Source organism: Eptatretus burgeri, chromosome 12 (genome assembly GCF_056783735.1).
Source record: "Eptatretus burgeri isolate ZD-2024b chromosome 12, Ebu_testis_v1, whole genome shotgun sequence".
Classification (NCBI taxonomy): domain Eukaryota; kingdom Metazoa; phylum Chordata; class Myxini; order Myxiniformes; family Myxinidae; genus Eptatretus; species Eptatretus burgeri.
The window spans coordinates 22,429,506-22,573,684 of record NC_140972.1 but is presented as its reverse complement, the minus strand read 5'-3'; the positions used below and the strand labels follow the sequence as shown (position 1 = coordinate 22,573,684).

General features: G+C 43.9%; 1 protein-coding gene and 2 long non-coding RNA genes across 5 annotated transcripts in view; 2 read left to right on the top strand and 1 right to left on the bottom strand.

Annotated features, from left to right (window-relative positions):
- LOC147015244 (ras and EF-hand domain-containing protein-like) overlaps nt 1-47,709 on the top strand; it is a 130,289-nt gene extending 82,580 nt beyond the window's left edge. For 2 of the 3 annotated variants that reach the window (XM_085849814.1, XM_085849812.1), the window contains exons 10-17: nt 13,963-14,110; nt 17,853-17,990; nt 18,177-18,315; nt 20,174-20,255; nt 27,321-27,435; nt 27,950-28,084; nt 35,409-35,485; nt 46,913-47,709. In XM_085849814.1, the coding sequence (XP_085705940.1) occupies nt 13,963-14,110; nt 17,853-17,990; nt 18,177-18,315; nt 20,174-20,255; nt 27,321-27,435; nt 27,950-28,084; nt 35,409-35,485; nt 46,913-47,009 (931 nt within the window). In that variant the 3' untranslated portion in view covers nt 47,010-47,709. The remainder of the gene's footprint in view (nt 1-13,962; nt 14,111-17,852; nt 17,991-18,176; nt 18,316-20,173; nt 20,256-27,320; nt 27,436-27,949; nt 28,085-35,408; nt 35,486-46,912) is intronic. The other variant, XM_085849813.1, reaches the window with a different exon arrangement.
- A 6,246-nt stretch (nt 47,710-53,955) lies between these two features.
- LOC147015242 (uncharacterized) lies at nt 53,956-132,184 on the bottom strand. The gene is made up of 3 exons (XR_015050252.1): nt 131,990-132,184; nt 55,278-55,491; nt 53,956-54,210 (listed from the first exon to the last, which is right to left on the bottom strand). It is a non-coding gene; the product is annotated as an uncharacterized LOC147015242 (long non-coding RNA).
- LOC147015243 (uncharacterized) lies at nt 91,433-107,805 on the top strand. Its single transcript, XR_015050101.1, has 4 exons — nt 91,433-91,538; nt 91,997-92,121; nt 95,400-95,458; nt 107,295-107,805. It is a non-coding gene; the product is annotated as an uncharacterized LOC147015243 (long non-coding RNA).
- Nucleotides 132,185-144,179: the final 11,995 nt, after the last annotated feature.

The window sequence follows — 144,179 nt, the reverse complement described above, 5'->3', positions numbered from 1 at the left end:
TGCGTCTCATCATCAGACGGGTAGGCCCGACGCGGTCTCGGCCCCAGGCCCGCCTACCCCCCTCATCCTTGAGGGTGGTCCTTTTCTTTTGCTTTGGGTATATGTGTTGTCGGCGCCGTCTGTGAAGTAAAATTGTATAAGTGTTGCCGTGTGCTCGGTAGTCGGATAGCTCTGCATTGTCTTCTTCTTTTATATTTGCTTTTTGTGTAATATTGTGTTTCTTCTTCTATTACATTTGCTTTTGGTGTAATTGTATATGTGTGCTTTCCGTTCATCGTGAAATAAATGTGAGTTATGTTGAACTGTTTTCCCGCTTCGCTTCGTCTTTTCTTTCATTGAATCTCCATCTTGCTTCACGTAAAGGGTTGGTCGTGGGCTAAAACGCCCGATAATTAATCGAACCGTCGAGGCCGACGAATAACACCGCTCGGTTATCCCGATAGTACGGAACGGGTCGCTTAAAGTGGCCCGTGTCCGAAGTCGACCTGCGGCGAGGTGCGATCGCCCGGTCTACCCTCCGTGTGGGTACTTAGGTAGGTCGAATTTGGCGAGCAACCCTATCCCACGCGGGGGCCGATTGGCACGATCGTGGTGAGACCGAAAGGTCCACCCGTGACTGGTTCCCGGCGATAGTCCGAGAAGGTCACGACTGGATTGTCCGTCCGGTGGGCGACGTGCCGCGATTCGAGTTACGTGGCCGTTCGCACGCCGGCGGGCGCGAATCCGCAACAATATATATATATATATATATATATATATATATATATATATATATATATATATATATATATATATATATATATGTATATATATATATGTATGTACAGTATATGTATATATGTATGTACAGTATATGTATATATGTATGTACAGTATATGTATATATGTATGTACAGTATATGTATATATGTATGTACAGTATATATATATATATATATATATATATATATATATATATATATATATATATATATATATATATATATATATATATTGTTGCGGATTCGCGCCCGCCGGCGTGTGAACGGCCACGTAACTCGAATCGCGGCACGTCGCCCACCGGACGGACAATCCAGTCGTGACCCTCTTGGACTAACGCCGGGAACCAGTCACGGGTGGACCTTTCGGTCTCACCACGATCGTGCCAATCGGCCCCCGCGTGGGATAGGGTTGCTCGCCAAATTCGACCTACCTAAGTACCCACACGGAGGGTAGACCGGGCGATCGCACCTCGCCGCAGGTCGACTTCGGACACGGGCCACTTTCAGCGAACCGTTCCGTACTATCGGGATAACCGAGCGGTGTTATTCGTCGGCCTCGACGGTTCGATTAATTATCGGGCGTTTTAGCCCACGACCAACCCTTTACGTGAAGCAAGATGGAGATTCAATGAAAGAAAAGACGAAGCGAAGCGGGAAAACAGTTCAACATAACTCACATTTATTTCACGATGAACGGAAAGCACACATATACAATTCCACCAAAAGCACATGTAAAAGAAGAAGACAATGCAATATTACACAAAAAGCAAATGCAACAATGCAGATCTATCCGACTACCGAGCACACGGCAACACTTATACAATTTTACTTCACAGAGGGCGCCGACAACACATGTACCCAAAACAAAAGAAAAAGAACCACCCTCAAGGATGAGGCGGGCCTGGGGCCGAGACCGTGTCGGGCCTACCCGTCTGATGATGAGACGCGAAGTGGCGGTGGTGCCTCAACTCCGCGGGCCTCGCGGACAGTGTCTGGTAAGGGGTGGGAAAGGGGCCCCCTTTGTCGCACTATCTCAGCGCGGGGGGGGGGGGAAACAGGAGGGGGTTGCTGATGCTCGGGGGAAGGAGGATATCACCCTGTCTCAGGTCCCGCGGCGAGCGTCTCCTCCTCGACCTCGGTCGCGTTGCTGGCCTCTCCCTCTGCAGCTCCCGGCACCGACGCGAGCACCTCCTCGTCCGCCTTCGCCGCCGCCACCTCTCCACAGCTCCGTCTACTCGCCCTCTCCGTCTCCTCTCTTGGCTCGTCCCAACTCTTCACTCTTGACTTTTCCCACTTCTTTCCAGCACCACCGACGACTCTCTTGAACTCCGCACCACTCAACTTTACTGACGAACGCAGCCGTTTATATAAGCCCCGTGGCTTCGCTCTTTCACCCTTGATCCTTTGCCTCCGACCCTTCACCTCTAACTGGCTCCCCATTGGACCGAGGAAAAGTGGGCGTGAATGCTTTTTGATCCATGAATTTGCATATCGCGACCTCACTCCAACGCCCTGGAGGCGGGGCCAAATCGCCCACGCTCTCCGATTGGATGGAACAAAAGTGGGCGTGAGTCGTTTTTGATCCATTTTCTGCGGAAAGTCCGTGATGTTTTTGAATACGCTGCTCGGTGCGCGCCCTGCACGAGTCCAGTATCGGTGCCCACGAGTGGCGCGAGATGGTGTGGATGCGATGGTGGCGAGTTGTGACAGTAAAGGTCGTGGCGGTTGTGGTGAAGTGGCGTTGTGGTTGGTGGTTGTTGTTGTGAAGCGGCGTTGTGGTTGGTGGTTGTTGTTGTGAAGCGGCGTTGTGGTTGGTGGTTGTTGTTGTGAAGCGGCATTGTGGTTGGTGATTGTTGTGTGATGGCTGTTGAGACGTGGTTGGTGGTGGTAATAATGGCGGCTGGTCCAAAATAAAGATAGTAAAAGAAAAACGGCTATCCTGAAGAGTCGCAGCCCGAGTGAATGACATTTATTCCCTCCAGACAACGGGTTTGGGCCTAACTACACATATACTTACCGAGATATCTCACCTAAGGGACCTGAATGGTGGTTTGTGAATTCCGTCAACCACAACAATGTATATGTACATATGTATACATGTATATATATATATATATATATATATATATATATATATATATATATATATATATATATATATATATATATATATATATATATATATATATATATATATATATATATATATATATATATATATATATATATATATATATATATATATATATACATATACATATCGATGTATAATTCCAGCAGTGTGTGTGTGTGTGTGTGTGTGTGTGTGTGTGTGTGTGTGTGTGTGTGTGTGTGTGTGTGTGTGTGTGTGTGTGTGTGTATGTGTGTATGTGTGTGTGTGTGTGTGTGTGACCGCTGTTTCTCGACAACCTCTGGTCCGATCTAATTGAAACTTGCCAGGTATATTGCTGGGGACCTGAGGATGTGCCTTTTCAAGGTTTGATATTAATCGGACAAGTGCTTCCCAAGTTATGGCCATTTATTTACCAAACCAATGGGAAGACACGTTGTTGCGTGGGTGTGGCCGATGGGGAAGGGAAGCACAGCCACGTTCCCCATTACGGGTTACAACGTACGGGCTTCCGGAGAGTGATGACTTCGTGTATTCTAATAATTTCTCGTTTTCTTATGCGCATTTATAAATAAACACAATGGCCCAAGTTATGATCGTTTTCATATTAAACGGTGTATAAATTTCGGGAACATCAGAGTGCTGGTATGCTCAAAACCAGGAAATAAATTTTTTTCTCTCTCTTCTCTTCTCTTTTTGTTTTTCCTTGCCACGACATTGCGAAAATGTAAAATACGTTGGCGCTAATTGAATAATTGGGTATTAAAAATAAATTGCGAATAATCGTAACTGCGAATAATATCGAACTTCCGGGTCACGCACGTATGGGCACGTGAGAGCGAAGAAACGGCCTGTGTCGTTTATTTATTTATTATTATTATTATTAGTATTTTTTTTTATGGGCACGTACTCGTATATATATATATATATATATATATATATATATATATATATATATATATATATATATATATATATATATATATATATATATATATATATATATATTTTACATGTTTGGTTCAATCGTGATGTGTTTATTTCTGGTCCCGCCCACCTTCCTCAAATTTTCTTGAAGTCCAGGAAGCGAACCCCCCTTTTCCCATTGGCCATTGGTTTCCACAATCACAGTTTTAAGGATCGCGACAATTTCCAGGAACCTTGCCCCCGCATTATTTCAGGGTTTACTGTATCTGTGTATGGTCAATGCCATCGAAAAACGTAAAACATCTCTTTGGCGGTAATTCGAAAATGTTAACCAAGTTTGTTATGCATAACATTCCATTGTGTCAAACATTTGATAGATAAAATTTTCAAAATTACCAAGTTTCTATTTCCATGGCAACTATTGTTTATTTGGATATTGCAGGTATCGTGCTAAACACATATCACTCTGTACGTATTGTTGTGGTTACCAAATTCGCAAACCACCATTCAGGTCCCTTAGGTGAGGTATCTCGGTAAGTACATGTGTAGTTAGGCCCAAACCCGTTGTCTAGTGGGAATACATGTCATTTATGCGTGCTGTGACTCTTCAGGATAGCCGTTTTTCTTTTGCTATCTTTATTTTGGACCAACCGCCATGATTACCACCACAACCACAACATCAACCACCAACCACAACGCCCCTTCACCACAACCGCCACGACCTTCCCGTCACACCTCGCAACCGTCGCATCGCCACCGTTCTTGCCCCGCTGTGGGTACCGGTGTTGGACTCGTGCAGGGCGCGCGCCGAACAGCGTGTACAAAATCACGGATTTTGTGCTTCAAAAATGGATCAAAAACGACACACGCCCACTTTTGCCGTCCAATCGGTGAGCGAGGGCGACTGGCCCCGCCCCCAGGGCGATCGATATATGCAAATTTATGGATCAAAAAGCCTTCACGCCCACTTTTTCTCGGGCCAATGGGGAGCGAGGTGAAAGGTCGAAGGGAGGGGGTCAAAGATGAGAGGGCGAAGCTACGGGGCTGATAAAAGGACCGTGTTCGTCAGTCCAGAGTAGTAGAGTAGGAGAGTCCAGAGGCGGAGAGTAGGAGAGTAGGAGAGTCGGAAACAGAGAGTCAAGACTTCGCGGGCGGTGGAGTTGGCAAGAAGGAGCTGGTCGTCGTGTGCGTTGGAGTCGGAACGGAGGGGACGGAGCTGTGGAAAGGCAGCGACACCAGACGAGGGGGTGCTCGCGTCGGGAGCTGCACCCCAGGGAGGCCGACAGCGCGACCTGGCCGAGGTGGAGACGCTCGTCGCAGGATAATAAAAATCCTCTATACCCCGAGCATCAGCAACCCCCTCCTGTTTCCCCCCGCGCTGAGATAGTGCGACCAAGGGGGCCCCTTTCCCACCCCCTACCAGACACTGCCCGCGAGGCCCGCGGAGTTGAGGCACCATCGCCGCTCCGCGTCTCATCACCAGACGGGTAAGCCCGAACCGGTCTCGGCCTCAGGCCCGCCTCATCCTTGAGGGTATTCTTTTCCTTGGTTTTGGGTATGTGTTATCGGCGCCGTCTGTGAAGTAGAATTGTATAAGTGTTGCCGTGTGCTCGGTAGTCGGTATTAGCTCTGCATTGTGTTTTCGCTTTTACATTTGCTTTTTGTGTAAATTACATTGTGTCTTTTCTGTGTGCATTTGGTGGAATTGTATATGTGTGCTCCCGTGTGCCGCGAATAAATGTGCTTTGTGTTGAACTGTTTCCCGCTTCGCTTCGTCTTTTCCTCTATTGAATCCCCATCTTGCTTCACGTAAAGGGTTGGAAGTGGGCTGAATACGCCCGATAATTAATCGAACCGTCGAGGTCGACGATAACACCGCTCGGTTATTCTGATAGTACGGAACGGGTCGCTTAAGTGGCCCGTGTCCGAAGGCGACCTGCGGCGAGGTGCGATCGCCCGGTCTACCCTCCGCGTGGGTACTTAGGTAGGTCGAATTTGGCGAGCAACCCTATCCCACGCGGGGGCTGATTGGCTCGATCGCGGTGAGACCGAAAGGTCCACCCGTGACTGGTTCCCGGCGTTAGTCCGAGAGGGTCACGACTGGATTGTCCGTCCGGTGGGCGACGTGCCGCGATTCGAGTTACGTGGCCGTCAGCACGCCGGCGGGCGCGAATACCGCAACACTGGTGTCAGGTCGTGCGATACAAATTCATCGCCCTCCTCGCGGCACTAGTATCGGAGAACAGGAAAACGGGCTCTCCTGTCTCCAATTAAATTCACGGGAATCGGTCCAGGGGTGAGAGAAGCGACCCCCGATTCCCTCCAAATTACGAGCGAGCGAAATTAACCCTTCACGAGAAGCAAGATGGCGTCTCAAGGCGAGCGGGAGCCGGGGGTATTAGAAATGGATGTAGAATGTGTAGGATCCATGGTCCAAGATGGAATCCCCGTGCAGGAAATGTTGATTGTGCAGGAACACGGACTCGCCCAACTGAACCCAGAGCCCGAAATAGGAGCGGCAGCGGCCGCGGTGTATGACACCTCCCCCCCCTCTCCACCAAAACCCGCCGACCCTTGCCGAAACGGCTCACCCAAGCGCACCCGACATGGCCCAGCTATTCGCCATGCTGGCGGCAATGACAGCGAAAATGGATGCAAACGCAAATGAATTTATAAACGAAATGAAAAGCATGGGCAAGCAAATGAAAAAAGAAATGAAAGAACTACGGGGTGAGACGCAGAACATGGGCCGATGCCTGCAGGCGGGCATGAAGGCCGTGAGCAGGGAACTTAAAATGGCGACTCCACGTGTCGGAACGAACGAGCTGGAAGGGGGTGCAACGGCTGACAGGCCCGCGGTGGAGGCGGGTAAGGAAAAAGTAATTCGGGAGACAAGAGACGAGGTGAAAGTAATTGCGAGGGAGAGAAAGAACAATTAATACGGAAAGCAAGGATGAGGTACGCGGAGATCGTGAAAGAGCAAGGAGTGAAAAACAGGGAAGGACGGGAGCGACTTAAAGAGAAAGCAAGGTTGACCTACATAAAGATAAGGGAAAGACGCCAGAAAGAAGCAGAGACCAATAAACACGATGAAGACGGGGTAAGTGACGCGCACACACACACGGAGGTAGTGGAGGACAATGGGGGTGAGCTCGCGGAGCGTGTGGGGACCCAGTGCGAGCACCTGGATGGCCTCCTCCAGGAACGAGGGGAGGGAGTATGCCCCCTTGAGGCGAGTCACGACCAGGTGAGTTCGGTCGTGCTTTGCGAGGTCGAGGGGAGGAGTGCTGTGGACGGGTGCACGGAGAGCTTGGGGGGTATAGAGGCCCCGGAGACCCTTGTGGGGACACAAATCCCCAGTGTGGTTGTCCCTGTGTGTGTGGTGCAAGGTGTGAGTGCGTCCCCGTGTGTGGAAGCGACCCCGTGTGTGAGTGGTGTGGTGGCGATGGTGCCAGAGTACGTGCTTCCCAGCACGCCGTGTGTAAAAGGGGCACCGTGTGTGAGTGAGGCCGTGTGTGTGGATGAAACGGCCAGTGTGAGTGAGGAACCGCGGGTTAGTGCCCCCGCGTGTGTGGGTGAGGCACGGAGTGTGGATGAGGCACCGCGGTTGAGTGCCCCCGCGTGTATGAGTGAGGCACGGTGTGTGGATGAGGCACCGCGGGTGAGTGCCCCCGCGTGTGTAAGTAGTATGGTTTGTGTGAGTGGTGAGGCACGCGTGAATGAACGGCCGTGTGCAAGGTCGCTGTGTGCAAGGGAGACCGTGTGTGTGAGAGAGCGGTATGTGAGGGAGATGTCGGTTGGCATGCGGGAGCACGCAGCCGCGTCTCCCGGTGTGAGTTTAATGGAGTGGACTGTGTGCGTCGTAACACGCAGGTATGCGTGTGTGGAATGGAGACGGAGACGGCGACATGTCAGGAGAGAAAGCCGAGTAGCGGCTGTAGTTGTTTCGGGGACCGTGCCGGGTTCACCCAGCAGTGAGCACGCGGTTCGTGCTGTGCAACGCACGAGACCGCCACGTGCTCGCTTGCGAGAGTGAAGTCCCGGTCCGGAAACGCCAGCGGTGGATTTGCCGATCCCGCGGACGGACAAAGTTTAGGCAGGTAAATGGATTTGGACCGGACGGGTTCTCCACGCGATCGTGTGTGTTAAGCTCCAACGGGCAAAGCACATGTGTTCGCGTGGGGAACCCCTCGAGACGTGGGGCTTGTTTTTTTTTATGCGCACGGTGACGTCATGGCTGCACGTGTGGTTGGAATCCGGCAGGAGGGGTATCCCGGCCGGATGGTACCGTCCAAGGAGGGACGAGGTACACGTGCAGCTGCATGACGTCACGGCCAGGTGCAAAGTGCGCGAGTTGCCGCGCAGGTGCTGCGCATGAAAAAAAAAAAAAAAGAGCAAGCCTCACTTTCGGGTGCAAAGGATTCCTGGGCAAGGGGTGAAAGACCCCCTTACCTGGGCACAGGATGGAAACTAGTTAGGGGGAAGGGTTAGCTTAGTTAGACCGACTTCATGGGGCAGGGGTAAGTCCTCATGGAGTCCGTGGAATGGATTAGGTGGAGGGATTTAGATGAGCTTTAGGTTGGGAAATTGATTTTTGGGACATTCGAGGACAGTGACAGACTGTGAATGTGTAGCGGGGACGTAGCTTAGCTACGTAGTGTTAAAAGGAACGTGCTATAGTTTAAGGGATGACGTGGGAGCACGAGTTAGTTAGGGGATGTAGATAGAAGGATGGCAGAGTTCAGCGGTGTGTGTGTTGAAGAGTTGGAGAGTTGTGAGGTGAGTACATGGTGAGTGAGTGAGGCCAGCGGGTCTGTGTGAGTGGAGCAAGTCTGGAATGCATGGTGCGATGAGTGATTGGGGGGAGGAGTGACTCCCGCCCAAGGGACCCCGGGGTCAGTGTAGATTGAGTTAGCTGGGTTAGTCAAATTGAAAAATGGAGGTCGTTTTGTTGTTAGTGGGAAAGTAGGCTCGAGACCCATTTGGAGGGGTGCATGAGCCCTGTTGACGGGCTTGGGAGCGTGGCTGCGAAAGGTGAGTATCGCTGAGTGGGTACCCCGGGCACCAGGCTAGTCGGCCGCGGTAGGCCATGGGCCCATGGGGGGCCGGGATAGAGTAGTGGGCACGGGTGCGCCTGCTTGGTGCGGGGGCCCGGGGCGCCATTAGCCGCGTGGGCAGTGTTGTGGGCACGGGTGACCCTCGGAAAGGGGCCCGGGAGGCCGGCCTGCCACGTGTGCGTTTCAGGGGAGGTGCCATGGGGGGCACTCCCCGGTGTTAGGGAGCTGGTAGGCTCGGAGGCAGTGTAGTGCCCGGGGGTGCCATAGCGGGAGATTCGGCAGAGGGTCGTGCCTGCCAAAGGGAGCCACGTGTCCTAGCCAGGAGACTGTGTGAGGGCACGGAGAGAAAATTGGGGGGTGAGGCCCGAAATTGTGAGGACACCAACACAGGCGACGGGAATCTGGGTTGTTAGAACCCATAGTTTAAGCGAGAGGCGCTTGTTGAAAGCCCCGGGGTAGTTTAACTGTTAAATGGATAGGGTAGATTAGGAGATGTACCCCTCCGCACCATCCATCCCCTCGCTCTCGTTGTGGGCCGCTGGACCCACTTTGGGTTAGATCGCCGAACTCTGGGGAGGCCATTCTGAGGCTTCGTTGGGCCTCGACACAGGACGTTAGCTCTCCCTTATTCCCCTCCGGGAAGGGAACGTAGGGGTTGGGAGTAGGCGAGGTGACAGGATAGGTTAGCCGAACAAGGACGATAAAGGGTGTGGGGACGATTTATAGTGGGGAAGTAAAAATAAAAACAACAAAAAAATAAGTTGGGGCTAAATTGGGGTTTGACAAATTAAGGGAATGGGTATGTACAGTGACAGGCAAAGGCGATAGGTGGGAGGGAGACAGGTAGGTAGGTCCGAGCCCGCCTTCCAAGTGGCCAGCACCACCGCACTCCCTCCACCAACCTCCACTGAACGGCAAGAGCTGGCCAACTTCATCGGCTGGCCGTGTTTTGCTTCAAGGCGGAGGCCGGCCAACTTCGTCTGCAGCTGCTGTGCTGCAAGGCCTGTGCCGGCTGGATCGTCTGCAGCTGCTGTGCTGCAAGGCCTGTGCCGGCCAGTTCATCTGCTGGCTGTTTTTCTTCAAGGCCTGTGCCGGCCAGTTCATCTGCCGGCTGTGTTTGCCTGCAACGGCCTGGTTCTGCGGGCTGAGTTTGCCTGCAGCGGCCTTCTTCTGCGGGCTGTGTTTGCCTGCTGCCTTTGCCAGGCCATGCCCACTGCCCATGTTCACCAGCCCCGTTCAATTTTGCTTTGCCCCCCCCCCCCTGTTCATTGCCATGTGCGCCAGGATCGTAAAAGCAACAGTTTGCAAGCTGCGAGAACTGCCCCGTTGGCAGCTACAACACGGGCCTGCAGTGGCGTCCCGTGCACCGTGTTTGTGTTCATGCATCCATTCGTTGTGCTCATTGCGTGTGCCACTTGAGCTGGCACGGAGACTGCATTTGTGCAGCCCATGCACCGTTGTGGTTCACTGCGTTCAGTTCAAAAAGGGAAGGCCTTGGACTGCGTGTGAGCAGCCAGCCACGTTCCCTGTCACCTGCATTGTTTGAGCCAGAGACTGCATGCGGGCAGCCTGGCTCCCTGCTAACTGCTTTTCTTTTGCAGAGTTCAATGATCCTGGGCCATGGTTTAGTGTAAAATTTGTAAGTTAAGGTTAAGATGTACTGTAAATATGAGTGCGCCCCCGGCATGTATGTCCTAGCGCCGGCAATTTTATTTAAGTCGTCCGTGTGAGTGAGTTTGTTTAGGTAGTTACGCAGCCCTCAGGTTATTTATTTTGGGGAAACGAATAACATGAATGTCGCACTCAGGGATCCGTAGGTAAAATGTACTAGGGGAAAACTACACATGATGGCACACGAAAATTTGACGACTCGGGACGAGTCTGTAAAAAGGGGAGGGGGTAGTGTTGTGGTTACCAAATTCGCAAACCACCATTCAGGTCCCTTAGGTGAGGTATCTCGGTAAGTACATGTGTAGTTAGGCCCAAACCCGTTGTCTAGTGGGAATACATGTCATTTATGCGTGCTGCGACTCTTCAGGATAGCCGTTTTTCTTTTGCTATCTTTATTTTGGACCAACCGCCATGATTACCACCACAACCACAACATCAACCACCAACCACAACGCCGCTTCACCACAACCGCCACGACCTTCCCGTCACACCTCGCAACCGTCGCATCGCCACCGTTCTTGCCCCGCTGTGGGTACCGGTGTTGGACTCGTGCAGGGCGCGCGCCGAACAGCGTGTACAAAATCACGGATTTTGTGCTTCAAAAACGGATCAAAAACGACACACGCCCACTTTTTGCCGTCCAATCGGTGAGCGAGGGGCGACTGGCCCCCCCCCCAGGGCGATCGATATATGCAAATTTATGGATCAAAAAGCCTTCACGCCCACTTTTTCTCGGGCCAATGGGGAGCGAGGTGAAAGGTCGAAGGGAGGGGGTCAAAGATGAGAGGGCGAAGCTACGGGGCTGATAAAAGGACCGTGTTCGTCAGTCCAGAGTAGTAGAGTAGGAGAGTCCAGAGGCGGAGAGTAGGAGAGTAGGAGAGTAGGAGAGTCGGAAACAGAGAGTCAAGACTTCGCGGGCGGTGGAGTTGGCAAGAAGGAGCTGGTCGTCGTGTGCATTGGAGTCGGAACGGAGGGGACGGAGCTGTGGAAAGGCAGCGACACCAGACGAGGGGGTGCTCGCGTCGGGAGCTGCACCCCAGGGAGGCCGACAGCGCGACCTGGCCGAGGTGGAGACGCTCGTCGCGGGATAATAAAAATCCTCTATACCCCGAGCATCAGCAACCCCCTCCTGTTTCCCCCCGCGCTGAGATAGTGCGACCAAGGGGGCTCCTTTCCCACCCCCTACCAGACACTGCCCGCGAGGCCCGCGGAGTTGAGGCACCATCGCCGCTCCGCGTCTCATCACCAGACGGGTAGGCCCGACCCGGTCTCGGCCTCAGGCCCGCCTCATCCTTGAGGGTATTCTTTTCCTTGGTTTTGGGTATGTGTTGTCGGCGCCGTCTGTGAAGTAGAATTGTATAAATGTTGCCGTGTGCTCGGTAGTCGGTATTAGCTCTGCATTGTGTTTTCGCTTTTACATTTGCTTTTTGTGTAAATTACATTGTGTCTTTTCTGTGTGCATTTGGTGGAATTGTATATGTGTGCTCCCGTGTGCCGCGAAAAAATGTGCTTTGTGTTGAACTGTTTCCCGCTTCGCTTCGTCTTTTCCTCTATTGAATCCCCATCTTGCTTCACGTAAGGGTTGGAAGTGGGCTGAATACGCCCGATAATTAATCGAACCGTCGAGGTCGACGATAACACCGCTCGGTTATTCTGATAGTACGGAACGGGTCGCTTAAGTGGCCCGTGTCCGAAGTCGACCTGCGGCGAGGTGCGATCGCCCGGTCTACCCTCCGCGTGGGTACTTAGGTAGGTCGAATTTGGCGAGCAACCCTATCCCACGCGGGGGCTGATTGGCTCGATCGCGGTGAGACCGAAAGGTCCACCCGTGACTGGTTCCCGGCATTAGTCCGAGAGGGTCACGACTGGATTGTCCGTCCGGTGGGCGACGTGCCGCGATTCGAGTTACGTGGCCGTCAGCACGCCGCGGGCGCGAATACCGCAACAGTATAATACACACGTATGCTATGCACGTATCCTATACTATATAAGTTTCTTGCTCTGTTATACATGACAACTTTCTTTTTTGTTTGTTTATCTGTTTGTCTGTTTGTCCACTCAGAACATGAGTTGGTATATTAATTACATTGGACCCCATGAGACCCTAAAGACTCTTTCGAACCTTAAGACCTTTTCAGACCCTTAAGACCTCTTAAACCCTTTGCACCCCCCCCAAGACCATTTAAGACCCCTAATAGCCTTTAGACCCCAGAGACTCTACAGACCCTTTCGACCCCTCAGTTCTCTGTAGACCACTAAGACCCTTTAAGACCCCTAAGCCCCCCAATAAAACGAAGTACTTTTAAGACTCTTAAAAACCATAAGTTGCTATAAGATGCCTTAGAGTCTTTATAAGATCCCCAAGACTTTTCAAGACACCAAAGACCCTTAAAACCCTGAGACACAAGTCCCCTAAAACCCGATAGACCCCGTTAGATCCTGAAGATCCTGTAGACCCCGAAGAACCCTAAGGCTCTTCAGAACCTTTAGACCTTTTTGACCCTGTTATACCCTTTATAACCATTAGACCCATAACACCCTTTATATCCTGTTAGACCTTTTCAAACCAAAAGACCATACATACCTCATTTGCACCTTTTCACCACTAAGACCCTTAGGACCCCTTAAACCCCTTTCTACTCTTTTGGCATTTTTGGCATTTAGACCTTCACACCTTTCAGATCTTTAAATACCCTTTAGACCCAATTGACCTTGAGATGTTTTAAGACCCTTTAGAATTCTTTCGACATTTCTGACCCTTTAGACCTTAAATTGTACCCTTTAGACCACTTTGACCTTTTAAGACACTTTAGACACATCGGACCCATTTCGACCTTTTCAGACCCATTTCGACTTTTTCAGACCCATTTCGACCTTTTCAGACTCATTTCGACCTTTTCAGACCCATTTCGACCTTTTCAGACCCATTTCGACCTTTTCAGACCCATTTCGACCTTTTCAGACCCATTTCGACCTTTACATCTTTCGGACTTCAGACCATTTAACCTTTACAACTTTACAACTGGACCATTTATACAGCTTATTTACAATCAATGACCCTTCATTAGTACATCCTTCCATTAGTACAACACAAAACACAAAACACACCACACACAAACTACACAGAACAAGTCCTGGTGAGGGTCTGCGATCTCTGATTGATCTTTCTAGTTAATACTGCAAGTCTGTTGTAAATATAAATATTCATTTATACTTTAATAGTGGATAAAATAAACATACAGAGTATCTTGCTAATATTAATTAGCTTGCAGAGTACATTTATGTATTTTTTTTGTGTACATAAAACTCTTGCAGAGTATCTTGTTCTAATATTAATTCTGATTCAGACATATACATATAGTTATATAACATGTTTTAGGTCGAGACAAGCAAAGCAGACAAACAATTAACATTAGAATGTTTTTCTTGTTGGCAGTGTTTCTCTTGAGAATTATTCCAATGGAAATTCAGAAGAGAATGTTTACCAGTATTTGGACAGTATGTCGCCCGTGCTTCGAGATGTACCAGATGGATTGGAAGGTGATCAGCAGGCCAGGATCTGTGGACTAGACAGCTCAGATGATGTAAGTTCAACAGTTATGAACTTTATATGTGCAATCATTTACAAATCAACGAATATCTGTGTTTTCCTGTGTGTTGTTGGTTGTTATCTTCATATTTGGGTTTCAGAAGGTAGAAAAAAGTCCTCCCAGGGCTCTAAGTATCCACGTCCATTTCATTGAAGGATCTCGATTCATGGACTATTTTATGGTGTTCACAGAGTTTTGTTCTGAGGGCTCTTTTTAGGAACATCACTGAGCCTCAGAGAGCCTCCAACTGTAGTTTGTTTGTGGTAATGTTTCCAGGGATGGTTTGTCGAATCTTTGCGATGTTCTTCTTTATCATTCCCATTGCTCCAATTATCACCGGGATAATTTTGGCACTCTTCAGCTTCCAGGATCTTTTCACTTCATTCTTTAGATCTTAATACTTGGTCAATTTCTTGATTTTCCATGTTATTTAGATAAAAATTGCTGGGTACTGAAACCCTAATTAACAATGCCTTATTTTGTTTTTGTGACTTAGCACCATGTCCAGTCGCAATGCTTTGTTTTGTTTGTTCACACTCGATGGGATTATCAGGTTAGAGGTGAGCATCATGTCCTCGTTTTCAACGATTGCTTTTGGTTTGTGTTTCCGTGTGTTTTGTGGAACTGGGATTTTGAAATATCTGCAGATGTGCCAGTGGATTACTCCACATGCCTTGTTGTGTCTTTGTGTGTACAGTTGTTCTGACATGAGTTTATTTTACATTTGATAGGAGGTATGCCTGGTGTTTGCTTAATGGTAAGGGTGGTGGGTTTGGGATCCTAGGATCCTGAGTTCAAATCCCCCTTGGCTGTTGAATTAATACCAGGTGGGGTTGACTCTGCCTTTCATCCATCCGAGGTCAGCAAAATGAGTGCCAGCTTGCTGGTATCCTGTGTCGGAGTGGCAACCTGTCCAAGATTGTGTCCAATAGCCAAGGAGACTGCTTCGGCAGCACCAACGCTCTGCACAGAGTATGGTCCCAATGGATGGATGGATCGGAGGTGACTCGCGCTTTCTGTCTTCAATTGCAAAAACTACACCTGTCTGTTTGGCTAAATCCCGCCATCTTATTAAAGCCATTGGTATCATATCCTTGTTCTTCAGCATTTATCATGATCCATTTCCATCCCAATTGAGCTGATCTCTTCTTAGCCATTTCCGTGCACCTTCTTTGTCTATGGCTAATCTGTCGAACTCTTTTTTTTTTTTTTTCAATATATATTTCTGCTGTTTTCTCTTTCTCCCAATTGTCGCTTTCTTCCAAAACTGGTGGTTGATTCTGCACAGGAAGGTTTAAAGCGATAAAAGCCTGGAAGTTGGAATGGCCACGCCAAACATGTTCTAATAATAATTGATGGCAGTAAAGAGAACACAGCAAAGCAGAGATAGAGATGCTGAGCCGAATGAAAATCGTGAAGATAACCTTTCCAAAAAAAAGTTTCAATCCCAGAAGTTGGAACTGCCACACAAAACTTTTAACATTACGAGAAGTGTCTGTTTGTTTGTGTGTGTTTTTATTGTTCTTTTTTTTACAGGATCTAAGGCTTGTCGTGGAACTGCCACACATACAGACGAATACATGAGACACAACACACAACACAGGACTGTGAGACAAGACAAACACAGTACACTGCCCCGCCTTTCTCAGCAGGGTTTGTGTATTTGTTTGACTTGTATGCACTCCTGAACTACTTTTTGTATACAAAGTCGAGGCTTATGGAACAGTGAGTACTAGTACATTGAATGAATGAGGACACAACAGGAAGGAAGGAAACACCAACAGCAGAGATAAAGGTCAAGAGAAGCAGACTTGGACAAACAATGGGTGTGGGGAGGAATGAGGGTATCCACCCCAAACAATGGGTATCCACCCCATACAGAGGCTGCATGGGGTGGATACAGAAGGAAACTCTCAGGAGGGAAAACTGGAAATTTGTAAGGAGGAAGGATTGGGGTGGGATGAGGATGGGAGGGTTCACCAGAAAGGGGTTGATGGTCATGTATGTGTGCCTTGACAATACCTGTGGGTGACAAAGCATGGAAAGAGCAGAGGGGTGCAAGACAGAAAAGAGGTGGAAGAAGACAGAGAGACGACCGACATGTTTGTAATAGCGAAGTGATAGACCCATAAACTCAGCTCCATGGCGGGAGATTCAAATAGTCTTGAAGGCCTTGATTTCCATGGTGTCAAGCTGAGCAAGATTGTCACCTTAGAATCAAAAGGTTCCAACAAAAGTTAAATTGTCATGCAGAACCTTTTGATTCTAAGGTGACGAGATGTGAGGCAGGCGAGCCAGGCCACAAAGGAGAACAGTACTCCATCAATCCGCAGATGAAGGCCTTGTAGGTGGATAGGAGTTCAGGTGTGCAAAGGAAGGACTATGCACGATGAAGGATTCCCAGTTGGCGACTGGCTTTGGAGGCCGGGTTGGAAATGTGGCTTTTCCAGGAAAGATCATGGCAGATAGTGAGACACAGAAGCTTGAATGAAATGATTTCTTCCAGAGGATTGTTGAGAAAGTAGATTGCGGGGGGGGGGGGGGGGTTCCAAATGGTCCTTTCGGAGAGACATAGTGAGAGTGAGATGTGTCAGGATTGAAAGACATGTTCCACGTGTTGAACCAGTTTGTGATTTTATCCAGATATGCAGTGAACGAAGAAGTTGCTGCTTGCCAGTCTGAGGGATGACAGGTGGTGCGGTTGAGGGTGGAGTCATCAGCAAAGAGATGAAGAGGATTTTCCAGAGAGTCGGAGAGATAATGATTGATGAAAACCAGAAAAAGAACAGGGCCCAGAACGCTGCCTTGAGAAATTCCAGCTTGGACAGGAAGAGGGGATGAGAGAACTCCATTCAGAGCCACACATTGGCTGCAACAGGGGACGATGTCTGTGAGCCATGAGTGGAGATGGTCTTGGATACCATAGGAAGAGTGTTTGGTGAGCAGGGCAGGGTGCCAGACCGTGTCAAAAGCACACGATATTGTCTCGGGATATGGCTCTGATTTCATAGTGTTAAATAAAGTGGTGTTAAGGGGCATGCCGAAACGGCGGTAAACAACTTCTGATTAAATGGGGTTTTTTCCCTTTTTCTGCAGTCTTGAAAACTTTTATTTTATTTTTATTGAATAATACATTTGAACACCGTAGAACACAAATCGCATTGTTTGCACTTCCAAAAACTTTCAGTTTAGCAGTACTTGGGCAAAACCTTACGCCATCTCAACCAATGAAATTTGTTGCGCACTCAGAGCGTGGAGTGACAGAGAGATTTAGGCAAAAAGGTGGTGCTTCGTGATGCAACGACAGAGCTAACTTTGTCCAAAATATCTGTTTGTTTAATGTCTCTTTTTCTCATAGATTGTTCCAAAATAATCAGGTTCTCTGAGAAGAGTTGGCAGAAGGTTCAGCTCTGGACTGTTCCATTTAACCCATCAATTTAGTATGGTCGCCATCATGCCTGTTATTCAAAGTTCACGAGCAAATACAATGTAGATCGTGCTCGGAAAAGCAAAGCAATGGTTGAAAAGACCCTCCCATATCCTTTTTCTCAAGACTACATTGGGTAAGGTGTTCTATGAACTTTCTAGTTTTCTATAGGAGAGGAAAGTGAGGTTTAAAGATAAGGTTGAAATGTAGTGTAGCATGAGGATAGATACAATAATGAAGAAATAATTGGATATAGGGAAATAGCACTTATTGCTGGTGTCAGTTCAACAATGCAACCTTTACTATCAGGTTCGACCAGTCGAAGATGAGGAGGTAGACCGTAGATTGAGAGACATTCATGATGGGTGGAAGCCAGCTCAGCCCTCCCATCACTGTGGCCCTACCACATCCTCACGTCTTCCTATCCATGTTTTCTTGCCTACACAGGTAAGGTCATGATTTTATGGTGACTCACAACCTTTGCTCTATGTTGCCATTATTTCCTGCACTTTGAGGTTTCTCCTGTAATATGCCAACAGGTCTCCTCTGGCATGTATCTTCACCTTTCAAATAACCAACAGGTCATCAAATCATCATCTTGCAATTTTCAATCTTTTTTTGTTTTGTTTGCAGCATGCACTGCACTCGGAGAGCTCTGCAGCCAAGAAGGTGTTTAAAATTGTCCTGACAGGTGATGCATCCGTGGGGAAGTCAAGCTTCCTCACTCGGCTGTGCAAGAATGAGTTTGATGAAAACTGCTGTACCACTCTCGGTAGGATCCCTGAGCTGTATGTGTGAACTTGAAGACTGATTTAATGAAGGACGAGGACATTGCAACCCATCTCAACAATCAAATTAACAGCTTCTCCATTACCTTTGTTCAAAGGATGTTTATGAAACTATCAGAAGGAACATGTGGAGTTTTGATTTGGTGGTATACATATACTCTGACACTCATCAAATTCAAAATTTCTCCTATCTAACTTCCAGGAAGTTTGAGCTCTGGCACCCTCTCACCAGTTACTGCCTGATGGTCCATGGTGGAGACTGAAACATGGCTGCGATCAGTAACAAACTTGATTCGTTAAATATGATTTTTTTTTATTGATAGCCTTTTAATTAAGAATCTGTTTCTATTAATTAAGTATACTTTATTTTTTATTAATATCCTTTTTATTTCATCGATGACCTGAGTTTTCTATTTGGTATTATTATCTGAGAACATGGCTCATCGTGCAAGAGGGCCTCATGTTGGTTTAACGGTTAAGGTAGCTGGCTTAAGATCTGAGGATCTTTAATTCCAGCCTCTGTAAGGTGGTTGAATTAACACCAGGTGGAGTTGACTCAACCTGTCATCCTTTGTGAGGTGGCCAAAATGAGTACCAGCATGCTGGTAACAGGGGCATGCATCAGCGGCACAGCTGTGCACCCAGAAGATGATGCAGCTAAGCAGCCACAGGCTGCATATGAATCGGTCAATATCTGGTGCTGGTCAAATTTGTAAGGTCTCTGCCTTTAGAAAGGTGTGTTTTAATTGTTGTGTCCCTTATTCTTCTTTTCATGTCCAGGTAGAACATCAAATGTAGTTCCTCCTGTGCCAGGCAATGTCATTTTCCTCAGCCAAATTGTTGGAGGTGGTTGGTGTGGAAAGTAAAGGAAAGATTCGCAGATGGACCATGGTCTGCCTTTCTCCACAGTCACAGTGTCAGGGCCTTGTGCACATCCCCATTTAACGATGCTGGCCTTACATCCGCCAACTTTGGTATGCAAGGGATATGGTGACTGCCAGGTCATCCAGAAACATTGGGCTCCATCCGAGAGTTCCTCTGCTGGGGGGATGTTGAGGTTTGAGGTGTTTTCCAGCTCATTCAGTTGCTGTTGCCACAGCCTTGTGCGAGTGATGCTTGGGGTTGTTTTGAGTGGCTCTGTGGAGGAGTAGAACCTTCTTCTGGAGCACAGTCAACGAGATATCAGGTTGTGACCATAAAGGGAGTGTCTGTTGTCATCAGTGTCCTGGTCCGTTCAGCTTGGCTGGCAACCACTCTCCTAATGTCAGGTGGTGCATTACTAGCCAGGACTTGCATGTGTTGGATCTTAGCTGGCTTCAGGAAACTGGTGATGATACGGCAGTTTTCATGTCAGGCAGTATCCGTAGCGTGTGTACAGCACTCCCAGATTGGGCAGGTATACTCGGTGGTAGAGAAGCATGGTGCCAGCACTGTTGCACCCCACTTTGAGTGTGTCATTCATTGGGGGATGTTTTATGGAGTGTTGACTTTCCTCGTGGTCTTCTCAACCTGGGTCTTGAACAACTGTGTGTGGTCGAGAGTTACCCCAAGGTACATTAGTTTGCCACATCGGTGATTTGCATCCTGTTCCAGTTGATATTGAGCTCCTATGGTGCACTGCGGTTGTGGAGGTGTATGCCACTGTAACTGAAAAATAGCAGTCGGAAAGATAGGAGATTTTGGGACTGTTTGGATTTGAAAGAGAACCACATTGCTGCAATGACTGGACTTGCTTTTGCAGTAAAAACCTGTAATGTCATCGCCGTGTCTTTGAACTCTTCAACAACAACATTGATGCATAAAACTTCAGTGCAGAACAATGAACCATTATTGCATTTGCAGGTGTAGATTTCAGACTTAAAACACTGATGGTGTCTGGTGAGGAGATGGTACTACAGCTTTGGGACACGGCAGGTCAAGAAAGGTAAGTGAAGAACATATCATCTGAACACCAGGCATGGTTACAATGGTTACACCAGTGGTGGTTCTCCATAAACAATGGCTTTTATTTATGTTTCTGTCACGTACCAATTCTTGAATCCTTGAATCTTGAGAACGGAAAAAACAAGCAAGACACGAGACATGAGCAGGGAGAAGGGAATATATGCAACTTGTGTACAGGGGAAAAAAATAAAGCCTAACCCCATAAATAGTGCCTCACGACACTGACTGACAATGTGGCAGGTGAGGGCTTATATTGGCACAGGCTGGTTGAGGTCCCACAGTGATGAGCAGCTTGGCCTGCGAAGGCGAGAAGCGGTGAAGGCGAGGAGCGATGCAAGCGAGGAGCGATGTAAGCAATTTGGCACAGATTCAAAACTATGACCCCCAGAGGTCAGGGCTGGAGCGTCTGCTCTCCTTTGCACTGCTGATTGTACTCTTCATGGCTCTGTCTCGGTCCGATCCTCTTAGCATTTGGGACTGTCTCCCCAAGTGGTGGGTACTGTCATTGGCTAACCACTGCTTGTGAGAGGTGCCAAGTTCCAGCCCTTCCCATCCCATGGGGCAGTCTCGAAAAAAAGTTTATCCCCTCTTCTGGGTGCTGCAGTGCATCTCGCCATCATGGCTTGCACACATGCGCCGATAGTTCATATTGGTCCTTTTAAAGCAGTAAGCGTTTTCCTGGTGGCGTTTTTCACAAACCCTCCACCTGGCCTCACCTTTCAAACAGGAGGCTTTAATTAGTCCAGTAAAATAATACAATACCTCGAACAAATTGCTTCAGAAGGTTTTTTTGCTTTGACTGGTTCATTGGACCCCACTGAACATCATATCGAAAGTTATCTCAAAGTTACCCCCCCCCCCTCAGGGCCCTAATTTGCATAAATTAAAGATTGCTGCCATGTCAGAATTCAATGTGCAGCAAACTTTTCTCTGGGTGGTTTTAGGGCCCATAAATGTATTACCAACAGATTGGAATGTGATATCAATCTATCGAATAAGGCTACTTCCGTTATGATATGACGTCACTATGACGTATTATTACATCATGTCATGACGTAGTCCCTGATTTTACTGAAAATAGACATTTTGTACCTTGCTATTGTAATTCCCTGTAGAATTTGGTTTTGATTGCTGTTTCTTTAGCCCTAGAAGACTCTTTGGGACCAAATACTACCGACTTACATGTAGTCCAATAAACCAGCTGCACTACTTCGCTCAGCCCCCCCCCCCCCCCGTGAGTTACAAGTCCATGTCGTCCTCAGTCACATCAATCGCTGTGCTATTGGAACAGTCATCACCATGACATTCACGACAGGCATTTGTACATTTCAGGCCTTGCTTTCTGCAGCTGCATCTGTTTGTGGAGCAGTCCCCTTCACACTGGCACCTTATCAACTTTAGAATATTGTGAGGGGCAGGCTGACAGTCCATTGTTTTTGGTACAAGTTTGCCCTGCAGATCCTGCCATCCCCAATCTACTGCCCTCAATGCACATTCCTCATCCTTTGACATCCAACATTTAGCTTGGTACAAGGCTCGATATATGTGGTGCTTTCCAGCATCCAGTGAGGGTGGAAGATTTTGTATCTCTACGCTGGAAGCACACCTCACTACTTCGTCCTTGAACTTCCTTATCCTCAGTGAATCTAAGGACTCTGTGTTCTTGCCTCCGTATAATTCTACTCGGACCTTCTCCCCCGAGGTTTTCATCTCCTCACGAGTCGAACAATCCAACACTTGCTCCAGCTGCTTTGCAAATGAAGAGTTTGACATCGCCTTTTTGAGAGGTCGTCCCTTGCCAACCCCGTACAATCTCGAAGTTGTCACAACCTCCAATGGCATGGATGATGGGTAACAGGTAGCAAAGCTTTTCACCCAGAGAAGTCTGCAAAGCATTGATCTGCCACTCTCTAATTTTAGTGTCTTTATCTGGTTTCACTGCTTTGTCCGATCGAAATATCAACTCATTCATGTCCTCTTCAGCATGGTGACAAAGTAACACCAGAAGGTCGATGTCTTCTCCGATAACATGCGTTGCACCAATTTTTGCGCACTTCACCCCAGTCAATGCAATCAAAAGATCAGCGTCACCTTTGGAGTGCAATGTTTTGATACCTTGGGTTTGGAGGTTTTCAGACAGGAAATTGATGAATTTCTGCTTAATTTCGACGTTTGCCAAAAAGTGTTCCTTTTTCGACTTTAGCGCCATGCTGCCAGTGAAGAACACCTTTGGACCAACTGCACCCTTTGATCGCCTGAGATGAGTCATATATTTTGTGTCGCTGTCCGTTTCATATCCATCGAAAACGACAAGTGGATTTGCAAACGTGTTAACATACTTGACGTACGTAGAAGCTATGGAGTCAAACGTTTCACCCCTTTTTCCAGGGAAATCTCTGTAAAAGAGAACCTCCATCGAGGACATTGTACACTGGTTTGCTGTCACGCATCTGCTGGCCTTCATTTGATGAAGTGGACGGTAGCGCATCAGCCAGTTGTGGCTTGTTTGCCTGGCGGAGAAGACCGTGTTTATCAAACAATGCTGTCGGTTGCGCAGAAAGTTCATATTTCAATAGATCATCCAAGCTATAGTCACTGTTGTTAGCTAGAATTAGCAGCCTCTGAAAGAGAAGCTGAGGGTCAACTTTCAGTTTTTCGCCATCCACAACCAGCTGTTTCATTCCCATTCTTTCTATTTGTTCCTTCCTCCTAAAGACAAAGTCAAATGCGATTTGTCCCTCCATTTTGTCCAAGATAGCTTCTCCGACTTTCCTTGCTTTATGTGGGTTACACGAGGCACTTGCAGTCACCCCAGTGGCTACGCTGTGTAATCCTCCTCCTTCTGACACAAATGGGTTGTAGTCATTGAGGTACTGGAAGATCTCGTAAGTGTCTTTATGATCGCGTTCCTTCCGTGCAACACAAAGGTCCTTATGCTGATCACTAGTACTGTATGTTACACCTGTAAATTCCTGCATCGATTCATTGATGTCAGCACAGGTGGGCATTGCAAGAAGCCAGCGTGTCCGCTGCTTCTCTTCCATACCCCGGCCTCTTGTCAAACCCCCTGTGGTTTTGATTGTCGGCATAAGAACCTGTTCGATGACTCGGTCACAAGGCAACCCAGCCCAGAAGCAGTCACTGCGCCGGATGACAAAAAGACCAGAACTGAACCTGTTGTAGACATCAGGGCTTGTTTCTTTCAATTCCAGCATATCCTGAAGATGGATCTGCACTGATTTCATGTAGTGGTTGCGTCCAGATGCGGCAAGATAGGGATGTATGTCCTGGAGACACCTCAGGTACAACTGAAAGTCACCCGTTCTTTGAGATCTCAGAAACATCTTCAGCAAATCCACCATTCCCATGTACTGGATCCAAAGGCTTCCTGTTGGGAACTCAGACAAACATTCTTTCTCTGCTCCCATTTTCCCCTTTATCCGGTCAAACACATCCTGCTGGCAAACCACTTCGTCAGTCATCTCCTCTGCCAGGAAAGCATCACAGCATTTCAGGGCCTCCCGAAGGTCATCTGAGGTATCTGGGACGTCTTCCTCTTCTGAAAAAACTGGTACATCATAGCATTGTGTTAAGAGGATCGCATTTAAAGCAGCGTCTACCAGGAAGTGTCCTCTAACAGCCCTTGCATATGCCTTTCCACCTAACGTGTGCGCCACAGCATTGCCAGCATAAATGAGCTCCAGCATTTCCTTCAGGCCCGATCCTTCCATTATGTGACCGATACTGCCAAGGTAACTCATTGCGGTGTGAAAACCCCCAAGTATCAGTATGATTGGTTTGAGAATGCTTGCTGCGTCTTCATTCAGAATGATTGTTCTAGATTTCCACCAGAGAGGCTGGTCGAATGTTACCGCTGGAACTGTGCCTTGGCGCTTGCTTTCAGTCGCAACGAAGTGGAGTGTAGAATAAATGCAGGTCATACCAGTTGGGTCAAGATCCAACATAGGAAGAAAGTGAACACGAGCCTTTCCTGGATGGTCACCCTTGTGCAATGCCTGCATCATTCCACTCCAGCCTGGAGAACGTGCTCGAAGGGACCATGATACTTTCCACAAAATGTCCAGTTTTCCATGCTGTTCATCGGCGATTTCAAGCAGGGGCAATTTCCTGAATACCAATGGAAGGCTCTTCCCTTTAAGGTATCTATAGTGGCGAATTGCAATTTTGGTATCCTCCAGTCCACCTGCAGTTGAGAGGTGGGTTAGTCGCGGAATAGCACCTTGTCTTTTTGGCATACCAGGGGTCATTGTCATTATGATGCCCATTGCATGGACTGTACCGTGTCCATCTAAAGTCCTCAGATTATGGTCAACATTGTCTGCTATGTACTGACCAAAGTGTCCAGCTAATGGAATATCTGTGCCCTTAAAACAAGCCGCACTTGATTCAAAGTTCAGTACCTCTGAATAGGACACGCATAGCCCATGATTATTCAAACTATCAATTAAGAACCGCGATCCGTACTGGTGGTGCATTTGAACAGCAAGACCGAAGGGAATCGGAGCCAGAACAATCGTTGGTCTGGTCATCTGAACAATGCATTGTTCAAGGGTAGCAACTTTGAGATCCTTAGTCTTTCCTGTTAGAACACGGTCCAGAAATGTGCGCAACAAACCTGGGACATAATCCAGGTTATCTTCAAGTGAGCTTAATTTGTTACTATCGGGATAAGTCTTCTTTGAAGTTTGAATGCACTTGATTTCATTGCGAACGAGGTCTGCTGCAGAATTTACAATCTGCCGTTTTATTTGATTTTCATCTGTCGACGGGGTATCATAAAATGTCTGCAGTATTTTGGCAGCTTTTGTTCGGAATGTGACCACATCTGGGCGCCCGTTTATATTGGTTATTACAACAGAATCACCTAAGTGCTGCTCAAGTTTCTGACGCATATATTTTGGGCGATATGCATCTGGGGTAATCTGGGACATTTTTCTCACAAGGTCTGTAACAGTAGTTTGCTCATCATCATCTTGTCTGAGGTCATCAACCACTTTGAAGAAGGCTTCTTCCCGTGACACATCGGACCTCCGGCCTGGTTTTGATACACTGCGTTCCCTTCCATCACTTTGTTGATACCGCAGAGGAATAGATCGGTTTTTAGAGCGAAAATTAACACTGCAGACATGATGATAGAGAGCGTCCGCAGCCGGTAAGTCTATTCCATTACTTATTCTATGCCTTACATCTCCAGCCCAGCTATCATCATCACCCCGCTCATCACATGCCTGAATGATAGATTTCTGAAAGTCGTATGTCCTTACTAGAAAACAGTCTCGGTTCTTTCTTTCTGTTGTAAGAATCTTTGTACCACAAAGGAAGCAGTGGTCTTTAAATGAAAATTCTGGCGTTCGAGAGCGAAGGCGAGGTGGCTCTGCAGGCAAATTCTCCCCTGATGCCTTTCTCTTAGCAGTGACTATTTTGCGTCTATCGATGTGAATCTGCCTGCATCACGTGTGAAGTTCTTGCCCTTCCTTAACTCAGAGAGAGGGAGTTCTACGGGCTTCACTGAAAGTCCTCACAACGCGAGCCTGTTGGATCTTGACTGTTGGCTGTCCATTCCTGAGGCTTTCACGGCAGAGGATACAGATCTCATCTGAAGCACCGCTGGCCAGCTCCTGCTGTTGGTGGTCCATCTGAAGTCAAATGTAATGTTTTAGTAACATATTGAAAGTGGAAGTGCAGAATGTATCACATCAGATGTAACAAAGAAACATAATTGTGGTGTGAACATGATGTAACAATAATTACAATTCCAGAAGTAAAAGGAATTCGCAGTTATTATCTGAATATGTACCCAACTTCATTGGACTAAGTAGTGCAGCTGGTTTATTGGACGACATGTAAGTTGGTAGTATTTGGTCCCAAAGAGTGTTCCCGGGCTAAAGAAACGGCAATCAAAACCAAATTATACAGGGAATTACAATAACAAGGTACAAAATGTCTATTTTCAGTAAAATCAGGGACTACGTCATGGTCATGATGTAATACTACGTCATCGTGACGTCATGTCATAACAGAAGTAGCCTTATTCGATAGATTGATATCATATTCCTATCTGTTGGTAATACATTTATGGGCCCTAAAACCACCCAGAAAAAAGTTTGCTGTACATTGAATTCTGACATGGCGGCCATTCTTTAATTTATGCAAATTAGGGCCCTTAGGGGGGGTAACTTTAAGATAACTTTTGATAAGATGTAGAGGGGATTATAGGGAAGTATTTAAAATAAAAAAAACCTTCTGAAGCAATTTGTTCTCGGTTCGGCCATATTCAGCATAGTTTTACTGGACGAAATCTATAAATCACAGCTGCCTCCTCAGCATCGCATTTTACAAGACGACTCACTCTGACATTTTCTCTGTTTACAAGAGTAAATCTACGCGGACGCAAATCACATGAACCATAATGTACTTATAACATTCTAACCATGGGTCCCCACCCCTTTCACGTAACAATATCTCATTAAGATCCAATGGTTGTTTGCCTGTTTTGTATTTCCTCCCAAACCACTGGTCGTATAAAGTTGAAAATGGTACCATATGAATCGCTCAGAACACCGGTAGTGCAGGGTCAAGAAAAATTTGACCTGGACAAAAACATTTTCATTATTCACATTGATAAATGTTCAAACAAAGCAAGTGTGAACTATGCTTTCCATGCCTTGGTGACAAGTTGTGAGGCACTGCTGATTGGCTCTGGGAGGCTAGGTGCACGATGATTGGTTCCTGGAAAGTTATGTCAGTGGACTCTTACTTTATTTTGAGCTTCAACAATGCAAGAAAAAAACGGACTGGGGCCCACGGACTTGCTTGTTTCACAATAAATGGCACAGACATGGGAAGTCATCAATATATATATATGTGTATATATATATATATATATATATATATATATATATATATATATATATATATATATATATATATATATATGTAAATACCTCTCGCTAATATTCTCATGAACCTTCACCTGTGTGTCATACTTTCACTTTGTCATGGTCATCTCTTTTCTGCTCCACAGGTTTAGAAGCATTGCCAAGTCATACTTTCGACGTTCCCAGGGTGTTCTTCTTCTATATGATGTGATGAGTGAGAAGAGCTTCCTGGATGTCCGCCAGTGGCTGGATGACATCAAGGTACATTATATTCTTCCCTTAGCATACATTTTTGCTGACATGACGGAATTGTGGTTGCTGACATGCAAGTTGTGATAGATTTGAATATTTCTGAGATTGGAATATTGAGTTCGTAGACTGGATCGGTCGAGATTCAAAAAAGACAAACCACTGCAGAAATGCCACCAACACAGCAATAATAATAATAATAATAATAATAATAATAATAATAATAATATATGCATATTTTTATATATATATATATATATATATATATATATATATATATGTACATATAATCTTACTAATTATACATCTTCTTAAAATGTTGGTGTGTCTCAGACTATATTGTGTGTAACTAGTTTAACAAACAATTTCATCCTCTGTGACTTATTGGGCTGGAAGCATGCCTCTCTAGACGAGATGAAGGGAAGAAATGGTATGTGGATGCCAATAAGATGATTTAAAATGTTGCATCAAGTGTAATTCAATGTAAAAGTGTAAGTGACAAGCTGCATCATGTTGTCTTACTCAGATCAGTGCAGAATCAGAAATCCCAATCATGATTGTGGGAAACAAGACAGATCTGAGAAAGGAAATCCATGACCATAGCACACCAACAATGAGGAAGAATTATGTTTCTTCAGCTGATGGAGAAAGATTGGCCATGGTATCGGTATTCTGTCCACGTTTGTTGTTTCTGTCTCTCTTTATTTTTAGGGTTCAATATCTCTCTCTCTCTCTCTCTCTCTCTCTCTCTCTCTCTCTCTCTCTCTCTCTCTCTCTCTCTCTCTCTCTCTCTCTCTCTCTCTCTCTCTGTCTCTCTGTCTCTCTGTCTCTCTGTCTCTCTGTCTCTCTGTCTCTCTGTCTCTCTGTCTCTCTGTCTCTCTTTCTGTTTCTCTCTTTCTGTTTCTCTCTTTCTGTCTCTCTTTCTGTCTCTCTTTCTGTCTCTCTTTCTGTCTCTCTTTCTGTCTCTCTTTCTGTCTCTCTTTCTGTCTCTCTTTCTGTCTCTCTTTCTCTCTTTCTGTCTCTCTTTCTGTTTCTCTCTTTCTGTCTCTCTTTCTGTCTCTCTTTCTCTCTTTCTCTCTTTCTCTCTTTCTGTCTCTCTTTCTTTCTGTCTGTCTCTCTTTCTTTCTGTCTCTGTCTCTCTTTCTTTCTGTCTCTGTCTCTCTTTCTTTCTGTCTCTGTCTCTCTTTCTTTCTGTCTCTGTCTCTCTTTCTTTCTGTCTCTGTCTCTCTTTCTTTCTGTCTCTGTCTCTCTTTCTTTCTGTCTCTGTCTCTCTTTCTTTCTGTCTCTTTCTTTCTGTCTCTGTCTCTCTTTCTTTCTGTCTCTGTCTCTCTTTCTTTCTGTCTCTGTCTCTCTTTCTTTCTGTCTCTGTCTCTGTCTCTCTCTCTGTCTCTGTCTCTCTCTCTCTCTCTCTCTCTCTCTCTCTCTCTGTCTCTGTCTCTGTCTCTCTCTCTGTCTCTCTCTCCCTCTCCCTCCAGGAGCATTAAGGTTGAACATAGAAATATATAGCACTAGGTTAATTTTTTCAGCATAGTGAAGTTGCAAAATACCACATTGAATAACATATCAAAAGTCCCTGAGTTTCCCATGTGTGTGTATGTCTGTGACCATGATAACTCAAAAAGTTCTGGATCAATTTTGATGAAACTTGGTATACTTAATCAGCAGTTTAGAAGAATCAACTGTTTTAAAATTTGACAAATTTTGACCATATTTTGATGTCCGTTTGTCCGGCTGTACAAAAACGCCAATTTCCAAACATAAGTTATGGATTGATTTTGATGAAACTTGCTATATATAGGCCAACTCATCCTCTCGAGTAAACCACCTGATTAGAAGTTTTGATGAATCATGCTCTATTTGGATATTCGTCTGACCGTCGACTACATTTTTGAATCGATCGATTTTGATGAAATTTGGGATATATATTCAACATATACTGTATATTTAATCAATGCCGGTTGGATAGTTTAAAATAAATTGTAATCAAGGGAGGTGCAAAGCACCCTTTCCTTAATATGGGATGGTTTCTCTGTATGCAACTTTAACACTGGGATTGAAAATTCGTTTCTCAGCTTCTTCTGGATGAAATCAGCTGCAAATTTCAGAAGGAAATACTTTGTACATCGAAGTAATACGTTCCAAATTTCAGCTACGTCCATTTCCGCATTCTTGAGTTTTTAACCAAAACCCTCGAAAATAACATTGGTGCCTGTCCATCTGTCCATCCGTCCATATGTCCAAAATGTGTCGGTGCTCATGTTTCAAAGGCTATACATTGAAATGAGCTTAAACTTGGAATATATATATCGGCCAACATGTCTTAACCCTGATCTTAAAAATGTCAAATTACATCAGACAAAATCTAAGTGTGGAATGGGTGCATCGCAGTCATGTCCTCCTATCGCAGACAGACGTAAGTCAAGTGAGTCGACATGATCACCCCAAGAGGCAAGAGGCCAGATATACCCCACAGTGCTTCTAAGTCGGCAGTCAACAGCTTCCACCACCAAAGAAAGACTAAAGAAGAAGCCCACCGCAGTTGCAGAAATCTCGACGTTGAGGAATATATTAATCTACCTGAGCCATGAGAAGATAAAATTTGGCAAACTGTCGATAAACAATTATATGATGAACTACCATTAGAAATCGGAAGCAGCACTGATGAGCAGCTAGAAAACTTGAAAATTAATGTTTACAATAGTCTTGTGGACAGATTTGGTGTGAAACCAGAAACAACAAAGACTAACAAAGAGCAACAGTCTACGAGACAACGAAGGAAACTAAGATGCCTTAATAAAGATGCCAAGCATCAATTTAAACAAGCCCTAAAAGATAGAAACGAAGCGCAAGTAGCAAACCTTAGGAAAGACTACCACGAGTTGGTAAGACTACATAACAAAGTGAGGAAACTAGAATTGAAATCACAAGAACTAATATTTACCAATAAAGTTCAGCAACAGTTTAAACGAAATCTGCACCAGTATGCAAGATGGATGCTGAATGAGAAGCAAAACAGATCTCCATCCTTCAGCAAAGCAGTTGCTGAAAAGTTATTTAATGAAGTTAATAACGACAAAAAGCGCTGCAAATATCAGCTACTGAAGGGTATGAAAAAAACCACCAAAACCCAAGATCCCTTTCAAAATTAAACCACCAAGATTGTCAGAACTCAATGCTTATCCCTGGAAGCAAAGAAATAGAAGTGCTCCTGGAACTCATCATATTCCATACTTGGTATGGAAGAAATGTCCAAGAGCAACAAAGGTGCAATACAAGTTTAAATGCAATACATGGAGAACTGCCTGCCTCCATACCCAGTAATTGGAGAGTAAGAGAGACGATGTTGATATCTGAAGAGGAGAACATGAGCAATCCTTCTAGCTTCAGACCCAGAACACTGAAGAATTCCAGTAGTAACCTTGGAATGGGTATCCTTGCACAAAGAACCATTGAGTATCTGACAGACAATAAATATATTGACAAATCCATTCAGGAAGCTTTCATGGAAAAAATATCAGGCTGTGTGGAACATACGGACACATTCACTGAAATTCTCCTCGACCCTAAAAAGGATGGAAAACCGATGATGACAACCTTGCTCAACATACAAAATGCATATGGCACAGTGCCACTTAACCTCATACAGTTTGCACTTGAACGGTACCATATTCCAGCTCGTATCAGAAGGATCGTTTTCAAGTACTACCGTGAACTGTTTATACGAGGTCCATCTAGAAAGTAACGGGACTGACTTTACAGAAATTTTATTCCAAAAAATATATTGAAATCACAGCTTGTCCCCTTCAAAATAGTTTCCCTCCAGTCTCACACACTTGTCCATCCTCTTCTTCCACGCTTTGATGCACCCCCGGAAGGCTTCTTCGAGAATCCTCCAGAGCTCCGACGTCACGGCCCTTTTGATGGTCTCCACATCAGGAAATCTGGTCCCCTTGATCATCCCCTTGAGCTTGGGGAATAGGAAAAAATCACAGGGGGGCAAGTCTGGCGAATACGGGGGTTACTCCAAAGTTGGCACGTTCCTCTCTGCCAGAAACTGTCGGATGCTCAGGGCACTGAGCAGGGGCGTTGTCATGGTGGAGCACCCAGACGTTGTTCTCGCACAGATCCCTCCTCTTGTCCCAGACTGATCTCATGAGGCACCGGAGGATCTCCTTGTACACGTATTGATTCACTGTTTGATCCTGTGGTAGAAACTCAAAGGGGACGATGCCCTTGATGTGTCAAAAAACGCGATGAGCATCATCTTGACTTTCGACTTCGACATCCTTGCTTTCTTTGGTCTTGGTGATGCCGGACTTTTACACTGACGACTCTGCTGTTTGGTCTCGGGATCGTATTCGAATATCCATGATTCATCGCCAGTAATGACTCTCTCGAGCAGGTCTGGATCGTCCTCGAGGCGCTCGATAATGTCTTGACAGACAGTAACTCTTTGCTGTTTCTGGACCTTGGACAACAGCTTGGGGACCATCTTTGTGCACAGCTTGTGCATTTCGAGATTTTCAGTGATGATGCTCCAGACAGTGTCCTTGTTGATGGAAAGTTCCTCAGCAATCATCGCACTGTGAGTCGACGATCTGTGCGCACCATCTGCTTCACACGCTCGATGTTGTCCACCGTTCTGCTTGTTGAAGGTCTTCCGACCGTGGATCGTCTTCAACCTCCTCCCATCCCTCTTTGAACCTCTTGTGCCATTCAATGCACGTGTACATGACATTGTTTCTTCCCCGTAGACTTGTTGCAGCATTGCGAACGATTCAGAAGGTGTTTTGCCAAGCTTGGCAAGAAACTTCAGAATGGCTCTCTGCTCACGACTCATAGCGTGACGACTCAGACTAGACAATGTGTAAAGTACGAACTGTAAAAAAAAATCACACAATGAGCACAGTCAACCATCACTAATCATATATATTTCTGGAAGGGTGCGAAAGACTGTGACACAACCCATTCATTCAAGTTGTGCAATTGGAGCACACAGCAGGCTCAGTCCCGTTACTTTTTAGAAGGACTTCGTATGTGTGAAAACCAAGGATTGGACAACTGACTGGATACGGTGCAACGTTGGTGTTTTCCAAGGCTGCCCACTATCTTGCATCCTGTTTCTGGCCGTTTTCAATCTTTGTCTGGACCTGCTGGACCAGTTCCATCACCTCGGATACTGTATGACTGAATTAGACATCACAACATCTGCCAATGTATACGCAGATGACCTGACTCTGGTAGCAAAAAGTCCAGAGAGAGAGAGAGACACACACAGAGAGACACACAGAGAGACACAGAGATTTGTCTGCATTAAAGATGCCTTACAAGTGTTGAACCAGCTTGTGATTTTGTCAAGGTCTGAAGAGAGGGAAGAGGCTGCTGCCTGCCTGTCTGAAGGATGAGGGATGTCACGGTGGAGGGTGGCATCAACAGCAAATACATAAACAGGATTTTCCAGAAAGTCAGAGAGATCCTTGAAGAAGTGTAGGAATAGGACTGGGCCCAGAACACTGCCTTTCACAGGGGGAGGTGATGAAAGGATTCCATTAAGAACCACGTGTGAGCTATGAGAGTAGAGAAAGTCAGTAACCCAATGGTGGTGTTGGCCTTGGATACCATTGGCGGAGAGTTTGGAGATCAATGTGGGATGCCAGACTGTATCAAAAGCTCGGGATATGTCTGGAGAGATGGACTTGATCTCATGTCTGACATTGTGGGCCTCCATTCCATTGTGGGCCTCCATCCATTTTTGGTAGAGTAGCTTTTCAATCACCACATGAGGAAATTGTTTGACACACTCCTCATGAACTATTTTATCAGGGTGATGCTCCTGATTGAGTCATGGCTTGCACAGTGTAATGAATCGTTCCTTGTCAATTTCATCCATAGAACCTGGTGTTTGAAGCAAAATTTTCATGAGAGCTGCCTGTGTTAGAAAATGGGTGCATAATGCACATGGGTATGCGTTCCCACTCATCATATGTCACGTGCACAATCGAGCGCTTTGCTATCCCGGTTCCCACAGTTGTTCAAGGCCACTCCCACAGATTATTTTCCCAGTGGAACCCATGCAAGACATGAGGAAGTGGAAGCCACCAGATCTAATGAAAATGTTTCTAAATTCCTATGATGTTACCACAATCTCTGCTTCTTTCATGTAATGAGGTTGATTGAATGTAACTCACCCTGAAAAAGGAGAACTGTGAGAAATTCTCAGTGTACCTGAAAGTTGCAATCAAAGACCGACCAGCTTCCCCTGCCAACTCGGATGTTTTTGTGAAGATTATGAAAAGGTCCTCTTGAACCAATATCCCGAGAGGCTGTTGGACGAATTACATCCTGGGATCGTCATAGGTTGCTAAGGAACTTTGGAATGACTTCACCAACTGCTTCCAGAAAAAATTCCTTTGGGAAGTATACCTTGGAATCTGGAGAGAAACTGATCATTACCTTGCAAGAGAAATGGTGAAATAAGTGGCAACAGCTGGTTGTGTCTACAAATATTACCCATAACAGCAGAAAATCCTGGAAGACCATAAAGATGCTGAGCAGCACAACCTCGGTAGAAGATCACTGCAGACCAAGATGCTCACCAGTTCCTCATCAACATAACCCTTGGATAATGAAATTTCCAAGGCCTGCTAATAATTACCATGAGGACTCTTACTTCACCATGAGTGAACTATTTGGCATGAAAGTGATGAGCTGAAGTAAAGCTGCCAGGCATGATGACATCCTCTGCGAACAATTCAAGCACCTCGGACTCGGAGCTCTCCAGTGGTTATGAAACATGTTCAACAGCTGCTTGACTAACAAAAAGATCCTAAAGCTGGGGAGAAGTGCAAAAATAGTGGTTATTCTGAAGCATGAAAAATATCCTGCCAACACCGAAAGCTTCTGGCCCATCTTCCTGCTCTGTCACATGTACGAACTATTCAAGAGACTCGTTCTAAATTACCTGCCTCCTTTCTGACCAGCATCTCATCATCATCAGCATCTCATCCCTGAGCAAGCCTGTTTCAGACCTGGAAAGTCCTGTGTAAGCCGACTCCTGAATCTCACCCAATTAATTGAGGATGGTTATGAGAAAGGGTTGATAACTGGTGTTGTCTTTCTGACATGATGTGGCACACGGCACAATCAATCATAGGATTCTTGTGCAGAAGGTATTCCAGGTAAGAAAAGACACAAGAATGACAGATCTGATTCAAAACATGCTGGCCAGTGGACGTTTCTTTGTAATTTCAGGGGTCATCGCAGCAGATGGCGGAGACAGAAGAATGGAATACCTTAAGCACATGTTCTTGCTCTCTTACTGTTTAATGTCGACACGAATGATCAACCCCATACATCCAGGAGTTTCCTGCATGCTGATGATCTCTGCATTGCATCTAAGGATCAATCCTTTGAGAAAGTGGAGCAGTCCCTCACTGATGCACGAGCTGGATTAATCAACTATTACACCATCAACCACTTGTGGTCTAATCCATCCCTTAAAAGAAACCTCAACACAGGAGGAAGACATGAGGACCATCGAGCCTGTGCAATGGTTGTTTGTCCGTACTCTATCCTTTTTACAAAGTGAGCATAGCAAGGAGCACGTACTATTTCTGAAGTCTTCGGTATTACTCGGCTGGCGTTCAAACCTGCCAGACTCGGAGCGGAGGCCCTAACCGTTACCCCCACCAAATCTGGTCTTCTTCGAAATTTATCTCCTGCATGGAAGAACTATTTGACAAAAAACTACAATTTGTTATCTTTTAAATGAGTACATTTATTGAATGCACAATTCACATTATTTTAATCGATTCCAACCAGAAGCGTCCCTCTAATACGATGCAGAATTTAACTCCCCCAGTGCAAATCTTTAAGGCCACACTGATAATTTTAAAACTTAAAAAGAAAATCACCAAACTTGTACATATTTTGTTACCTGCTTTTACACTCTGACCCTTTCCCTTTCCTTTTGCTGTTCTCCGTAGATGTACAATGCATTGTTTTGTGAAACGAGTGCGAAGGATGGATCCAACGTGGTTGAGGCAACGTTGCACCTTGCCAGGTATTTTGCACAAATTTAATTTCGGGCAACACATATTTACTAACAACATTGTTCATGAATGCTCATCAGGCTCACGCCATAACTTTCCGATATCGATAATTGAGAGTGACGATGCTTAATATTTTTTATAGATTGGAAAATTTACAGGAAACTAAGTTATTTACGAGTCACTTTCATTTTCCTTTTTAATAATTTCGAGTTATCATTTGTCAACGAAACTCAAAAGAAACACTCAAACAGAATCATCAGCAGTCCTGGGAGGGGAACAAGCAATGATCATAATCCGCCATAAGTTTTGGGACATGCAATCAATTTTACTGACGATACATTCCAAATCTTGATGTGGACAATTCTGGATAGGGGTATCCCTTGAATTCTCATCAGATAGGTTGTGCAATCATTAGTCTGTGACAAAGCCAACTATCCAATGAAAATGAGAAACAAATGTGCTATATTGTTACCTTGTGCCTTGTTCATAGTCAAACCACCTTGTTCAGAGAACCACCTCACCGCCGTCGAGTCTGGCATTTCACTCAAGCCGACTGGCAGGGTCTCCGAGCAGCCATCAAACTGACAGACTGGTCTCCTATCACTGCTTTCTCAAACATCAACTAATCCTGGGAATTCTTTCAAAGAAACTTGCTCTCCCTCATGCACAGATTTATCCCCTCTCGTGTTCAGTTGTCTTACCCTTCCTCCCGCCCTTGGTTTACTGAAGCTTGTGGCAAGGCAGTTGTCCTGAAACAACTTGCCTTTGCCTCATGGAAAGCAAACCCAACTGAGGGCAATCTCAGTTCTTTCCACAAAGCTCGGAACAAGTGTGTATCTACCGTCAGGAGAGCCAGAAAACAACATCTTTCTCATCTCAAGTCTGAACTCTCAAACCTCTCTCCCTCCTCAAAATCCTGGTGGCGTTTAATCAAAACTGTTTCTGGTGTATGTTCCCCCTCCATCCCCTCCCTTACCTCAAATGGCCGCACTGCTGATACCACACGTGATAAAGCTGAATGTCTAAACTCGGTGTTTGCAGCTAAATCTTGTGTCCTAAACCCATCACTATCTCTACCCACTTTACCCAGTCGCACCCAACTGTCCCTGGACTCTGTATCCTTTTCTCCTGACAAGGTGGAGAGCTTGCTTTCAAACCTCGAGTCAGATTCTGCAACCGGTCCAGACGGCATCAGCCCACGTGTCCTCAAAGCCTGCTCTTCTGCTCTTGCTCACCCACTCTCTGTTCTATTCACCCTCTCATTTGCCCAAGGTCATCTGCCATCTGCTTGGAAATCTGCAAACATCACTGCCCTGCATAAAAAGGTGCAAAAACAGATCTCTGCAACTACAGACCAATCAGCCTTCTCCCAATCATCAGCAAGGTTATGGAATCCATCATCGCCTCAGACATGAAATCCTTCCTCTTCTCCAATGGCTTGATTTCCAATCATCAATTTGGTTTCAGACCAGGTCACTCTACCCTGGATATGCTGCTTCTGCTCTCCCATCAATGGATGGAGGTCCTCAATGCCAGACAGGAAATCCGAGCCGTATCCCTGGACATATCACGTGCTTTTGACACAGTCTGGCACCCTGCCCAACTCACCAAACTCTCTTCCCATGGTATTCAAGGCCATCTCCACTCATGGCTCGCAGACTTCCTCTCCTGTCGCAGTCAACGTGTGGCCCTAAATGGAGTTCTTTCATCCCCTCTTCCTGTGCAGGCTGGAGTTCCTCAAGGTAGCGTTCTGGGCCCTGTTCTTTTTCTGGTTTTCATCAATGATCTCTCGGACTCTCTGGAAAATCCTCTATTTCTCTTTGCCGATGACTCCACCCTCTGCCGTACCATCTATCATCCCTCAGACCCGCAAGCAGCAGCTTCTTCGCTCACTGCAGATCTGGATAAAATCACAAACTGGTCCAACACGTGGAACATGTCTTTCAATCCAGACAAATCTCACACTCTCACTATGTCTCTTCGAAAGGACCGTTTACAAACCCCCCCCATCCACTTTCTCAACAATCCTCTGGAAGAAGTCTTTTCTTTCAAGCTTCTAGGTCTCACTATCTGCCATGACCTTTCCTGGGAAAGTCACATTTCCAACCTCGCCTCAAAAGCCAGTCGCCGACTGGGAATCCTTCGTCGTGCTAAGTCCTTCCTCGGCCCTCTTGAGCTCCTGACCACTTACAAAGCTTTTGTCCGTAGCCTGATGGAGTACTGCTCTCCCCTCTGGGCTGGTGTTCCTGCCTCCCACCTTTCTCGACTTCACGCTGTCGAAACCAGGGCATTTAAGATCATCGGCATCTCCCGCAATGAAGCTGAGTCTTTGGGCCTCTCACTCAATCACCGCAGGTTGGTCGGTGGTCTTTCTGTCTTCTACCGACTCCTCTCCAGCCTTGCCCCCCCTGCTCTCTCTGCGATTTGTCCCCACCACATTTCCACAGGGCGCTCAAGGTCCGCCAACAACCCCCTTCTGGTAAAACTACCAAAATCAAAAATCACTGCTCATCTTCACTCTTTCATTCCTCTTTTTTCCTGCCTTTGGAATAAACTTCCTCACTCTATTCTTTCCCATTCTTCCCTCCAGGCTTTCAAAACAGCTGTTCACCACCACCTCTTATCTTCCCCCATCCAAATCCTCGATCTTTTCTACCCCCGATAAATCCACCCAAGCCCACTTCCTTCATTTCTCCTGCTTTCCTTCCTGAAAGTCCCTGAAATGTCCATCTTCTCTTCGCCATGTTCCCCGTCCCATCCCCATCCCTCTCCCTTCCACAGTTCACCTAATGTGTCTGTTCCCCACTGTTTTGTCCCTTCCACTCCCGCCCCTCTTGTCTCATGCCTCCTTGCTGTGAGTTGTGTGTTAGCTCTCATACGAGCCTCGACCAAGGTATACAAAAAAAAAAAAATATATATTACTTCCTACATATGTAGGATAAATAATGTTTACCTCACTCAATGAATTATATAGGAAACTGAGTGCAAAAATATCAGCACTTGAAGAAATTAGACCACCATGTACGTGAGAAGTGCTGATGCTAAAACAGGAACTGTCATACTTTGGACACCACGCATGTAGAAAACGAAAGTCAGGAGAAATCAACCATGTTGGGGATGGTTGAGTGAAGAAGAGGAAGAGAAGAGTGTGTATGTGCCAGATGGATGGAGCAAAGGATGCAACCAAGCTGTCTCTGCCAGAGCTTTGGGAAGCAGTGCAGGATCGGGATGTTTGGAGAAATCTAATCATAAATGTCGTCAGAAGTCGGACACGACTTGATGGAACTAGATAACTAGATACAGTAGGTCGCCCATGATGCCTGCTCCCTCTTGCAGCTTACATCATTCAAACTATTTACTGACACAATTTGTTGCTCAGGTATCACGAGTATGTGAAACATTGCATTCAAAGGAACAATTGCACTAACATCAGGACTTGCATTGGCACCTTCTGATACGATCTTTCCATTCGCTCTCAAGAGGATGCAGTTTCCTGTAAGGCTTGCCAACTGTTTGACTATGAACAAGGCACAAGGTCAATCCTTCAAGTGCATCATGTTGTATCTCCAACAGCACCTCTTTGGTTATGGCCAACTTTATGTTGTGTTATCACTTCCAATGTCTTTAAGGGGAGTTAAAGTCCTGATTCTAGATGGCAGACAAACAAGAAACGTTTTCTATCCAGAGATCAATATTAAAAATGGGATTTTTGGATATAATCCAAGTAGATATTTTTATTAAAGATCCTCCCATCACAATTCCCTTTGAGGTGGGGTTTCTCTTTTTTGATTTTTTTTTTCCATTGTGCCTGCATGACACTGCCTTTGCAGCTGTCGTACATTTAAAAGAAATATTTAAAATAAGAAAGATGTTGTGCATCGCACAATATTTGCAAAATCCAAATAAACAACAAGCTTTTCGGTTTTGATTGGTGAACAAATTCAGTGACCCAATATGCAAATTCTGTTCAAACTGGTATAAGTCGACTCGTATAGTATAGTACTAGACGACCCGTGAACCCGCTGGGTTCCCGTTGTGGCAGCTGTTGATAAAAAATCATTAAAAAAAATTAAAAAGATAGCTCCAGCAAACTGTCCCACTGAGGTTGTTTGCATTGATGAAATTCTCCCGAAGAAGAGTACGTGACTTAATCGGGAATTGATTTTTTTAATATTTTTTTTTTCGTTGCCCGATTTGAAAGAAACTTGATACTGCAGACTGCAGGAGAATGGTGAGTAAGGTGGCCCTAAAATTTTTGCGCTATCATGTACTGTTTTGGCTTTATTTCGGGAACATACATACATACATATATATATATATACATATATATATACATATATACATACATACATACATACATACATACATACATACATACATATATACATACATACAAGATGAGAGTTTTAGTTGTATAAAGATAATATAGTATAGGTCGACAACTAGTGTAGGTATCATGGGTCTCCAGGTCCAGAGAGTATAGGGTATCTTAGGGGTGTAAAGCGTGTAAAGGCCCAAAGGGTCTAAATGGTCTAAGGTGTCTAAAGTGTGTCAATAGGTCTAAGTATTCTGGGGCACAGTAATTTGGTCACAGGAAATTTGGTCACGGTAAAACAGTCACAAGGTAATTTGGTCACAGTAATTCGGTCACAGTTATTCGGTCACAAGGTAATTTGGTCACAGTAATTCGGTCACGAGATAATTTGGTCACAGTAATTCGGTCACAAGGTAATTTGGTCACGGTAATTAGGTCACGAGGTAATTTGCTCACAGTATTATTATTATTATTATTATTATTATTATTATTATTATTATTATTATTATTATTTATTATTCACTGCATTTAAGGCCAGTAAGGCCCAAGAGCAGTCATAAACATTTTAATTTCATGGCCGGCGAATCTTGTTGGCATAATGACGTATTGACCAAGTTTACTGACTACGATAATGGATTTGGAATTCAAAAGTTGAGAGAGACAGAATCTCTTGGATGTTGTTTGGAATATATATATATTCTCCGAAGATTATCGTAATTCGGACATTCAAGCATGAAATGAAATTCATCGTCGACTATATACGACAAGTCTCAACGATGCTGTTATAAAACTTGTATTTGTGCCACGATTAACAGATTAAATTGTTTCAAATTAACATTTATTGTCTCTGGTTGTCTCAATTACAGATTTACAAATTAATATCACAGTAATTTACAAATTAATACTGCGGAGTTACACTGTCTCATAGAATTACACCAATATTAATTTGTAAATCTGTAATTTACTCAAAGTAACTTTGTAATTCTATGAGACAGTGTCAACTAATTGTCCAGCCTCCTGGTCAGTTTGATGTTGAAGCCAACTCCACGAAGGAACTGGGGAATGTCTTTTCTTCCAGCCTGGAGGTCACCAATAAGTAATACCAGCCGTCTCTGCATTTCCACGTACTACTGCTTCACCCGCTTCCTCCTGACATTCCCGATGGCATCCTGGGCGATGACACTATCCACCTCTACGGCTTCCCTTCTGAACCATTCTACAACTTTGGACGTGGTTGGGTGGTGGTAATTCATCGCCACACGCATTTTATTGTTCCAGCCCTCCACAACGTTGTTGGTCCGAGGATTGTAATCCAGAGTTTGTTGATGAACGTTCCATGTGTGTGGAGGAAAGATCGGCTGGACTCCATTTCCACCAGACACGAAGGTTCTGTCGAAGTAGTCTATCAGGGGTTGGGCTGCTGGAGGACAGATAGCCCGCAGATGTACCATACCGGCAGGCACATCGATAATTGGCAAAAAATCCAGGCCGTCCATTTGCGAAGAAAAAAGTTGTAGATCGTCGTCCTGACGATATTGAGCGGCCAAACCGAATTCTTGTATTTTCCGCCACGTGCTCTGTGTCAAGTGGTAGAAGCATCCTTAGGTTATGGTGTTTGCACCCAGGATAGCTCGTATTGCTCGCATCATGCCGTCTTCAAAATCTGTCATGGTGCGTAAAGGAGAGAAGACTACGTTGATACCTTGGCATGCATCAACAATCGGAGTAAGAAATTCCTCGTAGGTGACCCTCCTCTTGTTAGGTAGAAGTGCGTAGGCTGCGGTAATAAAGTTATCTTGGCCGAATGGGATACGTACACAATATACTTGCGAAAATATGGCTGGTGCCATTGCGAAGATACCGTCCATATAAATCGTGTCCACGTTACCAAGTTTTTCCAAGCATTGAGGACTTGAAAAGACGAGCACCCTGTTGCGATTGTTGGCACCGTTGTCGTAAATCAGGAAAGGTTCTCCCCCAACCGTAGTTCTCAAATTATCTGGCAATGGTCCAAGTTGGTCCAATCCGCAGGATTCCGCACAGGGCCAGTCGCTGGTTACGGAGCGTTCTTTTTACGACATCTGGCTGTGGCATGTCGGGACGGGCACCGGCAGGCAAGTCAATCAGCTCATCCTGATAAATTTGCCCTGGATTCTCCCTCGTTGCACCTGCCCTCCGTTTCATGGCGACTCTGACTTGAACCACTTCCATTTTTTCCACACATGGCAGATGATGATGCGGGATACCTCCTGGCTGAATGTTTCCATGGTTCAAGTCGGTAGAAATGGCTCCACGACAATGATCAGAAGTATTCTTCACTCACTTCCACCAAATTTTGTCAGGTCGGGTAACTTTCTTGGTAAACATGTACCCTTCATGACACAACTTCAATCCATTCCGTGTAGACTGCGGCGCTGTAGCCATCGTTATTTGAATCACAAAGACACTTTTAATAATTGTCTTATCAATGAGAATCAAGAATGAACTGTGATTTAATATGCTGTCAATGTTGTTCAAAGTCATTACCCAAATTTCCAGGAAAGTCGCATGATGTCCCATTACAATATAATACGACCATATAAGGTGGTCGATTGGCATGAACATCACCAAATATGGATGGCATGGCTGGTGTTCGTGGAGCTGGCTGAGCTGTGACCAATTGAGGCGCTGATGAGGCAACCTCGAACGCGGGTCCGTACCGGGCCCTGGTAAAGAGATGTCTGGAACGCGCGCTGATTCGTCTAAAATCGACGATCTTCCGGGAAAATTAATAAAATCGTTTTATAACAGCATCGTTGAGACTTGTCGTATATAGTCGACGATGAATTTCATTTCATGCTTGAATGTCCGAATTACGATAATCTTCGTCGAATATATATATATATATATATATATATATATATATATATATATATATATATATATATATATATATATATATATATATATATATATATTCCAAACAACATCCGAGAGATTCTGTCTCTCTCAACTTTTGAATTCCGATTCCATTATAGTCGTCAGTAAACTTGGTCAATATGTCATTATGCCAACAAGATTCGCCGGCCATGAAATGAAAATGTTTCTTACTGCTCTTGGGCCTCACTGGCCTTAAATGCAGTGAATAATAAATAATAATAATATTACCGTGACCAAATTACCTTGTGACCTAATTACTGTGACCTAATTACTGTGACCAAATTACCTTATCACCGAATTACTGTGACCAAATTACCTTGTAACCGTTTTACCGTGACCAAGTTTCCGGTGACCAAATTTCCTGTGACCAAATTACCAACATTCAGTATTCCAGAGTGGGAATGTCTTTTTTTTCTTTTTTTTTTGTATACCTTGTCGAGGCTCGTGTGAGAGCAAACACACAATGCACATCAAGGGGGGTAATGAGACAAGAGGGGCGAGAGTGGGAAGGACAAAACAGTGGGGAACAGAGAGATCTGTGATCTGTGGATCTGTTCGGAGATCTGTGGAAGGGAGAGGGATGGGACGGGGAACATGGGGAATAGAAGATGGACATTACAGGAGAACATGGAACATGGGGAATAGAAGATAGAAGACAGCATTATAAAGCCTCGTCCAACCTGCAGATCACAATTTCAAACCGATCTTCACGAAACTTCGGCACATGGTAGAGTTTCTCAGAAGGAAGAAGTCCATTGTTTTTAAGGCTAAAAGGTCAACAACTTTGATGTGATTTCTAAAATCCTCAATTTTCATCCGATTGACTTGAAATTTGAAGAGGATTTGTATTTCAGGTCATTCAATTAAACCAGCTAATTGTTTTTGAGGTCAACATAGGCCCAAGGTCAACAACTAACGTGGTAATTCTAAAATCCTCAATTTTTATCCGATTGACTTGAAATTTGAAGTTGATTTATATTTCAGGTCAATGAATTCAACCAGACAATTATTTTTTGAGGTCAACATTGACCAAAAGGTCACCAAAGGCCTAATTTATAAAATTGTCAATTTTCATCCGATTGACTTGAAATTTGAAGAGGAGTTGCATATTTGGTCATTGAACTCAACCACCAATTATTTTTGATGTCAAATTTGTTTTATAGATTTTGCAAGCCTCGTGCTCTGCACGACGTCTTCTGCTTGTTCGTTTGTTTGTTTGTCTGTTTGTGTGCAAGATATCTCAAAAAGTTGTGGACAGATTCAAATGAAACTTGGTGGACACGTTTGGTGTGTGACAAGGAAGATTTGATTCAATTTTGGTGAAGCTCCAAATCCAGATCCGGTTCTGATAATTTTTCAAGTGATTCTTCACCATTGAGAGATAGGGCTAAACTAATATATAGCCCGATATCTCAAAAAGTTGTGGACGGATTTGACAAGGATGAATTAATTTGATATTGGTGAATATCCAAATCCGGGTCTGGATACGAAAATTGTTTAATTTTTCAAGTGATTCTTCACCATTCAGAGATCGGGCCAAAAACGATATAGTGCTTTATAGCATGATATTTCAAAAATGTATTGGGCCCGATATGTTCTCATGGAGCAGGCATTAAGTGATGGAGGTATGCGATCTATCGTGTGCCCTTCTAGTTTTTGAGTGGATTTATTTCGGAGTGGCCATGCCTCCATTAACAAAACAATGGTAAACTAAATAATTGTGATTCCACAAGGGATACCTATATATGGAGGGGATTTTAAGAAGGGGGAGGGTTGTTAAGATTATGGGTTCTCCTTACACATTGAGGAGACTGATTGTCGGGTCACACGTTCATGGCTTGGGCAAACCATCACTTGCTTTGCACACACTTATTTGTGTTAGATGTACAGTCCTGTATTTAGTATCCGGGTACTCTTTATTTATCTGTTTATGTTTATGCGCTAGTGGGGTATGCTTACACATTGTTGAAGCAATAACAAACCATGCTTCCCCATTGTCACTCACCTGCATTTGTTTTTTTTTCATTTATTTATATTTTCATTTAAAGATGCATTCCAATGGTTCTGTGGTTCTTTTTTCCCCGGTGGATAGCCTTCGTTGTCCGTCGGGCACGCAAAATTATAGCTTTCTACGTCACCCAGAAGGTATCGATCTTTGATATCAGTGAGTCAGTGGTGAGAAAGAGCTTTATCGATGACATGTGGCTCCCCTGCAAAATGTTTGTATGTAATTGGTATATACACACATATACACAGTATATACATTGTTTCCCTGTTAATATCATTTCCAACTAAAAATATTTTTGCTGCAAACATTGTCACAAAAAGTGGGGCTGGGGGCCCACAGACTTACGATTTAAATATATTGTGGGTATGATGATCCCTCTTCCATTGGATAGCATTATAAAGCCTCGTCCAAATTTATCAAACATAACTGACAGGCGGTTGCTTTTGTGTGAGATAGTTGTGCTTAAGCTCCAAAACGTATAAAATGTGCATTATTGGCTCTAATCACAAGAAGTATGATTTAGAAATAAATCTCTTCAAAATAAAAAAAATTTGTATGAAAGAATGTTGAAAGAACTTGAAAGGGGGGGGGGTGCAGTTAGAGCAAAATGTTTCAGGAATTGCATGAAAAAGAGCCGAACACTTCACGAATTACATGCTATCCTGAAATGTTTGATCATCTTTCAGAAAAGGTGAAACTGAAACCCTGAATTGAGCAGTGTGGTTTTCTTTTTTGTATACAAGATCTCGAGGCTCATGGAAGAGTGAGACAGAAAACAACTAGAGGGGGAGCACTCAGTGGAGTGCAAAACCTCCGCCGCCAATACTGCTATGTCACTCAAGTGAACCTGATATCCTATTCATTCAATTTGACGTCAACAGTGCTCACAGAGTTATAGTTTGCAACTTTCCCTTTTACTTTTAACTTTTACATACTCAATTCATTCGTCATAACTTGATTCCTTGAGACAGAAATTGATTTTACATGGGTATATCCACCTGAAGTTCCAAAATCAGCCGCAATTATAATTTTGGCATGTTTTTTTTTGTTGGAAATCACTTATAACATGTAGAAATGCAAAAAAAATGGAAATTTTGTTGAAAAACAATTTGCAACATTTTTTTTTCTCTAACAATTTTATTTTGAGGGGGGGGGTTGGAAATCACTTAAAACATGAAGAAATGCAAAAAAAAGAAATCGAAATTTTGTTGAAAAAAGTTTCAAAAAATTTTTTTTTTCTAACAATTTTTTTTGGGGGGGGGGGGTTGGAAATCACTTAAAACATGTAGAAATGCAAAAAAAAAAAAATTCAATTTTTTTTCAAATTGGCCGCCATAGCGGCAATATTGGATTTTGGACCAAGTCCAAAATCTAATGGCATGATCCTTGGACCAGACCTAACCCCCCCCCCCCCCACCAAGTTTCGAAATCCGTCGAGTTTTTCCGTAATACTGTTCACAAACAAACAAACAAACAGAAAGGGGTGAAAACGGAAACCTCCATCCATCTTCGATGGCGGAGGTTAAAAAGGCAACATACTCTGGATAAACACAAGGAAGGGAATGATGTGATAGAAAGGGGAAAAAAAACCATGCAAGTACGACGGTTGGGTTCGATTGGGTCTTCTTCTTCGTTTGTATGCAGCACAAGGCTGTGGGGTTTTCACATCATCGGCTCAGGGCGTGGCTGTGCCACTGATGCAGTGCCCTCTGCTGGTTTAGGCAGGAATTTTGAATTTGTTCAGGGTGACGGCAATAGCTCGCATACTCTTCGCAAAGGGCACCGTGGGATATTTAACGTCCACCAACGAATGCTGGCAGATGTGACACCCGTTTAACATCCATCTGAGGGACGGCACACACATTCATGAATCGACCTGCCTGAGAAACACCGGGATGACAGTTTTTTGCTGGGTTGGGATTCAAACCCAGGCAAATGTGCATACCTCTCGGCAATCCCATCAGCCTTCACTTTGGGTTAGGATAAGAAAAGATCACGAGTGTGACAAAATAATTGAAATGACTCGAATGACATTTGAGTCAAGTCACACACACACACACACAATCACAAAATGTACAATGTTAAGTCAGGTCGGTTCACTGTGATCCTGTGCATGACTCGTTAACGCAAGCATCATGCTACAGCCAACAATACAATTTTAATTCCATGCTTCATGCCCTTCTTTGCTCTTCACAGGGAGGTCAGAAAATTTGCAGAAATACAGGAGAACCAGTTGCTAGAATCGATTAATATGGTGAACAAGCAGGATTCGACACCTTGCTGTAATAACTGAGCACGATGGACCATGATATGTCACTCTCAGGAGCAGCAGGGACACAACGGACCATGTTGGGTCAAAGGTTACTGTACAAACGTCCCGGTGCGGTGCTGACTTTAGATATGATCTTCTTTTGTTAGCCATGGTTGTTTCGGTTTTTTGGAAGGACTGTATTGTCGGAGTTTGGGAAGAACTTTGTTTTGATCACAATCTTTCTCAATACAGTACTGGACTGGAAAAGGCAATACAGGTGCAATTCTGTTATTAAGTTTACCCAATTTTAATTTTTAACTATCAGGAACAGAGATGTGTTAAAGCAGGCAATCAAGGGTTTAAAAAAAAAAAATCCATACATCCATGACGGAAATGCATACTGGGCCTTCAAAAGTGTTTGACGTGTTTTACAAAATCCGACAAGTTTCCTGCTTTTGTGAGTTGCACTTTACTGGATGTTGCTGTTATTTTTTTCCAATTTTATTACAAGCTTTCATAACTTTCAAAGTATTTTCATGGTGGCAGTACTGTCTGATTTAACATATTTCTCTTATAGTTCTGAGAACTTTTACTGCAGCATGAATGTCCAATGCTTTAGTTTTGTGAGGTCACTTGGGTTGTACATTGTTTAAACTACTGGTCTGTCATCTGTTGCTAAAGGTTGAAACCTTGGAAAGACTGTGTATATAAATGTTGACTCAATTAAAATGGTTCTCATGTAGCCAGGTGTATTTGTACCTGTTTTTTCTTTTTTTTTTGGAACTACAAGAGCGAGGCTCATGAAAGTGCAATGTTAAAATTGACAGTGCGACAGTGGGGCAACAATTTGACATAACCAGTGAGGGGACATAGAAATATAAAAGGAAGAGAGAAAGAGAGGGTTTGGTGAGGGAGGGTTAATAGGGGTAATAAAGATCATGGGTCAAGATGGGTGGAGAGTGACACAAGGGAGCGGTGCATTGTGTGCTTGATGCCCTGACTGGAAGAGTGAGGATAAACAGCTTCTGAAAGGTAGTTCCATAGATGGGAGAAGTGGAAAATAAAAGAGTTGAGGTGTGCAGTCTGCCTGGATTTTGGAAATTTAACCAGGAAAGGGTTACTGGAAGAATGCTGCATCTGGGAGTTGCTGGGGAGGGCCACGGATTGAGCGAGCAGAGGGAGGAATGTTGGTGAATTGACAGTAGACAAGAGAGACCACCAATCAGTCTGTGGTGTCTGAGAGCAACAGACCTTGTGCTTCGGGCTCATCATTGGACATTCCAATAATTTTGAGAGTCTTGGATTCCACAGATTCCAGGAGAAACAGATGTGATGCTGGGGCACCAGCCCATAATGGAGAGCAGAACTCCATTGATCTACGGACAAGTGCCTTCTCGATTTGAGTAGCTCAGATGATTTATCAAGGAAAGACTTGGATCAACAGAGGATGTCCAATCTGCAGCTGATTTTTTTAGGCCAGTTTTTCAATGTGGTCAGCCCAGAAAAGCTCATGGCTGATAGTGAGGCCTAGAAGTTTGAGAGACTGAATCACTTCCAGCGGATGATCAAGCAAATAGATAGGTGAGTTCATTTTACAATCATTCCGAAGTGATAGAGTGAGACTGGGATTATCCAGGATTGAAGGACATACATGCTTCATTTATCAGACCAGGGTCTAATCATGTGCAGATCAGCAACTGCTGTCTGCCTTGCAGAGGGATGGGGGTATTGTATAACACAATTTTGAGTCATCTGCAAAAAGGAGGAGACCTGTTAGTGGGGCAACTTAGCTTAATATAGCATAACAATTGTGCATTTTGTGAGGAAAGCACCAACTTTGGCACACGAGGAGCCTATCATATTATGAACAGATTTGGATATTGGGCCATCTCAAATTCAGCCGCTGATGGCTGTGGCAGCCATTTTCCACTGCCATCAAAAATTTTGAGATAGCAGATAGCAATCAAACAAGCAGATAAACAAACAAAAGGACATAAAGGGGTGAAACATCACCTCCTTCACCTCCTTCCATAATGAAAATATAAATAAATGAAAAAAATAATATATATATATATACATGTATATATGTATATATATATATATATATATATATATATATATATATATGTATATATATATATATATATATATATATATATATATATATATATATATATATATATATATGTATATGTGTATATATATATATATATATATATATGTATATGTATGTGTATATATATGTGTATATATATATATATATATATATATGTATATATATGTGTATATATATATATATATATATATATATATATATATATATATATATATATATATATATATATATATATAAAAATATATATATATATATATATATATATATATATATATATATATATATGTGTATATATATATGTATATGTATATATATACATACATATATGTATGTATATATATATGTATATATATATATATATATATATATATATATATATATATATATATATATATATATATACATACACAGCTCTGGAAAAAAATAAGAGACCACTCCAAAAATAATTTAAATCAGCATCTCCACATGGATGGCAGCCATTCTATTCCAGTGTCTGTTGAATTCCAACACAGGCACACCTCATTCTACTTAGTGAGGTCCTGATTCGGTGATCACCTGAACCGAATCTTATTTAACAAGGAAAAGTATAAAATCCACTGCTGTGGTCATCACTATCCTCTTGCAATAGGACCAGCTGGATGGCAAAAACAGTGCGAGTAGTACCTTAAAAGTAATTGGAGTCAAAAAAATAACTATTGACCATGCCAAAAGAGTTTAAAAGAAAAGTTTTGAGTGAGGAAAAAAAGGGTTCAATTCTGGCTTGACTGGCAGAGGGATACAGTGAGTGTCACGTTACTTCCATCCTTAAGATTTCAAAGACGGCGGTTCATAAGAACAAGGTCAAGCAGCAGACATTGGGGACAACAAAGCTACAGACTGGCAGAGGGTGAAAATGACTTTCCACTGACCACGATGACCGTCAACTCATTTGAATGTCACTCAACAACAGTAGGATGACATCAAGTGACGTCCAAAAAGAATGCAAATGGCAGCTGGGGTGAAGAAGTGCAAAGTGAGAAAAAATCCCTTCATCAATGAGAAGCAAAGAAGAGCCAGGCTGAGGTTTGCAAAAGACCATAATGATTGGACCGTAGAGGACTGGAGTAAGGTCGTCTTCTCTGATGAGTCCAATTTTCAGCTTTGCCCAACCCCTTGGTCGTGCAATGGTTAGACGGCGACCTGGAGAGGCCGACAAGCCACAGTGCTTCGCACCCACTGTGGAATTTGGTGGAGGATCGGTGATGATCTGGGGGTGCTTCAGCAAGGCTGGAATCGGGCAGATTTGTTTTCTGTAGGATTCATGAATCAAGCCACGTACAAGGTTGTCTTGGAAGAACACTTGCTTCCTTCTGCTCTGACAATGTTCCCCAATTCTGAGGATTGGTTTTTCCAGCAGTACAATGCTCCATGCCACACAGCCAGGTCAATCAAGGTGTGGATGGAGGACCATCAGATCAAGACCTTGTCATGGCCAGCCCAATCTCCAGACCTGAACCCCATTGAAAACCTCTGGAATGTGATCAAGAGGAAGATGGATGGTCACAAGCCATCAAACAAAGCCGAGCTGCTTGAATTTTTGCGCCAGGAGTGGCATAAAGTCACCTAACAGCAATGTGAAAGACTGGTGGAGAGCATGCCAAGACGCATGAAAGCTGTGATTGAAAACCAGGGTTATTCCACAAAATATTGATTTCTGAACTCTTCCTAAGTTAAAACATTCGTATTGTGTTGTTTAAAAATGAATATGAACTTGTTTTGTTCGTATTATTTGCGGTGTGAAAACACTGAATCTTTGTTGTTATTTTGGCCAGTTGTCATTTTCTGCAAATAAATGTTCTAAATGACAATATTTTTATTTGGAATTTGGGAGAAATGTTGTCAGTAGTTTATAGAATAAAACAAAAATGTTCACTTTACTCAAACACATACCTATGAATAGTAAAACCAGAAAAGCTGATAATTTTGCAGTGGTCTCTTAATTTTTTCTAGAGCTATAATATATATATATATATATATATATATATATATATATATATATATATATATATATATATATATATATATATATATATATATATATGTGCATGGTTGTTCGCCTGCAGTGTTTGCATAGATGTCATCGTAAGTCTTGGTAAGCTGGGTTGAGGTCAACATATCTGTATATCGACTGGCCATCTGCCCATCATTCCTCAATCTCATGGCTTGCCTTGGAGAGGGGCTGTCCCCATGGCTGTGGCTTGTCCCCACATGAAGGTGTGGTGCAGGTTGTGGGTGTGTGTGGCGAAGGTGGAGGATTGGGCAATTCTGGCTATCACTTGTCGGTGTTCAGCCAGTCTGATGGCCAACCGTTTCACCATTTGACCAACATAACGGGTGGGGCAGTCGTGACAGAGGATGTTGTCGACGATCTGAGATCAGTCCTGTCTGCCCACCTTGTCTTTGGGTTCTGGGAGTAATGACTGTTGAGTCATGTTGGGTTGATGGGAAATGTGGACATTGGCGGGCTGTAGCAGGCTCTGACAGTCTTGCCTCGCACCAGCCTTCTCGTAGTGGGGTTGTTTTCACCAATGGGTGTAGAGGTGAAAGGCTAATAACTGGCACCTTAAAACCAATTGCGTTGGGCAGATGGGGCTCATTAATTTTGGTAGGCAGTTCATCTCAGTGAAGGAAACCCTAAATCCAAATCTGCCCCTGCCTTGCGGTTCGTATTTTGAAACCAAAGACTGAGGGTTTTATGGGTAAAGGCAGCAATCCTTCTTAAAGGATGTGGCCTCGACATTCAGTCACCTGTGGGCCACCCTTGGGCAAGGTGTACGACCACATTTTAGCCTCGCAATCAGGGTTATGTGAAGCCATGGAAGCAGGTGGTGGATGGCCATGCAGGCAGCTTTGCCAGTTACGGCTGTATAGCCTGGATGCTCGGCAGAGGATTATTTTATGGAGAACAATGGATGGGATCACCCATTTAGTGAAGACACCAAAGTACTGCTAAACCACTGGAGAGATGAAGTATAGAGTCAAAATACTGCCAAAATGCAGGTTCATATTCCTATTCATGTTCCGATTCATGTTCCACGGTGTTTGAAATATAAAATTCAAATTAAATGAAGTAGTTAATCATCGACTGATGTCTGGATACATTCAGACCATCTTCCACCATGAAGGTATTAATGAACTAATTGCTTAACCCCACTTTGCGCTTCACCCGCAGGTTAATAACTTGATACAATGTAATCGCACTCTGGCATGATGGAGTGAAGCCGCTAACAGAGAAATACCCACAAGACGGCGCTGTTTCTCCATGGATACTTTCTCATATGACATAATGAGTTTACACCTTATTAAGAGCTATTTTTGTCATGTTTTTTTTTTCAAGTTGCTCATTGAAACAGTTCATTGGTTTTGATATAGGTCACCAGCAATGGGATTAACCCATTTGGGGGGCATTAAGTCAATCACTGGCATGAATATTAGATCACACCAGGCCAGGTAGATTACATCCTTCTTGAAAGTCATTAATGATGAAGTTTTGTGTTGTTTTTTTTGACAACACCCTGAGACTAGTGCAGATTCGAAAGTTTACAATCCAAATTATTAAAACAGGTATGCCTTCAGGAGTTTTTAAAAGTGCAATCTCTGGGATGTAAGTCCATGGTTCTCACAACTAAGCCAAAACTGTAACCAATTGTGGTGTGGGAGTTTGGGAAGAACCATGTGTTATGAAGCCATGACCTCAAATAATGATTATGGATATAGTATGTGGAGGGAAGAGAAGAAGAAATGGTGGTTGGGAAGAGAGGGGATGAACACCCAGGGAGGAAAGTTGAATATGTGGGGAAGTGAAAGATGAAGGTGAAAGGCATAACCTATTCCTTTTTTTTTCAATATGTGTTCCAAGCTTCATGGTTATGCTCATGGCAATAAGTTACAGCAACACCTCACTTACAAACATGAAGGGTTCAGAATTCCCAAAGAATGGAAGACAGTGTAGCTGGATGTAGGACTGGACATTAGTTGCCAGTGAGTGAACATCTTCAAAGAAGAAATGCCTGACAGTGTGGATTTTCTAAGTGGTGTTTTAAAACAAAGGCTGGAAATGAGAAGAAGAAACTATGAAGATGGACAGATGACCTGGATATCGTGAAATGAAGGTATTAATATCAGGCTGACGCGTTATACTATTGTCGTGGAGTATGAGGTGGACTGGGGCAAAACAATTGATGAAAAATGCAGGCATGAAAGCTAAACTAAGTTTATAATCACCAACCCGCCCATCATTCCTCAGTAACAAACTCTGCACCTCTGCTTCGTGGTGGGAGACGTCAATGATACCCAAGGCCTAGCACCTCTCAGGATGATGGATGGACAGATGTCTGTACTCCCTGTCCCCATTGAAGAGACATATTACATGATGCTGTGGATGAAGGCCTTGTACATAAAGGCTTTGTGGAATATGGATGCCAAAGAAGAACTTAGCATGATGGAGAATGTTCAGTTAGTGTCTTGTCTTGAAAGCCAGCCAGGAGACACAGTCAACACAAATGAGGTCTGACAGTGTTTTGTGGATGGTCCGGAGACTAGTTTTTGACACGGTGGGATCTTTAATGTTCAGCAATGCCAAAAGGGCTGCAGGCATGTCCTTTTATGGATGGCACACACATTGATGCATAATCCCCTAGCATGTGAACCACCAGGGTGAGAGTTTATAGCTGGGTAAATATTCAAACCCAGGCTAAAACAGCTCAACAGCGAGTGCGCATACCTCTCGGCTGTCCTGAAAATCCTTTTAAATCTGTTTGAAAACCCATGCACAAATATATGCTAATATTTGAAACCAATGAGACAACCAGGCACAACATTCATCAACCAGATGAACACTTTATTAACAGGTACAAATTTGTATGTGTTGTGCAGAAGCAAGCTCTGCTTCCTTTCCGCTTCCCTTTCACTAATGAAAACCTTAAATTTACAGATATTATCATGATGACATTGTCATCTAACAGACTTTCCTGATTCATTTGTGGTTCTCATCATTTTGACGAAAAATCACACTTGGATGACATGGAGGCTGGAGTCAGGATTGAAGGAGGACGTGTCATCAATCTTCGGTATGCTGATGATATCACTCTGTTGGCAGAAGGTAAAGAGGACTTGATGAAACTGCTGCAGACAATGGAGAAGGAAAGTGAAACACTTGGTCTTTATTTAAACCAGATTGTCAGGCCAGATCAAATCTCTAACTTGCTACAGGTATCATGTAAAACCTATACTCACCTGTTCACTGGTGAGTGTCGGCGACTGAACTGGCTCCCCCACCAGGACCTCCTTGTGAGGAGGGTGTATGGATATAGACACTCGGCAGGACGAAAAACGAATCCTGTCAAAGGGTGGAGGATCTCCTTGTGAGCCAACGGCCATCCATATCTGGTGCCCAACTGACTCTGCGGACATCCTCCTGCAGTGGTTACCTTTCCTAGGATATTGGTGGCAGGATTTGCAATCCGGCCACCATAAAAACACTTCATTCCCCAAAATCACATGAAGTGATGTGTGACGGGGTGGTGCTGAGCTGTCGTCCACCAGACTGTGGTCTCCTTGGGTTAACCTGAGGCGGTCCCTTTGTCTGGGTGACTGGAATGTCCAATCCCTAAGAGAATTGAATGGGCCAGAAATCTGCCTGGGGGATGGCGAGACGGAGGCCCCTGGAGTACCGGCAGAAAGTGGACGTAGTGACGCGCTGTGGCACATGCTCCTCAAATATGTATGTATTTATATAAACCGAAATTAAGTCAAAAATCTTATCAATTAAGAAGATCGGTATGTTCATATTGCGAGACGATCATGTGAAAATAGTGAAAAGTTTCATCCTCCTGGGTTCTCGGATTGAAGTGAGTGGAGAACGGAGAGAAGAAACTAATAGACGGTTAGCATCGGGGAGAACAGTAGTGTCAGGATTGATAAAAATCTGGAAAAACAAGGATGTGACGAAACAAACCAAGAGAAGGTTGGTAAATACTCTGGTATTTCCAATTGCAATGTATGGATGCGAGTCATGGAGAGTGAAGAAGAAAGAAAGGAAGAAGATTGACAGTTTTGGAATGTGGTGGTTGAGACAAATGTGAACAATTTGATCAACTGCAAGAAGAACAAACAAATCAGTGCTTGAATAAATTAGACCACCGTACTGTACTTACATGAGAAGCGCTGAAGTGGAAATAGAAACTGCCATACTTTGGTTGGACACATCATGCATGCAGAAAATGAGTCTGCAGAAGTTAACCATGTTGGGTATGGTTCAGGGAAGAAGAGGAAGAGGAGGACCTTGTACGTGCTGGATAGATGAGGTCAAGGCTGCAACCAAGCTCTCTCTGCCAGGAAGCAGTGCAGGTTAGAGATGTTTGGAGAAATCTGATGATGAATGTCACCAAAAGTCAGACACGACTTGACGATACTGGATAACTGGTTTTAATAATTTGCTAACTGTTGCGGCCAGAGACTCTTAGCCTATACAGCGCCCATCTGTAATCCATCCATCCATCCATTGGGACCATACTCTGTGCAGAGCGTTTGTGCTGCTGAAGCAGTCTCCTTGGCTATTTGGGCACAATCCTGGACGGGTCGCCACTCCGACACAGTATACCACCATGCTGGCACTCATTTTGCTGACCTCGGAAGGATGACAGGCCGAGTTAACCCCACCTGGTATTGATTCAACAGCCGAGTGAGATTTGAACTCAGGACCCGAGGATCCCAAGCATGTCCCCCTAACCATTAAGGTAACACAGGCATGTGTAAGTACGTCCAATATTCTCCAAAGTTCCCTCACATAAGTATTAAGCAACACAAGTTACCATTAGAGATGAGGTTATGCATCAAACGCAGGTCACGATTGCGCCATAAGGGTGTCGGCAGCAATATCGCACATCACACATGAAACCATGCCCGGAAGGAATCACATATGAGGCTTCAAGACATAAGTTATAAACAATCATTACGCAGTCCACATATAATCTGATCGTTAGAAAAATCAGACAGGCAATGGGATACATCATTCATGTGTAAAGATTAATTTAAGCATCTTTGTAAGCTGGAGATCATTGCGGCCTAGCTGGCGGCCTACCTAGAAGCCTGGCAAGTCAAGGCGGCCTGGGTTCATTTGTCTGCGTGGGACACGGTAAGCATCGAATGCCTCAAGGATGTCGGGTTTCCTCCAAATTTCTTTCAGTTTGGTGTTAAACAACAGCAGCGACTGTTTTAAAAGGTAAACATTTGTTGGATGGAATTGACTGAATCATTTGTGGTTGTAATAATTTTTACTTCTGATACGTGTGCTCCATGAAACACCACAATTATCTCTTTATACATCTTAACACAGCTTGTGTCCAAGGTGGAACCCCCCCCCCTTGGGGAGCAGGACAAATATAGTCCCTACAACCTTCGTCCAGTGACCCTTGATCCCCCTGTCAAGTTTGGTTGAGATCGGATAAGTCATGGCCAAATGTATCACGGTTAGACAGACAGACAGACAGATAGACAGACACCAAATTGCGTATTTCAGAATTATGACTAAATTTGTCTAAACATGTATTCATTGCTGTTTTCTCGAATAAAAACTTCGAAACAAAAATTGCAGTGTTTTTCAGATGTTTTGTGCCACTCTTTCCCTGCCCCTAAAATCCGTCGCTGGTACGACGGAGAACATCATGTAACCCTTTTACATCATCCCTGCAACTCTATGTGCGGAACTTGGACCCCTCGTACACCCCCGTAGATCCTGATTTGATTTTATTTTTTTTATGCTTTGACCAAACTTTACTCCACCGCGGGTGATGAAGGTTGTGGTCAAGTTTCAGAGAAGAAAGCAAATACATTCTTTTTTTTTTGGAGTGGGGGTCAAACCTGGACCCATTTTGACCCCCTCCCTTGAGAACCCCTATAACCTTCATTTTTTTTATTTTTTTATGCTGTGAGCATATCTTAGTAAATCACGTGTGATAAATAAAGGTTGCGGACCAATTTCATCGAAATTGTTTGTGTAGTTTCGGAGAAGAAGGTCCAAGTATTTACATTCTGACTGACCGACTGACGGACACCGTGCGATGCTGATACCTCACCTGAACTATGTTCCAGGTGAGCTAAAAAAAAAAACACTCGTTCCCTGGATGACGTCACACAGATTATGCAATAATCTTGAACTCTATCCAGAATTTTTATGGCCTGTTGCGGTCAGATTGAAAAATATATTTAGATCCTCGTGGAGGATCTCTAAGTCTGACTCACGTTGTTGTTCTTGTGGACTTTCTTGTTTCACAGCCTACAGTTTCCATCGAAACTTCCTGAAACTCGGCGTATATATGTAAAAGTACCCTGCGCAGACAGTAACCATCTCCGATTTTGAAAATTCCTCCTAGAAAAAAAAGTTATGACGTCAAACTATCTCCACTAATGGAAATCTCCTAAAAAATTATCTCCGAAACTAGGCAAGCTTTTTGAAATCTGTTTGCGGGAATCGAACGGGGCAATAGCAGAGATGAATTACCGCACATATGATACATCACTATGACGTCATATTGATTTTTATGACGTCATTCCTATTTTTTGACTTTTTGTTTCACAACCCAGAGTTTTCATCGGATCTTCGTGAAACTTGCCATGTATATGCAGAAAGCCCACGGGCAGGCAGAAACCAGCTCCGATTTTGGAAATTCTTCCGAGAAAAAAATTTGACGTCATAATATCCCCGCTAATGGAAATCGCCTATACCATTATCTCCGAAACTAGGCAAGCTGTTTGAATTTTGTTTGCGGGAATCAAGCCGGGCATCAGCACAGATAATTTATCGCAAACCTGATACATCACAATGACGTCATATTCGTTTTTATGACATCATCATTAAGAGGACGAGGATCTTCGCTCATTTGAGCTTGTTTTAACTTTTAAAGCCTCAAAAGATCACTAAAACTAAACACCACGTTCAGTTCATGGTGTATTTACCCCAAAAAGTTTTTACACAATTTCTTTTTAATGGCGCTGGACCTTAAAAGCGGTCCAGCAGGAGTGTTGTGGAATTTGCGACAATGTCCATGAGTATGCAGCCTTGCCTTTCACTGAGTATAACAAGAAAGAGAGACAAGGGAATGGACAAACCACATTGTCTGCACCTGTGACACAGAGTCTTGGAGTGTACTTCACATTCCTCTCGCTAACAGTGTCGAGCCCCACAGGTCAAGTTCAATGACATCCTGCGTGATGACTCGCTGTGCCATGGCTGTATGGACGCCAGACGTGAAGAGTTGCCTGCTGTGCATTAAATAACAGCAGCTATGCTTTTCCAATCGGCAAAAGCGAAAGATTGCTTGCTTCAACCGCGTAGAAAATCGATTAAACTTGAACTGATCTTTTTCTCTGAAAAAAGGTCATAAAACAAAATATCCAAAAGAATAGCGTGACATGCTGCCAGATAAAACCGGTCAGACATCTAATCTGCCAATGATGCCTGAACACTACAAGCCAGGTGTCTGGAAATGGGCCATTTGACACAAGGAGCTGTGTTGAGTCTTGATGTCAGTACAAACTAAACTTTTTACAGCTGTGAAGAGCTTACAGGACAAATACCAGATGGGGGGAAAAGGTATGTTGATATGGTGTGACAAAACAGGAATTGAGGAGGTGTATAGGATGTAGCTGTGTAAAGAAGGGGTGAGAGATTGTGCTGGAAAGCAAGTAATTCTCCTTCGGTTCCCATGTGCTGGAGTCATGCTTTCGGCATCATCTTTTGGCAGAAATCAATTTAAGTCTCAAAACTGTATTTGATATGAAAGTAAACATTACATGGACCAAAACATGACAAGGCACGAATTGTGTTGCTTCATCATGTTAAGGAACAGCTCACTTTCCTTTACATATGTTTCTACATTCATGGGTGATGGAGGTGGCGTTGCTTTGTGCTTAGGCAATATTTCTGTGCCCATCCCAAACTTTCATGCGGGCAATTTAGAATCGACTTGAACGTTAGTGAGTAGCAGGGTTTTGTTAGTTAGTTAGTAGCCAGAAAAAATAAATGTCTGAGCTCAGAAATGACAATTTTATACCTGCAGCGAAAATTAACTGGAGCATAACACGGCAATAATGGACCAAATGACGTTCGCATTCTCCACTTGTACTGGATCGTATGACCAGTTGTTGGACTCTGTAGTCCATCAAAGGCTGTGAATCCTTTGTATGTTAATTTCCATCCAACAATACAGAAAATAAATATTTAAAATCAAGATTATATTCCCAACAGAGCTTTGAGTTTCGGTCACAGGTGCATTCCAATATCCACCCCTCTTCAGGCCAAAAGGGCTTGATTGCTCAAAGTGCCGTTATTTTGTATTTTTACATCAATTTGATGAACAATTTCATTAAGAATGACTTCCGATTCTGGGTTTCTCCATGCGCAGGTCAAATCTGCAACTGCTCCTTCCACCTCAATGAAAGTTAAGTTTTCCGAACAAGATCCGTCATGTTTTTGGTATACTGAAACGCAAAAGAAACTTACCACCTTTTAAACCTTTAAATATCAACAATAACACTGCGTGTAGTAAATGTGTGAACTTATTTGTGGACAATAGTGTCCTCACTGTCAGACAAAAAGGTCACGGATGGTCACTTGAACCTTCAATGGTCACTTCCTAGCACAGCTGTTGAACAGCCGTTTTGACTGTCAGTGATTAGCCAAGGGGTACGGGATGGTTTTAATGAGCTGCAAATGATGTCTTGATATTGGCTTTAAAAAGGCCAGTGCAAAATGGGCATTTCAATCAACATGCCATGATTGTCAAGGGATCAACGGCAGTGTGCCTTGGGCAGACTGCAAGGCGGATTGAGCTACCGTGAGGTGGCACGTCGCCTTGGCTGTTCACACGAGACGATATCGGCCCTGGTGGACAGACACCCTCCACAACTCTGCAGATGACAGACCTCGATCAGGGAGGCCAAGAGTCACCACTGCAAGGCAGGACAGGCAGATGGTCCTAAGTCACCTGCGGGATCGATTCCGTCCAGCATCCCGCACTGTGGCAGAAACTCCGTGGCGTGCAAACCCACGGATCTCCAATGATACTGCACGAAGACGACTGCACGATACACTGCCTGTATCCAAAACAATGGTGGCCACACGCTATTAAAAGGGGACTGACATTGCACCCTGTGCTGTTCTGTACTGTAGAACAAACTGATGAGATGGTGTATCTTGGTCAAAAACTTGACATGTCATCAATAAAATGCCATTGTTTCATTTAACAATTGTTGGTTTGTTTTATTTTGAACTGTTACAATTTTATTACATTTCAAACAAGTGGTAAGTTTCTTTTGCGTTTCAGTATATATTTACCTCCGCCATGTTTTCACCCATCTGTGTCTGTCTATCTGTGAACAGGATATCTCACAAAGTTGTGAACGGATTCGAACAAAATTTGGTAGACATGCTGGGTGTGCGACAACGAAGGATTGATTCATTTTTGGTGAAGATCCCAATGCAGATCTGGAAAAGAGAGGTAAATTTTTTTTTTTATAAGTGATTCTGATCACCATTGAGAGATGAGACCAAACGATATACAGCATTATATTTCAAACTGTTGTGGGTGAGTTATCACAAAACTGTGGATGAGTTGGTTAGGTGACAATAACAAGCTAGTTAGATCTTGGTTGAGGTCCGAATCCAGATCCGCCCTATCACTGAGATACAAAATGTAAACTGTTCAGCTTGGCGGAGGTACTGTATGTGCTCCACTGAGTGATGTTCTCGTTTCATCCCTGTGTTTCTGTTTGTGTTTTCGTCCAATTCTCCATGCAAAATCAAACCTTCTGCTGTATTATTGAATTTGTTGAGGTGTAGATCAGGCCGACTGCTCGGACAGCCAGGAACAAAATTGTCTCGGTTTTGAGGTTGTTTCTCTTCTGCTTTTCTTTCCTAAAGTTTTGTCCTTTCTGCCTCCTCAACATTATTATATTCCCCATCCCTCGCTTATTATACCTGTCCTCTAAAAAAAAAAATATATATATATATATATATATATATATATATATATATATATATATATATATATATATATATATATATATATGTTGCTCCGAAACACAATCTCATTCTTCCTTCGACCTGAACTTCCTGAACTTCATTCTTTATCTCTCCCTTTTCTCAACATCTACAAATTGAATCTTCATTGAAGGAAACACTTCTTCCTTGTCCCTTTAAAAGCTTTTTAAAACATTTTAAAATGCATCAGTTTCCTTATTTCTCCATCAGGAGTATCCCACATTTTCTTCTTCTTCACCACAATCTATTCTTCTTCTTATCATTATTTTTCACTTGCCATATTTTACAAACCTGTCTCTCACCTAATTAAGCACTTGGTCCATCAACCCTCCGCACAAACCGACAGCATCACCTTTCTTCATACCTTCAACAAAAATTCCTTCCACCCATCCGATGATGTTCATCTCCACATGTCCTATTTGGGAATTTTGAGAAGTCCAGTTTGTGGAGGTGGTCTGCTCACAACAATCAAATCCCTTTTATGTTTTTTTACGGTGTCAAACCCTTATATGGTACCCTCCCCCACAACTCCGAGAAGCCCGCATCCTTCCAACCGCACCCCTCCCATGTGTTCCCCTCTTCAGCATCCTCCACTTCGTGGTCTCTCTTTCTACATCCCCCCTCACAACACCCTCTCAAAGCTTCCCACACACGGCTGCACCCTCCCATTTTCTCCTAATCCTGCACCCTCCCAACATCCTCCCATCCCTCACCCTCCCAGCATTCCCTCCCTCCATCCCGCATTCTCCCAACGTCTCCTTCCCTGTCCTCCACTGTGTAGACCTCAAACAGCCGAGGCCTTTGCGCCAACCTGACAGATCTCTCAATCCAGGCTGATGCTGATAAACTGGACATCATCTGTTTAAAATAATCCTTTCTTCCACAGGAAGGATTTAACAGAGAGCCTTCCTCCACCCACCTGTTACACAATGCTCCTTCAATCCATCATACTTCAACAGCTTTTGCTCAGGTACCTCAATTACCACCTATCATGCCACAGTCAGCTCATCCAACACCAGCACTCTACCCTAACCTCCCTCTCCAGAATCACAATGTCTTGGTGCAGGGTAGTAGTCGTAGTCTCAGATGGGACCACCATGCTTGGTGTTGGCTTAATGGTTAGGGTGGTGGACTTGGGATCCTAGGATCCTGAGTTCAAGTCCGACTTGGCTGTTGAATTAATACCAGGTGGGGTTGAGTCTGCCTGTCATCCTTCTGAGGTCGGCAAAATGAGTGCCAGCTTGCTGGTATACTGTGTCGGAGTGGCCACCTGCCCAGGATTGTGTTCAATAGCCAAGGAGACTGCTCAGGCAGCATCAATGCTCTGCACAGAGTATGATCCCAGTGGATGGATGGATAGGACCACCATCTTCATTTTCATATTGGCCATTACCCCCGCCCCCCCCCCACTTACTTCGGCTGCTCAAAATGGATGCTCTTTGCCCATGAGGTCTGCTTTGCTGGAGTGCTTCCCGCTGGCACAAATGCTATGAAGACTTACAAGCGACCTGCCTACCTTCTTCAACCACTTATTTCAAAAATTCCAATACTTAATGATCGTACCACCATAACTTTCCCAGGATCAGTACCTTATTGGAGGACAGCAAGGCTTGGTGTGTCCTTAATGGTTTAAGATCCAAGGGTCTTGAGTTCAAGCCCCTGTTGTCTATTGAATTCATACCAGATAGGGTTAACTCGGGCAGTCATCCTTTTGAGGTTGGCAAATTGAGTACCAGTGTACTGGTAATAGGGGCATTGCATCAGTGGCACAGCTGTGCCCCCAGCCAATGATGTGGTTCTCAACTACAGTCTTTTTCTGCACATGAAGGAGGAGGAGCAGGACAGCACATACTGCAATGTCTCAGAATTGCCACAGGCTCAACATCCTAAGTTCTTCTCTTTTTGGGTCGGCAGTGTTATACACAATGAAGGAAGAAAGATATTTGGAGAGGCTGCATGCACCACCTGTCTGACCATAACAGCTTTCTTGGCTCTACTACAGTCAATGCTGTCCATGCTCCTGCTGTGTCTTCACAATGTGCTCATCTTCCTGCCATCTTATTTCATTCAACACCACCATCTTCCTCTTTTCCCTATTGTCAGCTTTGCACACCACACATTTGTGTGGCCATATAATATCTTGTCGACCATACTGCACGGCCCCAAGGATCACTCTCAGCTTCAGCGCTGAGAAAGATCTCAGGTGCAGTTCAGCATGGTCAACAAGGTAACGGGTGGATACACAACACAAACCATGTGAATAATTTCCTGATGTTAATCAGAAATGGTGTGCATAACAATAAAACATAATCGTGAACATGCTGCTTCCACTCTCCCAAAAAAACATGGAGGCATTAATGTCAAATAAGACTTCAGGGCTGTCTCTCTCGACATATCTAGAGTTTTCGATACAGTCTGGCATCTTATCTTGCTCTCCACACCCTCTGGCTATGGCATCCAAAGGCTAAATCCACTGTTGGGTTACTGATTTCCTCTACTCTCATATTCATGATGTGGTTCTCAACAGAATCCTTTCATCCCCTATCCATGTCAAGGCTGGAGTACCCCAAGGCAGTGTTCTAGGCCACATCTTGTTCCTAATCTTCATCAACGATCTCTCTGACTCTCTGGAAAATCCTCTTTATCTCTTTGTTGATGACTCCACCATCTGCCGTGACATCCCTCATCCTTCAGATGGACAGGCAGCAGCCTCTTCCCTCTCTTCAGACATTGATATAATCACAGTGGTCAAACACTTATCATATTTCTTTCAATCCTGACAAATATCACACTCCCACTGTCTCTCTTTTTCTCCAAAAGAACCAAATTGCCAAATCTCCCATAAACTTCATCAACAATCTGATATTGAAGAGGTTCAGTCACAAACTCTGGGATCTCAATATCAACCATGATCTTTCTTGGGCAAACCACATTCCAAAATTAGGCTCCCATGCTCGCCACTGACTGGGCATTCCCCATCATGCAAAGTCCTTCCTTGGCACACCTGAATTCTTATCCACGAGCAAGGCCTTCATCTGCAGCTTGATGGAATACTGGCCATCCCTCTGGGATGGTGCCACTGCCTCACATCTTGCTCAGATTTGACGTCGTGGAAACTAAAGTCTTCAATATCATTGAAATCTCCCTTGATGAAGCTGAGTCTATGTGCCCATAACTTGGCAATGACAGACAGGTCATTGGTCTCTTTATCTTCTGCGGCCTCCTTTCTGGTCTTACAGCCTCTGCCTTCTCCGTGCTTTGTCCACCCCCCCCCCTTTCCCTGCAGGTTTCTGCAGGGCTCACATGGTTTGCAATCAACCCTCTACTGGTGAGACTTCCTAAATCCAGGATCAATAATCACCTCCACTCATTCATTCCTCTTTTTCCCCACTGGTGGAACCAATTTCCACGTTCTCTTCAATCCTATTCTTCCCTCCTGATCTTCAAGACAACTGTTCAGCACCATCTCAGATCACAGATCACCTACTCTTCACAAAGTACACCTTGGGATATTTAATATATTAATGTGTGTCGATACCGACCCAAGCCCCCACACCAACACGAGACCCATAGCCTTTGGTAGTTTGTAATCTGCCCTTTGTCATTGAACTCTTCCATTGACGTCCATTGGAGTAAATCAGGTGTAGGGCAAGCTCATAGTTTTTTTAATTAAAAAAAAACGTTCAGCACCTGAGTTACCTGCTATAACCTCCCGTCACTGTTTTATTCCAGCTCTCCAACTTTTAATTTCATGGATCTGTGCCTGAAAAATTAAATCAAATATGGCGACTTCAAATAAAAGCTGTGTAGCTCTTTTCTTCAATAAAGTTCTAATAGGCCAAACAGATGATGCATTCAGAGCACCAGAACATTTACAGCTCCATAAATTAACAATGTCAACTTGCACCAACATCATTACACTCAGAACACTAAATTATTTTAGCTATTATACAGAAGGGGGGGGGGGGACCCTTTCTCCCCTCCAAACAGATAATTTTCTCCATCACTGTATATCCCATTCACCTTTGTGCTCAATGATGGGCCTTTGAAAGAATAATGCGTTTCGAAGTGCTGAGCAGTTCCCCATCGATGTGATGGCAGTGCAAGTGGAAAGCAATGACACAAATCTCTCCCCTAATTTGGTAACACCAGGAAGGAGCCAATCAAGTAGGAATCTTCAGAATTGGGAAGACGGTGGTCAGAAAGATTAACAAGTCATGAGAATTGGGCATTAAAAATTAAAATCAAACAAATTCTCTTCTTTCTACGCAGCACAAGGCTGTGGGGTAGCAACATTGGCTATGCCGCCGATGTAGGTTCGGGCAGCAATTTGTAATTTTACAGGCTGCCAGCGACAGCTCACCTACTCTTCGTGAAGAACACCGTGGGATTTTTAACGTCCACCACCTAATGCCGGTAGATGGGACACCCCGTTTAACATCCATCCGTGGGACTGCACGCACATTGATGAATCGTCCAACTTGTGAAACCCTGGGATGATGGCTTATAGCTGGGCCGGGATTCAAACCCAGGCTCAACGGCTTAGGGGTGAGGCCAACCCCATGAGAACATGGTGTTAGCTAGGGTCATTATTGCAGTTCACTTGGTAGTTTTTAGCTCGCCTGTTCGAAGAACAGAGATCAAAAGCGATACCCCCGGCGTGAGCGTCAGCATCAGCATCAGCATCAGCGTGAGTGTGAGCGTGAAAATGTTAAAGTTTTTGGTGCAAGTTATTTAGAAGCTTGCCATTCATTTAAATGTGTACTCGGATGCTGATATTTGGCATGCAGGTTCCTTTGGGGTATATTATTGATGTAGTGAAGTTGAAATGAAAAAATAATTTCAGTTTTAAAAAAAAATTTGACCTGTTTTGAACTTAACTTTTTTGTAGCACGAAAAAGTTTTGTTTTTGTAACTTTAAAGTTTTTTCCTTTCGAATGTTTTTATCTACCACACTATTTTTTTACTGATTACAATATACAAATACATATATTGCTTTAAAATTATATGGATCAGACTTCACTACAATGCTTTATAAAAAATATTATTGGACTAGTCTTTTAAAAACGATAAATGTATAAACAGGCGAGCATTGGGTGGTTTTGACACCAACTCTCTGGTTAACTCACCTGTTCTAAGTACAGAGAGCTATAGCGATACCCCCGGCATGAGCATCAGCATCAGCATGAGCGTGAAAATTTTAAAGTTTTTGGTGCACGTTATTTCGAAGCTTGCCATTCACTTAATATGTGTACTAGGATGCTGATATTTGGCATGGAGGTTCCTTTGGGGTAGATTATTGATGTAGTGAAGTTGAGATTAAAAAATAATTTCAATTTTTTTTAATTTTTGACCTGTTTTGAACTTAACTTTTTTGTAGCACATCAACGTTAAAGTTATTTCCTTTCTAATGTTTTTATCTCCCACACTATTTTTTACTGATTACAATATACAAATACGTATATTGCTTTAAAATTATTTGGATCAGACTTCACTGCAATGCTTCATAAAAAATATTATTAGACAAGTCTTTTAAAAACGATAAATGTATAAACAGGCGAGCATTGGATGGCTTTGACACCAACTCTCTGGTTAGCTCGCCTGTTCGAAGAACAGAGAGCTATAGCGATACCCCCAGCGTGAGCGTGAGCATCAGCGTCAGCGTGAGCGTGAAAATGTTAAAGTTTTGGTGCAAGTTATTTCGAAGCTGGCCATTCATTTAGTATGTGTACTCGGATACTGATGTTTGGCAAGGAGATTCCTTTGGGGTATTTTATTGATGTAGTGAAGTTGAAATAAAAAAAAATTCAAATTTAAAAATTTTTTGACCTGTTTTGAACTTAACTTTTTTGAGGCACATCAACGTTAAAGTTTTTGGTGCAAGTTATTTATAAGCTTGCCATTCATTTAATATGTGTACGAGGATGCTGATATTTGACAGGGATGTTCCTTTGGGCTATATTATTGATGCAGTGAAGTTGAAATTAAAAAAGAATTTCAATTAAAAAAAAATTTTGACCTGTTTTGAACTTAACTTTTTTGTAGCACATCAACGTTAAAGTTTTTGGTGCAAGTTATTTAGAAGCTTGCCATTCATTTAATATGTGCACTAGTATGCTGATATTTGGCATGGAGGTTCCTTTGCGTATTTTATTGATGTCGTGAAGTTGAAATTAAAAAATGATTTCAATTTTTTTTAATTTCTGACCTGTTTTGAACTTAACTTTTTGTAGCACATCAACGTTTACGTTTTTGGTGCAAGTTATTTAGAAGTTTGCCATTCATTTAGTATGTTTACTAGGATGCTGATATTTGGCATGGAGATTCCTTTGGGGTATATTATTGATGTGGTGAAGTTGAAATTAAAAAATAATTTTAAATTATTTAAATATTTCACCTGTTTTGAACTTAACTTTTTTGTAGCATATCAACGTTAAAGTTTTTGGTGCAAGTTATTTAGAAGCTTGCCATTCATTTAATATGTGTACTAGGATGCTGATATTTGGCATGGAGGTTCATTTCGGGAATATTATTGATGTACTGAAGTTGAAATTAAAAAATACTTTCGATTTTTAAAAATGTTTGACCTATTTTGAACTTAACGTTTTTGTAGCACATCAACGTTAAAGATTTTCCTTTCTAATGTTTTTTTTGTACTACACTATTTTTTGTTGATTACAATATACAAATACATATATTGCTTTAAAATTATTTGGATCAGACTTCACTGCGAGGCTTAATAAAAAATATTATTAGACTAGTCTTTTAAAAACGATATATGTATAAACAGGCGAGCATTGGGTGGCTTTGACACCAACTCTCTGGTTCGCTTGCCTGTTCGAAGAACAGAGAGCTCTAGCGATACCTCCGGCGTGAGCGTGAGTGTCAGCGTGAGCATCAGCGTGAGCATCAGCGTGAGCCTCAGCATCAACGTGAGCGTCAGCATCAGCGTGAGCGTGAGCGAGAAAATGTTAAAGTTTTGGTGCAAGTTATTTAGAAGCTTGCCATTCATTTAATATGTGTAATAGAACGCTGATATTTGGCATGGAGGTTCCTTTGGGGTATATTATTGAAGTAGTGAAGTTGAAATTAAAAAAAGACTTTAAATTTTTAAAAAATTTTGACCTGTTTTGAACTTAACTTTTTTGCAGCACATCAACGTTAAAGTTTTTTCCTTTCTAATGTTTTTATCTCCCACACTATTTTTTACTGATTGCAATATACAAATACATATATTGCTTTAAAATTATTTGGATCTGACTTCACTGCAATGTTTTATAAAAAATATTATTAGACAAGTCTTTTAAAAACGATATATGTATAAACAGGTGAGCATTGGGTGGCTTTGACACCAACTCTCTGGTTAGCTCGCCTGTTCGAAGAACAGAGAGGTTTTGCGATACCCCCAGCGTGAGCATCAGCGTCAGGGTGAGCATCAGCATCAGCATGAGCGTGAAAATGTTAAAGTTTTGGTGCAAGTTATTTAGAAGCTTGCCATTCATTTAGTATGTGCACGAGGATGCTGATATTTGGCAGGGAGTTTCCTTTGGGGTATATTATTGATGTCGTGAAGTTGAAATTAAAAAATGATTTCAAATTATTGATATTTTTAACCTGTTTTGAACTTTACTTTTTTGTAGCATATTAACGTTAAAGTTTTTGGTGCAAGTTATTTAGAAGTTTGCCATTCATTTAGTATGTTTACTAGGATGCTGATATTTGGCATGGAGATTCCTTTGGGGTATATTATTGATGTGGTGAAGTTGAAATTAAAAAATAATTTTAAATTATTTAAATATTTCACCTGTTTTGAACTTAACTTTTTTGTAGCATATCAACGTTAAAGTTTTTGGTGCAAGTTATTTAGAAGCTTGCCATTCATTTAATATGTGTACTAGGATGCTGATATTTGGCATGGAGGTTCATTTCGGGAATATTATTGATGTACTGAAGTTGAAATTAAAAAATACTTTCGATTTTTAAAAATGTTTGACCTATTTTGAACTTAACGTTTTTGTAGCACATCAACGTTAAAGATTTTCCTTTCTAATGTTTTTTTTGTACTACACTATTTTTTGTTGATTACAATATACAAATACAAATATTGCTTTAAAATTATTTGGATCAGACTTCACTGCGAGGCTTAATAAAAAATATTATTAGACTAGTCTTTTAAAAACGATATATGTATAAACAGGCGAGCATTGGGTGGCTTTGACACCAACTCTCTGGTTCGCTTGCCTGTTCGAAGAACAGAGAGCTCTAGCGATACCTCCGGCGTGAGCGTGAGTGTCAGCGTGAGCATCAGCGTGAGCATCAGCGTGAGCCTCAGCATCAACGTGAGCGTCAGCATCAGCGTGAGCGTGAGCGAGAAAATGTTAAAGTTTTGGTGCAAGTTATTTAGAAGCTTGCCATTCATTTAATATGTGTAATAGAACGCTGATATTTGGCATGGAGGTTCCTTTGGGGTATATTATTGAAGTAGTGAAGTTGAAATTAAAAAAAGACTTTAAATTTTAAAAAAATTTTGACCTGTTTTGAACTTAACTTTTTTGCAGCACATCAACGTTAAAGTTTTTTTCCTTTCTAATGTTTTTATCTCCCACACTATTTTTTACTGATTGCAATATACAAATACATATATTGCTTTAAAATTATTTGGATCTGACTTCACTGCAATGTTTTATAAAAAATATTATTAGACAAGTCTTTTAAAAACGATATATGTATAAACAGGTGAGCATTGGGTGGCTTTGACACCAACTCTCTGGTTAGCTCGCCTGTTCGAAGAACAGAGAGGTTTTGCGATACCCCCAGCGTGAGCATCAGCGTCAGGGTGAGCATCAGCATCAGCATGAGCGTGAAAATGTTAAAGTTTTGGTGCAAGTTATTTAGAAGCTTGCCATTCATTTAGTATGTGCACGAGGATGCTGATATTTGGCAGGGAGTTTCCTTTGGGGTATATTATTGATGTCGTGAAGTTGAAATTAAAAAATGATTTCAAATTATTGATATTTTTAACCTGTTTTGAACTTTACTTTTTTGTAGCATATTAACGTTAAAGTTTTTGGTGCAAGTTATTTCGAAGCTTGCCATTCATTTAGAATGTGTACTTCGATGCTGATATTTGGCATGGTGGTTCCTTTGGGGTATGTTATTGATGTGGTGAAGTTGAAATTAAAAAATAATTTCAAATTATTTAAATTTTTGAACTGTTTTGAACTTAACTTTTTTGTAGCATATCAACGTTAAAGTTTTTGGTGCAAGATATTTAAAAGCTTGCAATTCATTTAACATGTGTACTAGGATGCTGATATTTGGCATGGAGGTTCCTTTCAGGTATCTATCTATAATTCCAGCAATGTGTGTGTGTGTGTGTGTGTGTGTGTGTGTGTGTGTGTGTGTGTGTGTGTGTGTGTGTGTGTGTGTGTGTGTGTGTGTGTGTGTGTGTGTGTGTGTGTGACCGCTGTTTCTCGACAACCACTGGTCCGATCTAATTGAAACTTGCCAGATATATTGCTGGGGACCTGAGGATGTGCCTTTTCAAGGTTTGATATTAATCGGACAAGTGGTTCCCAAGTTATGGCCATTTATGTACCAAACCAATGAGAAGACACGTTGTTGCGATGGGGAAGGGAAGCTCAGCCACGTTCCCCATTATGGGTTACAACGTACGGGCTTCCGGAGAGTGATGACTTCGTGTATTCTAATAATTTTTCGATTTCTTATGTGCATTTATAGATAAACACAATGGCCCAAGTTATGATCGTTTTCATATTAGACGGTGTATAAATTTCGGGAACATCAGAGTGCTGGTATGCTCTGAACCAGGAAGTAAATTTTTTTTCTCTCTTGTCTTCTCTTTTTGTTTTTCCTTGCCACGACATTGCGAAAAGGTAAAATACGTTGGTGCTAATTGAATAATTGGGTATTAAAACTAAATTGCGAATAATCGTAACTGCGAATAATATCGAACTTCCGGGTCACGCACGTACGGGCACGTGAGAGCGAGGAAACGGCCTATGTGGTTTATTTATTTATTATTATTATTATTATTATTATTATTATTATTTATGTATTCATTTGTTTATATATATATATATATATATATATATATATATATATATATATATATATATATATATATATATATATATATATTTTTTTTTTTTTTTTTTTTTTTTACGGGCACGTACTCATATTATTGATGTCGTGAAGTTGAAATTAACAAATAATTTCAAATTTTTAAAATTTTTGACCTGTTTTGAACTTAACTTTTTTGTAGCATATCAACGTTAAAGTTTTTGGTGCAAGTTATTTAGAAGCTTGCCATTCATTTAATATGTGTACTGGGATGCTGATATTTGGCATGGAGGTTCCTCTGGGGTATTTTATTGATGTAGTGAAGTTGAGATTAAAAAATAATTTCAATTTTTTTTTAATTTTTGACCTGTTTTGAACTTAACTTTTTTGTAGCATATCAACGTTAAAGTTTTTGGTGCAAGTTATTTAGAAGCTTGCCATTCATTTAATATGTGTACTAGGATGCTGATATTTGGCATGGAGGTTCCTTTGGGGTATAGTATTGATGTAGTGAAGTTCAAATTAAAAAATAATTTCAATTTTAAAAAATTTTTGACCTGTTTTGAACTTAACTTTTTTGTAGCTCATCAACGTTAAAGCTTTTCCTTTCTTCTGTTTTTTTTCTACCACACTATTTTTTGCTGATTAGAATATACAAATACATATATTGCTTTAAAATGATTTGGATCAGACTTCACTGCAATGCTTTTTTAAAAATATTATTATACTAGTCTTTTAAAAACGATAAATGTATAAACAGGCGAGCATTCGGTGGCTTTGATACCAACTCTCTGGTTTGCTTGCCTGTTCGAAGAACAGAGAGCTATAGCGATACCCCCAGCGTCAGCGTGAGCGTGAGCGTGAAAATGTTAAAGTTTTGGTGCAAGTTATTTAGAAGCTTGCCATTCATTTAATATGTGTACTTGGATGCTGATATTTGTCATGGAGGTTCCTTTGGGGTATTTTATTGATGTAGTGAAGTTGAAATTAAAAAAAGAATTTGAGATTTTAAAAATTTTTGACCTGTTTTGAACAACTTTTTTGTAGCACATCAACGTTAAAGTTTTTTTCCTTTCTAATGTTTTTATCTACCACACTATTTTTTACTGGTTACAATATACAAATACATATATTGCTTTAAAATTATTTGGATCAGACTTCACTGCAATGCTTTATAAAAAATATTATTGGAATAGTCTTTTAAAAACGATAAATGTATAAACAGGCGAGCATTGGGTGGCTTTGACACCAACTCTCCGGTTGATATATTTGTGCATGATAGCAAATAAAAAGGCTTAATTGCTCCACAAGCCTTCAAACCGTATTGAAGGGTCAACTTTGAACAGGATTGAACAAATATTATGGAACTAAAATAATTGGGTGGAAAATCATGACAGTAAGACACATTATATAAGGCAATAAGATATACAATTCGAGTCCATTCAGAGTGCATGCTTTCACCACTTCAGAAAGTCAAGAATTCTGGAGGTCTTGGAATGTGTAATGACTTAATTTTAGGGTTCAAGGCATTTACTTTCAGACACCTTCAGCCAAAAGATTTTAAGTTCAGGAAACAGTTTGGCTAGATAAATAACTCAGCATGTTCTTTGTGTGTTGATAAAAAGTACTAAAGAAGGGGAATTGGTTCTAGGTCAAAGTATTCTCACGGAAGGCAGCCGTGAGACAGACAAATGCCAAAATGTGAGCCAAAGGGTCGAAATTCGGCATGGCATCACCGCATCGCGTTAATGCTCAGCCGGATGGGGATTTCAGCGGAAGCGCAAAAGAGCAAATGGGAGGATTTTTCGGAGAAAGCCAGTGGTTCTCGCAAAGGCTGTAACCCATTTGTTCCGGCATGCAGCGCGTCAGTGAGCAATTTCTGGTGGAAATCTAGAAGCACAATGAGCATCAAAAACGGGCAAAAATCTTGGGGAAAAGTTCCTTTCACCTCGACTCATCCGAACCAGGTTAAAGTTAAATTCCTCAAGTCATGAAAACTTCGGTGTTCAAGTTAGCACGGAAATTTGTAACCCTCTTAAAGACCAAGATGGTGGACGACAACTCAAACAGCAACGGCATCGCTAAAGTGATGCTGCCAACAATGTCAGTGAATATAATTGTGACCCAAATCATAGTTATATCGCAATAATGAAATAGTGTTGTCTTGACGGCTCATTCAAAACACGTCTTCCTTCGAACGGTTCTATAATCCTAGACCCAGTAGACCCATCCTGGGGTTATCTTCAGTTTACTCACCGGCTTTAACCTTCCCACGATGCTGCCGGTCACCCAGAGAAATTGCCAAGGACCACAGACTGCAGATTTGCAGTAGTGCCTAGGCCTACAAATCCAACCTAGCGGGACAGGTTTATGAGGAGCACGTTGTATTTCTGCCCATTCACTTGAAGCTGCCAAGAGCAGCCGTTTCATCAGAAATAAAAACTATGAGCCTGGGCTACACCTGATTTACTCCAATGGACATCAAGTGCATCTCCAATCTTCTGCTGGGTTCATTCACACTCATTTGTACTCGGGCTGGAAATCTTCTCTTGGCAGAAAAAAAAAACTATATTTAAGGTGCTCCTATCCTGCATGCGTTGCTTTAGCTTTGTGGCAATCACCATACTGTCTGCTTGCCAATAATAAACACCCCCATTTTTCAACAGAAGTCGAGGTACACAGCGCTGCCTTTTGTTCACAATGCACACCACCCTCCCCCCCTTATCCTGTTGCCAGCTGCTTTGGTACAGGGCTTGAAAACAAGAACTTGTGAACTTTGCAAACTTCAGAATTGCCAATAGCAGGTTCATAAAATGGCTTCACATGTTGGTTTATTCTCCACCTTATTTGGCACACAGTAAACCGATGAAAATACCATCCAATTGGACTGACAGGAGAGCTGTGCACACTACCCTCTGAGCTGTCTAGCCTGGGTTCGAAACTCAATGCAACTATTAACTGTCACCCTGGAATTTCACATGCGTGCAAAGGCAAGGCATCCGTAGGATTGACGTGGAAACGGGTGTGAAATCTGTGAGCATATGTTGGTGCACGTTGAACATCCAGTGGTGTCCTTCGCGAATAGTAGGCAAGTTTTTTTTTTGAATTTGAACAAATTCAAAATTTCAGATCTAACCTACAGTTGGCACTGCATCAGAGGCACTGCCATGCCCCCCAGTAAAGGTGGTGCAGCCACGTTGCACTTTGAAAAGGTGCAGCCATGGGCTGTATATGAAAGGAAAGGATCAACGAATCAAGAAGGTACCTGTTCAAATGATAAATATATATTGCCTGACCCCCTTCCATCCATCCATCCATTGGGACCATACTCTGTGCAGAGCATTAGTGTTGCCTAAGCAGACTCCTTGGCGATTGGACACAATCCTGGACAGGTCGCCACTCCGACACAGTATAGCAGCATGCTGGCACTCATTTTGCCGACCTCAGAAGGATGACAGGCCGAGTTAACCCCACCTAGTAATAATTCAACAGCCGAGGGGGATTTGAACTCAGGACCTGAGGATCCCAAGCCCACCACTCCATCCATTATACCAACACCAGGCATATAACCCCCTCCCCCTCCCCCACATCCCAGCCAAAATAACAACCTAATAGGTACTTAGAATTGAACTTCACCAAGGGTCTGTCATGCAGACTAACTCCACATAGACAAAGGTGAGCATCAGACAGGTCTAAACGCTGACAAGTCGTGGGTTGTTCGTGGTTTAGTAAAAGGAAAGGATAGTGTTAGGGCTAAAGTGTCGGGCAACTCAATAGCGAAGAAGATTAAAATAACCAGAAAATTTAAGGAAACCATATCCTAGCATACATAGTAAGGCCGACATTCCAGCTCTTCCATGAGCCTCGATGTTGGAAAAACAACATAATCATCCATTGGGAGAAAGAGTGAAGGAACTGATACAGAATTAAGGGGAAAAAATTTTTTGTACAGTCAAGGCTCATGGAAGAGCTAGAACACAGAATGGATCAGGACACAACATATCAAAAGGAACAGCAGGAGAAGGTGGAAACGCCAACAGCACGGCGGAGGGAGAAAACAGACTGAGATGGACAAACAAGGGATGCAAGTAACGATGGGGGCCGGGTATGGGAGAAAACACAAGGGGTGGACAATGTGGATGCATAAGCAAAATTTCGAGAGGGGTGGAGGTGGTTTAACGGGTGTCAAAAATATAATGGTTGTGGATGGGGTATGATCTGAGATGGTGGTGAACAGCTGTCTTGAAGACCTGAAGGGAAGAATGAGATTGAAGAGAGTCTTTATGTTGGTTCCACAGGTGGGAAAAAAGTGAAACAAATGAGTAGATGCCAGTAGTTGTTCTGGATTTTGGCAGTTTCACTAGGATGTGATTTCTGGTGGACTGCGTGCATCCTGCAGATACCTGTGAGGAGAAAGCAGAGCTGGTAGAGGCTGAAAGACAAGAAATGAGGCAGAAGAAGACAGCGAGACCACCGACCTGTCGGCGATGACGAAGTGATATGCCCATGGACTCAGATTTATCAGGAGAGATTCCAATGATCTTGAAAACCTTGCTTCCCACGACATTAAGCCAAGCAAGATGTGAGGCAGGAGAGCCAGCCCAGAGGGGAGAGCAGTACTCCATCAAGCTGCAGATGAAAGCCTTGTCGGTGGATAGTAGCTCAGGTGTGCCAATGAAGTATTATGCATGATGGAGGATGCCCAGTTGGTGTCTGGCTTTGAAATGTGACTTGCCCAAAAGAGATCATGGCTGAGAGTGAGACCTCTGAGTTGGGTGATTGAACTTCTTCGAGAGGGTGAAAAGTATATGGGAGGGTTTGCGGAACTGCACTTTCAGATGGAGAGAGTGAGTCGGATTTCTCAGGATTGAGCCATATTCCGAGTGGTTGACCAGCTTTTGATTTTGTCATGGTCTGAGGAGAGGAAAGACGCTGCTACCTGTCTGTTAGACGGATGAGAAGTCACGGCAGAGAGTGGAGTCATTAGCAAATGGACAAAGAGGATTTTCCAGAGTCAGGGAGATCATTGATAAAGATAAGGACACTGCCTTGGGATACTCTTGGAGCCAAGAATACTGCCCTGGGATACTCCAGCCTTGACAAGAAAAGGATAAGAAAGGGTTCCATTGAGAGCCACACATTGGCTATGAGAGTAGAGGAAGTCAGCAATCCAAGAGGGTAGTTGGTCTTTGATTCCATAGGCAGACAGTTTGGAGAGCAAGGCAGGATGCCAGACTTTATCAAAAGCTCGAGATATGTCCAGAGAGACGGCCGTGATCCCATGTTTGATATTGGAGACCTTCGTCCATTGTTGGGTGAGCAGAGGCAGCAGGTCCAAGGTAGAGTGACCTGTTATGAATCCGAATTGATGACCTGAGATGAGGCTGTTTGAGAAAAGGAATGATTTTACGTCAACTGCGATGATGGATTCCATGACCTTGCTGATGATTGGAAGCAAGATAATTGGCTTGGAGAAAAGGGTATCCATTTTTGCATCTTTTTATTGTAATGCTGTGATGTTGATTTTTCAAGCAGATGGAAGATGACCGAGGGAAAATGACAGGGTGAAAAGGGCAGAGAGAGAGAGAGGAAGTGCAAGAGCAGCTTTGCAGGTTTTTAGGACACGTGAGCTGATAACGTTCAGTCCAGTTGTAGAGTCAGAGTCGAGGGTTGCGAGAAACTTTTCCACCTTCCCAGGTGCAAAAGACACGAAGTCCAGGAACAGTTTGGTGCTACTGAGAAGTAAAGGGTGGGTACACACATGCAGTGATTAGGAGCAAACATTTTGAAGCAAACACAGAATTGAGGCATTCAGTCTTCTCTTGAGCGGAGTTGACTGTGGTGCCGTTTGAAGTGAGGGAAGGGGTGGAGGGAGAGTATACACCAGACAGAAACAGACAGAAAATGATGGACATAGGTGCACCGAAGGAGAGGTGCTCATGTACGATGGACGGACAATTATAACATTTCGCATTTTGTGGAGAGAAGCTCCACATGGCATTCATCAGCTCAAAATCGTAGCTTTGGATGTCTTTCTTCTTCGCACGAAACCATGGAGGCACTTGAATTCCATCTTGGCTGCTTGCGATGACGTTGAGGATATTAAAGTCAACCAACGACTGCTATTGACAAGAAACATGTTCAGGTGGTCGATGTCGTTATCTGTAATGAGAATGCACAGGAAGCATGGCATTTCGTCTGCAAATGTGTTCCGCATACAGACTGAAAAACTGGGAAGGAGGAAGATTTGTGCAGAATGTGGTCCCCATGTGCTCAATAGTGATCAACTTGCCACATGTGTATTGATGTGCACAATAACCGGGATGGAGACACAGTAAGGAATCAAGGAATGACGACAATGGCATGTTCCTGGAGCGTGTGGTCATGGTGAATGAACTGAACGATGGGGTGCGTTCACTTCATCCACAGTTGAGGCAAAGTCCTAAATGGTCGGGTCACCATCGTCACCAAGAAAGAAAATCACTCATTGCAGCCATGAAGCATTGAAGATGATGCACACATCATGTTCTTCTTCCGCCATTGCATTACACGTAACCATCCTACGCCCCAGTATCAGTCAGTGAACGAAGTGTATTGATGCAAGGAATTGTGGGAACTGGAAAGAGAGTTGCGCGTGGCACTGTGTCGGTAACAGTCTGAATTTCTGCAGGATAGCCTGATTTTCCTCCAAGACGATGCATCACCTCGTCGCAACCATGGTCGTACCCAGGAGCTGTCATTTCCTGAAAGCACAGCAATAAAGACGTGCACAAATTTGCTCAACGCCATGTTTACAACACCAGCGAGGAAGCGAGGAAGCAAGCAGCAGATAATTATCAATGAAGTTCATGGTGTTTTTGCTGAAGGTTGGAATAAAAAAAACATTTCTTGATTCTCCCCTTGCCTGAGTATGTAACAGGAAATAGCTGCATCTGTATGTTTTTTTTTGTGTACATAGATAGTCAAGGCTCGTGGAAGAGCTAGTACACTGAGTGGATCAGGATGTAAGTTTTAGAGGAGGGAGACAAGTTTGAAAGTTCAAGCTTGAGGTTGGACAGATGTTGTTTTCTTGCTCTCCTGAGAATGGACACACACTTGTTGCACTCTTTTTTTTTGTTTTTTTTGGAATGCACTGGGATTGCCTTTGGTCGGATTTGCCTTCCAGGAAGAGAAGGTAAGTTGTTTCAGAGCAATTGCCTCACCACAACATTCAATCATGTAGCACGGGTTTGAAGAACGGTGTGATGACTGAAGACAAGATGGGATGAATCCGTGCATGAGAAAGAGCTTGTTTTTGTGGAAGAATTCCAAGGCTGGGTTGGCATCAGGGGCAGTAGATATGAGAGACCTGTTATGAAGAGAAATGTCTGCTTGCACTTCCTTCCAATCTGCCCGACTGAACTGCCAGACTTGCCGGCATTGATACAGTTCTGCGAGAACAGCCGGAGAGACGCTGACTCTCACAAGTACGGAATCGCATGAACCGGTTGGAGCGGAGGAAGAGGCGGAGAGATTAGCGGGAAAGTTGGTCATCACTAAGTCCAGAAGGGAGAATTTGCCAATGAGAGAAATCCAGGTTAAATGTTCACAGATTGAGTCAGTCCAAAGTCACAGAAGTCCTTTGTTGAAGTGTCATGGCTGGAGAGAGAGATCGAGGTACCAACACCTTGCGAAGTTGCATGGTGACAATTGAAATCGCCACACATGAGGAAGACAGAGTTGGGATGAGTGGTTAAAAGTTTGTCCATGCTGTCGAAGAGAGAGATGTAGATGAGTCACATCACTGTTTGGAGGACAGTACAACACAGACAAACAAGAGGTAGGAATGGTGGGGAAGTTACAGCCAAAGGTACTGCTGGTGGTTGGGAGGTGTGAGAGCAGTATATGGAGAGAGAAATGGAGTTCTTGATCTACAGTCTGGAGAATTCTTGATGTCTGGTGCGACTCGGTATGGGGGTTCAGGTCAATCAAACTGGAGAAGACAATAGCTAGGGAGAGACACTAAGGAGTCAGGGATGTCCTGTGGGAGGTAGGATTGTGGTAAACAGATGATGTCTGGGCTGTCAGCAGCAGCCTGGACCGAAAGATGTCAGTTTGGAACAGAGGCCTTGAATGTTTGAGGTCTACATAGTGAGAGACAGGGGAGGAGACATTGGGAGGGTCTGGGACAGATGGGATTCTGGGAAGGTTTAGGCTGGGGAAAATGGGAGGAGGTGGGATGGGGGGAAGATAGGATGGGGAAGGATGGAGGGGAGATGGGAGGGAGCAGGAGGAGAGGGAAGATGGGAGTGGGCAGCACAAGAGGGAAGATGGGAGTGGCAGGACATGGGGGATGATGGGAGGAGGCAGGGTGAGGAGGGAACTGTGAGGGGCAGGAGAAGTTGAGGATCCGAGAGGCAGAAGCATTGAGGGGTGATTTGGGTGGAAGCCTTTGAGGAGGAGGGATGAGGGGAGCTTGGTGAGGGTGGGATAAGTGTGGTGCTAGGAGAGGATGGTATGAGGGTCAGCCACAAGAGGGTGCAGTGATGGGGAAGCCTTGAGAGGGTGGGTGAGGAGGAAGCTTGGAGAGGGTGTGGTGAGAGTGAAGCTTGGAGATGGTGTGGTAAGGGGGAGTGGGGGATGTAGAATGGGAAGACATGAAGTGAAGGGATGCTGAAGAGGGAAACATGAAGGAGGGTCGCAGTTGGAAGGATGCAGGCTTGTCAGAGATGTAGGGGAGGGTGATGGCACAGAGGGGTTTTGACCCTGTAAAAGAAGGTGAAGCGGATTTGGTTGTTGTGCGCAGATGACTTCTGGAAACTGGGCTTCTCAAGATAATCAAATTTAAAATTCTGAGATAAAGATCATGGGGTGGGTTGAATGAGTTGTTGATGACACGGAGAAAGGTCACACTCGGAACCTAAGGATGGGTGACAGACCAAGCATTTCGGTGAGGAACAGGTTTGCAAAATATGCCTGTGAAGAAGAAGACAAAGACGGTGATGAAGAAGAATACGTAGCAGTTGGATGTCAGAGAGTTGGAAAAGGAGAGTTACACAGGAAGTACATGTAAAGGCAGAAAAAGATCATTGTCTGAAAGTTTTTCGGGTTTTTTATTTTTAAAGTGAGGGGGAATCAGAAAGTATTGAAAAGGTAGTGTGACAGCAACTTTACCACTACATATTGAGTCAATGGTAATTGGAGTTGTTTTCCCTCAACTTGGACAAGTCCATCACCTCCCCCCCACCCCCCCCCCAAATGGAATGGAAGAGTCCACAAGAGAGGACATTGCGGGTCCCCGTGTGAGAGTGCCATTGGATGCTCCTTCATAATTATCTTCTAGTGAGGTCGCTTGAGGAAATTACCGCCACACTGGAAGAAAGCATGGGCTTTTGGGATTTCGATAGAGCTGGTCATAATAGTAAATGTCACCCGCGTTTACACGAACACCATCCTGTGGTGCAATGCAGGAGATCTGCCGAAAATTTCTCTCTATAGCCACCACACCCATTTTCTCCTTTTTTGCGGTGGAGGCACTGGGAACGCCCCGAATATGCTCCTTTTTTTTCCTTGGAGAAACACGGAAAGCCCGACAAAATGGTGGCGTCGGAGGGCGAAAGTGACGAATTCGACCCTTTTTTTTCCGCCGATTTTGTAAATTCTGACGATTTCTGCCAATCAACACCATGAATTCGGTATGTATGACGAACGAACATTATTATAATATTTTCACAATGGCGTCTACTTCCTGTTTCTCATCCAGTCCAACATAATCTTGTCGCCGTCTGGAAGTAGACCTTCGGTAATCTTCTAGAACAGGGGTCTCCAGCCTGCGGCCCGCGGGCCACATGCGGCCCTTTCGACGGATTTATGCGGCCCCTTAGACATCTAGAATCTAGAAGATGACCCAACCATAAGGGGATCAAAACATTGACTCGAGACTGACTGTACCTGTGTTATTTATGGTGCTGAATCGATTGGTGCAGTTTGTTTGATGATTGGAGTAGAAGTCGTCGAGAAATAAGACCAGGTGTGCGATCGTCGGGGAGGTCGGCGGGTGATGGCGGTCATCTTGGAAATTACCGTCTTCTCGTTTACGTCCTGGCCTCTGATCGTGATTTTGCCAGGTGTTTGCCGGTAAATGACATAAATCATCTCTTACTCATTCCATCCATTGTTTTACTCGTGGTAAGGGACAATAACATGACTAATTGCGTTGAAAACCATGACGTGTGCGACTTCCTCTCAACAGCAGTGAGTGCGCAATAGACAGAATGTATAGTAGCTGGCTAAACCGCTCGCTCTGTCTTAGATCAATGGTCATGACTCGGGTCATGAGCATTTTGTGTAACTTGAAATACGCCGAGAATAAATAAAAATTATATACAGCAGCCAGACGCGTGTGCGGGGGGGGGGGGGGGGGTCCGAACCTCCACTGGTTCCAAAAATATTTGAAATCCATGGAGATTTTCGCCATTTTGATTCCCCGGACCCCTGCTTGATGAAAAGCACACGCCCCATCAGTACGTTGATTTATTTTAAAATGAATTATGGATTTTTTGCAGACACCATTGCCACACGACATCAAATGGAATTGTTGTCTTTACCCCCAACTCAGGTGAGCCATTTTAATCGAATGATTCTAAAAGTCTGTGTAATGGAAATTCATGGGATAAACCAGAACCTGTCAGTATGCACAACGAAATTGCTTCTTTTATCCACAGGACAGTCTATATCAGCATTTCCTTCGCGCTGTGTTTCAAGCTGGAGTATGGCGAACGAGTGACAACAGCAGACGTCCACCGTCCCCCGATGGCTTTGGATTGATCAAAGATGACTCCAGTACAGTCTGGTGACCAGTCTGGATCACACTACAAGTTGTGTCCCAAGCCTGCAGAGAGCTCATCAAATGTTGTTGCAAGAAAAGCTGTGCGCGTTGTAAATGTGCGAAGTCGTCACTGCCATGCACATCACTGTGCAAATGCCAGTGCAAAACCTGAAGGTATGAGTGCGTTTTGTACCACAGAGGCACATTTTGTTCTCCCATGTTCCGAACACCGCAAGCATCACGGTGGGAGGGTCAATGGTCGTCTTGACCGGTTATCCGACCTGAGGATTGAAAGGTAGCATGTTCAAGAGCATAGAGGATACGAATTGAAACCGCCTCATACATAACTCCTACAACGTGCAAAGGAAGTCGATTTTATCGACATTTCCATGTAAGGCTGTATGACCTTGACCTCTCAAGGTTATTTACTGGTGTGTTGCCGCGTGTTAAAAACCCAGGCATCCATTGAAAGCATTGGCCTGCATTGAAATTATCTTGTTTCAAGTGCAGTATCCGAATTTCATTGTACCAAGGTAGGTTTTGCCGATATTTCTAAGTATCTGATGTATGACCTTGACCTCTCAAGGTCATTTAGCAGCGTGTAACCACGGATGAAAAAGTGGCTATCTCTCGAATGCATCGTCCTGCATCGAAATTATCTTGTTGCAAGTGCAGTATTCAAATTTTATTGTACCAACTTAGTTTTTTGCTAAAATTTCTAGGTATCTGAAGTTTGACCTTGACCTTGACCTCTCAAGGTCATTTGCCAGCGTGTAACCGCGGATGAAAAAATTTGTCTTCCCCTAAAGTATCATCCTGCCAAATTTCATGCTTTCTTCCAGTCGGTAACGGGACTTCATACTTTCGCCTATAAGCGACCTTGCTATTCAGCAAACAGGACAGAACAGAACAGATTTCACAACCTAAGTTTTAGACTTGTGGTTGTGTGATGTACTTGGCCGGGGGAGGTCGAGTCCAGGCCCTTGTCCTCGAGGCTTGAATGCCGTATGTCGGTTTTAAAACTATATGTTGTGTTAAATTTAAGCATTAGTAAATGCCTGTAAATGAACGATTAAAATTGATGGTTACTTCTTGTAAGTTTCTTTTTGTACGGATCAATAAATTGTAATATGAACTGCTTCATGTAATGAGCTAATTATGACTGTAGATGCCAGTATTCTATAGTAAACTTCCTGTGTAGATTTGTAGATGCTGGAACGTTCTCAGACGGAACTTCCTGTATGGACTAGGTTCGCATTTGCTGGAAAGCATGGGATTGTTCTGTGATACTATATAAACCTGCGGAAGGGAGGTGTAGAGAGACTGATGATATGCGACGAGCTGTGTGTTTCCATCATCCCCGTGCTCGATTTCACTCTGAGTGAATGAGGTGTTAATGTCCAGAGCGGTTGTTAACGCGTGGAGCCGATCGTAATCAGGTTGTTTAAAACTCATTTAGATTGTGTATTGGGAAAGAAGTCCTTTGAGCTCTTTAAAATCAACCTGGACGGGCCATGGTACGAGAGGACACCGCAACAAGACAAATGTTCAACAGCCACGGTGGACGAGGTGAACACACGTGAGTTGTGCCGGCAGGACTGGGACACTGGGTGGCAGGAACAACTACTCACGAGAATCAGAGTTGGACATTGAAACAGCTACATGTGTTCACACCACACCTGACACTGGTGATAAAGGAGTAATGGCAAACAAGCCGAAGGTCCCCACATTTGATGAGAAATGCAATGAGCTGGATGCGTACCTTGAGAGATTCGAGCGCTTCGCTGCGAGTCATCATTGGAACAGAAAGGACTGGGTGGTTCGTCTCGGCCCTTTTCTGATGGGTGAAGCACTCCAGGCGTACACCAGCATGCCCTTGGAGAATGCTCACGACAACGATCGCTTGAAAGTGGCCTTGTTGAAGAGGTATGAACTCGCAGAGGAGGGATATTTCCAGAAGTTCAGGAAAATTACACCTGACGCAGGTGAAACTGCGTTTCAATTCGTGACAGCTTTAAACGGTGCTTTACAAAATGGACTTTCATGGCAAAGTGTGAGCGTAGCTTTGAACCATTAACTGATGTGTTGGTTCGTGAACAGTTCCTCAGTGTGTGTTCTCCGAAGATGGCTCTGCTCATGTACGGCAGAGAGTCCCTCAGTGCCCTGAAGCAATGACAACTTTGGCTGAGGAGTATATTGAAACACATATGGTGGGTGTATGACTGCGTGGTCGGTCAAGAGGAAGGACGTCCCAATGAAACCAAGGTCACACCGTTTGCTGCATAAGACTGACCCATCTCAGCCTACAAAGGCCCAATTCAGTAGAAGCAAGAGGGAATTCTTCTCTTGTAACAAGAAAGGCCACATGATGGCCGAATGTCGATTGACGAAGGCAGCTCAGATGAGGCCACAACAGAAGGCAGCCGGTGCAGTGCGTGACTTACAGAGGAAAGATGATATGTGCAGAGCAGAGCCGACTCAGCAGTCTGCATCAGTGTGCAAAAGTGTCCTGAAGGGATCCGGGTGAACAAAGGACGATTTCAGTCAACACCTATGGTCTTCAGCAATTGTGAGGAAACCACCGCTGGCATCGCCAATGACAACATCATTGTAGATGAAGGCTACATGGTTGAGAAAGTAGTTGGGAGGGTTTACGGAATGGTCCTTTCAGAGAGCGAGTGTGTGTGTGTGTGTGTGTGTGTGTGTGTGTGTGTGTGTGTGTGTGTGTGTGTGTGTGTGTGTGTGTGTTTTCTCAGGATTGAAAGACATATTCAAAGTGTTTCACCAGTTTGTGATTTTTCTCAAGGTCTGAGGAGAGGGAAAAGGCTGCTGCCTGTCTGTCAGAAGGATCAGAGATGCCACAGCAGAAAGTGGAGTCATCAGGAAAGAAATAAATAGGATTTTCCAGAGAGTCAGAGAGATTGTTGATGAAGATTAGGAACAAGAGGGGGACCTAGAACACTGCCTTGGGGGTACTCTAGTACCCCAAGGTACTGCAATGATGAGAAACGAGAAACAGGGGTAGGAGAAGAAAGGATTCCACACATTGGCTAGGAGAGTGGAGGATGTCAGCATGCCAAGAGTGGAAATGGCCTTGGGTTAAATAGGGCATAGACAGACAGTTTTGAAAGCCAGGCTGGATGCCAGACTTCATCAAAAGCTCGAGATATGCCCAGAGAGACACCCCCTGATCAAATGACTGATATTGAGGGTCTCCATCCATTGTTGGGAGAGTGTAAGCAGCATGTCCAAGGTGGAGTGACCTGATCTGAATCTGAATTGATGATCTGAGATGAGGCTGTTGGAGAAAAGGAATGATTTCATGTCAACTGCAATGATGGGTCATATGACCTTACCGATTATTGAAAGTAATCAAATTGGTCTGTAGTTAAGGGGATCCGTTTTTGCACCTTTTTAGTGTAATGCTGTGATGTTGATTTCCCAGCAGATGGAAGATGACTGAGGGAAAATGACAGGGTGAAAAGGGCAGACAGAGGAAGTGTAATGTCAGCAGAGCATGTTTTTAGGACATGAGCCGATGCTGGCCGGTCCATTTGCAGAGTCAGAGTCGAGGGTTGCCAGAAACTTTTCCACCTTCTTGGGTGCAAAAGACAGAATTCAGCAGCAGTTGTGTTTGACTGGGAGGGATGGGTACAGAGAGACAGAGACAGAGAGAGACAGACAGACAGACAGACAGACAGAGAGACAGAGACAGAGAGATTAGCGACAAGATTTTGAAGCAAACTCCGAATTGAGGAATTCAGCCTTCTCATGAGCAGAGTTGGCTGTGGTGACATTTGCAGTGATGGCTGAGATTCAAGGGGAGCATACACCAGAGAAAAACTTGACAAGAAACTTGACTAGGTTTTGCCGCCAGGTTTTAGAGGGAAACAGGTTTGAAAGTTCATTCTTGAGATTTGACAGACGTTGTTTTCTGGCTCTCCTGAGAGTGGTATCTATCATATATCCAATATATACTGGTTAGCCATCGTTTCTTCGTTTGATTTCCCTTGAAATTTGGCAAAACTCTTAGTTAATGAAGAAAAAAATTGTCATGGCATCTATGGATAGGGGTGGGCTCGGGTCTCCTGAGCCCACCCCTCCCCCATCGTTTCACCAATGAATATGCTATAACATACAAGTTGTAACCAGGTACTGCTTCCCTGTTTACATTTGGAAGGAATCTTTTACATAATTCTTGCCTTTTACCTCCACCACCAAAAGTCAATGGAGATGTTTCCTTCCCCGTCTGTCTGTCTGTTTTTTGTCTGTGAGGAGGGTATCTCAAAAAGTTAGTGACTAGTTCGGACGAAACTTAGTTGGCAGGTTGGGTGTGTGTCAAGGACTAATTGATTCGATTTTGGTGAAGATATGGATCTGGATGCAATAATTTTTAAGTGATTCTTCACCATTGAGAGATAGGGCCAAAAACAATATAGTGTCGCACAACATCTCAAAAAGTTATGGACGGATTCGGCCATAACTTGGTGAACAGGTTTGGTGTGTGTCAATGACGAAATGTTTAGATTTTGGTAAAACTCCAGATCCGCATCCAGATACAATAATTTTTAAGTGATTCTTCACCATTTAGATATAGGGCCAAAAACAATATATAGCACAACATCTCAAAAAGTATGAACGGATTTGGATGAAACTTGGTGAACAAGTTTGGTGTTTGTCAAGGATGAAATGATCCAATTTTGGTGAAGATCGGATCCAGAAGTGAGTTAAAAAATTTTTTTTTAAATAATTCTTCACCATTGAGAGGTAGGGCCAAAAAGGATATGTAGTGCTATATCTCACAACGTTTTGTACGGATTCAGCCAAAACTAGGTGGATGAGTTGGTTAGGTGACAAGAACAAGTTGATTCGATTTTGGTTCAGGTCCGGAGGCAGTTCCGGCCTTTCAGTGGGATACAAAACGTAAATTCTTCAACTTGGTGGAGGTATGTCCTCTACCAAGTGCCGTTCCAGTTTTGTACAGTGGCCTGAAAAAGTATTCACCCCCCTCCAAATTTTTCACATTTTTATACCACCTGAGCTTATTTCATGATGCTTACAAATTAAACTAAATATTGTTGCGGGCCGAGTATCGACGACGAGCACGACCGCAAGATGGAGCTACGGAGTCGACTCCACCGAACACCCGGAATTTATAGGTTGTCACCCCGGACAACTCCGGAGCCGATGGGTCCCTTATCGGACCGAAGGTCGCCAATAGGTCGACCACATGTGGTAGGGTCGATTGCCAATTTCAATTTACCTAAATACCCACGTCGTCCAAACTACCGGGAAAATTCACCCTCGACGGCCCTCGTACGAGTCGAGCCGTTAGCGTGCCCGACCCGTGCGCAACCCGAGCGGACGGTTGCCGAAGTTCCGTCAGTCCGAATGTACATTTACAGCGGCAACAGCCTTTATAATTCACCAACACGCGTCATGCTAAGCCAATGGAAGAAACACAGCAACGAACTGAAACATTTAACAAATGTATTTATTTATAATGGGGCAGGGGAGCACGCAAGAAGGCAGAGTTAACCGCATGCTGCAGGAATAGCAATTTATGTGCAAGCACTTATGCAGTTTTACTGAATAGACTGGCGCCACAAACACACACACTTACACCCAAGAATCGGTGGCCACAGCCTTTATTGAGGCCTCCAGTTCAGAGTGAAAGGCGAGCTGAAGACCAGAGCCTGCCTCGGACCTGTCCTCCTCGTGCGGGTACGTTGAGCTAGCGGGGTGGCGGGACTCGGACCTTTTGCGTGTGAGGCGAACGCGACAACCACTCGTGTCAGCGAACGTGATCTCCACTCGTGTCCCCAGTTTCTCTCTCCTTGTTCACCGGCAGACACGGCGTGCAACCGCCTTGCGGTTCTTGTCGAGGAAGGATCTTTCTAGCTCGTCCGATTGCGCCGCACCCTTATTGTCCAGGGTGGGAGGGGACGCTTCTCCCCTCTCCGCTCTCCCTCACTGGACGGTTTTGGCGCGCAGAATCGCTCGTCGCCCTGTCATTGGCCAAAACGAGTGGCAAGTCCATCGATTGGCCTGGGGGTGTGGTGACGTCACGCGGACCGCCTTTCTCCCCATCGCAGGATCTGATTGGCTGAGCGGTGGCCACCTCACTCGTAGCACACTGATTGGTCGAGGGCTGCCGCGAGGCTCCTCCTTGAACTCCGCCCACCATGGCGTCGGCCAGAGCGAGGTGAAGGTGAGGGTGATGTCGGCGTTGTTGCAGTTATGAGGGGTGTAAAAATGAAAGAAAACCCTGACTATCAAAGTAACTCACAGCGCATGTACATTTATTCACCCATTAAACGAGGGACGGGGACCCAAACTAAAAATCACATACTTACCGATATAACTGTTCTATAGGACCTGTATGTTGAGTGGTCAAGGCTTCCAGATTGACAACACTATGTAGTCTTCACAAACTACTCCAAAGTGACGAACCTAACAAAATGCAAATACAATGTGAATAAGAAAGATTAACAGAGAAAATCAGATGATTCTCAGTAGCATATGATTGCAACTCTACCCAGATCAGGTCGCCCATCCAAACTCGCACACCATCCTTACTGTGTCACCATGTTGTGGGCCTGCTTTTCATCAGCAGGGACTGCAAGCGTGTCAGGATAGAAGGGACAACTGACGATACAAAGTACAGGAGCATCCTTGATGAAAACCTGCTTTAATCAGCCATTAATCTGAAACTGGGTATGAGATTCACATTTCAGCAGGACAATGATCTGAAGCACAAAGCTGAAGTCACACTGGAGTGGCTGAATAAGAGGAAAATAAATGTTCTTGAGTGACCCAGTCAAAAGCCAGACTTGAACCCAATTGAACATTTATGGCGAGACTTGAAGATTGCAGTCCATGGAAGATGGAGTTAAGGAAGGATTTTATATCATCTGCAATTATGGATTCCATGGCCTTGCTGATTATTGGAAGTAAGCTGATATGTCTGTAGTTGAGGGGATATATGAACTGCTTCAAGAGGATTGTTAGGGAAGTCGAGGGGAGGGTTCACCAGACGGTCTTTTCGGAGAGAGAGAGAGAGAGAGAGCGATATACATGACAGAGATAGATACATAATTATGTCAGGATTGAAGGACATATTCCAAGTGTTTGACCAGCTCATGATTCTATCAAGGTCTGAAGAGAGGGAAGAGGCTACTGCCTTCTTACATGAAGGATGAGGGATGTTGCTACATCGGGTTGAGTCATCAGTAAAGAGATAAAATGATATTTTTCAGTAAGAGAGATCATTGATGAAGATTAGGAATGGGACTGACTGGGCCAAAAATACCTGCTTTGGGCACTCCAACCTTGAAAGGGAGGGTAGATGAGAGGATTCTGTTGAGAAAGACATTGGCTATGACAGTTGAGGAAGTCATGAAGCCATGTGTGGAGTCAACCTTGGATGCCACAGGCATAGAGTTTGGAGAGCAAGGTGGGATGCCAGACTGTATCAAAGGCACGAGATATGTCAAGAGAGACAGCCCTGATCTCTTGTCTGACATTGAGGGCCTCCCTCAATTGTTGGCAGAGCAGACGCAGCATATCCAAAGTCGAGTGACCCAGTCTGAATCTGAACCGATGATATGGTTGTGTGCACAAAGACATTTTCAAACTCCGGTTCCTTGCTTAACTGTTCATCCCTTTCCCTCAACAGCACCTGCTCTTGGCCTCCAACTTTAATCCCATCGCATATACAAACACACCTCACAACTGTGCTTGTGCTCAATCCCTCAACCATTCATGTTCAGTCCCATCCCTCACAATGGCCCACACCTGAAGTGTGGCCTTCTCTGCGCTCAGCCTGGCTCACAATTAGATGATGCTGACTCGCGGCCACGTGCTCCATGTCACCATGCACACTGGTCAACACACACTGTGCAGCTGTGGTGCATCCTTTGTTGTCAGGTGACATTCTTGTGCCTTAGTAATCATTTATGTAGAATAGCATTCCGAGGACCGATTGACAACTCACTCGCATTGCACAAATTGCTGCTACTCATGTTACCTTTTATCACTCACCTCAAAATCTCACCTCTTTACCTTTCACTCCACCATTTCCCTCTTTTCCTTTCTCCAGTGATCCCCCTTTTTACTTTTTACCCTGGGATCTCACCACATCTTCTCCAGTGCATCCCTGGTCTGTTCCACATCCGTGCTGTCACCTTCGTCTGGGTTCTCCTTAGTCTGTGCGCTGTCACCCTACGTGGCTTTCTTGTACGTGGACTGTGCCGTCGCACATGCACACTTGCATAAAAGACGTTTGTACACAGCACAATATTCAACAGTGTGGAATCATAAACAAACAAAAAGGCAGAATCCAGAAAAATGATGTAGATTTTTTTTCGCATTCATCCTGGAAGCCAGTTTTGTAACATTTCACATACCCGGTATCAAATACATACATGTATGCAATTAATGTATAGGCAAATGGTTTATATAATATCCTTATATACGGATGTAATTTGACACATGATTGACAAGGTGAAGTAATGCTGAAGATATTTCGATTACCAATAATATTGTTCACATTACCCTCAACCATTACCAATTCCTTTGGATGTTTTACATTAGTTTGGCCTACGTAGAGTGTTATCATCTGAGCTCCTCCCTTACAAGGTCAAGGAATGCAAGTTCAAATGTCATAAAACATGTATTTGACCATTGTCAGCGAGTGTCCTAATTCATGAAATAAGCACACTTTTGTCCATAGATGTCTTTGTCCTGCATGTGATTTATGCACAAGCTCCTCCAATAATCTTTTATTACTGCAAAAAAAAAAAAAACCTTACATTTAAAATTTAATTGAATCAAACGAAATCAACATCAAACATAGTCGTTGCTCTTTCATGAGAATCATGCTGATTGCTTTGATGGCTGATGCTGTGGCCAGGAGCCCAGAATATAAGCACAATGTATCAACATCACCACTTGCCCATCTGGAATATAAACGTATTTGGTCAAGGTCAATGGTTCATAACTTTTGCCGAACTGTTATTCCCTTTATTTATGTGAGAAATCAAGCTGCTCAAGACTTAAGTGCAACCAACAAGTTTATTTCTTTGGTACTACTACAAGAATGATCAAAATATATATATATATATATATATATATATATATATATATATATATATATATATATATATATATATATATATATATATTGTGCACGTCCACAAAAGGTATTTTAAAGTTAGGCATTGCGCTTTTCAGTAATTGTGTTCCCACGTTCTTGTGTATTCTGGCGTGAGCTTTGGGGTATGGGTGGGAAAGGCCCTTCCTCGACCCGCTCAAACTTGGATGAATTTTCTTTCTCCGTAAGTGGAGCCAGACAGGCTATGGCAAAAGTTCGTTCAGAGCCAAGTGCTCTCACTACGCAGCCTCCATTGCTGTTGTTTCCATTTGTTGTTGCTGTTGTTTCCATTGTTGCCTCCATTGCTGTTGTTTCCACGACCAAATCACAAGGTAAACACTAATGCGGACTGGATGGTGTTTTATTGGCAACTGTTAACAGCTTCCTCGCTAGTCCTGACGTGTTGACTAAGGAAGATATAATTAATTCCTCAATCTCTCCTCCTTCCTGCCATGTCTTGTGTTTCGCAGTGATCTACCTGGCACACATTCACTTTATTTCCTCTTCCTTTCCTCTTCTTCCTTTGCTTCCCGTTGGAACGTATCCAGCTCCCCCCCCCCCCCAAGTCAAGCTGTTTGTGGAATATTTTCCTCATTAGACCCCCAGCACTTCCACAATCAATGGAAGAAGGGAAAAGCACCGTAATAAAACATACCTTTGAATCAGAGGCACCAAAACTTTCCCCTTTTTGGTCGCTGTTCTTTTTTTGTGTCAGAGCATTAAATGTTGATTAAATTCTTATCAGAACCAGATGTGATTTTCTTTTTTTTTTTTTGCTGTAAATATTTAGCAGAGATGGAAAATGAGCCCAAATGAAGATGGCTTGCTTCTCATCATCCTGGTTTGGCTGCCCTTTTGATGCCTGAGGTCCTTCGAGGATGTGCATCGAAGGATGTTCCTGAATTAAACCCACAGGTATTCGGCTGGGTTCATGTGGCTTCTCTGGGTGAAGGACGGGGCCTGTGTCTTTTCTGCGGTTTCGTATATATAATGCGAATACGAGGAATAAGAGGGTCATCATCAAGTGAAGGTGGGTCACCTAGTTTGGCTAGGAGGTTTGCAAGGGCTGTAAACTATTGAAACATCGTTTGTAAGCAGAACATGGCTGAGGGTTAGTATCAGTTCTTGCAGGGCATGACAGTGCCGTTGATGCAGTGCCCCTTGCATGTTGTTCGTGTTGTTGTTTCATATGCAGCCTGAGGCTGCTGGCTGCATGTTTTTTTTTTCTGAAAGCGTGGCTGTGCCGCTGATGCAGTGCTCCTGTTACTCGTAAACTGGTACTCATTTTGCAGTGGGCTTGAGATCCAAGGATCCTGAGTTCAAATCCCCCTTGGTTGTTTAATGAATACCAGGTGGGGTGGACTCTGCCTGACATCCTTCCGAGGTCGGCAAAATGAGTGCCAACTTGCTGGTATCCTGTCTCAGAGTGGTGACCTGTCCAGGATTGTGCCCAATAGCCATGGAGACTGCTGAGGCAGCACCAACGCTCTGCACAGAGTATGGTCCCAATGGATGGATAGTACTCATTTTGCCAACCTCAGAAGGATGATAGGCTGAGTCAACCCACCTGGTGTTATTTCAATGGAAGATAGGCAGTTGAATTTAAGGCTGTAAGATCTTCAGCCAGCCACCTTAACCGTTAAGTCAACAGCTCACGAAGAATACCATAGGATCTTTAACATCCATCGACTAATACCAGAGACGGGACACCCAGTTCAACGTCCATATGAGGGACGGCACACACATTGATGAATTACCCTGCCTGTGAAACACCAGGATGACAGTTTATAGCTGGGTCGAGATTCAAACTTCGGCTAGACAGCTTAGCAGCTTAGAGACGATTGCCCGTACCTCGAGGCCATCCTGCCAGCCACATTCTAACGGTGATATGTCTTTTGATGCTATCTATCTCAGTAATTCAAGAGTCCAAACATATGAGATTTATTCATCAGATTATCACCTTCACTTGAGTTTTCTCAATGTAGTTGATTGTTATTTTATCTTTTTTCCACCTGCATTAATTCAGGATTCATGAAGCCTCTAATCATTTTACATGAATATTATATGAGCATATTGTTATTATACCATCTATAATACAATATGGTGGGCAAATCATATGATATGCAAATTATGAGTTTTTTTATTATTATTACTACAGAGGGAGTGGAAGTAGTTCTACAAGTTGAAGGAGGATAGAAAGAAATTAGTGGAGATGATTGCAAAAATCCGGCTTGAGATCACTGGAAGGATGTCCAACATTGGCGCGGGGGAAGTGAACGTGTCATTGAGTATTGGAGGCATGAGGCCAGGGCTCTGTAACTCGTCTTCGATAAAAGTGTAGTTTGGTTTGATGGACACAATGCAGCATACTTTGATTGCTGCAGGAAAAATTCAAAAAGCTAGCCCAGAGGACCTCTGCTTTGGACACTTCAGGGATGTAATGATATTGAGAGATTAAATTCTGGATGAAAGCATTTGTTGCAAATGGTTGGCTGACATGCTCATGGCCCTTTAGGTTTTGTGAAAACAATGGCTCTTGTGGAATCATGTCTGGGATTGCTGGCTGGAGATTCAGGCAAACAAGGTGGAGTGTAGTCAGGAGAGAATTGTGATTTTGATTATCCAAAATTCGGTTGAATTAAAGCATACTTCTCAATGGAATTTTGTTTTTTTCGATACGAAACCAGTCTGTATTGCTCTTTCCATCGTCTTATCTTCAGAAAAACCAAAACAATCACCCATGCTTTTTGACTATGGCATGTCTTTGTCTTGATGTGTTATAAACACGTTTCCAAACATGGCAAATGGAGAACTTATGCCATTGTGTTGTAGAATTAAATTGCAGATAAACCTTGTGTGATCTTTTGGTGCACCTGATGTGTAGATGTCTGTAAATCTTAATATAATGGAGCTAATGCATATATTTATCTATATATTACTAAAACTCTCATCTTGTATGTATGTATGTATGTATGTTCCTGAAATACAGCCAAAACGGTACACGATAGCGCAATATTTTAGTGCCACCTTACTCATCATTCTCCTGCGGTGTGCAGTATCAAGTTTCGCTCAAATCGGGCAACGAAAATAATAATAAAAAAAAAATTCCCGATTCAGTTAAGTACTCTTCGGGAGAATTTGATCAATGCAAACAACCTCAGCGGTACAGTTTGCTGGAGCTATCTTTTTTTTTTCTTGAAATGATTTTTTTTTCTTTAACCATTGTCACAACGGGAACCCGTTGGGTTCCCTGATCGTCTTGTAGCTATATAATATTGCAGTTTTGGACCTCTGGGGAGAATGAAGCATGTACGCATAAGAGTAAAGCCATTTATGTCCACGTATTCTGTTTTGCTTTAAAGTATATACTATATTCATGTGGGCAGATATGTATTGTAAATGTTTAGTTAGAGACTCTCTATGTGTCTTCTCATATTCTACACACTTTCCTGCATCCATTTCTCACATTACGCACAACATATGATCCCTCCGCTAAAGTGGCATGCTCGCAGGCTAACCGTACATCAATCCACAGTTCACACTGCTACTCAAAGCCACCCTAAACTGGTTTGGTGGACACCAGGAACCACAATAGTGAGAAATGGCTGACCAATCATCTCAAGAAAGACAGTGCGCCAAAACCACCAGTGCCAATCACCAGGTACCAGCATAGGTCGGAGTACCAGCACACCTATCAGATATGGGCGGAAGATCTTTTGGCGGGCACAACTCCTCCTCTGGACATATGTGGGGGACACAAGCAGGGGGAAGGAGTGAGTGCGAGAATCCAATAAAAGATGAGACATGAGTTGAAAGGAGTTCTCGTCAGTTCTGGAGTTCAGAGTTACCAGCCACCTGTCCTTCCACCTCCTCCCATTTCTTTGTTCACTTATCTCATTCTTGCGCTTTATTTATCTTACACACATTTAACATCTCTCGTCCTTTAACATCCTTGCATCGAGCTCTGCTCGTCACAATGCGCCACCAGGATAAATCATCGATCGCCGCTTCACCACGTACACCTCACATGCTTTTCTCATAAATCATACATGGTGAGGATTGATCGAGAGATCAGAGTGTGAGGGGTCCAGAGACCAAGACCGTTGGTCAGCACTATTGGTGGTGCCTTCTCAACTGGGCTGGCGCAAGTTGTGAAGGGGCATGGAACATGACCCCAGCTTTCTCTCCTACAGGCTTGACCCCTTCTTTCTCTTTTCCTCGGATGCATGCTGCGCCAGCTACTGCAGAGTTGGTAAGTGACTGATAAGGTTCTGAGGGCAGATATGTCATGTAGGGGTAATGGGAGTGTGTACATGCTGTGAATAATTGCCTGGCACATATATGCCACTTTGTTGCCTCTCTTTGTAAATACTTGCTTGCTTGTGCCACCGAAAGCCTGTTCTTAAGAAACTGTGTTTTGACTTATTTTGTCGGTTTTGATTGCGGCATAGGGTAACTGAGGGCTAATCAGGCTTGGAAAGCATTATAAACGGTTACGTAACCAGTGGTCCTGCTCATCCAACTAATTTTAGACTGGTTACATGATCGGCAGCATGGTCCTTGACACCTATGAACCACTTCTACAATCTTACCTAATTATCCACACACGAGACTTGGCACTAATCAGAATCACAACCGGAGAAATGTAGCGAGAAAGAAAAGTAGATAAGATGTCGGGCAGAGCATGGGTATGGCTCCTTCCCACCTTAGTAAGATGCATGCAAGCTTGTACCATGAGAAGACTCATGCAAGCTTCCCCTTGGTGGCTCTGGCGGTCCAAACAGGCAAATGTGAGTGCGTGTTCAGCCAAAGGACTCGTGGTAAGAAGAGCTTGTAGTGCAGCAGCATAGCAAACCTGTTGTGCATTTTGTGATACAAGCACCAAATTTGGCATAAATGTACATTAATATATTGCAAACATTTTCAGATATTGGGCCACTTGAAATTCTCTCTTTATGTCCGCCATATTGGATTTCAAAATGGCCGCCACTTGAAATCTACATTTGCTATTATCTCTGGACGTAATGCAGCTATTGACTTGATTCTGGTATCTAAATGTATGTTTTTGGGGGCAAGGAATCCAATGGTACCATTTTCAACTTAAAATTATCTATCACAGTCTGTTATATAATTTTATTTGGAAATTATCTCGGCAAATATTGGATTCAACACAATACTTTGAAAAGAATGTCTTAGTTCTGTAAATGTCTTAGGTATAATACTGACATGCTACATGGTCTAGTATTTGAGGCTAGGTGTACTGGTATCTGAGGCTAGGTATATACCGGTACTGAAGATACGTGTACATAAACAGTGTCATGTTAACAAGTTCAGCATTGCCACAAGTACATGTATGTTGTTGACTCATCGTCATGTGCAGTCCCCTTCACACACACAGAGGGCTGTGCACTGAAGGGTAGCCTTTTTGCACTTGCAGCGCCTCACACACCCTTTCTTGCACTTGCAAGAAACCAGCTCAATGCAGCTGTGAGCTGCCTCAGTTAGCCTGGTCCAGTAAGGTATGTACTGTCCTTCTCCAGTCCTTGACCAACCCCAGTTGGTTGGTGGAGGGAGCTCTGGTGCTGGCAGCAGTATCTGACCCCACACATGTCCACCTTGATACACTGCCCTCTTGACATGTTCCTCCAGAGCTGCCTTCGTTGGAGGGATGAGCTGCACATTGTTCTTCCTTGCGAAGAGTTTCCTCCTGGCCTTGTCAATGTCTGTGCATTTGCTGGTTCGATCATACAACAGGATCACGAACCTCTCGATGATGCGCATTGCATCGTCTGGTATGTCACGAGGTGCAGAGGACAGCAGCAGCAGAGCCTCAGTGAGTTCTGGCAGTACCTTCCAGACTGCCCACGCAGTCTTCTTGCCATGTCTATGAAAACTAGACACAGTGTCGCATCCAGTTAGAGCGTGGAACATTGGCAGTGCACGAGCCTTCTCTCGTCCCAATCCAGCTGCTATTTTGTGTGCTGCTTGGTATCGGAAACTCTGGCCTGTTCTGAATGCCAGCCACATTTTGTCTTCTGGTTGCAACTCCTGTGCCAGGGACACTGCCAGCACCACAACATCGGTGTCTGCAGTCCGGATGAGAATTGCATGGTGTCCATGCTGGACTGTGTGAGATGCATGCAGCAACATCCGATTGTCAGCTTCTTAATGGTTACATGGGGCGAGTGAGGTCAGATCTGGCAGTCGTGGCTTGCTGAGCACTACCTCTCCATCAGTAATGACGAGTTGCTTGTCCTCCTGGTCAAACCATTCCATGAGAGCTGCTGAGAGAAACCTGAACAGCTCAGTCTTGTTGCTGTCCACTCGTAGGAAGTTCTGCCAGTTTCCTGGTATGGCTGCGGCAGCCACCACACGTCTCCGCACACCTTGTCCCCGCTTTCCACGTGTACTACCTTTCAGTGAATCAGCAAGGTAAGTATCCCAGACCAGATCCAGGCGTGACACTGTTTGCAGCTTCGTGGACATATATGGGATGAAGATCTGTTGTGCATACTCTTCAAAGGTCAATGATGCAGCCAGCTTCAGCATCTGGACGATGGCTGCTCCATCACGCACAATACAGGTCATGACAGGAGTCTCCGTCTTTTCGTCGGAGACTTCTTCCAAGCATGTGAGGAGATCACTCTTGGTACCAGTGCAGAGGCTTCCACCATCAGACAATGCAGGAGGACATGCCTGATTCTCGTGACAAAAGAACTCCTCAAGGTTTCCATCCCTCGTCTGGCAGCCAATGTACAGGCGTGCGAAGAGTTCACTGTCATTCTTGATGGAGGCGAGCTGTTGCTGACCTATGCTCTGGCTTGTTGGAGTGGAAGTGCTGAACACCTTCAGCTTGTTAAGAGAAATGGGTGCATCCACTGCCTTTGTTCTGTCCAACAGACACTCTCTGGTGAAAGCCTCGAACTGCTCTTGTCCAATCCTCTTGGCATTCATCACGGTCTCCACAGCAGCAGGATCTGCGATCTCCTTTGTGTCCAGTTAGACTACATTCCTGACTCTCCTCCTCGAATGGATTGCCCATCTCCTCTATGACACCGACGAGAGAGCGAACATCTTTCACAAATGAGGCCTGTACACTTGGCGTCTGATCATGATGACGTGTGTTTGCTGTTTGCCGTCTCCAGTGTTGGTTCCCATCCTGGAATTCTTCGATCACCCTGGCAACTTCTGGTCCGCAACCATCCAGCGCCGTAGGGCACTAGGGTTGTCAGTGAGCCCAACTGCTCCGCCGTCTCCTTTGATGCAGGCATTATTCTGCTCATGTGCCTGGTCAATCGGGATTGAAGAGAACACCCTCTGTGTTTTCTGAATGGTGAAGTGGCTTTCCCTGAATTTCCTGGCTACATCTGGGTGTTTGATGGTGAGTTCGGCCATGTCCTTCAGGCGCACTGGTATCCACCTCGCTTAGTGGGTGTGATCCAGTGCATGGAACCAGGGGACCAGCTCTGTCAGAGCATCGAGGTACATCATTAACGATCCCTGCCTGTGAGAACGCACATACACTAGAACCAACAGTTCTAGTTCCAGCACGGTTGCCCAGTAGTGAAACTGGGGGATGTCTTCTCCTCCTCTCTAGCAACACCAGTCTTCAAACTCCGGAAGGTCCTCTGCATCCCTGGTTTCTCCCAGACAGTAGTGGTTGTAGACACGGTGTGTGCAGGATGTACAGTGCTGCTGTAGTCACTTGATGTGAATTTATATTTTAGACTGCCAGTATATATGAGCTTGTCTGAGTTGTTACTCGTGATTTAGTATAGTTTTTTATTTATATTTACAGAACTAAGACATTCTTTTCAAAGTATTGTGTTGAATCCAATATTTGCCTCGATAATTTCCAAATAAAATTATATAACAGACTGTGATAGATAATATTAAGTTGAAAATGGTACCATTGGATTCCTTGCCCCCAAAAACATACATTTCGATACCAGAATCAAGTCAATAGCTGCATTACATCCAGAGATAATAGCAAATGTAGATTTCAAGTGGCGGCCATTTTTAAATCCAATATGGCGGACATAAAGAGAATTTCAAGTGGCCCAATATCTGAACATGTTCGCAACACATTAATGTACATTTATGCCAAATTTGGTCCTTATATCACAAAATGCACAATTCTTTTGAATATTTGGGCTAAGCCGCCCCACTATTGATAGATGAAATGCTCAGTTGATCAAATGCTCAGTAGATCGAGATGCTCAGTAGATAAAAAAAATGCCTGGTAGGTCAAACACTGGGTGGGTCGAACACTCGGTAGATCGAGATGCTCAGGCTGCTTCAATGCCCCTTGTTCAAGGGCTTCCACAAACGTTCTCCCACCACCTAAGTCCAGCTGCTCTCTACAACCGACCCCACTCAGTTTCACATCCTTCCTATACAGAAGTCGACCTAATCTGCCTCTTGTTCTGTTGAACACACGATGCACACTCTTTCTACCTCCTCTTGCCTTGAAGGTCGAGCTTGTCTGTTTTGTTGTTCTGTGGAGTGCACAAATGCACTCGTTGTGGCCTTCTTTTGCCACGGATGTCGAGCTTATAGAAAATCAAGTTATTAACTTCTACTCACCACTAAAGGTTGATGACTTCATCCAGGCTGAGTAGTATTTTATAAGCTGTTCAGCTTGAGCACATGTGAATACAGTCATGACTTCAATAAGAAGCAAGAAAAATTATGACGGTGTCATGTACACCAAGTTATGTGATCCACTCGATTACGCGGGTGTCATCAATGTCCTGTGCCCATGGGAACAGGTTGCTCCCCAAAAAGGGTACGATGATAGAAGTCCCATAGTTAAAAGGAATGAAAACCCACTGTTGATAGTGAGACGTAATGCGGTGCATGGTATGAAGCTCTTTTTGCTAAGAGAGGAAATGAGTCACTGAAGATAGTGCTGCAAACGTGGCTTAACTCCAGTGAACTCCAACAAACTCTCGCGAACTCCTGTGAACTCGAGCAAAAGTCCAGTAGACTCCAGTGTACCCCTGTTTAACTCCAGTAAAACTCAAGTCCCTGAACCGTTTCCACGACGGTGTGAAATGGTGAGCTGCCAGACAAAGAGAACGATGAGGGTGTAAAATGGCGAGATGCCAGAAGTAAAAGCCCTTTCTTCCTTCACTCGTCCCACGAGAGAGAGAGAGATAGAGAGATATAGAGAGAGATAGAGAGAGATAGAGATAGAGATAGAGATAGAGATAGAGAGATAGATATGTTCCAGGCCCGTAAATATGTCGGGTAAAATGATTGGTTGGAAAACAGATTTTAAAACTATGCCTACGCTACTGCTATTGGTTGGACAAGTAAATGGAACAAAGTTCATGATGTAAAAGTACATTACAAGCTCGTCTCCCTCATTGTGACGTGCACAATCACACTCTTTCTACTGTTTCTACTCAAAATCTGTTGTTGTTTTCCAGGTAAACAAAATAACCAAGAGACCACTGCAGGGCTAATAATTACCTCCATTGTGTTCATATGGGGTTTATCATGAATTGAAATAACGATTCTATTTACTTTCCACGTGCTCAAGTACTCGCTTAAGAATCTTTTTTGTGAGTAGACCAGTAGTTGTCGTCCATTGGTTTGAAGCAATGGTGATGCATGACGTGTGAACTCGTGGCAGGGGGTAGTCTGTGATGTGGTGATAGGGGGTGGTGTTCACGATGTGGAATGAAAAAGGAGAGAGGGAGAGGTTTGAAAGGTAAATGACAGGATCGATAGGGCACGAGGAGCCACGGCTCGAAAGGTGAACATGGCGAGGGACTGGCAATGAATGGGCAGGTAGAGCCATCGAGGGATCCAAAGATGGATCAAAAGATGGAGGGGGTAGAGAAAAACCGAACATTCTAAATAACAATGCATATTCCTCCTCAAGTCTCTCGATCTCACATAAACTAAATAAATGTCCAGGGGTTCACACTAATATTTCTAATTTTGCTCTCCAATGAGTACGAGCAGAAATGGTTTGGTACTCATGAAAAAAAATATTTTTGTCAGTTTCGAGCATGCTCGTCTGCTTTCCCAATCGCCACTCCGATCTCCAATGTGCCTCTCAGCTTTGTATGCATCTTACTCATCTGTACAAGTGGTTTCTCAGAACGTTCACTCCAGATGAGACATTCGCAAACTGCTCTTTTTTCATTCGAGACACTCCTGAGCCTCCTCTTCCTCTCCGCTAGCGCGTTCTCCTTAGATCTATGTTTTTTTTTTTAAATATTAAAAGTTTTGAACTTACAATTTAGCTTATAAATTATATTGTTATAATTTATAAATTAAAGTAATGTTCATTTAAATTTTGAAATCACTGTAAATCAATTGTGAGTACCAGCAGAAATGTATGAGGAAGCATGAGGTTCATACGCTTACACAATGTGTATGCATACCCTGCAAGCATATATTGGGTGGTCGCTGGACTACCCTTATTCTCAGTTTTTCCATCTGTCTGTATGTTTTTATGTTTGTTGGGTGGTCGCTAGAGTACCCTTATTTTCACTTTTTCCGTATGTCTTTATGTATGTTTTTATGTTTGTTGGGTGGTACCCTTATTTTGTTGGGTGGAAAATAAGTACCCTTATTTTCACTTTTTCCGTATGTTTGTTTGTATGTTTGTATGTTTGTTTGTATGTAATGGACAGCTCTGGAGGCCAGAGGAGTGAACCGATTTCGATGAAACTTGACAGGTAGGTTCATACCAGCATCTAGTTCTATGCTTTTGAGCACCATTGCTATGGACACCACCGTTGCCTAGCAACGGGACTTTGAAATTTTTGAAAAATCCTAAAAAATCAATTTTTTCGAAAATCAAAAATCAGCTTACACGCTTTTATGCGCACTATAATGAACCTCTTTGTCAAAAATTTTCAACCCGATCCGTCAAAAACTGTATGACTAGTATGCAATTATGTAGCGACCACCCATGTCGCCTCCCGGCTTGTTGGGTGGTCGCGAGAGTACCCTTATTTTCACTTTTTCCGTCTGTCTATATTGTTGTGGTTGACCAAATTCGCAAACCACCATTCAGGTCCCTTAGGTGAGATATCTCGGTAAGTATATGTGTAGTTAGGCCCAAACCCGTTGTCTAGAGGGAATAAATGTCATTCATGCGGGCTGCGACTCTTCAGGATAGCCGTTTTTCTTTTACTATCTTTATTTTGGACCAGCCGCCATTATTACCACCACCAACCACGTCTCAACAGCCATCACAACAACAACCACCAACCACAACGCCGCTTCACAATAACAACCACCAACCACAACGCCGCTTCACAACAACAACCACCAACCACAACGGCGCTTCACAACAACAACCACCAACCACAACGCCGCTTCACCACAACCGCCACGACCTTTACCGTCACAACTCGCCACCATCGCATCACCGTCATCTCGCGCCACTCGTGGGCACCGATGCTGGACTCGTGCGGGGCGCGCACCGAGCAGCGTGTTCAAAAACATCACGGACTTTCCGCAGAAAAACGGATCAAAAACGACTCACGCCCACTTTTGTTCCGTCCAATCGGTGAGCGAGGGGCGATTTGGCCCCGCCTCCAGGGCGTTGGAGGGCGGTGGCTATATGCAAATTCATGGATCAAAAAGCATTCACGCCCACTTTTCCTCGGGCCAATGGGGAGCCAGGTGAAGGGTCGGAGGCAGAGGGTCAAGGGTGAAAGAGCGAAGCCACGGGGCTTATAAAAACGACTGCGTTCGTCAGACAAGTGGAGTAAGAGTTCAGTTGGAAGTTGGAAGTTGGAAGTTGGAAGTTGGAAGTTGGAAGTTGGAAGTTGGAAGTTGGAAGTTGGAAGTTGGAAGTTGGAAGTGGAGTAGGAGTAGGAGTAGGAGTAGGAGTAGGAGTAGGAGTAGGAAGTTGAGTTGGAAGTTGAGTTGGAAGTTGAGTTGGAAGTTGAGTTGGAAGTTGAGTTGAGTGTGCAGAGTTCAAGAGAGTCGTCGGTGGAGCTGGAAAGAAGTGGTACTAGTCGGAGTGAAGAGGACGGAGCTGTGGAGAGGTGACGGCGGCGAAGGTGGACGAGGGGGTGCTCGCGTCGGTGCCGGGAGCGGCACAGGGAGAGGCCAGCAACGCGACCGAGGTGGAGGAGGAGACGCTCGCCGCGGGACCCGAGACAGGGTTATATCCTCCTTTCCCCGAGCATCAGCAACCCCCTCCTGTTTCCCCCCGCGCTGAGATAGTGCGACAAAGGGGGCCCCTTTCCCACCCCCTACCAGACACTGTCCGCGAGGCCCGCGGAGTTGAGGCACCACCGCCGCTCCGCGTCTCATCATCAGACAGGTAGGCCCGACACGGTCTCGGCCCCAGGCCCGCCTACCCCCCTCATCCTGGAGGGTGGTTCTCTTTTCTTTTGCTTTGGGAATGTGTTGTCGGCGCCGTCTGTGAAGTAAAATTGTATAAGTGTTGCCGTGTGCCCGGTATTCGGATAGATCTGCATTGTTGCATTTGCTTTTTGTGTAATATTGCATTGTCTTCTTCTTTTACATGTGCTTTTGGTGGAATTGTATATGTGTGCTTTCCGTTCATCGCGAAATAAATGTGCTTATTGTTGAACTGTTTTCCCGCTTCGCTTCGTCATTTCTTTCATTGAATCCCCATCTTGCTTCACGTAAAGGGTTGGTCGTGGGCTAAGACGCCCGATAATTAATCGAACCGTCGAGGCTGACGAATAACACCGCTCGGTTATCCCGATAGTACGGAACGGGTCGCTTAAGTGGCCCGTGTCCGAAGTCGACCTGCGGCGAGGTGCGATCGCCCGGTCTACCCTCCGTGTGGGTACTTAGGTAGGTCGAATTTGGCGAGCAACCCTATCCCACGCGGGGGCCGATTGGCACGATCGTGGTGAGACTGAAAGGTCCACCCGTGACTGGTTCCCGGCGTTAGTCCGAGAGGGTCACGACTGGATTGTCCGTCCGGTGGGCGACGTGCCGCGATTAGAGTTACGTGGCCATCAGCACGCCGGCGGGCGCGAATCCGCAACAATATGTATGTTTGTATGTTTGTATGCTTGTTTGTTTGTATGTAATGGACAGCTCTGGAGGCCTGAGGAGTCAACTGATTTCGATGAAACTTGACAGGTAGGTTCATACCACGATCTCGTTGTATGCTTTTGAGCACCGTTGCTATGGACACCACCGTTGCCGAGAAACGGGACTTTGAAATTTTTGAAAAATCCCCAAAAATTAATTTTTTCGAAAATCTAAAATCGGCTTCCAAGCTTTTATGCGCACTATAATCAACCTCTTTGTCAAAAATTTTCAGCCCGATCCGTCAAAAACTATGACAAGTATGCAATTATGTAGCGACCACCCATGTCGCCTACCGGCTTGTATGTATCTATTTATTTACATCTATCTATAATTCCAGCAATCTGTGTGTCTGTGTGTCTGTGTGTCTGTGTGTCTGTGTGTCTGTGTGTCTGTGTGTCTGTGACTGCTGTTTCTCGACAACCACTGGTCCGATCTAATTGAAACCTGCCAGGTATATTGCTGGGGACCTGAGGATGTTCCTTTTCAAGGTTTGATATTAATCGGACAAGTGCTTCCCAAGTTATGGCCATTTATTTACCAAACCAATGACAAGACACGTTATTGCGTGGGCGTGGCCGATGGGGGAAGGGAAGCTCAGTCGCGTTCGCCATTACAGGTTACAACGTACGGGCTTCCGGAGAGTGATAACTTCGTGTATTCTAATAATTTCTCAATTTCTTATGCGCATTTATGGATAAACACAATGCCCCAAGTTATGATCATTTTCATATTAGACGGTGCATAAATTTCGGTAACATCAGAGTGAGCTGGTGTGCTCCGAACCAGGAAGTAATTTTTTTTTCTCTCTTCTCTTCTCTTTTTGTTTTTCCTTGCGATGACATTGCGAAAAGGCAAAATACGTTGGCGCTAATTGAATTTTGGGCATTAAAACTAAATTGCGAATAATCGTAACTGCGAATAATATGTGAACTTCCGGGCCACGCACGTACGGGCACGCGAGAGCGAAGAAACGGCCTGTATGGTTGTTGTTTCTTACTCGCGATTTGAATATTTATTTATTTATTTATTTATTTATTTATTTTTTTACAGGCACGTACTTGTCTATCCATAATTCCAGCAATCTCTGTGTGTCTGTCTGTGTGTTTGTCTGTTTGTCTACGACCGCCGTTTCTCGACGACCGCCAGTCCGATCTGATTGAAACTTGCCAGGAATATTGCCGGGGCCCCACAGATGTGCCTTTTCGAGGTTTGATGTCAATCGGACGAGCGGTTCCCAAGTTACGGCCATTTATCTGTCAACCAATGACAAGACACGGTGCTATGATGTCACGAATGACGTCACAATTAATGTTTATTAATTTACTTATTTATTTTTTATTATTATTATTTGTTTTTGCACGATTGACGGTCCGATCTGATGGAAACTTGCCAGGAATATTGCTGGGGACCCGGGGATGTGCCTTTTCAAGGTTTGATATTAATCTGACAAGCGGTTCCCAAGTTACAGCCATTTATCTGTCGACCAATATCTGCGAGAGAGGGGGAGGGAGAGGGGGATGAGAGTGAGGGCGAGAGAGGGGGAGAGAGGAAGGGCGAGACTAGGGGGAGAGAGGGGGGCAAGAGAGGGGGGCGAGAGAGAGGGGCGAGAGAAGGGGGATGAGAGTGGGGGCGAGAGAGGAGGGGGAGAGAGGAAGGGCGAGACTAGGGGGGAGAGAGGGGGGCAAGAGAGGGGGGCGAGAGAGAGGGGGCGAGAGAGGGCTGCACATACTGGCACGCACCTACGGGCCCGCACCTACAAGCCCGCACCTACGGGCCAGCACTAGTATTACTAAAACTCTCATCTTGTATGTATGTATGTATGTATGTATGTATGTTCCCGAAATACAGCCAAAATGATACAGGATAGCGCAAAAATTTTAGTGTCACCTTACTCACCATTCTCCTGCGGTGTGCAGTATCAAATTGGGCAACGAAAAAAATTATTAAAAAATCAATTCCCGATTCAGTCAAGTACTCTTCGGGAGAATTTGATCAATGCAAACAACCTCAGCGGTATAGTTCTCTGGAGCTGTCTTTTTTTTTCTTGAAATGATTTTTTTTAATCAACCGCTGTCACAACGGGAAGTCAACGGCTTCACGGGTCGTCAATATATAAATGTATATATGTATATATGTATTCTGTATATATATGTATATATATATATATATATATATATATATATATATATATATATATATATATATATATATATATATATATATATACAGAATACATATATACATCATATATATACATCATATATATATATATATACATATATACAGAATACATATATATGTACAAGCCGGTAGGCAACATGGGTGGTCACTACGTAATTGCATTGTAGTCATACAGTTTTTGATGGATCGGGCTGAAAATTTTTGAGAGTGTGATTATAATGCGCATATAAGCCTGGAAGCCAATTTTTGATTTTCAAAAAAATGAATTTTTTAGGATTTTTCAAAAATTTGAAAGTCCCGTTGCTCGGCAGCGGTGGTGTCCATGGCAACGGTGCTGAAAAGCATAGAACTAGATCCTGGTATGAACCTCCCTGTCAAGTTTCATCAAAATCGGTTGACTCCTCTGGCCTCCAAAGCTGTCCATGACATACAGACATACATACATACAAACATACAGACAGACGGAAAAACTGAAAATAAGGGTACTCCAGCGACGACCCAATATATACACGAGCATGCTTCACCATTGTCTTGGGTAGCTCAACTGCATTTGATTTTTCATCTATTTATTTATTTATTTTTCATGTAGTCAGTTCTTGTTTAAGGTTGTCGTTACGTCCTTGAAAAGTGCGACTTTAACTGAAACGACTTTAAGCGAATCCAACTTCCCCACAAGAATTGATGTAAATAGGAGTGGGGATTTAGGTTCCAGGAAAATATTTATCTCCAGACAAAAGACGTTATTGACATGTAGAGTACAAGTGTTTAAATTTTTTTTTTTAAACAAATCAATTGAATATCATCATCTCTCATTGCTTCAGATCTTCATTGGTTAGCTCTTCTCTGTGTGATTGCAGAAGTTGTGTAACGTTGGCTTCTTCCGCCTCATCAAAACCTGCTTTATTGGTCAAGCCGAGGATAACTCTCTTCATCGCGGGGACAACATCTTCAAATCCTTTCAAGTCATTGACACATGCAGGACACGACTTACTCCACACACCGTTCATGCACACCTGAGTTACTTCAGCCCAGGACCCACTGATGTTATCAATGCACTTGAGGATGTTTTCATCAGTTTAACACATAAACACATTGCAGCTGGTCAGGTAGATCACTATCGTACTTGTCAAACACTTGAGATCAGAGAGGGTGATGCAACCACTGATGTTATCGATGCACAGCTCGGTGTATATAAGGCCTATACTGCTCGTACTCTAGGTGGGCTTGTACACCAGTATTTGCGGTATGGCCTATACATCAGTATTTATGGTATCATGTACACTGTAGTTTCATTAAAACGAGGAAAAGCATGAGTTTGGTACCAAATTAGAGGTAAAACGACCTTATAATGGAATGGTGAACGACTTTAAACGGGTATGTTCGCTAATACATCGGCGACTTAATAACGAAACAATGTTAACCGAGCTGATGTTAAGCGAGGACTTACTGTATTTATATTTTCATTTACAGATGCTTTCCGACGGTTCTGTGATTTTTCCTTGTGTAACAGCTTCGATGTCCATCAGCACACAGAATTACCGTGCCTCCCCATTGTCTTGGCTCGCTCACCTGCAAAATGGGAGAAAAAAAAAATAGAAATTGGTGTTTTCACGATCTCTCCTCGTGGTGTTTTAGAGATCTCTCCTCGTGGTGTTTTAGAGATCTCTCCTTGTGGTGTTTTAGAGATCTCTCCTTGTGGTGTTTTAGAGATCTCTCCTTGTGGTGTTTTAGAGATCTCTCCTTGTGGTGTTTTAGAGATCTCTCCTTGTGGTGTTTTAGAGATCTCTCCTTGTGGTGTATTAGAGATCTCTCCTTGTGGTGTTTTAGAGATCTCTCCTTGTGGTGTATTAGAGATCTCTCCTTGTGGTGTTTTAGAGATCTCTCTTTGTGGTGTTTTAGAGATCTCTCTTTGTGGTGTTTTAGAGATCTCTCCTTGTGGTGTATTAGAGATCTCTCCTTGTGGTGTTTTAGAGATCTCTCCTTGTGGTGTATTAGAGATCTCTCCTTGTGGTGTTTTAGAGATCTCTCCTTGTGGTGTTTTAGAGATCTCTCTTTGTGGTGTTTTTCGCAATCTCTCCTTGTGGTGTTTTAGAGATCTCTCCTTGTGGTGTTTTCGCGATCTCTCCTTGTGGTGTTTTAGAGATCTCTCCTTGTGGTGTTTTAGAGATCTCTCCTTGTGGTGTTTTAGAGATCTCTCCTTGTGGTGTTTTAGAGATCTCTCTTTGTGGTGTTTTCGCGATCTCTCCTTGTGGTGTTTTAGAGATCTCTCCTTGTGGTGTTTTAGAGATCTCTCTTTGTGGTGTTTTCGCGATCTCTCCTTGTGGTGTTTTCGCGATCTCTCCTTGTGGTGTTTTAGAGATCTCTCCTTGTGGTGTTTTAGAGATCTCTCCTTGTAGTGTTTTCGAGATCTCTCCTTGTGGTGCTTTAGAGATCTCTCCTTGTGGTGTTTTAGCGATTTCTCCTTGTGGTGTTTTAGAGATCTCTCCTTGTGGTGTTTTAGAGATCTCTCCTTGTGGTGTTTTAGCGATCTCTCCTTGTGGTGTTTTCGAGATCTCTCCTTGTGGTGTTTTAGCGATCTCTCCTTGTGGTGTTTTAGCGATCTCTCCTTGTGGTGTTTTAGCGATCTCTCCTTGTGGTGTTTTCGAGATCTCTCCTTGTGGTGTTTTCGCGATCTCTCCTTGTGGTGTTTTCGAGATCTCTCCTTGTGGTGTTTTAGAGATCTCTCCTTGTGGTGTATTCGAGATCTCTCCTTGTGGTGTTTTCGCGATCTCTCCTTGTGGTGTTTTAGCGATCTCTCCTTGTGGTGTTTTAGCGATCTCTCCTTGTGGTGTTTTAGTGATCTCTCCTTGTGGTGTTTTAGCGATCTCTCCTTGTGGTGTTTTAGCGATCTCTCCTTGTGGTGTTTTAGCGATCTCTCCTTGTGGTGTTTTCGAGATCTCTCCTTGTGGTGTTTTCGAGATCTCTCCTTGTGGTGTTTTAGCGATCTCTCCTTGTGGTGTTTTAGCGATCTCTCCTTGTGGTGTTTTAGCGATCTCTCCTTGTGGTGTTTTAGCGATCTCTCCTTGTGGTGTTTTAGAGATCTCTCCTTGTGGTGTATTAGAGATCTCTCCTTGTGGTGTTTTCGAGATCTCTCCTTGTGGTGTTTTCGAGATCTCTCCTTGTGGTGTTTTAGCGATCTCTCCTTGTGGTGTTTTAGAGATCTCTCCTTGTGGTGTATTAGAGATCTCTCCTTGTGGTGTTTTCGAGATCTCTCCTTGTGGTGTTTTAGAGATCTCTCCTTGTGGTGTTTTAGAGATCTCTCCTTGTCGTGTATTAGAGATCTCTCCTTGTCGTGTTTTAGCGATCTCTCCTTGTGGTGTTTTAAAGATCTCTCCTTGTGGTGTTTTAGAGATCTCTCCTTGTCGTGTTTTAGCGATCTCTCCTTGTGGTGTTTTTGGAGATCTCTCCTTGTGGTGTTTTAGAGATCTCTCTTTGTGGTGTTTTAGAGATCTCTCCTTGTGGTGTTTTAGAGATCTCTCCTTGTGGTGTTTTAGAGATCTCTCCTTGTGGTGTTTTAGAGATCTCTCCTTGTGGTGTTTTAGCGATCTCTCCTTGTGGTGTTTTAGAGATCTCTCCTTGTGGTGTTTTAGAGATCTCTCCTTGTGGTGTTTTCGAGATCTCTCCTTGTGGTGTTTTAGCGATCTCTCCTTGTGGTGTTTTAGAGATCTCTCCTTGTGGTGTTTTTGCGATCTCTCCTTGTGGTGTTTTCAAGATCTCTCCTTGTGGTGTTTTCAAGATCTCTCCTTGTGGTGTTTTCAAGATCTCTCCTTGTGGTGTTTTCAAGATCTCTCCTTGTGGTGTTTTAGCGATCTCTCCTTGTGGTGTTTTAGAGATCTCTCCTTGTGGTGTTTTTGCCATCTCTCCTTGTGGTCTTTTAGAGATCTCTCCTTGTGGTGTTTTAGCGATCTCTCCTTGTGGTGTTTTAGAGATCTCTCCTTGTGGTGTTTTAAAGATCTCTCCTTGTGGTGTTTTAGCGATCTCTCCTTGTGGTGTTTAAGAGATCTCTCCTTGTGATGTTTTAGAGATCTCTCCTTGTGGTGTTTTAGCGATCTCTCCTTGTGGTGTTTAAGAGATCTCTCCTTGTGGTGTTTTGGAGATCTCTCCTTGTGGTGTTTTGGAGATCTCTCCTTGTGGTGTTTTGGAGATCTCTCCTTGTGGTGTTTTGGAGATGTCTCCTTGTGGTGTTTTAGCGATCTCTCCTTGTGGTGTTTTCGAGATCTGTCCTTGTGGTGTTTTCGAGATCTCTCCTTGTGGTGTTTTTGGAGATCTCTCCTTGTGGTGTTTTGGAGATCTCTCCTTGTGGTGTTTTAGCGATCTCTCCTTGTGGTGTTTTAGAGATCTCTCCTTGTGGTGTTTTAGAGATCTCTCCTTGTGGTGTTTTAGCGATCTCTCCTTGTGGTGTTTTCGAGATCTCTCCTTGTGGTGTTTTCGAGATCTCTCCTTGTGGTGTTTTAGAGATCTCTCCTTGTGGTGTTTTAGCGATCTCTCCTTGTGGTGTTTTAGCGATCTCTCCTTGTGGTTTTTTATAGATCTCTCCTTGTGGTGTTTTAGAGATCTCTCCTTGTGGTGTTTTAGAGATCTCTCCTTGTGGTGTTTTAGAGATCTCTCCTTGTGGTGTTTTTGGAGATCTCTCCTTGTGGTGTTTTGGAGATCTCTCCTTGTGGTGTTTTAGCGATCTCTCCTTGTGGTGTTTTAGAGATCTCTCCTTGTGGTGTTTTAGAGATCTCTCCTTGTGGTGTTTTAGAGATCTCTCCTTGTGGTGTTTTAGAGATCTCTCCTTGTGGTGTTTTTGGAGATCTCTCCTTGTGGTGTTTTAGCGATCTCTCGTTGTGGTGTTTTAGCGATCTCTCCTTGTGGTGTTTTAGAGATCTCTCCTTGTGGTGTTTTAGAGATCTCTCCTTGTGGTGTTTTTGGAGATCTCTCCTTGTGGTGTTTTAGAGATCTCTCCTTGTGGTGTTTTTGCGATCTCTCGTTGTGGTATTTTAGCGATCTCTCGTTGTGGTGTTTTTGCGATCTCTCCTTGTGGTGTTTTAGCGATCTCTCCTTGTGGTGTTTTAGCGATCTCTCCTTGTGGTGTTTTAGCCATCTCTCCTTGTGGTGTTTTAGCGATCTCTCCTTGTGGTGTTTTCGAGATCTCTCCTTGTGGTGTTTTAGAGATCTCTCCTTGTGGTGTTTTAGAGATCTCTCCTTGTGGTGTTTTCGAGATCTCTCCTTGTGGTGTTTTAGAAATCTCTCCTTGTGGTGTTTTAGCGATCTCTCCTTGTGGTGTTTAAGAGATCTCTCCTTGTGGTGTTTTCGAGATCTCTCCCTGTGGTGTTTTCGAGATCTCTCCTTGTGGTGTTTTAGAGATCTCTCCATGTGGTGTTTTCGCGATCTCTCCTTGTGGTGTTTTCGCGATCTCTCCTTGTGGTGTTTTCGCGATCTCTCCTTGTGGTGTTTTAGAGATCTCTCCTTGTGGTGTTTTTGCGATCTCTCCTTGTGGTGTTTTAGAGATCTCTCCTTGTGGTGTTTTAGAGATCTCTCCTTGTGGTGTTTTAGCGATCTCTCCTTGTGGTGTTTTCGAGATCTCTCCTTGTGGTGTTTTCGAGATCTCTCCTTGTGGTGTTTTAGAAATCTCTCCTTGTGGTGTTTTAGCGATCTCTCCTTGTGGTGTTTAAGAGATCTCTCCTTGTGGTGTTTTCGAGATCTCTCCTTGTCGTGTATTAGAGATCTCTCCTTGTGGTGTTTTAGCGATCTCTCCTTGTGGTGTTTTTGGAGATCTCTCCTTGTGGTGTATTAGAGATCTCTCTTTGTGGTGTATTAGAGATCTCTCCTTGTGGTGTTTTAGAGATCTCTCCTTGTGGTGTTTTAGAGATCTCTCCTTGTGGTGTTTTAGCGATCTCTCCTTGTGGTGTTTTAGCGATTCGTTCTGGTGTCTTTTTAAGTCTTGATAGTTCAGAAAACGCTCGAGAATAAAAGGTTTGGCTTTTCAACGCGTGTGGTTTCACTCTCGGAGTTTATGAGTTTATCATTGTGTCCACATTTAAATTGGCGGCCATGTTTTTTCCCCGTATATTACATGCCGATGGAGTATTACCGTTCTCCATTATCATACACCTGCTCGTGTGTCTGAAACAATCCTCACCGATTGGTCACACAGCTGTCTTCATTCCAACCACAATTGTAATTTCAATGTGTATTTAAGATGTTTCACAAAGACGACAATTAATTTACGATCATTTATTAACACAAATTTAATAATAAAATTGGGCGACGAATAATCACTGATTAAAAAACATTACACGGAAAGACAAACAACCCACTGTGATTAACCATGACCAGTCGTACATGCACGTCCTGGTTCGATCGCGCTTTCCACGAATTGAGTTAATGTCATGAAGAGCTAAATATTGCACCATTTCAATGTGGTCATGGATCTCTCTCATAACTCAAAGTTATCTGAGGTCATTATTTAATTTTGACCCTGAAATGCAGGGCAGGTGTCTCGGGGATCCGGTGAGGTTGTTGTGCTGCCGTGTAACTATGTAATAAGATAATTATTTTATTTGCATAAGCCCACTTGTGTGCTCTTACAACTTCGTTACAAATAATTCAGTGACATAAATATGAAAAAAAATTAATTCAGGCTCGAGGGAAAGATTAATTTATCACACCAGCCTTCCTTTCCCGTCCTCAGGGTCCGGCAAGGTTGTTGTTGTTTTATGTAATTTTTACATAATTTTTTATGTATTTTTTTTCTTTGCATGAGCCTCCGAGTATGCTCCTTCAACTTACAAATAATTCCATGGCATAAATATAAAAATATTTAATTCAGGTTCGAGGGAAAAGCTTCTTGCCATTACACTTCCTTTCCGGTCCGAGGGGTTTGCATGTTTACCTCATCAACACGACAATAAATCCTGGGAACAAGTTCTAAACTTTGAGGGTGGGAGGGGAATCAACCCGAATCATTCTTGACGTCATTCCATTGTCCTGTATAAATGTGTTTCTGCATTAAATTTCCTCCTGGCAGATTTTCCTCGTCGAATGGACTTCTTCTCATTGATGGTTTTAACATCTTTAAGTTTGGACGAGCTGCATCGATTCCTGTGGCAAAGGTAAGCTTATTCTTTTTCTTCTTGTGGTGAATTGAAGGTCGTGACGTGTGATCCCATGTTGCACGGCTCGAGCACGGAATAGATAAAGCTAAGGTTCGGCTCGGTCGGGGGGATTGTCCCAGGGGCATTGTCGTTTACGGCGGCGGTTCACTTGGTGCTCGTTGAATGGTGAGAATTGAGAGTATATCGGACTCCGTGCTTATACTGATTTATTTTGCGGTGATTAGTTGCACATGTATACCTTACTGCTTGTACTCCTTGCTGCGCCTGTATTCCCTGGTGTGCCCGTAGAAGCGGCTTCAATCAAATGGAATAAAGCCTACACTCTGAAGGTTCTTCTCTCGTTTTCATTTCAATTTATTCCATTTGGTTTTCTCGGCTCTCTCAACCAACGATGGACAAGATCTACAAACCAGAGAGGTTCGACGCAGACCCAAACGCGACTGACTCAGAAATTGGCCGCCCTTGTGAATCATGTCTCGCCCAGCGTATACAGGCTCTTCTCGGAGTGCGACACTTACGAAGCAGCGATCGACGTGCTGCAGGCGCTCTACGTGAAGCCCAAGAACGAGGTATACATACGACATCTTCTCAACACACGCAAGCAAGCAGCCGGGGAGACAATCGATCAGTTCCTGCAAGCTCTGAAACAGCTGGGAAAAGACGGCAGCTTCCGGGCCGTAAACGCCGAGGAACACCGAAATGAAACGACCCGGGAGGCATTTATCCAAGGACTCAGATCAGCCCACATACGGCAACGCTTACTAGAGAAAGCGCAACCCACTCTTGAAAAGGTAGTCGATCAGGCTCGAGTGATGGATACGGCTCAGCAGCAATCTGAGTCATTTGGGATACCGATGCTGCTAATGAACGCCGCTACGGTGGAAACTCAAGGAACCCCACAGACCCGAGGATGGAGAAAAATGGAGAAAAACCCGAGGAGTCGGATACCCAGACCTCGTCAAACTCCTCAGCAACTACTCCGGTTGGTAAATGCTTCTTTTGTGGGTACAAAAGACACCGCCGCCACAAATGCCCCGCCAGAGATGCCACATGCATGAATTGTGACAAGAAAAGGCATTATGCCAGGGTATGTAAATCTACTCTAAGGAGAAATAAACCCACTTCTGCGGCTCTCTACTCACAAAAGAAACTAACTGCAGCCTCACCGGGGAATCTATCCAAGGCTATCATCAACGTACGAATGAACGGGCATATGGCTGAGGCTCTGATTGATACCGGTAGCTCTGAAAGTTTCGTCAACAGCTCGCTAGTGAAGGGCAGGAAATGGAAGATCCACCCGACAGACAATATGGTATGCATGGCCGCCACATCACTACAGTCCCGCGTACGAGGGTACTGCAATGTTGAATTGGACGTAAAAGGGTACACGCATCGGGATGTAAGGGTACTGGTGCTTCGTGATTTATGCGCAGACGTAATTCTGGGTCATAATGTCCTCAAACAGCACACGAGCGTCGAAATACCCTTTGGAGGAAGCAAACCTCGTCTAATTTTAAATGCTTTGACCACCGCAGAGGTAACGTCCCCCCAGCTGTTTGCTAACTTGTCGCCGGTCTGTAAACCGATAGCGATCAAATCGCGGCGATATACCACTGCTGATATGAACTTCATCACTTCAGAGACCAAGCGATTACTGGAAGAAGGAATTATAGAACCGAGCGATTCGCCATGGCGCGCACAGGTGTTGGTCACCGCCAATCAGAATCATAAGAAACGAATGGTTGTCGATTATTCCCAAACGGTCAATCGTTTCACCCAACTCGATGCCTACCCTTTGCCGCGCATAGACGAGATGGTCGAACGCGTGGCCAATTATAAGATATTCAGCACCATCGATTTGCGAAGCGCCTATCATCAAATTCCCATCCGAGAGGAAGACAAACCTTACACCGCATTCCAGGCAGGTAGACGCCTCTACCAATTCAGGAGGATTCCGTTCGGTGTCACGAATGGAGTAGCTTGCTTCCAACGGGTTATGGACGACATCATCTCAGATGAAAACCTCAAAGACACTTTTGTTTACGTGGACAATGTCACAGTGTGCGGTAGGGATCAGGGGGAACATGACATGAATCTGGACAGATTCTTGAGCATTGCTAGAAAATATAATCTGACCCTCAACTACGAGAAATGCGTATTCTCGGCAAGGTCAATTGACCTTCTCGGCTACACGATAGCCGACGGCACGATTAAGCCTGATCGTGAATGATTGCGCCCACTTCGTGAGCTACCCCCACCTCAGTACCTGCAGACAATGCGCCGGGTGATCGGCATGTTCGCTTACTATGCAAGATGGATTTCCCAATACTCCGAGAAAATACATCCCCTAGTGCATTGCCAAAACTTTCCACCAGATGCCACTGTTGTAAAAGCTTTCCACAGCCTCAAAGATGATATCAGTAATTCCGTGGTATTATCGATCGATAGCTCGGTGCCCTTCGTGGTGGAAACAGATGCTTCTGATCACGCGATAGCTGCTACGCTTAATCAGTCTGGGCGGCCCGTCGCGTTCTTCTCGAGAACTCTCTCTGGAAGCGAGCAGAGACACTCGGCAATAGAGAAGGAAGCGTACGCCATTGTCGAAGCCCTACGTAAATGGAGACACTATTTACTGGGAAACCATTTCACGCTCGTTACGGACCAACGATCCGTGGCATTCATGTTTGATGGGAAAAATAACGGGAAAATTAAGAATGAAAAAATTATGAGATGGCGGATAGACCTAGCCTGCTATAGTTACGACATAGTTTACCGGCCCGGGAGGGAAAACCCTGCTGCAGACACCTTCTCTCGGGTCTACTGTTCGGCAACAATCAGTCGGGCTTTACAAGACCTCCATGTGTCTCTGTGCCACCCGGGGGTAACCAGAATGGCACATTTCGTGCGCAGACAAAACCTTCCCTATTCTATTGAAGATATTAAACAAATGAATGCTTCATGCCCTGTTTGTGCTGAACTAAAACCCAGATTCTATGGCGCGGCTTCTGGCAGATTGATCAAGGCCACTTCTCCCTTCGAGAGACTAAACATTGACTTCAAAGGGCCCCTGCCGACCGAGACAGACAACAGATACATATTCACTGTTGTTGATGAATATTCAAGGTTCCCTTTCGCATTTCCGTGCTCGGATATGACCTCGGGCACTGTCGTGAAATGTCTGTCTGACCTCTTCGCTATGTTTGGGAAACCTTCGTACATACATTCAGACAGAGGGCCGTGTTTCATGTCGGCTGGGCTAAAACAATTCCTATTAGAGCACGGCATAGCAACTAGTCGAACGACAGGTTACAACCCACAGGGTAATGGGCAGGTGGAACGATATAATGGAGTTATTTGGAAAGCCGTAACTCTGTCGCTGAAATCGAGAGGACTGGGGCCCGAGCAGTGGGAGGTTACCCTTCTCGACGCTCTGAATTCCATACGCTCTTTGCTCTGCACGTCCACCAATGCAACTCCTCACGAACGAATGTTTACTCACCAACGGCGTTATGTTGACGGCCAATCGGTGCCCAACTGGCTAACCCATCCTGGAACAGTGTTCATGAAACGCCCGGTACGACAAAGCAAGTATGAACCCATGGTGGAAGAGGTCGAACTCATCGATACTAATCCAGAGTATGCTCATGTCAGGCTCCCGGATGGCAGGGAGACCACTGTGTCGGTTCGCCATTTGGCTCCCTCAGGTACTCCTCCCGCAGGTACACCACCATCTGGCGCTCCTCCCTCTGACATCCCCTCCCCAGGTGTTTCCCCCCCCCCCCCCAGGAACTCCACCCGAGAATGGTGGCGACGGAGCTGCCGCGTTCCACCCGAGAGCAATCGGGGAGTCATCCCCGGCACGAGTCGAGGCTCACCAAGAGGATCGGAAGCCTCCCTCAAGTGAAACCGCCATTTACTCCCGGAGAGGTCGACGGATAATACCCCCTCGCCGACTCAATCTGTAAAGGGGATTATCGGCATCCTCGATGCTCATGCTCCTATATGCTCGTTACATAATATATCGATGCTCATGACCATGCTCCTACAACTCAAAATAATCCTCACTGCTTGGCATGTATGCTTCTGTAGTTTAGATAGTTCGCGTTGCTTGAAATGTATACTCCTGTAGCGCTGAAGTAATCATGGTGCGTTAGTTGGGCCTCTAGTTACATTTTAAAGATGGGGAAAATGTGGTGAATTGAAGGTCGTGACGTGTGATCACATGTTGCACGGCTCGAGCACGGAATAGATAAAGCTGAGGTTCGGCTCGGTCGGGGGTGATTGTCCCAGGGGCATTGTCGTTTACGGCGGCGGTTCACTTGGTGCTCGTTGAATGGTGAGAATTGAGAGTATATTGGACTCCGGGCTTATACTGATTTATTTTGCGGTGATTAGTTGCACGTGTATACCTTACTGCTTATGTACTCCTTGCTGCGCCTGTATTCCCTGGTGTGCCCGTAGAAGCGGCTTCAATCAAATGGAATAAAGCCTACACTCTGAAGGTTCTTCTCTCGTTTTCATTTCACTTCTTATGATTTTATGAATTTCACGAGCTTTGCAAGTTTAAGGTTCTTACTGTTCGTCTTATTATGGGTTTCCCAGACCCGACACCTGGAAAGGTGTAAAGTTGTTGACGCAGCATCGAACAGTTGACGCTGCCATTCACTACCTTTTTTTAGTTATTACCAGAATTGTTTATTTGTTTCCCAACAGTCCAGATAATTAATTCACCCATCCGATGACGAAAAATAGGGGCAGTGCTGTTCCGGATTTGGAAACCATGATCACTCAACATTCAGGTCCCAAAGATCAGTTATATCGGTAAGTATGTGTTTGTAGTCGGGGTCCCGTCCCTTTGTTTAATGGGTGATTAAATGTTCGTGCACTGTGGAGTTATTTTGATAGTCAGGGTTTTCTTTTACATTTTCAACTACAACTACAACAACAACAACACCTTCGCCTCGCTCCATCCTGACGCCATAACGCTCGCGGTGTAGAGAACATTGTACTTTACGGTACTTCTACATATCGACGGTCCCCTGTGCCAGTGCGCATGCGCAGCCTGAGCCGGAGCCAGAGATGTTGTGGGCGTTTCAACCTGTTCAATACTTGTTTGATTATATTGTCGTTCCACGTTAATAAAGTGGTCGAACAAATTGAACTCTGTTCTTATCTATAATCAAACAACTTGATGCAGTCGAGTGAAGATCGTCGGTGCTGAGGAGGACACGACTGGGTGAAAACAGACCACGAGAACGTCGACAGTGAGTTTGGGTTTCTCGGGTACTGTACCCAATCTTCGCCCCCAGGAGACTGTACACACACATATGTATCACCGAAAATAGAACATTTACTCCAGAATAACTGTTCCTATGGCGCCGGTGGAAGCACAGTGCCGGATCGAGGGTTGTGACTATATGGCTACACACGCAGAGGCAGCAGTGGTGGCGGCCATGCTGAGTATACACGCCACTGTGCACGTCGCCGCCCCCAGGGCGGCGAGCTCGAATGCCAAGATGGAGAAACTCAAGCGTCCCTCCAGAGCACTGGCTGGAACAGGCGAGGCCTGGTCGTACTTCATAACCCGCTTGGGCGAATACAAAACAGGTACTAAGCTTGTCGGACCCGACATAGTCGCACAGCTACTGGAGTGCTGTGAGGAGGAGCTGAGAAAGGAGCCGGCGGGTAGGAGCCTCGTGGGCAGCGATGAAGACGTCCTCGCCGCCATGAAGGCGCTCGCCGTCCGGACGGAGAACACGATGGTAGCTCGAGTGGCCCTGTCTAACATGCGGCAGGGACACGAAGAGCCCGTCCGGTCGTTCCACGCCCGCATCAAGGGGCAGGCGGACATATGCAAGCATGAAATGAAGTGCACCAAGGCCGGGTGCGATCAGGTCAACGACTTCACGGAAGGGATATTGCGCAACGTGGTTGCCCGTGGCATCGCGGACCAAGCAATACAACTTGACCTACTCGGTGAGAAGAACCAGGACATGCCATTAAAGGACATGATAGAGTATATCGAGGCCAAAGAGTCTGGAAAACGCTTGGCATCGCGCCTGCTTGACACTCAGAGCACGGACGCGATCAGTAGTTCGTATCGGCGGGGAAAGCAACAGGATGTCCACGCCAGAGTAGGAGCCAGGCCGGAAAAACCGAAGGCCAAGCCCAAAGGAGTATGCATCTACTGCGGCGAGGTGGGCCATGGCAAAACTCCTCAATGGCGCGCCAGACGCGCCGAGTGCCCCGGATACCGTAAAAAGTGCCGGAAGTGTGGCCGCCAGAATCACCTCGACAAGGCGTGCCTGGGCGGCCGATCGGCTAGACCCCCATCTAAGGAGACCGACGGGATGTACGACGAGCAGACGGCAGCCTTCGTCGAGCTATGCACGGTCACCATGGCCAGCACAGAGGATGAAATACGCGTGCTTTCCCTCGCTCACCACCTGTGCGATCAGTGGATGAAACGCATATCCGACCCGCAGCCATACATCAACCTCACTCTCACCAACAAGCGCGAGGATTACAAAGCGCTGGGTTTTAACCTCCTGAAACACACCCGCGCGGTAACCCTACCCGCTATGGCAGACACGGGGTGCCAGAGCTGCCTGATCGGCATTAAAGTCGTCCAACAAATGGGCCTGAGTACCGAGGACCTCAAACCTGTATCCATGACCATGAAGGCTGCAAACAACAAAGGAATTCGTATCCTCAGAGCCGTGGTAGTCAGATTCGCCGATAACAGTGACGACGTTCGGAGATTGGAGACTCGCCAAATCGCGTATGTGACGGACTCTTCAGACCGCATATTCCTCTCCTGCGCGGCCTGCATGGACCTGGGCATGATCTCGGACAGATTCCCGACACTCGGAGAGGTGAATCTGACGACCTCGGAATTGTGCGACTTCCCGCGACGCGCGGAGCCACCGACCAAGCCAACCGCACTCCCCATGCTGGCGACCGAGGCCAACTGAGAGGCACTACAGTCACACTTACTCAGGATGTATGCTCAGAGCACATTCAACACGTGCCCACACCAGCCACTACCGAGAATGACCGGCCCGCCACTACGTCTTATGCTCAGTGAGAACGTGACACTGGTTGCCCATCACACTCCAATCTCCGTGGCCATACATTGGCAAGATGAGGTAAAAGCAGGCCTCGACCAGGACGTTCGGCTCGGCGTGTTGGAGGAAGTACCCGTCGGCACGCCAGTGACATGGTGTCACCGCATGGTAATTTGTGCGAAAAAGAATGGCAAGCCGCGACGCACCGTCGACTTTCAGGCCTTGAACAAGCATGCGTTCCGCGAGACCCACCACACCCAATCCCCGTTCCACCAGGCGAGACGCGTACCTAACGGGAAGCGCAAGACAGTATTCGACGCATGGAACGGTTACCATAGCGTCCGCCTACACGAGGACGACCACCACAAGACGACCTTCATCACTCCATGGGGGCGCTACCGGTACCTATCTGCCCCACAAGGGTATACGGCATTGGGGGACGGTTAGTCACGACGATACGATGAGATCGTCGCAGACATTGGTAACAAGACCGAGTGCGTAGATGACATGCTACTATGGTCAGACACAATTGAAGGGAGCTACTTCCAGGCGGTCCAATGGCTGGATATATGCGGCCGGAATGGAATCATCCTCAACCCGGAGAAGTTTGTCTTCAGCGCACCCACGGTGGACTTTGCGGGCTTCACGATCACCATGACCGACGTGCGACCGTGCAGCCGCTACCTGGAAGCAATCCACGATTTCCCACAACCGCGTAACATCACCGACGTCAGATCGTGGTTCGGGCTTGTCAACCAGGTGGCGTACGCCTTTAGTATGGCCGAACGAATGCAGCCATTCCGGAAGCTCCGGAAAAGTGTAGAACGCTTCCAGTGGTCCATGGAGTTAGAGGACATATTCCGCGAGTCAAAAGACTTGATCGTACAAGAAATCGAACATGGTGTCCGCATATTTGACAAAACTAAGCCAACATGCATCGCCACGGACTGGTCGAAGGAGGGAATTCGGATTCTGGTTGCTTCAAAAGCACTGCCGATGCGTGCCAGTTAGACCATTCTGCTGCACTGATGGATGGAAAATAACCCTGGTCGGCAGCAGATTTACACACGCAGCAGAATCCAGATACGCGCCCATAGAGGGCGAGGCTCTCGCAGTCGCGGACGCCTTGGACAAGGCGCGCTACTTCGTACTGGGCTGCGAGAACTTGATCATTGCGGTAGACCACAAACCACTGCTGAAACTCCTTGCGTGCAGAGCACTTGACGACATACCCAACCCCCGCCTCAGGAACCTCAAGGAGAAGACCCTGCATTATCGCTTCCGCACCATACATATCCCGGGCATGAAGAACAAAGCGGCAGATGCCATGTCGTGCAGGCCGGTCGGCACCACGCGACCTCCACTCAAAAACCTTCCAGATGACAATGCCACCATAGCGACCCACCTCCAACCAAGCATGCACACCGACGTCCTGTCTCTCCTACGCCAAACTGAGCCAGAGTATGACGATGATGTCGAGGAGGAGAACCTGACATGGTGCGCCGCGGGCCTCGAATCATTGTGATCAGTAACATGGGATCGCGTCAGGGAAGCCACCAGCAGAGATGGCGATATGCACTTATTGGAGGAATGACAATGAACGGCATCCCAGACTCAAAAATAGAGATGCCAGAGACAATTCGCGACTATCACCAGTACCGCGAGAACATGACATCGACAGATGGAGTGATCCTATACAAGGACCGAGTCGTCATACCACCCTCACTCCGCGGCGATGTGCTGAGCGCCCTACACGCTGCCCACCAGGGCGTATCAATGATGACCGCCCGCGCAGAATCCTCTGTATTCTGGCCAGGCATGTCGGCCGACATCAGCGCCACTCGGAAAAACTGCGAACACTGCCACCGGATGGCACCATCATAGCCTGGAGCGCCACCAACTCCACCTATCCCGGTCATTTACCCCTTTCAGGCAGTGTGCTCGGACTTCTTTGTACACAGGGGTGCACACTACCTTATGACGGTGGACAGATACTCGAACTGGCCGATCATCTCAAAGTTGACGGGTGGCGCCGCCGGACTCACAAACCACTTACGTCGCGCCTTCATGACGTACGGGACGCCAGAAGAGCTCGCATCGGATGGGGGACCGGAGTTCACCTCCACCGAGACCAGGTCATTCCTGCACAGATGGGGCATACACCACCACTTGTCATCGGTGGCCTTCCCTCACAGCAACTGTCGCGCGGAGATTGGAGTTAAGACAATGAAACGACTTATCACCGACAACACCAGCCCGCAGGGAGAACTTGACACTGACGCTGTGCAGAGAGCGATACTACAATATCGTAACACGCCTGACACTAAGATCTCCCCGGCAATGTGTGTCTTCGGCCGCCTGATACGCGATTTCATCCCAATTATCCCTGGGAAGTACAGACCGCACGACACTTGGCATGAGACCCTGAAAGCAAGGGAGGAGGCCCTCCGCAAACGTCATATCTGCACGGCTGACACCTGGGCAGAACACACCAAACGCCTTCCGCCACTTGCTGTAGGGGACCTAGTCCGCGTACAGAACCAGACATGACCCCACCCAAAAATGGGACAAGACAGGCACTATCGTGGAGGTACGCCAACACGACCAATACGTGATCAAGATCGACGGCTCGGGCAGAGTCACACTTCGGAACAGGAAATTCCTGCGCAAGTTTAGCCCAGTTCGCAATGACCAGCTGCCACCCCGGTCTATCTAAGATGATCTAGCAACCTGCATCACTGTACCTGCACCCGTTGTAACACCGCAACTGCCTGACCTTGACAGCAAACCCGTGACATCTGCGACGCCAACGGGGCCCACGCCGGCACTGACGTCAGTATGCACACCCCGGCGCAAGACGACACCCATTTCAGACACGCCAGCAGCACCAGGACGAGGCATACTGAGGCGCGCGATCCTTCAGACGCCACCATCGGCCCCTGAAACCCCGAGAGCCCCATCCCCACTGGGGCCCGATGTGACACCACCAGCACCAGCAACAGGTCAACGCCGATCCACCAGAGCGACCAGCGTGCCTGCCTGGCACAAGGACTACTCCATGGAATAGTCACACGATGGGCGATATCAACTTTTGTTCATTCATTAAACTTTATATTTTCTCAGCCTTTATCTATTAACATAATAAAGACTCGGAGGGAGATCGAGAACATTGTACTTTACGGTACTTCTACATATAGACGGTCCCCTGTGCCAGTGCGCATGCGCAGCCAGAGCCAGAGATGTTGTGGGCGTTTCAACCTGTTCAATACTTGTTTGATTATTGTCGTTTCACGCTAATAAAGTGGTCGAACAAATTGAACTCTGTTCTTATTTACGTTGGGCGGAGTTCAATGTAGGACTTGGCATCTCTCTCGACCAATCGGAGAGATGCGAGTGAGTTTGCCGTCGTTCGGCCAATGGGAGCCAACGCAGGACAATATTACTCATCTTCCTGTTTGAGGGGCGTTCCGCTGTGACGCCCGCCACGCCCCCCCCCCCCGGTCCAATCAGCGGACTTGGCGCCCCTTTTGGCCAATCACAGGGGCAACAAGCAGATCGCGCGCCAAAACCGTCCATTAAGGGGGGGGCAGGTTACGAGAGGGAGTCCTCTCCCCCCCTGCACGGGGAGTGAATAATTGATCGGCGCGATCCAACTGGGGGTAGTTGGGGTTTGCCTGCCGGATCGTCTCGGATCGCCTCGCCTTGCCTGCTGGCACTCGCTGCCTTGTTCACCCTCGTGCTGGTTGGCGTCTGTCCTTCACCCTCCGTCCCTGGTGCTTGGAGTGGCATCGTTGTTGTGGGGTCAAGTCCTGCCGAGCCAGAACGTCGAAGACCGCACGAGGCCGACAGGTCCAAGCTAGCTCTGATCTCCAGCTCACCTTTCCTCGAGCTGGAAGCCTTCAATAAAGACCCGACGGGGTCCATTTCTGGGTATTTGTGTGTGTCTGTGTCTGTGGGCCCCGTCTGATAAGTAGAAACTGTTAAGTGCCTGTGTTCCTTGTACATTATTTGCCTTGCTATATTCGGATAACTCTGCCCTCACGTACTCCCCTCGTTCCCCAATTATTGTTGTAAATAAATTCCCCTTTTGTTGAATGTACCAGCTCGTTTCTGTGTTTCTTTCATTGGCTTAGAATGGTGCGTGTTGGGAAATAGCGAAGCAGCAAATTGTTTATTTGGTCCGGCACGGCTCTGCTAACTCCGCTCGGTTACGCCGGATCCGAGCCATTACTTGCGACTCGGATCAGACAGAGTCGGCCGAGGGTGCGGTTCCCCGGTAGTTAGATTGCGTGGGTATTTAGGTATATTGAAATTGGCAATTGACCTTATCCCACGTGGTCGACATATTGGCGATCTTCGGTCCGATAAGGGACCCATGACCTTTCGGATTTATCTGAAAGGTACAACCTAAATACCGGGTGTTCGGTGGAGTTGAGTATTTATCCCGTGCACGTGAAATCGCACATCCCATGATCCACTTGCAGGCTGTTACCTTTCATTCCATCTTACCTCTCCTCCTTGTGTTCATGATCATTCCCTTGTTGCATTCACGTGTTACCCACTGTCGGTGCATTTCCTTTTACCTTCTGACTTCATTCGTTCATGAGCCTCGACTTTGTGCACAAAATAAATGCATTTCATGTGTTTCTTTTTTCCCCACATCTGTTTTTATCTGAATCGAAAGGGAATATTGCTGTTGATGTGCTTTATTATCATACATTAATGATATTGGTTCCTCATTGGAATTCAATGGTGATGTACTTCACCTCCTTCAATGTAGTCATTGAAATAGAGTGGAGACTAATATTAGATTGAATGACTCATGTTGCAGTAATTTTTTTTTATAGCAATGATCGTTTTTCTTCCTTTCGAGTATCTTGTACCAGATCTTGGAGATGAGATGGTCTGTCTCTCAACATTTCATTTCCATATCAGAGAAAAGGATTGCCATTAAACTTGCTCATAAAACTTTTTGTTTGATCACCCAGACTAGATCGAGTCCAAAAGATAACAAAATGTTTTTGTTGATCAAATGGACTGGATAGGGTCCAAAATACAAAAAAAAGTATTTGTTTGATCAAATAGACTAGAAAGGGTACAAAAGATAATGAAACGTTATTTTTTCATCAAATAGTCGAGATCGGGATAAAAGATAACGAAACGTTTTTATTTTATCAAATCTACGATAGGGTACAAAAAATAATGAAACGTTTTTATTTGATCAAATAAACTAGATATGGTACAAAAGATAACAAAACGTTTTTATTTGATCAAATAGACGAGATAGGGTACAAAAGATAACGAAACGTTTTTATTTGATCAAATAGACTACATTGGGCACAACAGATAACGAAACGTTTTTATTTGAAGACATAGACTCGATCGGGTACAAAAGATAATGAAACATTTTTATTTGATCAAATAGACTAGATAGGGTACAAAAGATAACGAAACGTTTTTATTTGATGAAATAGACTACATTGGGCACAACAGATAACGAAACGTTTTTATTTGAAGAAATAGACGAGATAGGGTACAAAAGATAATGAAACATTTTGAATTAAATGGCATGTGGTCCTGATAAGGTAGGGAATATTTCAATTTTGAAACTTTTTTTTTTAACCATCCAGATCTTAATACGCATTACAACATGTATGTGTTCGAGTCCTATGAATACTGCAAACAATGAAAAACTCATGTTGGATATCCGATTTGACATTTCTCTGTTTTTATTTTTCATTTTTAGCTTGTCTGGAAATTAAATTCCAGAAAACGTATTGTCATCGCGCACCGTCCCTCTGTCTTCTATTTCGACTTCTCTGGCCAAACCGCTGGGCCTATTTGGCTGAAATTTGGCAGCAACATTCCTCTCCGAGCTGGTGATACGGATTGCAAAGCTCGTTCCGGTCATATGACTTTATGTAGGTCAAAATGGCCAACTTAGTAAATTTCTTCAAATATATTCTTCTCCAGATCCACCCATCAGAATGCTACCAAATTTGAGTTGCAATATTAGGACATGGCCCTAATGTTAAATTGCCAAGGCCATGCTGATCACGTGACCGGAAGTTTGTCAAAATGGCAGACTTGGTCACCTTTTTAGAAAATCGCATAAATTCTTTCCAAAATCTTCTTCTCTGGACCAACCAGTCAGAATGCTACCAAATTTGGGTTGCAATATTAGGCCAGAGCCCAGATAAACTACAGGTCCAGTGGTCCTATTTTTTGTATCCATAGTTGAGGCTCGTGGAAGAGCTAGCATGCTGAATGGATCAGGACGGAACTGACAAAAACACGATGCAAAACACGCATACACGGAGAAGGAAACTCCAAGGAGGAAAAATGTAAAAATTAGGAGGGGACTTTGGGTGGGACTAACGAGGATAGAAAAGATCATGGTTCTGGATTGGGGATGGTCTGAAATGGAGGTGAATAGATGGCTTCAATACCTGGAGGGAAGAGTGGGATTGAAGAGAGTGTGAGAGTTTGTTCCAGAGGCAGGAAAAAAAGAGAAATGAAAGAGTGGAGGTAAGCAGTGATCCTGGATTTTCGTAGTTTCACCAGAAGGGGGCCGATGGTGGACCGTGTGAGTACTGCAGAAATGTGGAGGCTGGGAGGGGGGGGAGGAGAGAGAGGGAGAGACAAAGCACGGAAAGAGCAGAAGGTGCAAGACCAGAAAGGATGTGGTAGAAGGCAGAGAGAGACCACCGATCTGTCCGCGATGGCGGAATGATAGATCCTTAGACTCCGCTTCAGCGCGGGAGATTCCAATGATTTTAAAGGCCTTGGTTTCCATGATATCAAGCCGAGCAAGGTTTGAGGCAGGGGCACCAGGTCAGAAGGAAGAGCAGTACTCCATCAAGTTGCAGATGAAGGCCTTGTAAGTGGAGCTCAGGTGTGCCAAGGAAGGACTTTACATGATGGAGGATGCCGAGTTGGCAGCTTGCTTTGGAGGCCAACTTTGAAATGTGGACATGTTCAGTCATGAGCTGACCAATCAATTTTTGTCTTGCTCTTTATGATCTACTTAATGCAATTATCCATGATTGGGCTTGAGTTTGTTTAGTAATTATCCCGTGCACGTGAAGCGAAAAGTGAGGTTAAAAAATTGGCTCATTTTGTCTGTCTGTCTGTCTGTCTGTCTCTAAAAACATCAGTTTATGATCAAGGAGCAACTTTATTCCAATTGAATGTTATATTTTGAACACCAATCGCAACATAAATAAGAAAACAAGCCTGCAATTTAGCAGTTCTTTGGCTCTGAATTTGTCCCAATCGCACATGCGCAGAGAAGAGAGATTTTTTTTAGGTTGTCTGCCTATGTCGCAGTCAAACTAAATTAAAATCATTCCAAACAGGAAACGTACTGTAGTGATGTTATGAAGAACACAAACAATAGGCATGAAGAACTTATGTGATATGTTAAATAAGTTGATGTAAAAGATCAGGTCAGGTATGGGAGCATGCGCTCGAGCAGCACGTCGCTGCGTACAACACTCCATCAATTGCAGTAAACTTGCAAAAAAAAATTTCCGTAACCTTTAAAAAAATTTTATTCTGGTTCCCATCGGGAGGTATTAAGTGTTTACTCTTGGTGTCTGTGGTGTCCCACTTTTTGAATAACAAGTCCAAAATTTTTCATTGGGCTTGTCTAGGATTTATACCTGGGGCCTCTTGCACCCAAAGCAAGAATCATACCCCTCGACCACCAAGTCATATGGTTCAGTGTACTGCAGGTTATTGTAAACTGTTGTTTGAACATAAATGTTCACTTTTTTATCACCCATATTTGCAATCTGTGACAGATCAATTACAATTACTTTTACCATTCAATTGCAAGCCCTGGTGTTGGCTTAGCGGTTTGAATGGTGGCTTTGGATCCGAGGGTCAGTGGTTTGAGTGGTGGCTTGGGATCCTAGGGTCCTGAGTTTGAGCCCCGTTCGCCACTGAATTAACACCAAGGGGTTGACGGCGTGTCATCCTTCCGAGGTCGGTGAAATGCGCATCAGTGCTCATTTCGAAATGCTCATCAGTGCTCATTTCGAAATGCACATCAGTGCTCATCAGTGCGAAATGAGCATCAGGGACATTGCATCAGCAGCATAGCTGTACCCCTAACCAATGATGAAACCAGCAGCCAAAAAGGCAGCACATGATGGGAACCATTCAATTATGACCTCCAGCAAAGAAAAAAAAAGTTTATTTTTGCTTATGGATGCTGTTTCATTGGAAAATAATATGTTTATTTTCATTACTTGTGCGTGCCCATACGTGCAAAAAAAAACAAACTAAAACCGCTTGCCACAAACAAACACATAGGCCGTTCCTTCGCTCTCGCGTGCCCGTCAGGGCCGGATTTAGGGCAGGGGCCACGGCCCGGGGCCCTGCGCCTCCCAGGGGCCCCGTGCAAACGCAAAGATTACAAGAAATTCTTCTATTTTCCCCCTTTTGTTTGTTTGTGAAAAAAAATCTAGTTCGTTTGTGTAAATGGTCAGTGAATCACGAAACAAATACTCAATATCCCTGTTAATTTGGCATGTTTGGTTATGTTTATCATGTATTTTACATCTTTGAACTTACTTTTTTTCCTTTCCACTGATCATAAGAGCGCAATCTTATGGTCGACCACAGAAATAGGTCACACGAAAAAAGTGAGGGTTTTCCCAATCCCAGCAAGCTATGGCCGTCTCGATTTCATTTTTACAAAACTACACGCCCACCCTGAATCTATGTTTGCTGTGTACTGCGCAGGCGTACTGCTGGGGTGGTTATACTATAATTGTGTAATTCAAGTTTACACACCGGATAATATTTTATTATATTTATAAGGTGTGTCTCGCATCAACGTTTCTCATTCTTTTCAGAAATAACGACCATGCACACGGATAAGATCCGCGACTCCGCTGCAGACCTGGTCAAGAGTTACCCGAACGACCTGGAACCTTCTCTGGTTTCAGAAATTGTACATTTCCAGGCATTTCTCAAGACGATGCAGACAGAAGACTCGGAAAAATTGTCTGAAACTTCTGTTTTCCACAATCCACAACTACGATATGGTGGCAGCGTTCGCCAGCGTGGAGATAGCTTTGCGGGTATACCTGTCAATGTTTGTCACGAACTGTACGGGAGAACGATCATTCTCAAAATTGAAAAGGATCAAGAACTATCTGCGTAGTACGATCGGCCCAGATCGTTTGGCATCGCTGGCCATACTGAGTGCTGAACACGAACTATTCAGGAGAGTAAGCACACGCGAAACCATTGAGGACTTTGCACGAATCAAAGCCAGGAAGAAGCTAAAATATTCTGTTGGTTTTTAACATCTCACAAATATATTGTAGCAATTACCCCAAAGTGTGCAATAATGCAATCATATCTGCAAAAACAACAACAACAAAAAAACTTTCTACATTGAGATTTGAGATGATACCATCACGTTTTGGTTTTGCGATTATTTTCTCTGTTCCGTTGTTTTCATCCATAGTGGTGTTTCTTGTATATAAACTTTTGTTTCTCGTAGTTTCTGAAATACATGTTTTTACACATAAACCGTGGTTTTTTTCTTTTGCCCAGCCAAGGGGTTGGTGCATTTATATATGAATACTTTTATAAGCATACATGATGTAAAAAAAAATGGCTGCGGCCCTGAGAAGGCCCCGCGTACTTCTGGGGCCCAGGGACCTGCAACACATAAATCTGGCCCTGGTGCCCTACATGCGTGGCCGTACGTGCAAACCAAAAAAAAAAACTTTCAAACAACCACACTGATGTGGTTCCTTCGTTGTCGTAAACGACGACTGGATTGGGGCATTGTGTTTAAGAAAATCGAGAAAGTATAGAAATCGAGAAAGAAAGAATACTGTAAATCGAGAAAGAATACAGTATGTCGTCACTATCCAGAAGTTCGCATATCGCAGTTACTATTATTCGCAATTTAGTTTTAATGGCCAATTATTCAATTAGCGCCAACGTATTTTGCCTTTTCGCAATGTCATTGCAAGGAAAAACACAAAGAGAAGAGTAAAAAAAAATAAAAACGTACGTGTTAAAAAAAAACTTTCAAACAAACACACAGGCCGTTCCTTCGCTCTCGTAAATGACGGCTGGATTGGGGAATTGTGTTTCTCTATAAATGCGCATAAGAAATCGAGAAATTATTAGAATACACGAAGTCATCACTATCCGGAAGTCCGTACGTTGTAACCCGTAATGGGGAACGTGGCTGAGGTTCTCTTCCCCATCGACCACACCTACGCAGCAACGTGTCTTGTCATTGGTTGGTAAATAAATGGCCATAACTTGGGAAGCACTTTTCCGATTAATATCAAACCTTGAAAAGGCATATCCTCAGGTCCCCAGCAATATACCTGGCAAGTTTCAATTAGATTGGGCCAGTGGTTGTCGAGAAACAGCGGACACACACACACACACACACACACACACACACACACACACACACACACACACACACACACACACACACACACACACACCTGGAATTATAGAAAGATGAGGCAGAATTGCAAGTGCTACCAATTGGCTAATATTCTGAGTTGGCTATACCTGGAAACCAGGAGTGAACTTGAACAGTGTTAAACACAAGTCGCCTTTTTATCCCCCGCGTGCCAGAAGGGGGATATTGTTGTCACCCAGGTCGTCCGTCCGGGCGTCAACATTTATAGCTGTGAGTGCGATAACTCATAAACTGTTCGCCATATCGATTTGAAATTTGGGTCACACATGTACCACCTGAAAACGAAGAACCCTATTGATTTTGGGCGTGGCCGGATCCAAGATGGCCGACTGGGGCGGCCATCTTGAAAAAAAATGTTTTTTGTAATAAATGGAAAACCGCTTATCTGATTTCAATTATTTTTGGTTACTACGTTCCTCACCCCTGGGGAATTTTTTCGAGATGATGACCAAATGGTGTCTTGTTTCCAATTCACCTCCCTCATTATCTGGAATATGTATGACCTTTTTCATTCAATGGCGGGGGATTCCCCATCTCTGATGGTATATTTGGAACTTGGAAAACCCTTCCGTTTTGCAGTACTTGGAGAAAATATTCAGGCATTTGACGTAATCATGACCAATCAAATTTGCTGCTTTCAGACCCTGCCCATGTCCTTGTTTCTCAAGACTGCAGGGTCAGGGTAAGGTGTTCTATAAACTCTCTCGTTAATCTTGTAATAATTGCATGTAATAAGTAGACTCAAATCTTTAACACGATAATCAGATCTTGCACATTGCATTGCTCGAGGTATTACTCCCCCCAAAGATCACAAAACGTTGCTTCAAACCCCTCACCTGGAAATTTGTGTACGCAATGCATGACGTGCTTACCTCGAATGGAATGCTCAATCTGGTGAGATTTTCCGACAGAGAAAGAAAACAGCCTTATGGCAGGTTATTCGTTCAATCCACATGCTAAATCGTTCACCCTGTCTATGCATGGCTTACGAGCCCCACAGTGCTGCTATGCCATGTATCCCCTGGCAGGCTTAATCGCTGCACAGTTTTAGATCAAGATCATAACGTTGTGCCACCACTTATCTCAGCTGCTGCCATCACTTTCCAGAGGCATTTGAAATCTGATCCCAATGAAAGCGTGCACAATAGTTCAATCAAATCTACAGATGAAGTATTGACCCAGCATGGTATTGCATAACCAGGTTGTTTGAGAACACACCCAACTGCGAACCCATGTTACACTGGCTAGAAATATGAGCATGAATCCGTCGTGAAAGTATGTGACGGTTAATTAATTATTCCCTATTTGTGAGTTTCGTTATAGAATGTTCAAACGATTTCTGAGATGCATTTACAAATTTGCTAAAATGTTCTAAAATGTGCTTGCAATAATTATGTTGATGTTTGAATGAATTAACTGTTTGACCACAAACGGCTATTTAATTTCCTTTTCAGTCACACTGCAAGGACATTGTGGGATTACCGAACCAACAGCTTCAGAAAGTCAGACTTTGAAGGATCCCTACTGAGGTGAAATGATCAGTCAGCTTGTGGCTAGAATATTTGCTTGTGTAAAATCCTTCATCATGAAAAGGTCTTTCAAAGTGTCAGATTACATTTAATTATTTAGCTTGGTGTTGTGCTCATGACAGCATAAGGCAATGATTGTATGTACACAAATGTGGATTCGGCAAAGGCATATGAGAAACCGGATAGTGTCCACACATATGCAGATGTAGATATAGATAAAAATTTAAAGTGCATCACAAGTGTCAAATAGGATTTTCCTGCACAAACGAGCAAGATGGCACGAGCTACTGTATGTCAAGGATGAAACATTCTCTGCTGGACAATAAGTTTTTGATTCCAATATTGAGTGTCATCCTAAAATTTGCAATTTGGTGTGCGTCTTTGTGTGTGATTTTGACCGCGATACATTCGGTCGTTACTTATCCAATTTCAACCAAACTTGACAGGAAGACAAAGGGTCACATGATCGGGGTTGTAGCGACTTGATTTTCCCCACTGCCCAAGGGGGTTTTCCACCTTGGGCGAAATCCTTGTTAAGATGTGCATCAGTGTTAAGAGAGTTAATCGTGGCATTTTTCCAATGCCGCTTCTAATAACAAAAATAATTGGAACGGCACTCACTGGAGCACATACTGTACCTCCACCAGGCTGACCAGTTTACGTTTTGTATCCCACTAATAGGCCAGATCTGGATCAGTTTGTTCTTGTCACCTACCAAAATTATCCACCAAGTTTCATCTGAATCTGTGCACAACTTTTTGAGATATTGTGCTATGTATCGTTTTTGGCCCGATCTCTCGATGGTATGCCTGGTGTTGGCTTAATGGTTAGGGTGGTGGGCTGGCATCCTGAGTTCAAATCCCACTTGGCTGTTGAATTAATACCAGGTGGGGTTGACTACTTGTCATTCTTCTGATGTTGGCAAAATGAGTGCCAGCTCACTGGTATCCTGTGTTGGAGTGGCGACCCATCCAGGATTGTGCCCAATAGCCAAGGAGACTGCTTCAGCAGCACCAATGCTCCGCACAGAGTATGGTCTCAGTGGTGAAGAATCACTTTAAAAATTATAGTGTACAGAATACAGATCTTCACCAAAATCGAATCATTTCATCCTTATCACACACCCAACCTTTCCTTCAAATTTTTATGAATCGCCAACAACTTTTTAAGATATCCTGTTCACCAACAAACAGACAAGGGTAAAACCATCACCTCTGCCCACCTTTGATGGTGGAGGTAATAACAACACCAATGTTGATAGCATAATATTAATGTTATTTTAAAACTATTAATACTAATAATATCCCCCTCCCCAAGGGTTTTTTTTTCTCCTTGCACAAATGCCGTATTGACATGTATAAATAGCTTACCGTGATGTTTTGTGGGGCACCCCTACCTTCCTGAAAGTCCCTGTAGTGTTCATATAGTTTAGCCCGTGTACTCCACCCCTCCCGTTCTCTTCCACATATCTCCTCATGTGTCTATTCCACAGTTTTCTGCTTCCCTCTCCCATCCCTCCTGTCTCCTGCTCCCCTTGTTATACATTCTGTGTGTTGGCTCTTATACGAGCCTTGACATTGTATATTAAAAATAAATAAAAAAGAAGAAGTAAAAATGATTTTGAACCACAAATCCATATGACTACCTTTTAAAAAGTCGCTACTGCTGTTGAACACAAAACTGATTGGGAGGAAAACCAACATTCTTGAGGCATTATATGCTTGTCATGCCCCTCACAGACTAACGGATTTGACCCTAGATCTACTGTGCTCTGTATGCTCCAGAGAGGATAATAGCATGATCCTTCCTGTCGCTCTCATCGTGAGTGGGTGTACCAGTATAAAGAAATACAGAAAAAGATGAAATTAAAAGGAAGGTGCAGATGGTTAGTATACCCATTCTCTGAAAGAGACACAAACAGGGCACCTACTACAGCCTTGAATGTGAGAGTCTTAAACAAGATTATGATGTCGAAGGCCGCAATTCGCTATCCAGTGCCATTGCATATGCAATTTCTATTGCTGCACAGTGTGATCAAAATGATCATATCTGCATGCTATATCCATATCCACATCTGTGAGCACAGACATTGAAAAACCATTCATCGCAATTTTTACCGTATCTGTGTTTGTGTATATATATATATATATATATATATATATATATATATATATATATATATATATATATATATATATATATATATTGTGAACACAGTATGTGTGGTACTGTAAGCATCATCATTGAGCATTGCTATGCAAAACTGATGCCACAATGATAAATTGGGACCATGCATTTCCCTTGCAACCATCTCGCTCCTCTGTAACCTGCTGCACTCTTATTGCAAAGGGTTTCTTTAACAGCACAAAGATAGCAAAGCATTAATTTGTTTAAAATGCTAGCTGGACCAAAGTCCATGACCATTTTATTTACCTGCAACCTTACTCAATTATGATCTGCACAGCTCCACGTAAAAATCCCCTCATAAATTGAGCTAAATATCTGGAGCTAATTGGGTTAATGCATTGACCTGCCTTTGTCTTTAAACATTAGTTATTTTATCAAGTAACCGGTTTTCCATATCTTTCAAAACAAATGAAAACCGCTGAATTACAGAACAGAATAGGAAACTTTTTCTGCTGATGAGAGTAGAGTGCTTTTGGGTTGCCCCTGATTGATGCCAATGTTTATGGCTGTTGGAAAATTTCTGCAGGGTTGGCAAGGAAGTTTCAACAACAAATGTTAGAAAATACCATACTTCAGATTGTTGAAAGGTTACTTTCTGTGGACTTTATGTTTTTCTCGAAGAGTGGCCAAAACATTTGATTTCTTGCTGTCTGCGCAGGTTTTGCAACCCACCACTTTACCAAAAATCCACTTCAGATAATCAGTTTTGGAAACAGTATTTTAAAACGAAAGTAGAACCAAGAATGCCATAAAAACGGGAAAATCATATCCTCAAATGTTGATTGGAAAATTGGTGCAAGACATGTTTCAGGAAAGGGAGGGAGAGGACCACTTTTTGAAAAATGAAGTACCAGATATTCTTTCCTTCTTGAAATTTATATCATAAAATTGCAGCAGTTTACTTTTTTTTTTTTTGAAAGAGTTGAATACCTTGCTCTTTGATTTTGCTGTCACAGGTTATTTACAGGTATATTTGGTAAAACTGGAGAATGTCACTTAGAGTTTGGTGCTGCATTCTTATTTAGAGAAAAAGTACAACTAAAGGGTGAACCGAAGAAAATATGGTGGAATATCAAAACCTTTGAACAAACATAACTATGAAAGTAATGCATCAAAAATTCATGACAGGCTTGCATGTTTTGCTTCTTAAAATTTCGTCCATTTCAGGTTCCATTTGCAATAAAGAAAACGCTTTATTGGCACCTGTGAATATGAATGTACGCACACATACACATATCAAACTTATTTCGTGAAAATAATAATCAAGGATGCAAGTCCTCATCGATGACAAAGCCCCTAACCTTAAAAATGGGAAGTGTCCATTTTACATTTAAATAAATAAATAACTAGATGGTATTCATACAGTATTTACCCCATGCAGTCTTGAGAAGGACTTGGTGCGAGCCAACTCTTCTGTCAGTAAATTTGTAATTACATCTATCTGCACTTATGAAGTAAATGTGAACAAATTATGCTTTAAAAAGTCCACTATCATGTCCATCCATAAACCTTTACAAAGTAGCTTTTATTCTTGTTCTCGAGTGTTTTCATAACTACCAAGGCTGATAAAGACGCCAGAATAGATCACTAATGTATAAATCGGGAGATCGTTAAAATGCCAAATTGTACGTCGTCGTCGTCTTCTCCGTGCTTTTTTTTTTTAACCAACTGAGCACAATAAAGGCTGAAGTGATTTCAATGATACTATTTTCAAACGGTTTTTGATGGACACTCATTATACGCTATTTCAAATGGTCATGTAACATGTGGTAAAGTTTAAATTTCCTCCTTTGAACGGTTTTTGACGTATGCCCTTAACAAAATGCAGACACGTACTTAGTCTTACACGTACGCGACTGATCGCTTGACCCCACTTTTGGCTTCGTGAGCGTTGGCTAAATATGTAGGTAGTTGAGATGGTAAAGTGGATGTAAATAGATAATTCAAGGTGTGATGTTGGTATCAGTGGTTGTAAAGAGTAAATAAATAAATAAGATGATAATTCATTCTCCAATATACAGCAACACAGTGACGTTGTCATCCCAAGGGGGCATCTCACAGTGTGAATCAAGCCTTGTGGGCAATGATTCAAAATGTCACAAGCAGAGAAAATAGCAAAACTGCAGACATGTTTCTCCCTTGTTAGAACTTATCAGTACACCATAATGTTTAAAATCACCTACTTCGGCTGAACTTCGTTTCAGAATTATAGATGGTAACACCCCGAACTGTGTCAAGTAAGGACAAAACAAATTGTGTGTCCTATTACAGCCATTACTGCACGATTTGTGACTAACGAGCATCTGCCACACAAACGAATTATTTATAAATTAATAAATATCCCAAAAGGGTAAAGTGCATGTAAATAAATAAACAAGTAGTCATAGACCGGTACCTGTGAAATCAGTGACTGGAAACCTTGCCCTTTGGACCTCAAAAACAATAGGCTTCTAGCTTTTGATTGTTGAATTAATTCGGTGAAAAAAATATGCAAATTCTGTTCAAATTTCAAGTTAATCGAATGAAAATTAATGTTTTTATGTGACATTAACCTTTGAACCACAAAAAACAATAGGCTTACAGATATTGACTGGCTTTATTAGATGGTTAAGTTTTGTGAAGATCGGTGTAGAATTGCCACCTGTAAGTGATTGAAAGCAGGGTTGTTTGATGCACCTGGTGTCCATGTCGGTGGTGAAGAAATATTGAAAGCTGCTATGGGCAAAAGTCCGAAAAACCTTCTCTGATGCTCTTGCACATCTTCTCTTTGCCCTTTCCCCTCTGTCATTTGTGCTTGGTCATCTTCCATCTCCTTGGGAGTCTGCCAACATCACTCACTGCACTACATAAAAATGTAGCAAAAACTGATACCAACTACTGACCTATCAGTTTACTTCCAAATGTTGGCAAGGTCATGAAATCCATCTTCGTAGTTGACATGAAATCTTTCCTTTTCTCTAACTATCTAATCTCAGGTCAACAATTTGTATTCAGACCAGGTCACTCCACCTTGGACATGCTGCTTCTACTCACCCAACAATGGATGGAGACCCTCAATGTCAGACTTGAGATCAGGGCCATCTCTCTGGACATATCTCGTGCTTTTGATACAAACTTTTGATATACTCTCATATTCAATGTGTGGCACTCAACGGAATCCTTTCATCTCCTCTCCATCAAAGCTGGAGTGCCCCAAGGCAGTGTTCTGGCCCAGACCTATTCTTGATCTTCATCAATGATCTCTCTGACTCTAGAAAATCCTCTTTATCTATTTGCTGAACAATCCACCCTCAGCCGTGATATCTCTCATCCTTCAGACAGGTAGGCTGCAGCTTCTTTCCTCTCTTCATACATTGAAAACATCACAAGCTGGTCAAACACTTGGAATATGTCTTTCAATCCTAACAAATCTCTCACTATCTCTCTCTGAAAGGACCATCAGGCAAAGCCCCCACCCCCCCCCCACACCCCCCACCCCATCTACTTTCTTTAAATCTTCTTGAGGAAGTTGTCATTCAAACTCCTGGGTCTCACTATAAGCTTTGATCTTTCATGGGCAAACCACATTGCAGTATACTGAGCAATATGCCATGGTGGTCTAGTGGTATGATTCTTGCTTTGGGTGTGAGAGGTCATGGGTTTAAATCATTATCAAGCCCAATGAAATTTTTTGGGCTTGTTCTTCACAAAGCAGGACACCACAGACACCAAGACAAAACACTTGATGCCTCCCTTCTTCTTCTTCTCCTTTCGGCTGCTCCCGTTAGGGGTCGCCACAGCGGATCATCTGTTATGATCCGCATACTGATTTGGCATAGGTTTTACCCCAGATGCCCTTCCTGACACAACCCTGATCGCCTCTTATGACACAGGGATAAGGATTGGGTTTCGCCATGATTCCGGGCTGCCCTACACCCTCTCATAGCATGGCCCAGCACAGAGCTCCCGTCCTCAAGCGATCCTCCGAGTAGCTGGATTACAGGCGCACGCCACTACACCCGGTATACTTGATGCCTCCCTATGGGAACCATAATATAGATTTTAAATGTTGTAGGAAAAAAATATTCAGAAGTTTACTGCCATTGATGCAGCATCTTTTACATCAACTTATTTAACATATTACTTTAGTTATTAATGCCTGTTGTTTGTGTCTTTCATAACATCACTAAAAACAGGTTTCCTGTTTGGAATGATTTTCAATTTTGTTTGATTGCCAAACAGGCAGACAGAATTTTTTTTTAATTTCACTCTTCTTTGCACATGTGCAATCTCGGACAAACTCAGAGCCAAAGTCATAGCTAGCCAGCCATCTTGTGTAGCCTGTGGCTGCTGGTTGTATCGTTTTCTGGGGCACAGCTGTGACACTGATGCAGTGTCCTTTATTGGCAGTACACTGATACTCATTTTGCCAACCTCATAAGAATGAATGGCTGAGTGTACCTCCACCTGGTTTTAATTCAACGGTTGGTCACGATGAATAGACAGACAACTTGTGTGTCTATTCATCGTGGGTTTAAGTCCAAACCCTCGTGCTTCCAGCCTGGTAAACGCCTTTGCCGCCCTCCATCCCACGCGCGGTATAATCTTCCATGATTATGTGTTCGCTGCAAGGTAGAACCATTCGGCTATCCGTCCAGGTCAGTCTGAATTGGGTGAACACAACAATATATTACGGACGCAGGCATTTCACTCTACAAAGCCGATTTTCATCGCCTCTATTGTTTATTTACTTCACATAATATGTGAATTACATGTCCTTCAGTTTGTTTATAAGCCTTGAAAAGCCGGTCAAAAACCGAAAGTCGTTTTTGTTTCATTGAAGATTTTACTATTTCCTTTTCTCTGTATTTTGAGAACGTACCTTCATTAGGCGGTGTATAGTAGACCACTGTCACGATCGCTGTGAACAAATCACATACTGTATTACCTCCTTTCCTCTGTATGAGTTGTAATCAGAATGTACCTTTATTTAATGATGGACTCGTTCAGTCTTCGAATGTACACCAGAGGCCTATGAAGCCTCAGAGCTACACGGAGTGAAAAAGATGGTGGCAATTTCTGAACCGCTGGAGGGATAGGCATGGCCTGGCTAATGGGCGTTGCTTGTGCCGCTGGGGGAGAGGGGTAAGGCATGTAGAATGTGTGTTACTTGTGACACAAACAGGAACTGAGCTTCATATATACACCAGACGACCTGTGAACCCATTGGGTTCCCATTGTGATTAAAAAAAAAGATAGCTCCATGAATTATACCGTTGAGGTTGTTTGCATTGATCAAATTCTCCCGAACAGTACTTCACTGAATTGGGAATTTATTTTTTAATAATATTTTTCATTGCCTGATTTTAACGAAACTTGATAATTACGCGTCAATGTGAAGAAAAAAAAAACGGAGAAAAGAAAGTCGAAGAAATTATTGTGCGTAATCTTCTCAACACAATTTTATTTATTAATGAACACGGAAGTGTTAGATCAAAATGGCGATGTTTATGTTATGCTTAAAAATGAATCGTTCTTTGTCGATACTAAATGTTTGAGATTTTTAAATAAACCATTTCAAGAAAAAAAAAAAAGACAGCTCTAGCGAACTATACCGCTGAGGTTGTTTGCATTGATCAAATTCTCCCGAACAGTACTTCACTGAATTGGGAATTGATTTTTAAATCATTTTTTCGTTGCCCGATTTGAACGAAACTTGATGCTGCACACCGCAGGAGAATGGTGAGTAAGGTGGCACTAAAATTTTTGCGCTATCGTATACTGTTTTGGTTGTATTTCGGGAACTTACATGCATACATATGTACAAGATGAGAGCTTTAGTCATATAGATGAGACGAGAGATGTTTGTGTGTCAACATTTTTCTCAGAGATGGCTGAATGAATCTTCATCAATCTTTCAGAGATTCATCAGTGAGTGACGGGGAGTGTTTTCCCATAAAACAAAAAAAAACAAAAACAAAATTGGTAAAAAAAGTTGGATTTTTAAAAATAAAATTTCCCTATAATGCCTTAGCCTTTGTAGCTATGTGATAGGTAATATTGCATGATCCCCAACCCCATTCATTAGTGGGTGTAGGGAAGTGTTTTAGGCCCCCCACAAAAAAAACAAAAAAAATTGATTTCTTAAAATTGCCAACAGGATTGGAACAGCACCGGGCAATGCCATGTACCCCTACTAGTTTATAATAAAGTATGTTTTATTGCCCGTTTCTCTTCAGTTCTGGTTACACTACAAGTGATTAACATCGTTGAGATTGTCACGTGTCTTGTGACCAATCCATTAAATTAAAAACGCGCGAACATGTTTTCATGTTGCTAAGCACGAAAATTTAATTCCGTGAAAATTTCCACTTCTACAGAGACTCGAGTTTGTAAAACCTGCGAGAGCTGTAAGAGAGCTGTTAATCGCTCTCCTCGATGTTCTTTTGTGAGAGTGATTGCATTTGCTCAAGTAAACTGCACAGACAGTACAGTGCATATGCAGCCCACATTACCGCTTCACCATTGTACTTCAGTGTATACATGCGCATTCTCTCCCTCCACGGGAAAATCAGTGTGCAAATCAAAGTGCCCACAATATAAATACTAGCTGACTGCTCATGTGTAGTGGGGAAGAGGGGTTTTCTGTACCAATTGCCAAGTTTCCGTGATGTCACATCTGGGGGGGCAAAGACTCACAAGGAAGTGACGTCATTGGAAACTCATCCGTTCTTGCAAGCTTTCAATGGTGAATGTGACAAAGATGCAAACTTTCTTTTTTTTCATTTAAATTTTTTTTTGCAGACATCCGCATTCTGAGCTGATGCAGGAACCGGCAAATCTTTGCCAAAATTACCAAGCTGGAGCCAAACTGAGGTTTTGCTACCGAGTCCTGGCACTTGCAAAACGTGTATAAATGAGTAAATAATTCAATGTGGAATTAAGGTTACAGAATAGTAAAAGGCATTTAAATGAAATAATAATTCCAGGTTATTGGTTGGTATCGGATATGGTAAAGTGTCTATAAATAAATAATTCAAAGTTGTGTGTTGGTATCAAGATGGAAAACTGTCTATAAATAAATAAATGATTCAAGGTTGTGTGTTTTGTATCGAAGATGGTAAGGTGTGTGAAAATAAATAATTTAAAGCTGTGTGTGTGTGTGTTGGTTGTGGAGTTGATAAAGTGTTTCAGAGTAAATAAAGAATTAAAAGTTGTATGTTGGCTTGTGAGATGATAAAGTGCATACAAATTAATAATCATTGACAAAAGCATATGCAATCCTGTACTATTCTCTCCTGTAAATAATAAATAATGTTTTGGCCCAAATTTGGGGAAAAATTTGTTTGCATCATGACTTTTGTTTCTGATTCCAAAATAATTTGACGTGTCAAAACTAAATATTTCTGTATACATGTGCTGAATATGAAAGAAATGCATCGCCATTTTTGAGTCGAGGCTCTGGATGGATGGATGGATGGATGGATGGAATGATGGATGAACGGATTGGGAGTTCCCAAAGTATAAGCCCCCAGCCAGACGGATACAAGTTTGGGGCTAAAAACACTATCCTTGTATCTTCAGAGCTGCCAACTCTTCTTTCCCATCACAAGGAATCTGCTCAGAAAGTGCTGTGTGCTTTGAATACTGCGTAGCTGACTTATGGACAATTATTTTCCTGAATGCAATAAAAAAAATATTCAGGCAGAGGAAAATGGCATACAAAAACTCATGACTCCAGTGGGACAGATAGTTTTTACTTCCAAATTTGCCAAACGTTCATCCACTGGCCTCATGGCACAGATGTTTTTTGATGCGCATCCTCTGTACTGGTAGTGTTACTCTGGAAACTTCAGAAGCACTTTGTGTGCTTTTTCTGCAATGGGAAACACTGGCTGTGCACAGCCTTTGATTGATGGAGGCCAAGGTTTTGTTGAAGTAAAATGCCAATAATGGTTTTTGACTGTTAGTTATTTGACCTCTGCATACTATGTGTATGTCATCATTTTCACCAATGGTTAGCGTAGCTTGTCAACCTGCTGCAACTGGCTGGGATACTGGACTATGACCGTACCCTGTTTTTGATGAATCTTTCCAAAAAATATCTGCTGTCTGAGTTCCATCATAATGTTTTTTTTTGATTTTTTTGATTTTTTAAACATGATCTAAGTTTCATAGTGGAGCTACCACACACACACATCTCGCACACATGGACATACAGCCAAACATATGTGGCACAACATAAGACTGTTAGATGAGACAAACACAGCCAATGAGCTTGGGGGAAGTGCTGTCACTTCCTGGGAGACTGGGTACCAGCGACTCCACAATAATGGCGCAGCCTTTCTCACCGCACTCAGCGGGGCATTTCCTGAGCAGCACGTACCATTTTGAAAGTCTTTGGGTGACTTGGCTGAGGTTTTAACCACCGACCTCCCAGACTCAGAGTGGAAGGCCCAACTATTACACCAACGAGTCTGGTAAAATTTAATGCATGGCGCGCCATGAAGATCAATTGCGAGAGCTGCACACGACAGCACGAAACGCATGTTCTTTATACAACTATTGTTTCACAATTCCCATCTCAATTGGCTTGCCTACTTGCAGGTACTTTGGCAATTTGTTGATAAATGTCTGGGGATATTCAAATCTATAAAAACAGTTGGGGATATTCAGAATTCAAGTGGCAGTTGGCTTGAGGCCGATGCACTGGTGGATCAGATTATCATCCAACCATCTGGGATTATGACAAGCATTATGCAGTGTACTTCATTCCAGTGTACAACTTTCACCTATTTGTGACCAAAATCTGCCAAAAATGGACCAGGTACAGACTATCTGTTCCTATCTTTCCTCAACTCTCACTTATTTTTTTTCTCTTGCAAACCCATCTTATTGTACCTTGTTCCGTGCAAGTTTAAATATACAGTTGAGTTTTCCAAAGGAGGAGCAGATGGCTATCTTGCTGTATTGAGTTCCTTCTACAACGGCAATCAGCACAGAAAAAGGTACAAGGAAACACAAGGAAATTACAGACAGGTGGAGGCCATTCAGCCCATCATGCCTGCTCCACATCAACACCACAATAATTTTCCAACACAAGATCACAAGAAGAAAATGCAAAAAATATATTTTTTTTTTAATAGTGTTTTTTGTTTTTTTGTATTTTTATATCTTTTCCCAGGGGGAGGGGCATGGGCCCGGTAAAAAGCACACAATATCAACCACACAACACCCCTTGATGAAACCCATACCAACAGCACTCTGTACACATGCACACAATCACCCATCCAACAGCACTCTGTACACATGCACACAATCACCCATCCAACAGCACTCCATACACATGCACACAATCACCCATCAA